General features: G+C 37.8%; 1 pseudogene; it reads right to left on the bottom strand.

Annotated features, from left to right (window-relative positions):
* Positions 1 to 25,752: 25,752 nt before the first annotated feature.
* Positions 25,753 to 119,674, bottom strand: LOC124509824 (60S ribosomal protein L9-like; annotated as a pseudogene).
* Between the last annotated feature and the right edge of the window lie 24,505 nt (positions 119,675 to 144,179).

A 144,179-nucleotide genomic window follows, 5' to 3' on the forward strand; every position in this document is an offset into this window, starting at 1 on the left:
ATTCCATTTACATAAATTTCTGGAAAGGGCTAAACTATACAAATAGTGAAAAGCTCAGTGGTTGCCAGCAGTTTGAGAGGAGAGAAGGTTGATTAAGAGAAGCACAAGGGAATTTTAAGGTAGTGAAACTCTTCTTTATGCTATTGGAATAGTAGTTACGTGATACCATGCATGTGGTGAAACCCACAGAACTTTATAGCACAAAGAATGAACCTTAATATATGCAAATTTTAAAATACCATTCAGGAAGTTAAGGGATCCCACCATGGGATGCAGACCACGACATAATCTAATTGCACTACAAATGTATGAAACATTACCACTAAAGGCAGTTGGGGAATAAGTTGCAGACCTAAAGAACTTTGGAACTGAGTTTGTAAAACCAAAGGCAAAAACAACTATGCATAAGCACTGTATTCCAGTTGATCAAGTTGTTTTCTATGGTGGTATGGGTTAAAATTATGAAAACACTATACTAGTATACTGGATTGAAAAATTAAGTAATGGATGATGGATGGTGGGAGCCAGGTTTCTCATCGTTGCAGTGAGAAATAGCGGATTACCAAGGGGAAAAGGCTAGAATGACCCATATTATAATAGATAAGGGTTGGCAAGTTCAATATGAACAATGTTCAGTTTAATATATAGATGGATACATATAGAGATATTTATAGATATGTACATATACCCAGGTTAGTATACACACATATATTTCCTTGTTCTGTTAGCTAAGAGAATCTAGAAGCAAGGACACTGCAGCAGAAATGAGTACATGTAGAAACTAGATCTTGGTTTTTAATACCACTCCAATAAAAGGAAGCAAGTCTCCTTGCAGAAATAGTCAGTTCTAGAACTGGGGCAGGAAATATAGAATGAACCTGGAGCATCTTATAGTCCCAAAAAGCAAGGAAGTTCTGAAAAAAGAAAAGTAGAACTAAAAAAAACATAATAAGCATATGTCAAGGAACACAAAATCTAAATGAAAAATGGTCAAACTGGAAAAATTTGAGCAACGAAACAAATATAATAGTATTGGATTATAACTGACAGTATAAAATAAATAGCCATGAGTCCATCTAGATATAGATATATGATTATAAATGATGAAATATTTGAAAAACAAAAAAATAAATAATAAGTAGGAGGAAGTAGCTAAGTATCCTGTGCAGAATTCCAAATAATTTATGTAGATACTCACCCTTTAAGGAGAGAGAGCTTAGCACCCCACACTATAAGTGTGGGCTATAGTGACTTCCTTACAGAGTGAAGCATGGAAAGGGGGGGAAAGAGTAACTTTAGAGTACAGAAACCTGACAAACATCCCTTTAGCCAGATGATCAAGGTCAGCATCAATAGGGATTATACTGACATTACATATCCTTGATAGGATGTGATGAGAATGACACTTCCCCTCTGTTGTCTTTTCCCTCAAAACCATAATCCCAGGCTAATCATGAGAAAAATATCAGACAAATTCCAATTAACAGACATTCTACAAAACAGCTGACCAGTACTCTACAAAATTGTCAATGTTATCAAAACCAAGGAAACCCTAAAAAACTGTCACAGCCAACAAAAACCTAAGGAGACATGACAAATAAATGCAGTGTGGTATCCTGGAACAGAAAAAGGATGTTGGATCAAAACTAATGAAATCTTAATAAAGTATGGGCTTTTGTTAATAATATGGTATCAATATTTATTCATTAATTACATGAAATGTACCTACTATAAAATGTTAGTAATTAAGAAAATTGTGTGTGGGGTATTTGGGGATTCTCTATACTACCTTCATAACTCTTTTTGTAAACCTAAAACCGTTCCAAAATTAAAAAGTTCATATATTTAAAAACAACATGGACTCTGGAATAAAAAATAAAATAGCAATAATCAGATCCTATTCACATCACCTTTTATTAAAGGTTTGAGGAACCCAAGGACAGGGCAGATAACCTCATACTGAATTTTCCCATTCCACTCTGCCCTTCTAACTAGTCATCTTCTCTTTCTCCCCTACTTCATTCTCTGCTGTCTCTCCAGCCACAAGTTCTTGTTCATTTCTAAGGCTGAGCCATTCATTTGCGTGGTTGTATCCTTTTTGCCTGCTAATCTTTGACCTCAGGATCTCACTTCCATCTTAAAAAAGACACTACATTGACCAAGGCAACTCTACTGCCCCAGAAGCTTCTTTACCTTTTCTCTGCTGCCTACAAAGCCTACTCCAACCAGCCCACTATGTAAAGATATTCTTTCTTCTGATTATCTTTAACACATTAATTTACACTTTTATTTTACATTAATTATATTCCTGTCATGTTTTCTTGAGATTATAGCCTACTTCTATTTCTTGGATAACAGTGCATTGAGTCATTTGTTTTCTGTTTATTCCTTTATAAAAATTTACTTCTAAGTAGTCTATCTTTCATTTTGCAATAGTTTACTAATTAGAAGAACTGTATTAACTAAAACTAAAACAAACATTTTCCATTTTGCATATTTCAAGTAGGAAGCTCTAGCTTAGGAGGGGTTCTTTAATATATACACTCTCCCAGAAACTAGGTCCCTTATTCCAGGCAGAAAGTCAGTTTCTTCATTGGTGTAGACTAGGCTATAGTAACAAAAAGACTCTGAAATTTTCTTGAATATACTCAAATTTGCTGAAGCACAGTATTTCTTTTTTTATATAACAGACCAGGGCAGTTGCTCAGAATGGCAGGAATGGCTCTACTACATGTATTTATGAAGGATTCTAGGCTACTTCCACCTTCTGGATCCACTTTCCCCTAATGCCTCCTCATCCTCTGCATCCAGATGGTAGAAAGGAAAAGTACATGGTGCAGCATGGGCCCAACCTGGGAGTGATACATATTTCTTTCACTCAAGTCCCATTGGCTAACCTATCTGCATGATGGAGTAGGAAATGTAGTCTTTCCTTTTGCCCCAGAGGAAAGAATAATGGAAATCCAGTAGTCTCCTCTCCATCTGGGTAGAAAAGTTTGTCCTATTTAGCAAAGTTTGTTCAGTAGAGACCAGAGCTGGATGGTCACAAGGGCCACATAGTTGAGAATGTGCTTGAAATCAGCAGGGCAGTAGAGGTTCTCTATTGGTGAGTTCCATTAAGCATTTGTGAGAAAGACTGGAAGACTTTGATACCACATTTGCCATGTCATTCCTCATTGAAGAAAAGAAGAAGTGTCTCGGATTCATCAATGCAGCGATATCAGAGCTGACGAGGCAGCAATTGTTCCACTTCCCTTATAGATAGAAGTCCATTCAAAAACATAGCTTTACTTCCAGTTGTATTTCTTCCAATGAGAGAAGGTAATAAATCACAGTTATGTAAGGTGCTCTGCTACTTTCAGTGGGTGGCTCAATCCTACTTGGATTTTGAAGGGAGGAGGAGCACCTACCATATGTAAACAATATTACATCATTTGGCTTTTATTTTCTCTTAAAATCACTTATGTAGGTTTCTTTTTTTTTTTCTTTTGTTTTTTTTTAGATAGAGGGAAAGTGTGAGCAAGTGAGTTCAACTGGCATGGGGCAGAGGGAAGGAGAAAGAAAGTGAAAGAGAGAGAGAGAGAGAGAGAGAGAGAGAGAGAGAATGAATCTTGAGTAGGCTCCACACTCAGCACACAGCTCCATCTCATGACTGTGAGATCATGACCTGAGCTGAAACCAAAAATTGGAGGCTTAACCGACTGAGCATCCCAGGTGCCCCTGCTTCTGTAGGTTTCTAACGTATATCTTTGTTTGTGTGCTTCATGAAGAATATCCTTAACTTCTTTATGGGGGCCCCTTCCTAAAAATGTAGCTTCATATTATGCTTCAAAGACAAAATACTTTTAGAATCCTTTTCCCTTTTAAAGTCCCCTTTGCAGCTAATTCATAAACCATCAAAAATATCAGTGGTATTAGTTTATTTTTAAACCTTAATTTTTACCCAAAATAGCTTTAGTTGGCTTACCCAGTCAAATCTAATGTGATTTCAAATGATTCCTGGTTCTTTCAAAATATTAAATCCATGAATTGACACCTTTGAAGTTATTTAAAGAAGTTTGCCACAGGCTTTGAAATTCTAAAAACAGTTCCAAAAATATTTCAAGTAGTACAACAACTTTGGACTGTCTCACTTCTTAAGGGGAAAGCTCTGAATGGAAACGTTTACTTGATGTGAAGTTCTGGTAAACTTGATTTTAAAACAACAAAATGAACATTACTTTAGAGGGAACTTAAATAAAGAAGTAAATAGTCAACCTATCTAGTGTGAAAAGTAAAGCAGTTATACAGATAATTGCTTTATCTAATCACGGCTATTTATGCTTATTTATTTTATATTTTTCATTGGAGTCCTATATGAACAGTTTAAAATATAATATAGATTTATCAGCCTTATTATAGAGAAATAGTAGTCTCCTGCCTTCTCTCTTCCTGTTCTATTTCCTCTTTCCCAGAAGTACTTCCAACATTTTTGGTTGATGTTTTGCTATTTACCTCCATGTCTCCAAAAAGCATGCTGCATAGCCTCGTCTTGTTTTCAGTTTGGGGTATTACCTATAGATCTAGTGCAACAGAAGTAGAAGTTCTAGCTCACTACTTTCCTCATGCTCCTATAACACATGCACAACTTTCACTTCCTTATTCTCCATATATATTTCTAGCTCAATTTTGTGCTGACATTATTATTACTATGGAAATATTATTCATAGCTGTGCTATGTAGTAAATCAGGATTCCTTTCCCTTTCCTGTACAACTTTTGAATTAGTCATTTTGTGCTGTTTTCCTAGTTTTCTGTGACTTATTTATCACTGATTCAAGTCCAAACTCTATGTCAATTGCCTAAATTTGTCTCAAGTACGTTAAGATGCTAGAAATATTCTACCAATTTTATTCTGCATTCTCAATTTCATCTTACAAAAGAAATCTTTCTTGAAGTCTTCTGAATTTTCCCATTCTGGTTGTGGTTTTCTCAATCCTGCATTATGGTTGTTTGGGATCTTCTTCTACCATAATTTTTGGTTTTTCTTTGCCTTACTCTGCTAATTCTTCTATATTCTCCCTCTTAATTTTTTCTTCTTTCTGATGGAGCAAATCCTCAGGCATTCTTCTGAGAAAAGGCACACGGGAAATAATTGAGATCTTACATGTCTGAAAATACCTTTATTCTGTCCTAAATTGATAGTTTTCTAAGTATAGAATTAAAGTGTAGAAATCATTTTGCTTCATAATCTTGAAGACATTGCTTTATTGCCTTCAAGATTTAAGTAGCGCTATTTAGAAATTAGATGCCTTCTTCCTCTCTGATCTTCAGTTTGTGACATGCCCCTTCTGGAAGCTTATCAGACCTCTCTGTGGTCCACAGTTTTCTGACAGTCTAGTGTGGATTTATCTTCATTTTCCTGGCATTCATTCAATTATTTAAATCTAGAAAATTAAGTGTTTTAAGTATGAATAATTGTCTTGTGTTTTATACCTCTAGTGATTCCCTCTCCTCCTGTGGTATGTAGAATTCTACACTGGCCCCCAGGATCTCCACTCAATAGTATACATGCCTTTATATCTCCTTGAGTATAGATAGAACTTTTAATTTACTTCTAGCCAAAAGAGTATGGCAAAGGAGATGAAATTTCACCCCCCCCATGATTATGCAATGTTATATAGCAAAGCAAAGTGATTTGGCAAATGTAATGTAGATCCCTAATCAGCTGACTTTAAATTAATCAAAAGATTATGCTAGGTGAGGCTGACTTGGCAGGTGAGCCTTTTAAAGGAGAGTCTAGAGGTAAAAGTCTCTTTTCTGCTGGCCTTGAAAAAGCACACTGCCAGGGGTTCCAATGCTATAATGAAATGAATTCTGACAAAGAACACATGAGCCTCTGAAGAGAACCCAGCCCTCACCTATCATTTGTTACAGCCTTGTGTGGCCATGAGCAGAACACCTAGTTAACAGTACCTGGTCTCCTAATCCATGAAAACTGTGGGATAATAAATGTATGTTGTGTTAAGGTGCTATGTTCATGGTAATTTGTTATGCAGCAATAGAAGTCTAATATAAATCCCCCTTCCCCCACCCCTATTTGTTTCTTTCTGTTCTCAATATTATCTGGATTTAGGGTTTCCTGGGCTAGTCTTTTTTTTTTTTTCATCTGTTCTTCTGTTTTACTTTATGGGAAATTTCTTCAGAAATTTTTATCTTCTAATTCTTCTGTTTTTTCATCTGCTATTATACATACGTGTGTGTGTGTGTGTGTGTGTGTGTGTGTGTGTATTTAACTCCAATAGCTTATTTTGTTCTCTGAATGTTTTAATTTTGTTATAGTATCCTATTCTTGTTTCATGATTGCAATATCTTTTTTTTTAACACTTTTAAGGATATTAATGATGTGATTTAAGTTTTTTGTTTGTTTGTTTGTTTGTTTTTGGAGTTTGATTCTCCAGGTAAGGCATGTCCAGTTTCACTCTTAACAGTAAAGGTGTGTTTCAATTAAAAGGTTCTTGCCAGTACTTCCTCATACTTTCTGGGTAGCTCTTTGGAAATTAGGGGGTTGCAGATAAGAAGGAAAACTCATTACCCGCCCTCAGAGAGTTGAGAAATAAAGTATGGGTTTGTACTACTCACAGCTCTGCCTGCAGGCTCCTGTCCTCAGCCACATAGTTAGAAGGAATATAGCCCTGCAGCAGCTGCCCAGAGCTATCTACCCTTTTCTCCAAGTGCCTGGCGAACCACCAGCCCTCCTGGGAAGTGTCCAGGACTTGGAGCTTGTCGCCTGCGAGGAAGCTCAGGTCCTCTGCAGTCCGAGCCTGGTAATCAAACAGAGCCACAAAGTGGTGACCACGGCTTCTCCTGAGCTCCTGACTCTGTGACCTGCAAGCATCAGGGGAGCAGCGGGCCACTGGGTTCTCAATCACCACCGGCTTGTCGGCCTCCTGGAACAGGCATGGGAGACAGGGCTTCAAGTACGTCAAGAACCTCACACAAATGTTGCCCATGGTGCCCTGGGAGGGAGGAGAGGAGAGGGGGCTTCTCCCTCTCCTTTCAGTCTCTGCAGATCCACTCTCTTCTTCCACCGGGCAACTTGGAAGTCAGCACCAATTCATTTCCTCTAAGATGCTTTCATCTGTTTGCTTTATTTTGGTCTCTTTACCTTTCAAGTTAAAGATTTCTCTCAGATCATAAAGATAACAGGCATCTGTGTGTCAAGAGGTGTTGGGGTAGAAGTGGGAAAGTAACTTCCCAACAGTTTTACTTGAGGGTGATCTGGCTTGGCTTTTTACTTGAAGAGCCTAGAATGTCAGTATCTTTAAACCTTTTCTTCTGAGCTTATCAGACTGTGTAGGGAAAGATCTTCCAATCTCCTAGTTGAAGTTAAAAGTCTGTCAACTACTATTTTGGAAGGTAAAGAGAGTTAGGGTTTTCAGCATTTAGCATGCATATTTCTACTTATTTCCCCCACTTTCAGTATCCTGTCCTTACCTTCAACCCCCACCTAGCCAAGAGCCTACGTCTCACCCTCCTCAGAGACTAGATCTCTAGTCCTCTGCCAGGGTTGGGATGGGGGGTTGGTCTGGGGAGGAGAGGAGGCAGTGCTTTCTTGGATGCTGGGAATTGGGGACATAGTTAATGGATCTGACTGCTTTTTAACTTTGAGTGTATCCTCCTATTTTACCCACCTTCCTTCAAGCCCCATTTCCAGAGACATCTAGTATTGCCAGTCTCTACTGTAAAATTAAGTTAGTTGACAGTTTTTCTCTTTGCCAGCTTTGGATCTGTATTCTCAGGTCCATTAAGTTCTCTTTACTGCTCATCCACTTGCTTTCTAGCCTCTAGGTTGTTTGCTTATTTGCTTGCTTGTTCTTTGTTGTTGTTGTTCTGTTCTTCTGTTCTCCCTGTCCTTATTGGTTTGTGCTTCCGAGAAGTTTCTTAGTGCCATTTCTAGGGTTTGGGATGAAAATAAGAGTAGATGTATATATTCAACTTGTCATGTTTACTAGTAAGTCTGTTTACATTTTCCTGGGAAAATTTTATGGTTTGGTGGGGAGAAGATATTCCAGATACTTGCTCTACTGAAAAACAAACACACCAAAGACCCACGTGCTTAGTCTTTTGTGGGATCTAATAAAGTACATTTCTTTTCTCCCTCAAAGCTTTGATTCAGGTCGGTAAATTGATTAAACAATTTTAGAGAATGGTTCTTTCCTCTGGGGAGATAAAGAACATTTATTTGTCAATAAATATATGGGCTCTGAAAAAAGTAAATGCCTTTTCATTGATAATTAATTTTTCATGCTCACATAAAACCAGCAACTTCACTCACCAAGAGATTATTTTGGAATACTGCTGCTTGAAGCTGAGGTTTCTCTCTGTTAAGCACTGGCTTTATTCCATTGTTGACAGCCCAGTCCATCAAACCAGAAGAGCTTCTGAGAAAGTGATGAAGAACCGGCATTGCCTTTATTTTGCTTTTAGTATTTGTTCACACAGCAACTACCCAAAACAAAATTGAAGCCAATTTGTAGTTGTAAAAGAATATTTATAAATTAAAGAACTATCTCCCTAAAAATGTAGTCATACGTATTTGACAAGTATAAGGTTGAGAATATCACCAAAAAGAGGATCACGTTTGACATTTAAAAATCTTTTGTCTCTAGGGGCATTTTAACATCTGTTGGATTCTCTCAACATTCCTAACCTTGGCAGAAATGGCACTGCAATATTTGTTTTTATTTTAAGAACTCTTATGAAATTCACTTCCCTGAGCAAGGTGTCCCAATAGTGTACCCGAGGGATTTTTTTCTCTAAGTCATAAATCTCCTATGTCTCTGAGGAACGTGACCTCCTCAGATAAGCCTTTCCTGCTCTCCCTATCCCAAATAGTCTCTTGTCTGCAGCCTATAACTCTCTCTTTCGTTTTCTTTATAACACCGATTGGTATCTGAAATTACACTACTTATTATCTGCCTACATTTAACTGTGTAAATACCCCAACTAGAGGTAAACTCCACTAAGACAGGGGGCTTGTTTGTTTTGTTCTCTGCTGGACCCCCACCTCTGTACAGAAGCCTTTGTACTTTCTTCTTCGGCTCCAGCTTTCCCCCTAGCTTTTCACATTACTTGCTTCTTCACATTCTTCCTGCCCCAGTGCAAATATCACCTTCTCAGAGAGACCTCCCTGACCACTCTGTCTAAAGTTGATCTCTCCTAATTACTGTCTGTTTTCATCAGGGCCTTCGGTTGCAAGCAATCAAAGGTGACTTCAGTTGGTTGAGCAGAAAAGGAGTTTAATAAAATGATATTTTGTAGCTTACTGAATTGTTGAAAGGGATGGAGAGCTAGGCTTGAGTTAAGCTTCCAGACTGGCATCCAAAATTATGTTGCAGAACGGATTTGATAAAGGAGTAATTCCAGCCACTAAGGACAAGTGGACTCTTATGCCATGTATTACCTTGTAGCCCCAGCTACTATTACAAGAAAGAAGGAGAGGGAGGAAGAGAAATTACCTGAATTATCCTTTTTTTGCATCACTAGCATCTGATTCAAATGCTCACATGGGTGTATCTAATTGTGGAACTCAAGTCATGACTATGCTCTAGTCCAGACCCAAAGGGGTACATTATAAACTATAAACTGTAGGGGGAGCTAATCTTTACCTAACACTAAACCTCAAACTGCGGAGCATTCACAAAGCTTTGAAAAGTTTTCAGATGTGTCCATCATAGTTTCATACCCAGACTGCTTTATCTGGCAAAACTCTATCAATAGCTCATAAGATAACTGGAGGGCAAGAATGCTTTACCCAGATTCATTTCTACACCTGCCCAGTGCATCATGCTGGTTTTTCTGACCTGAAAACCTGGGCCCCATATTTTCCACCTCTCCTGAACATCTGAGCCCATATCACTGGCAGTCAGATATAGATCACAGAAAAATCCTTACAAATTTGGGGATCCAGAAAATGATGGGAATCCTGAGATGGGTAATCACCTTACAAAAAACGTGAAGTGCACCCATTTCAACCAAATCATGGTATTGTGACTGCTCAGACAAGTGAAATCTCACATTTAGTATCATCCTCAGTGAAACCCTCTGGATATACCCATGGGTGTGCAAGCATGTGTAGGCAGACTGAGATCCACACAGTAATCATGACATTTCTTCCCAGAAAGTCAATTTTACTAATAGCAAGTCAATTCAAGCACTGTTTTCTTGTAAAAGAAACATGGGCCTATTATGGGGAGGCATATAACAATTACTCAAATTTTCAAAGAAAACAACCACGATATTTTAAAGACACTTCAGACTTGCTGGTTCAGGTTACCTTTAACAGTTGCCCTATTCTCTTCCACAACTCATGTAATTCTATTGATTAAGTTCTGCTACCCCAAACTTCCTCCTGTACCACCAGTTAGGGGGTACTTTGATGGAAAATGACAAGAAAACTGCTCTGAACCCACTTCAAATACCAGTTATCTGGCTTTGAATACAGTTTGCACAACTACGTACAATAGTCTTCCTTTTTATCTTTTAGGGGCTAGAACTATCACCATGAAAGATCATTTGAAGGTGATATTTGGCAGATATCACTCAAGGCTGGTAACATCCAGAATTCTCTACTAAAGTTTATACGGTCACAAATTACTGGGTCAAGAAATTGCTACCAAAATAACTTAGGCAAAAAAGGAGATGAAGCTTTCCTTGGTCACTCTCCTACCTACTTTTCTCTACATATCCAGAACAAGGTCACATTCTGGTATGCCCTCACAAAATTCTCCATGCTCTAAAATTACCTCTCACCTTTAATTGTTCCTCCTTGGTATATTACCCTGAATCCTTACCATAAACAATAAAACTCAGCTATTACTAATTAATATCCACCTAGAACAAAGAATCAAGAAAATTAATTATTCATCCAAAGTAATTCATACCAAAATAAGACTGGCTGATAAGTTGCTTATGTTTTGAAAGTAGAATAGTTATCCAAATTAGCTCATTCAGTAGGGTGGGTATTAGGTCTGTTTTGTTGACTCTCACGACTCTAACAAACACAGTGCCTGACAAGAAATGAGTACTAAATACTAAATATTGGTTGATTGGGAGAATACTTGGCGGGGGGTGGGGGTGGGGGGTGCCTGGGTGGCTCAGTCAGCTGAGCATTTGATTTGATTTCAGCTCAGGTCATGATCTCACAGTTTGTGAGACTGAGCCCTGCATCAGGTTCTGCACTGACAGTGTACAGAGCCTGCTTGGGATTCTCTCTCCTCTCTCTGCCCCTCTACAGTCTCAAAATAAATAAATAAACATAAAAAAAAGAATATTTGGGGATGGCAGCTTTGAGTAAGGAAAACATTTTAGTGCCCCTGTTTTTCTTCAAATGTCTACATCCCTACTTAATTTTGACAGGCAGAAAAATAAGACCAGTGTTTTGGGTTTTTTTTTTCTTTGCTACTTGTAGCTAAAAATTTGCTTGCACATCAGCACATCATCTATATTATTGTATAATAACAAATACATGGTAGGGTTGTTTGTAAAGTTTGGGTGGGGGGGGCAGGCTTAACTTAGAATTTCTCCTTCCTACAAAAGATGTTTAAAAAATTTCCTTCTAGAGCTTTTGGGCACATACCCTAATAAAAGAGTAAGCCAATGAGCAGGGAATTCCAATGCGATCCTCTATAGCACTTAGCATTGACAGAATTGAATGTAGGAGACAATGTGTAGCATGCAGAGTTGGAATAAAAGTCCAAGGGTCTGATTCAGACTCAGCCAGCTGTGTGATCCCATGCAAGTCATTTAACTGCTTCCATGGGTTATTTTCTCCCACTATACCCCCAAATTTTTTTTTTTTTAGTTTTATTTTTGAGAGGCAGACAGAGACAGAGAGCGTGTAGGGGAGGGGCAGAGAGAGAGGGAGACAGAGAATCGGACGCAGGCTCCAGGCTCTGAGCTGTCAGCACAGAGCCAGATGCGGGGCCTGAACTCACGAATTGTGAAATCATGACCTGAGCCCAGGTCGGATGCTCGACCGACTGAGACACCCAGGTGCCCCTCACTATTTCCATATCTTACCCCAAACCTGCTAACCTGTGAAGCTTAAAATTTTTAATTAAAGTTGCAAAGTAGTCCCTCTTGTCAGCAGGGATTTGATCCAAGACCCCCAGCAGATTCCTGAAAGCATGGATAGTATCAGACCCTACAGATACTATGTTTCTTCCTATACATACATACCTATGACAAAATTTAATTTATAAATTAGACACAGTAAGAGATTAAGAGCAATAACTAAAAATAAAATTGAACAATTATAACGACGTACTCTAGTAGAAGTGATTTGAACGTGGTCTCTTTCTCTCTCCCTTTCTCGGAATACCTTATTGTACTTACTCACCCTCCTTGTGATGATGTGAGATGATAGAATGCTGACAGATGAGATGACGTGAGGTGAGTGACGTAGGCACTGCAACCGTAAAGTTAGGCTGTTTTTGACCTTCCACTGATTTGTCACAAGGAGGATCATCCGCTTCCAGCCTACTTGTGGTTCACTACGGGTAAGTGAAACCACAGAAAGTGAAACTGTGGGTAAGGGGAGACAACTTCACAAATCTGTTTTCAGGGAAAATAAAAATGTCAACAATGACACCAATTATAGAGGTTATAAGTGTGTTACATTTCCAGAAGGAGATTTAAGATGCAATATATAAAACATCAGTTATGTAGCTGCAATGAACAATACAAGAATGTAATCCTACTATATTTTTAAGTGAGTTCATCCATGCAACTAGTAAAAGCTAAACACAGACTATAACATGGCCTCATGCTTAAGGGGAAATGCATAATAATGCCCACTGGGGAAATAGAACAATGGAGATGTAACTCTAAGAGTGATCCTGCTTACCAGGCTTTTCCTGTCCACCTTCTGCCTTTTGTCATCCTCTTCTTCTGGGGGTACACTTTTACTGGCAAGGAGTATAAAAAGCCATTACAAAAAGAAACTGGTAAAGTGATAAAGTATTGACCCAGTGGGCAAGGAAATGAATTATATAACTATAGAATGGTGTGTGGGAAAATATGTACAGACAAGAGATGAATAAAAAGAGGCACTGTACATGTTATTAACTTGGACAGGAATAAAAGAAAAGGATCTTATCATCTCACTTTTTCTCTGCCTTATTTTTCTGGATAGATTTGACAGCACGGAATTCCTCAGTGACTTTCCCTTCTTTGTTTTACATCTTTTGGTTCATCTTTCTTCCCTTCCTCTCACAGTTTTCAAGCCCCAATCTTAAACTTAAAAAGAGAGAGAGAAAAGAAAAGAAAAGAAAAGAAAAGAAAAGAAAAGAAAAGAAAAGAAAAGAAAAGAAAAGAAAAGAAAAAGGAAGAAAAACCCTGGACCTGGAGCTTGCTTACTTCGGAGGAGTCTCAGTTTCTCTGCCCTGTGATTCTGCATCTGTAAAGTGGGAATAATAAAGCTTGTCCCAGCCACGAAACAGGAACATGTGATTAAGAAGCAGAAGGACATTAGCAAAAATCAACCTCTCAAGCGTCATCATTGCTGATATCTCTCCTCTGACATCAGTTCTTATGCGGGAGAAGCCTTGGTGGTTCGGCACCTTCGAGGCCCGTGCCTTTTCTTCCCACAGCCACCACCACCCTTTACTCACTCCATAAACACTGTTTTACTTGCCTATGCTGGCGTCCCATTTTATTCTTTCTGTTTCTCTCACATTTTTAGTTGAAAGGAATTAATAGCTCATCAATATCTATAATCCATTTATCTATGATTTTTAAAAACACATAAAATCTTAATCCTGTGCCAGATTAAAATGCCAATTCTAATTCTTCCTTAAATTGAACCATGGGACATTTTCTTTAAAAACCTATTAATCAGGGGTGCCTGGGTGGCGCAGTCGGTTAAGCGTCCGACTTCGGCTCAGGTCACGATCTCACTGTCCGTGGGTTCAAGCCCCGCGTCGGGCTCTGTGCTGACTGCTCAGAGCCTGGAGCCTGTTTCCGATTCTGTGTCTCCCTCTCTCTCTGCCCCTCCCCCGTTCATGCTCTGTTTCTCTCTGTCCCAAAAATAAATAAACGTTGAAAAAAAATTAAAAAAAAATAAAAACCTATTAATCATATTTATCAATAAGAAAGCTTACTTTTAATATTCTTTTATATCCACTACAGTTAATGATATCTTTTTTGCTCTCTCTGACCCTTTTTTGAAACTGCCCTTTAAAAAGTCCCCACGGTATTCACAGAAATAAGGTAAGGAGGACAAATCCCAAAACTCCTAAAAATTTATGTAGGGAACAATTTTTTCTGACACTGTCCACACCAAGTGAATACCAGAAAACCTTGTTCCCTTTCATACCTACACCCTGAAGAAGAAAATAAAAAGTTCGATTCCCACATTATTTAAGAATATAAATTTTCTTGTGGGATTTGGAATTTTGTAACACCTGCTGCAACACAGTCCACACTTTTCCTTGTTTAAATCTTTACAATTATTGTTTTTAAGAAAGTAAACAAAGCAAATGGTAACATTGGACTGTAGTTCTCTAATGCAAAATTATAGATCTCAGAGGGTCTTTTAAATATGCCTTACCTAGTTGCTGTTTGTCTATTTTTTATACAAAATTTTTAAGTTTACTTATTTATTTTGAGAAAGAGAGAGAGAGAAAGAGAAAGACTGCACACTAATGGGGGAGGAGCAGAGAGAGAGGGAGACAGAAAATCCCAAGCAAGCTCTGTACTGACAGTGGAGACTGGATCCCACGAACCAGTGAGATCATGACCCGATCCAAAATCAAGACTTGGACGCACAATCCACTGAGCCACCCAGGCATCCCTCTAGTTGCTTTTCTTATCAAACATACCTAAATGTTTGTAGCGTATGAATATTTTACAGCAAACCTATCAGAATGTCTGAGTACAGAGTTAAGTCAATAGTTTGCAAACATCCCTTTGTTTCTTTATATGCATTTAGCTACTGATATATCTTTTGCAATGAATGAAGCAGACCTGAGCACATACAATAAAGGAAAGCAAAAATTACCAGGTTTGGACTTCACTTCACGGCCAGAAAGATTCTGTTGAGTCTGCCAGCAGGAGATCTTGCGTATTAATACTCTACCTGGAAGAGCTGACATGTTGAAAATGAGATTAACACCTTCCTGTTTTACATTAACTAAGGCTAAAGTGTCATTTGCCTTATCAGGAGAAAAAATTCAACACTGAAATGATAGGGTTGCCAGCAAAGTATGGTTTTAAGCAAATGTTAAAATACTAAGTGGGATTTTGTGGTGGTGGTGGTGGTGAGTCTTGGAAGATAAATACCTCATTCAAATAAAAGCCAAAATAATCAGGATGACTCCAGGACCAACTACAAACAGATGTAGCACAGGAACTCCTTTTCAGGCCAGCACTAATTGACATTTGGCTCACGGTAAACAACTTGTCAGAGCACTTAAAAAAATAAATAAATAAATGAATGCCGGATGTCAACGAGTACTGATGCCTCGGTATTTGTTGCCAATTCCAAACCAGCCTAGAAGGAGAAGAGCTAATATAAATGATTTATTTGTTCAGATATAAGATAGCACTTTTTAATTCCCTCACTTCACAATCCATCTAGTTATGTATTTACTAAAGATGAGCACTTAGATGAAAAAATATTAAAAATTCTAATGTGAGGAAGTCTCAGAATCATTGTCAAATACAAGTGGAAATGGGGTGGGAGAAGTGGGCCAGGAGTGGCTTGATTTCCCCACCTCCAGAAGTACCCCCGACAGGAATGGGTGGGCTTCTGTCGGGCTGGGAAGGCTTGGCGGTCATCCACTGTTCATCATCCTCAGGTGATAGCTCCCTTCTACTGTGCCAGACACTCTTCTAGGAGCAGCAAGAGTCCAGAAAGGAGGACATCTTTGTCCTCCAAGCCCCATAGCCTAATTTTGCAGACAGGCACTAACACTAGCTGGAGTATAACATGAACTCGGATCGGAGCAGAGGCAGAAGACCTGAAATGGGAAGTGGCGAGAGGGACGGAGAAGAAATCTCCTGGGAGGATCTGGGACTATTTCCTGGAGGAGATATGGTGTGAACTGGATCCTGCAGGAGGAAGAGGATTTTAACAGGGGGCAAGAGAAACTGGTGGAGAGGCCTTTCTAGGTAGAATGGGCCAATTCATTATATTTTGGCACCATGATCACAGAGAGCATTATGGTTAAACAGACACCTAAAATACACCAATGGAAAATATGTTATTGCAGAAAATGCTGTCAGCAATCCACTTAAAAAGAAAAAAAAAAAACTACCTATACATGTGTACTGAATATACAAATGGTAACAGAAAGGGGAAAAAATGAGACTTTATTCCGCCCGCTAAATGTCTATTATTCACACCCTAAGAATAAAATATACCAGTAGCTATTGTTTCTATTCATTTCGGAGCTTCTAATTGCAGCTATCTTAGGGGGTCTCAAGGAGAAGGAGGGGGGGAGGAATGAAAATGCATGAGATTTTCAGGAATGCCAACAATGTGAAGTTGGAATCCCGATCCAAGTACTTTCATTCATTGTTCCAAAGGTGACACTGGTCCTTGTGTTCAAAGGCAGCTGGAGTTTTAAGGTAGCACAAAGGAAGGCAACTTAATGTCTCCTTCAGGAGAAGCTGCAGAGGGCTGTGCTGGTGGGGACAATGATAGTAGCAAAAACAGCAGTAAGAGAAAAAGGAGTGGGGGTGGGGTGGAGTGGGGAACGAGTCCTGCTAACTGGGAATGAGGTAGGAGGAAGAGGCGGAGGTAACCTGCACAGGTGCTTGAAGCGGATTTGTAAGTGACACAGACCCAGGGACAACAGAAGCAGTGAGGCAGGGTGCGGGAACAGATCTGGGGAGCTCCCAGGGATAATGGAGAGCACACGTTGCATCATCAGGATCACTGAGACCCGAATCCTCTGGGGAAGTCATGTCTTTTTTGTACTAAATGTTTTGAAGCTGAGCTTGGGGGTGGAGTGAAAGAGGAGGGGAAAATCACGGGGAAAAATTAAACAGTCTGAAAGGAGTGTAAGATTATGAAGATAAATGTTTACCTCTCTGCTGCATTGTATCTCTTGAAATAAAACTGTTTTTGAATAGTGCTGCATCCGTACGGCAAGAATGTGGGCATTGTGAACAAATTGACTGTCTCAGATGATTTGACACATTTTGATTTCTGCTTAGGAAAATATCTGTTAATCCTATTAGAAAGAGAAGGAGAGGGTCCTGAGTAGGAATGTGAGAGATCAAATCACTTACCATCTTGCTCACACTCTCCCAGTGCCAAGGTCTTAAAGTCTCAGCATTTCCACAGACCTGGCGCCTCATCCCTGCCCCGTTTGGCATTGCATCAAAACCCCGTCTCCGCTGCCCCATCCTCGCCATGGCACTAAAATCAAGACAAGATTGGATGGCTGCCTTGTCCCTGGCAAACGAAAGCAGAAAAGACCTTGTTTTCTGCCTTCTTTTCATGCAATTTTCCTTCTTTTCCTCCATCCTCCCTTCTATTCTCCTTTGTTTCTTCTCCCTCCCTCCTTCCCTCCCTTTCTTCTTTACAGGGTTTGCTGTTTGCTAATATCCAACTCCAGACCATTCTTTGTATTTGGCAAAGAAAGCAGTTTTATTGTTTGGTAACTCCAGGGGGGATATGGTGTCTATGATGTTGTCTAGGCCAAGCCTCCCCCAGGAGGGTTAACTACCTCTAGCTTACTCTCCAAGGGGGGGGAAGGATGGCAACCACACACTTGAGGTACCAGCCATCCTATTTTGCCAGAAAGTGGATCTGTGCACTGGCGCCCAGGACCACTACACCTCACAATGGTGTATCTCAGTGTTGTAATGCAACTTACTGGGACCAGTTATCTGGAATCTGAATCTATACAGTACAAATTAGGAATAAGGGAAACAGAAGACATTTTCCCCCAACTACTTCCTGAAAAAGGTTCTTTTTGGAGCAACACCCAAGTCTGATCAAAGGATCTGTTCATCTGTCTCAAGAGCCAACGCTGGAGCCCAGCATGTAGCTAAAAATATGCACTCACCGTCCCAGAAAATTGTATTCATTAGACTCTACCTACAGGTCCTCACCCAGAATCTGCTCTGTGCCAAAGCAGCGTGCTGCTGTTAATCCTCCTTTATAGATTAGGCAGTAAAATAAAGAGGGTGGGGCTGAAATGCAGGGGAAGTCTGCACACGTGTTTGGAAAGGAAGAAAAGGAAAAGCACAGGGATTTCTTGTTCTCTCCTTCATGTTCTGAGTTGCCAGGGTTGTCCAGACACCACTGAGAGATGCAGGGCTTTTTCACATTTACAGTATTTTCACTTCTGCAGGGTTAGCGCTACATGAAAAATGGGAATTTAGAGACAGATCAAACAAATGCTTTTCAAACTGTGGCACATTATTATTTTTGGACCCCCCCCCCCCGCCTTCTTTGTATGCCAGGGAGGAAATAATAATTGCAGCTGACATTACTGAGCACTTACTATGTGCCAAGCACTGTGGCAAGCATGTTATGCAGTTCCTTCTTCTAAGACACCTGGAAGGTAGGTCCTTCTGTCACCATCACTTTGCAGAGGATGACATTAAGGCTGTGGAAAGGTGACATAACTTGATCAAGTATGTGGCAAAGCTGGGATTTGAACCCGAAGCTTCTAAAAGTCTTGCTCTTGACATCCATGCCTTAATGCGATCTCTAAAAACTTCCTGTAAAAATATGTTTTACGGCTTTCATTTAAGATTTTGGTGACTGCACCTTAATAACAATTATGTTATTATCTTCCTCTTTATGATCTTCTGCCATCAAACGGTAGGGTTCTCTGAAGGCAGGGACTGTATCTCCCTCACCTCTGCAACCCTTAAAACAAAGTATCTCGGACAGAATAGGAGCTAGAGAATCATTTGTTGAAATGCACTTTAGATTACCTCTGTATCTAAATAAAGCCCATCTAAACAAGTCCATTTCCCAAACACTGGGGTTTTCCTCTTCTTTGTAGCCATCCTCTTCTTGTTTTGTTTTCAAAAGGTTGATTTTGAACTGGAGGGACATTGCAGTTGTCTTGTCACTTAGCGTGATTTGAAAGTGAGAGTCTGTGTAGTGCTTTAGCCTGCCCTCAGCAATCAGGCCTCACACTCACAAGGCTCTGATTGTAGGAGTTGGCTTATTTGCATTGATGAGGATGAGCCAGCTGCTAGAGCATACAGAACTGCACCTGACACAATCACCGAGTTCAGGATTAGTGCGGGGGAATCAGGAATCCACTGCGCTGCATGGCAATCTCAGACCTACATTAGAGTCACTCATGCAAAATGACCCAAATTTGCAATGAGCACAATTAGCAATCCAAAGATGCATGTTAATTTGGGGGCCGATATTTTCCTACATTTGCCTAAATTAAAAATAATAAATATACTCTTTCCTAGTTGAGTCTGGGCATGAAAATAATTCAGGGGATTGTGAGTTTGTAAAAAATGTGTAAACCCCGGAAAATGTGGATTTCTTTGGGTAACTAGCCACCCCCCCACCCCACCCCACACACACCCAAGGTATTAAGTTTGGCATCAAATATGGTAAGATCTTTGTGGTGTCATGCTCCTTTTTGAATCAATAGAAAACAGCTATTTATAAGGATAAAAATCCTAAAAATAGCAATAGCTGTAATACGTGGAAAAGGAAAGTCGAAGCTCTAAAAAGGGGATTTGATATTTTATATTATGTATTAATATTTCTGAGGCTATGTTTGGGTCACACATAAGCACAGATATACTCAGTGATTTCAGGATTTTCTAAAAGTGCAAGAGATTATGTTGAATTTTTATTAAACAGAGTCTATAAATCAAATGGAACATTCTCAAACCCTGAACTGTGTTTCCATATGCCTGTAGTCTATAGGTATTGAAATGCTCACCTATACTTTAGGAAAAAAAAAAAACACAACATTTTGCAAAAATTGAATAAATGATCATTCGAAGCAAAAGCATGCAGTTCAAAAGCTAAACCTCCCATTGGAGAACAGAAAATTTAATGAGCTTTTAATGGAATGCAATGCTCAGAGTAGTAAATTATTTGTTAGTTGACGATGCAATCAGCATGCTGATTAAGGTTGCTTGGTTTTTTACTAAACATTAACTGAATGAAAACGGGTAGTCCTTGTTCTGCTTGGGGGGCTTTAAGGAAGCAAATGGACTTTCAGAACAGAGATTGTCAATAAAGGTGAGTGCACTCCAGGTGTCATTTGAATATGATGATAAAATACTTCTGATAAATATTTAAAAGCATTTTAAATCCACAATGTTCGCCTAGTGTATTGTGGACTCTGTTTAAAGAAACAGTGGGCCTTAGCAGGCCTAACAACAATCCCTCTATCTCTCTCTAGAAAGAAATATCTAGATCTGCTTTCTTTTATTGCAAAAGAGAAAAAAAAAGGGGGGGGTGGTATGCTTTGAAAATATAAGCCAGCATGGACTCTGAGACCAAGAACTGTTTGGAATGTGAACCTAAAAAAAAGACAAAAAGGACAAAAATCAAAACAAAGGAAAATATCCTGACAGCAAATAAAGGAAGAGACATCTGTTTCTCTGGATAGATGAAGATAAAATTTTAATTAAGCAGTTTCGATATTCTGATGTTTTCAAATAATTGCTGTTAGAATACATATATATTTTTAAATTTATAAATGACGGCATTCTAAGGGCAAGAAGTATTGTGAAATCGGAGTTATATCCTGTCTAATTTAGGAGGTGTGAAGGAGGGAATAAAAGAAAAAGAACAAAAATTGAAAATAAATTATGTGATGCTTCTTTTTGTTTTAAGATGGTTAATACAGAATTTACAAGGTCTATCATTTACCATATATTAATCAATATATACATTAACTTTAAATATTGTTTCTGAGAGAGATTTTGTTACTAAATCTGTTTAAATTGCTAGATTTCTTTTCCCCCTCAAAAGAAGGGTGGGTTTTTTTGTTTGTTTTTCTCTCTACCAATTGCAGAATGATGGGTTTGTAGGTTAATTTTCTTTGAACAGCTACAAAGTTCTTTTTCTATAAATCCTAATTAGTTTCATCATTGGTGATTCTCTGGCAATGATCAGGTACCCTTAATATCCGATAAATAACTACCTCTCACTTTTAACTATTCCTGTTTATGACCCAAGAGGTTAAAAGCCTTTGACTGGCATTTGACTTCTGACCTCATATAAATGTTATCTTATCAGTTCCTGCTTGTTAACTTGTATTGAGTGCTTGTCCCTGATGGCTTTTAGATAAAGGGTTGTGGGCTTTTTTCTTTTTTTTTCCTTTTTAATATATTTCCTATAGGAACTAAACCATTTGCTTTGTTCTATGCCTAGTGCACTCCAGTCTAGAGAGTAACCTGCTATAAATCTGTTATAAAGCCCCAAATATACTTTTATTTATTCTCGACATGATTTTAGTTTAGCTTTATGGGTGGGATTTTATCACTGAGAATATATATTTATTATAATTAATAGCAGTAATTACCAGTGATCTTAATCCTTTAACATGTTAGTGAGGAAGCTGGTTAGCTTGCTATTCTCTCTTTTAAAAAAATGCAAAAGTAAAAAAAAAAAAAAAAACAATTTTAGCGTTGCATTTTGTACCAGCATGAGATGAGTTAGAGATAATTTATGGAAATCTTGTCTCCCCAGACTTTAGAAGTCTGCCTAATGAGAGAGTCATCAGAAAGATATATCTTTTTTAAAAAATCGAATCCAGACCATGAACAGGGTATTTTCGAACCTTTGGGGAGGAAGGAGGTGGCCTGGCGCCCTCCTTTGCCCTCTGTCCTAAGAATTAAGAAGGATTTCAGCCCTTTATTCCATTTGCAGCTGTGTGTGTTGTTCATACATTCAAGTGTGTATGTGTGTGAGTCTAGCCACTGTGTACAAATCTAAATACATTTGAATGTTTGCATTTTAATCTCTCCATACCTCGATGGCATCGTGAGAGTATTCTAGGCAGATACTGGTGCCTCCGAGGCTGCCTCATTTGCAAATGACCTACAATGTGATTTCTAAACAAAATATTACATTAATTTCTATGTGGAAAATAGGCAGAAAGGAGGGGGAAGAAGGAAGAGGCAGCCATCTTGGAGTCATTTTGCCTTTTAGCCTTCTTTCTCCTCCCAAGGCTCGAGAGTTAGAATATTACCTTTATTTTTAATTGGCCTTGAACGTAATGCAAGGAAGCACATACAAGAGACCTTTGTATTCGTGTTTGGGGTAGAAAAAAGTTGTAACCTCTTTGGACTTTAAATAATAACTGCGACTATAGACAAACTACACCTATTATTCTCAATCCTTCTAAATAAACATACATATAAATGAAGCATATGCCACAGCTTGTAAGAGACCTGTACAAAACCTATTAAGGGAAACAAATGTCTATTTGGACCATTCATTTACTACTATCTAAAGAATTAATATGTCAGTAAAGTTATCTGCCCTTCCTCCTCCCCCATTCTTTCTTTTCTCTCCAAACACACTCTCACATGCACATACACAAACACACGTATTCAGATACCCCCAATCTGGAGAAATGGCGACCTTGGAAAGTTGTTTTTTGTTTTTTGTTTTTTGTTTTTTTTAAATAGGGATTCCTTTTCTCTCAGGTCTTAAGTATTTAAGAAAGTAAAAAAAAAAAGAAAAAAGACCAGCTTTTTATTTTTTATTTTAATTTTCTGTGTGTGGAGAGCTGCTCTGGGTCTGTAATGTCCTAACACTGCTTTCATCATGCTCATATTCTGGCAACACACAGGTTTAACACAATTTGTCCTAACTTTTCATTTCAACCATTGCTTTTCTCAAAGTGGTCAGAGTTTAAAGACTGCAAAAGCAAAGGGAAAAGAAATACCACGGCAGGGGGAAAAACAAACCAACCCCCAAACTGGTGCTGGTATTCACAGCATTGACACATTCTCAAATGTTTTCTCTGTAGTTATAACACAAAAGCGCTTTCTTCCCTGTTTTGATGTGTTAAAGACGGGAAAGAGAGAGGACACTTGGAAGTGGTAAAATAAGTATTCGGAAGCACAGAGAAGGTGTTTCTTTTCTGAATATCCAGCATGTGTCAGTAACATGTAGATGCTTATAGTTTCATATTAATTAAAAATTTTTAAACGGAGAGGGGATGAAAAGTAAAATTTAAGCAAGTTGTGTCAGATCCACTGAACTTTGAGCTATTGCCTTTCTGTGTGTAATTAGAAGTTCTGTGTGTAATTAGAAGTGCATCCGAAGCCAATCATTCTGCTATCTCTGAAATAAGGATATCCAGGATCCTAAGTCCCTCTGAAAAGGGTGTGAGGGGATCAGTAACAAATTAGTATCTAATTCTGGTATTTGGCAGAAGAAACCACAAACTTTATTTTTACTCCTTCAATGTCAGTAATCTGAACTAATTTTTCTAGCCAATATTATTTGCAGATTGTTTTACTGAGTGAAACAAATACGGATTTGAAAGACAAATAATGACCTGATTACTAAACACTCTCTCCTATTCTGACGGCCAGATTCTCTGAGTTGAATCCCAGAGTCCTTTCCTATTGTATTTTGTGTCCTGGCTTTTTTAAAAATAAGATTTAAACATGTAAGCTAGGTCATTTCAAAATTGGTATAAGTTATACTACCGCTTTTTTATATTTAATTATCAATATATAGTGATAAGTCTTGGTATACCCAACGCAAAAAAAAAAAAAGTGTTTACTTACACCAGTTTCTATGCCAATCAAAATGAACTCCCCCAAACACTTTTGGTGTAGTATTTTAAATCGTAGTTAGAGGAAGAAGATGAAGGGGAATCAGGCTTTTGGTTTTTCTGTAGAGCTACATCATCAAGATTTATGAAGTTACCTAAGGGTGTATTAAAATATATTGCTTTTGTACATTTATATGTTTATAAACTTACCTTAGGAATATATTAAGAAATACAGCCCATTTGGTTTTTTTCCCCCCCATTCCCTGCCAAAAATCAAACCTGCTCTGTCTGGAAAAAAAAAAAAAACAAAAAACAGAGACTTCTGTGATGTCATGGTCTTTTTTGTATTTCAGCAAAGAAGTAGAGCACGTAGAGTCAGAAATATCAACATTTTTAGGACCTAAATTATTACTGTTAAGGTTTTATTCCTTCCTTTGGCAAGACCGATGGAGACGGATTTCTAATTTCCTTGGTTTCTGTCCTCTCTTTCATGTGTTTTCTTTATTTGTATAAATTAGCTTTGTCCTTTCTTAGTAGAATGTTTAATTTGGGCACATGCTTTCCCAGATAGATTCTCATTCCCACTGCCTCCAACTTGTGTTGGTTTTGGAGTGGGAAGTGGTTTTCCTCATTTAAAAAGCTTTGTAATTCAGACTCAGAGGGCCAGGACCTCTTTCTATCCATCTGGACATGCTCAATGGGTCACACCCAAGATCAGAAGCCATGTTCCTATCTTCCTTATGGGAAAATGATAAAATAATATCCACAAGCATCTGATACCAGGGGCACAGCCTGGACACACACACCTTGCCCTCTTCCCCTTGGCCTTGCATGCCCTGAAGAATGAATACATCCATCTCCAAAGCTGATGCTTCGAAGTGACCAGTCAGATGCTCGCAGGTCAGCTGGCTGTCCTCTTGGACAGAGGGTCCATAAATCAGAGAGATGTTGGTGTGGTTGAAAGAGGAAGGTAGTCTAGCCTGAGGGAAGCCACGTAAATCTCTCCCAGAGCATTGTTCCTGGTAGGGAGTGGGGGTGAGAGTTGGGGTAGCTCCTGGGGCCTCGAGCTGTTATTAATGCCCTGGCCCTCCTGCAGTGGGTGCTAACTTGTTGTGCATGAGAGCTGCCGCCACCCTTCCCAAACATCGGACCGCTTGGAAAAGTCAAGCACTGCTGAGCCCTGATTTTCATTTAATAGTCAAAACCAAGATGCATTTGGGCTATGATGATAGGACAGCTCCCTTGAAAAGATTATTTGAACTACAAAGGCATTCATTTAGGGCTAGCGATGTTGCAAAAGGGCCTGCTAGAAATTAGCAGCCTGTCCCGGTATTTGGAGAGCAAGAGTGACAACTTATTGGAAGTTCTCAAGGAATCATTTATATTTCACACTCCACTAGGCAGCTGATTTGAGATTGTCTGTTAGCATAACAAAGGCTCTGAGCCTGTGAACTTCAGAAACCTTTCGACCTCTTAGCTGCTGGCATGAATAGCCCCCAGTCCTGCCTATAGAGATCTCCCAAAGCTCCCCTGTTCGTGGCTAAATTGTTAATCAGGGTAATTTAATATAGTTTTCAATATGCCTCATCTCTTATTGGGAAAGGTATTCACAGCTTCCCTACCCCTGAAAAAAAGTTCTTTTATTCAAGTGTGAGAGGGGCAGCTGCAGACAGACCCCCATCCCTTGCTGCTCCCCCCACTGCTCTGTAGCAGCGGCGATGTTCCGAGCAGCAGCCCTAGCGAAAGGCCAGAAAAAGAAACTCGAACGATGATGCCTTTGCACGCACTCCAACCTGAACCTGAGATTCCAGCCTATTTACGCTAGGAACCGACAAAACAAAAACCCAAGGCTCAGCCATAACTGACATCTCAGAGCCAACACACACGCGCGCACACACACGCACACGCACACGCCACACCCCCTTCCCCTCCCTCCCTTCACCATGCTTCCCCTCCCTCCTCATCTCCCAGCTAAGCTTCTCTTCTGGCTCTCGACAAAATGCACCAGACCCCAAGGCCTGCTAATTTTCATTGCTCTCACTCTTGGAGGCAGCCCACACCGTCCTGCACGCTCCTTCATAGTCACCCTCAGCCCGGAGCCCGCATCCTTTCCCTGTGTCACATACACTTGCTCTCACCGGCTCCCTCGCACACTATCAATTCACATGCACATTAGTTAGCTGAAAAGAGCCAGAGCACAAATATATTCATTTTAATCCAGTTAAGACCTAAGAGGTCTCATAGGATATTATTCAATAGTTTGAGAATCAAGTATAAAACTCAGATTTTGCCACACTGTTTCATCTCAGAGAGGCCTACAGCCTGCCTTTCTTTCACTTTCCGCCTGTACATAATGTAAAAAAATAAAATAAAGTGATTAAAAAACAATCACAAGCAAACCACCCTGTTCTAGGCAATCACTGTTCAAATATCATTATTTTGTCTTTTTTAAACGACCTGTTTCTCATACCCATGTACAAAGTCGGAAGAAAAATATCATACAAAGAAGGAAAAAAATATGAAGTCGCTACCTTTAAAAATTAAAAATGAGAAGACACAATCTCTTAATCTTATTTTTCCACGTGAGAATTTTAAGACTTCTATAATCTTTCATCATTCATTTTTACATGAGAATTTTAAGACCTCTGTAAAATGTATCTGAATATTTCCTGATTGCTTTGGTGGTGATTTTCTGTGCAATTGTGCTCTTTGTGCGGGTTGAGGCCCTGTGTCTTGCTTCTTCCTGGAACAGCCATTTCTCGTTAGCCCAGTCTTGGTTGGTGTACCACTCTCTCAGCCTCCTAAAGTTGGATAAAGCCAGGATCTAGTGCCTGAAGTATTTTCTTTGAATTTGCTCTAGTTAGAGTGGTCCCTGATGAGGGTGCGGACTTTGTTAACTCACTTGAGATCCTAGTCTACCTAGCATCTCAAAACTGCTGACAAGGGAGACAAATTCTTTCTATAGGATCAGAGAAAGGATTACTAACCTCCAAACAGGAAGTACAAATATACACCCATAATTAATAAAACAAAACAGCCCAGCCTCTTTCTCAAGATAATTTTTCTTGGAATTAAAAAAAAATTAAAAAAATACATTTCCTGGTCAATTTTAATATCTAAACAATGCCCAGAGGTGACACTTTGGAACAGAAAATAAAGTGAGTGTATTTAGTTATTGTTTCATATGGCAATCCCAAAATCTGCATTTTTCTTGAAAATAAATCTGACCACCTAAATTTCAATGGTGTGGAAGTTTTTAGATTATAAGCATTTTCATCAATAATGTATGCATTATTCATTTTAATGATAGGATGTTTAGCTTATTTTACTCTGTAAGTAGTGCTTTTCATTTTCGTGATGTCTTAAACCAGAATATTTAGAAAATATTAATTGATAATTACCACAAGTCACTGAATCAATATTTCTGGTTTCTCCTTTAAAAAGCCAAAAAAATTGAAGCATTCATATATAAATTAACAGAAATTTAACTTTCAAAAGATGGCTAGAGACCAAAAAATATTATGGCTTTTAAACCCAAGAAAGAAAAAATACACAATTTACATTTTTTCAGTGCTTTTGCTTAACATTTTTTCATTAGCCTTTCCTTCATTAGAATTTATGATCCATGTCCATCATTACACTTTCACATCTCTGATTTCTGTTAAATTTTCTAACAAAGGTTAATAAATATAAAGGAGTAAAAAGGTCTATTTACTTTCACCTGAAGTGCTCAATATTTCAAGGTTATTTGTATTTGCATGTAAATTTTTCCATGTTCTAATTTAAATTATCAAAATTTGAGTGGAATTAATTCTGTTTGGACTTAGGAAGTAACAGGGATTTTTTTTTTTTAAGAAATTGAACAATGTGATTTTGCTAAATTATAACATTTTCTTGGTGTTGGGCCATCTAACATTCTCTCTAGCATGGCACAATTTGGGCTTCACATTTATGGAAGGAAAAGGGTTGGGGGGAGAAGGATATATATTTGGAATGGTGTTTGACAGGGGGAATGAACGCAGACACCAGAACAATTATATTACAATCCCATTGGGAATGCCAGCACCAAATTTAGCCAGACTGATGGGGTACTGTCTAGACGGTCCCTTTTGTGTATCAGCTGTTTTTTCCCTGCTTTATTGCACTGCCTGAATGTGTGAGTTGAAAATGCATATGGATCCCCAACATAACCATTCCTGCAACTATACATTGCTATTAAACTTCCTCTCATTTGGCTGAGAATCAAGGATTGTATATTCCTACTGTATTTCCTTTACAATATTTTTTAATTAAAATGCAGCTTCCAGAACTAGTGGTTTAACAAAGCTTCTAAGACAAAGTAGAAAGTGCCTAGGCTGTTTTATTATATGACAAAATAAATGTACTAGGTAAACATTTCTATCTCCTCAAACATGTCCACCTCTTTTCTACACAAGTTAAAGAAAGCCAGGAAGAAAAGAAAAAAAACAATGAGAAGAAAAAGGCATAGCACATGTAAATTACCACCTTTCCTTTTGAAAAGGGCAAGGATAGAAAGAAAGAATATTTATTAAATGTTTACAGTGTAATTAATTGTAGTGTGTGTGGTTTTCCTTTTTTTTCTTTTTTTTTTTTTTCTTTTCTTTCTCTCTATTTGGTAAACCAAATAGAGTTCAGTAATCAGGGTTCTTGTGAGGGCTTAGAAATAGATTCTCAAACTCTTTTAAATACACGTTTACAAGATTACTTTAGTGTTATTGGGCAGATAGGAAATCCCAGAGACCTTTCACATCTGGGCAACTGTCAGGATTTTGTTTTGTTTGTCAAGATAGTGCAGGAAGGCTACTTCTTACTTATATGTGATTACAGTCTCCACACAAAACATTCATTGTTCAAAGGAGCAAGAAGGCACCCCTAAATAGGATACATTCCATGGGTGATAGGTACTAAGGTTGGATGCCTTTGCTAACAACCAAGAATTTGAAATGAGCACAAATTAATTATTCCAATGAGAAAGTGAGAAATAGAAAAACACATAATGCTCATCAAAGTAGGTATCAGATCTACCTCTGTCTACGAAAGGTTAATCAGCAACTTTTGTCTACAGTCGCCAAGAATTGAAAGGTATAAGAAGTTGGAATTCCACAAAATACGTCAGTATAAATAAAAATCAGGGCACAAATGAACCCACTGTTTAGAGAAGAGAACCCCATGTTTCATAGCGCAGATAACTTTTATTAATATGCACACACAAGCAGGAATTCTATATTCCACTTGCTGTAATTTTTTTCCCTTAACAAAAAGAGAAATGGTAAAAGTGTTTGCCCTTATTAAGGAAAACAAAACCAAAGGTAAAGTTGGTGATAGAAAAAAAAAATTAATAGATACATTCTGATTTCTTGAGCTCAATTTTGTCAGTGACTAAATGATGGAATTTGGATTTAAAAAATTTTCCATACCTTACCCCTGGAATTCAATAACCACCACCTACTAAGGACAATGAAGATTTTATCCATCTTTTGAGGACTGTGTGTTGAAGAGGGCTAGAGGAAAGAGAAAGTAAATTTTATTCCCAATTTTAATGAACAGGAAAAGGCTAGAAATCACCTACTTTTTGCTTTGAAACATCAGATTACAAATCAACCATCATAAAATATGATGATGGACACAGGATTGGGGAAACTTCCTGGTTGGCAGAGGTTATGAGTCTTGACCAACTGACATTGAACATGGAGACCTTAGGTTGCACTTGTAGGTATCGATGCTAACAAACTCTGAGGCCTAAGTTTGGTATGATTGAGAAAAAGAAAATACAACCAAAGGCAGTGACAGAGAGCAAAAGAAACCAAGACTGGGAAATAAGCAAGCAAGAGAAAAATGAGATGGGCTGGGGGAGAGCGGTGGTTGGGGGTGGCGTGCAGGGTGAGTGAGAAAGAAAGAGCAAAGAATGAATATTCTAAGCATTGTTTTAATCTAAAACAGAGATGCTTCCAGGAGAATGCATTTCAATGGAGCTGAGCCAAAAATAATTATAGAGATTTTCTTGTTTTGTTTTGTGAATGAAGAGCATCTCTTTTCTCTGGAGATGCGAGAGAGAAAGGACCAGAGCCAAGAGATTGAAGTGATGCCCCTCTGCCCCTTTGCTTCCACACAGCACAGTAGCAGACCTTTCTTTCTTCCCTTTTCCAAAAGCTATTGGCACTGGATTGTGCTAGGAAGAGAGGGAAGTGGCAGCAGGCCCTCAGACCTAGCTGGGTTTTCTATTCTAACAATAGCTTGTTTACTCTGATAAGGCTGAAGTATTGAAATTGGAAGCGAGATTGGGGTGGGGGGGCAGAGATACATATTTTAGGTTCTAGAAATAAAACTGAGCTATTTACAACTAAGAATATTCCCCTGTTTGAGATACTTGAAACTTCCCTTGGGGTTTGTTTTACCAATTACATTTGTTTCCTTGTTTTTCATCATCAATAGCAAGCTACTACAGGAAATAAAGTATTCTCTCAATTTTCCTCCATTTTTTTCTGTGATGTAAAAATCTTTATCTTGGAGCCTTTTTTACAGGGAAAAAATTGTCATATGTTAAAATAGCTTGGTCTGTGACTGAATTTTTTGTGAAAGCAACATACTATACTCTTCATGAAAACTGGAAGAAAAAATTTTAGACTAATATGAAACATACAGGATCGGGGGGAGAAACACACCAACATTAACAGACTTTTGGGAGGATGGAAGTAATTATAACTCAGAACTAATACCTAAAGACTGTTCATTTTCTTAAGTCAAATTGATTTGCGTACAAATCACACTATTAAGTACTGTCTGAACCTGAATACTCTCTCCAAATCTCTTATTTTAGCTGTTGTGCCATGCTAATGTCCCTGTTGTCATTTTTATCATTCATAGATGTTAATTCTACAAGTAGGTTTAAGGTACCACTTTTATCTTTGTATTACCTGAATTTTTAAAAAGCAATTTCAGAAACCTAAGAACCAGTTCCTTTCCTCCACATCATATTTCACAGCTTATAAAAACTGACATTCATTCTTCATAAATATTTGACCTGTTAAATTTAACAATTTTGGCATCTAGTAGAATAGCATAGCGAGCTTAACGGGTTAACACCATATAGGTAGACTTAATGGGTTAACATCAAAATGACCTTGATGTGAATTTAAAACAAGAAAAACTATTTGTGTTGCATTAGTAGTCAAGATTATCTATTGGCTTAAGTATAAACATCTTAGATAGTAGCAAAAATGGATATAATTTTCTTTAAAACTTTTACATGTTAAAATTGTTCTGGTTTTTCTGTCAAAAAACTATCGAAATGTATAGGCGATGGCAGTAAAGTTGTATAATTCTATTATGTTGTTAAGGGTTTTTTTTTATTTCTTAAAGATGGAAAATACCTTCATGTACATGGGACTTTATTTAGGGATTTTCAAAACATGTTTTAAATGTCACTGTGAATATATTGTGTAAATCTATGAATATGAGTTTTATAAATCCACATTTAATTTAATTAATCATATTGATTCACTTGACATTTTTCTTCTCCTAAATCTCCCTTTCCTTTTTTTCCCCCAATCTCTCTATTAAAAGCAATTCATTCACAGTGGTAGACTAATTTTTGAAGCAGATTTTACAAAATAAAACCGACGATGGTTTTGGAAGAACTTTTAAAAGCATTCAACTTAAATTTGTTAGAAGTGGTTAAAATGATTATTTAAGAATTCAAAGTACTTAATCACACTAATCTTAACATTATATTTAAAACCCAATACCCCAAATGAGCAGATCTACGTTTTTAAAAGAGCACTTGTTAATATTAAATAATCAGAAAAATCATTAACATGCTTTAAGCAAAACAAGCGATGAGATTAGCAACAAATGTTTATTTTGCCAAGTTTTAAAAGAAAACTTTACCCCTTTTAAAATAAAATAACTTGTAAAAGAGCAAAATATTTAGTGATATTTAGGATCTATTAAAAACTCCAATATACACAATTTGAGAATATATATTTGATTTTACTGCCTCGTTGAAATTGTCGATGGAAAATATTAGTCTAGCAAAACATTTAGAATATGGTGTATAATAATTTATTATTAAAGGCAAAGTGATATACCACACCAACATATGCATTTACTATCAAGCTCTAGAACTAATTAGGAAATGAAGAGATAACGACAGATTTACAATTGATAGGTGTCCCAAAGATATTAGTAATAATAAGTAAGCTAAAATGAATACAGAGTCCTAGGTACATGCATCAAGGTTTCTACATTTTCTAAGAGTATATAGATACATGTGTACAGATATGCTAAATGCAGATGTATTTGTCATTTATTTGCACTGGTCATCATATTATAAAATGGATTTTTAAAGGTCCTATCTTGACCAGTTCTTTCCTAGCCCCAAATTACTACACCAGTTTCAAAGCTTTGCTCAGAAAAGTTATATTTCACTTAAAACCAACCACAGATATTGCCCCAAAGGAAGTCTTGTTTGCTTGTTCTTTTCATTTTGTAGTGGTATGTATGGAGTCCAACAAGCAACTGTGGGGGGCGGGGAGGGGGAGGAACCAGCAAGAAGCAATCAAAAGGATTAGGATGGAAACTTCCTCAAGCTTCACGGGCTTGTTTGCTGGCCACAGATGCCATTATGGTGTATAGATAAGATATGTTTAATATGAAGACTTTAAAAAGAGCCTTCACACTCCTGAAAATTCAGAGGCAAAGCCGAGCCTCTTTCTTTAGCCCATATACTTCACTACATTGGCCCAGGAAGCCTGGCTAAAGATAGTTTCATCCAGCTCACATGCTTGGGTTTTGTCACTTCATGTCATAACCTCCACATTACTTAAATGTAGTTTTAAAATGTGTTAAACGGAAATGCTGATATAAGCCTAAATGTAGCTGCACTTGCTGTTTCTGCTCTAAGTTCATTCATGGTAGTGGATTTAGTTAAAGGGCCCAGAACAGCCATGCTTAACATTAGGGAAACAAAATCCTCTTGGCTTCAATGGGGGCTAGGTATATGTCAGAGCAGTGGGGACTCACCGTAGATATTTGAGATAAGTACCTTCTGTAGAAACGTACACATTTCGTTGATGTCCCATATAATGTGAAGAAAAATATGCTGCATTACAAATAAAGCCCCATTAGCTTTTTTTTTTTGATACTAAATGCTTTTGTATATATCTTGGACACAGGGAATATGCAATAACATTTATGATAGTAATAGCTGACTCCTAATAAGAATGGCTAGTGATCCTAGGTGTCTATTGAATCATAATCAAGGACTACCTGGTAAGCATTAAGTGACAATAAAGGGTATTCTTACTAAAATATTAGATGAATTGATAATAAAGAAAATGGTCATTTTGACAGAAAAGCCAACAGAAAATAGCAGTAATTATGTGTGCCTTGTACACGAGCACACTGCATTACATGCAGTATGCAATGTGCTATTATAAAAAAAAAAAAAAAGCATGGTACCTCTTCTGGATGATACAGCTGCATTAGGAAGTTTTATAGAATGGTTTATTTTCCAGAACACAACATTTAGCTTTTCCACATGCTCTTTTGGTAGAATTTCTCCTCCCAGTTAAAAACTGGTTTTCATCACACAACTGCATAATTATTTTTCTGCAACTAGCGATAATTACTTGTTTTGTGTATCTCTACTAGAGTGATTCAGTGTTTGCTGTTCTACCTCATAAAATGCATCTGTATTAGAGGCATGTGAAAAGGAGTATTGACCTTATATAATATATTGCTATATTGGTAGGGGCACACAGCGCTAATTCTTTGTAAGAGGCACAAAAGTCTATATTGCTTTGAGTTTTCCTTTTTGAATGCTATGTGAGTTTTCTGACTAAAGCATAAAACTGGAGGTAACTGAAGACAAGAAACCTCACAACATGGAAATTACTCAGTACACAAAGAAATTCCCTCTCAGATAAATGTACAATGGGTGACTGAATAAAAAAGGCCGTTGGAGGGATTTGTTGATAGTGGCATCACAGAAAACTCTGGAATCAGTGTTTGTGAGATTTGTCACACCAAAAAATCAAGAACAGATTCCAAATCATTCAAGAATATCTCATCATTTTATGTCACTCACAAAGCTCTCCACAAATAAAAATGAAAATTAAGCAGAGCCCCTCCTGCCAGTCTTTTTATCTTACAACAGCCTTTCTCTTTCTCTCTTTTCCTTCCAACTCTTATGTGTCTGAGGTTCTCCTTTCTTTCAAGTTTTCTTTAATCCTTGCTTTCCCCATGTCCCTGTTTAGTCTTATTCACCAGTGATGCCAACAAAAATAAACAGTCTGTTTAAAACAAGTGAGTCAATGCCAAAAAAGACATGATTGGTGTGTAGCTTATTTGTTATTTTTATTTTTTAGTGAAACTACACCTGTGGCATTGTCTTACTTAATTTTTTCTTATCATTTAAAAAACACAACACAAAGAAAATAGCAGAGAATTGAAGGGCTATTTAATGTCTTTGGATTTATTTATAAATATATGTAATGTTAAATGCAGCGAAATCCTTGTGAGACTACTTTCGTGCTTACTGATCCCAGGGTGCAGAAAGAATTAGCTTATCCAGGAAAACTCAAAGTCATAATTAGTCTTGTGAATTATAATAATCGGGTCTCATCCTACATTTCTTTCTCATGTGGTACTCCCAGTGGGAGTTCTGCATGAAAAAGGACTACAGGATTGGGCATTAATAATGGTATACCTGCGAAATATGAGCATTTTCCTACAGTGCCAATCAATGAAATTAGAAATCTGCCCCGTCTCAGTCCTATGCCCTTCAATCAATTAGAAGATTAACATCAACAGATTTTTCAAATTTCAAAAGGAAATTTTATTCTTAGTTTTAAAAATACCTCTTAAAATTATAAAATAAAACAGAAGTTTTCCCCCCTAATGAAATATATCTTTCACTCCTGACTTACAGGTATAAGGCTGTAATTAATATTTTTATTTTTTAATTTTTATTTATTGTTTTAAATTTTTTCTTAACGTTTATTTATCTTTGAGAGAGAGAGAGAGAAAGTGGGGAGAGGCAGAGAGAGAGGGAGACACAGAATCCGAAGCAGGCTCCAGGCTCAGAGCTGGCAACACAGAGCCCGACACGGGGCTAGAACTCATGAACCCCAAGATCATGACCCAAGCTGAAGTCATACACCCAACTGACTGAGCCACCCCAGCGCCCCTAATCTTTATTTTTTAAAAAGTTACCAATGCTTACGTTTTGGATAATTTTCTCAAACAGATAGAAACAAAAGAGCAAGTAAGGGAAGAATCCATGAAACTCAGGAAAAAGCTTTAAGTAACTTGAAGTCTCAGATCAGCTATTTTTCCTAAACTGTTTCCTCAGGGTTGACTGACAGAGATGACCGATGGTTTTAGTACACAGACCTAGCCTAAATTCAAGAAAAAAAGGGTAATAGTTTACCAATCCTGAGGTGTTTATATTTTGTCACAGAAATACTTCGTATATGATTTACATTAGGATGAACTAGGCTTTAAAAAGTAGGCAGAACTCAATCACAACTGTACATGCATCTAAAGTCTAACCTGCATGGCTCTACCTTCAACAGGTGAATGAATAAACACCATAGTATATTAAAACAATGGACTACTACACAGCAATATAAAAAAATGAATCGCTGACACATTTTGCAATATGGAAGGATTGCAACCTAAATATGCTGAGAGAAGCTAGAAAAAAAAGAGTACAAATTATTTATATAATAGTCTAGGAAATTCAAATTAATATATAGTGACAGAAAGCTGACTGGTAGTTGTCTGAAGGAGTGATCAAGAGGTGGGAATTAGAAAGAGGTATAAGGAAACTTTCAGGAGTGATGGATGTATTCATTGTCTTGACTATGGTGATGGTTTCACAGTTGTATACAAATGGAAAAACTTAAAGAATTATACAGTTAAGGGGTGCCTGGGCGTCTCAGTTAAGTGTCTGATTCTTGATTTCAGCTCCAGTCATGATCTCACGGTTGATGGGTTTGAGCCCTGCATCAGGCTCTGCACTGACTGTGCGGAGCCTGCTTGGGATTTTCTCTTGTCTCCCTCTTTCTCTCTTCCCCTCCTGTGTGCTCGCTCTCTCTCTCTCTCTCTCTCTCTCCCTCAAAATAAATAAATAAACTTTATGAAATAATTACACAGTTAAAAATAAGAAGTTTGTTATATGTTCATTTTACCTCAATAAAGCTGTTAAAAGTAAATGAACTGATTAGAATGGATATAGCAACCAATCACCAACCAGAATGGATACACCAATCAGAATTTGAACAATAGGTTTCAGGATTATCCAGGTAATTGGGACCATTTAGTTGACCATGAAGTATGTAGAGATTGGGATGGCCCTCTTCATCCCCTCCCTGATGTTTATGACCCCTGGAAAACCATTTTCCACCTTCTCTTGCTAAAGCCAATACAATTAGGAATAACGTGAGCATCACAACTTTTACATTCTACCTCGAACAGTGCCACAAGCCATGTGACTTAGGACAGGTGACAAAACTAATGTCAAAATATTACTCGACAATTGTTTGCAGTAGAGGTAAACTGCAATATATTTTCTTCTAGAGTAAATGGGATCCATCTAGAAAGTATTTGTTTTATAATTGTCTATTTTGCCATACCATCTCTATAAAGATTTTATCCTCCCTTTTTTTGCTATCATGCACGTGATAAAAATGGAGTGGGAAGGCGAAATTGGGGATACTGTTCTCAAAACAACATGAATGACCCAAAGATATCTGTCTCAGGTAGATAGCCTATGTGACATGATCAATTTCAACTCAATTCAGCAAAAATTTATAAAAATACACTGTAAGGTACAAAATCACCATATTCCAAAATCACTCTATCCTGGAATGGAGGACAACTGACTGAATGCCTTGTGTAGAATAAAGGATTAAGATAACTCCAGGTTATTATTTTTAACTGTTCTATTTTATTTATAGTGAATGTTGTGTTTATTTACTTACAACTGAATTTTTAGATGCATAACTTGAGTTTGACGAGAGCCCATCTCAGGGACAGAGAAAAAAACAGTCCTCCATAGTTTTTAAGACTCTCAGTGACTAAACTGAAAGAAAAACATATGGGGGGAAAAACTGGAAGCAAATTGAATACATGTGCAAAAGTGACATTTTACTAAAAGAACATGCTTAAAACTGGGTTTCTTGAACATATGTCAATGAAATTGAAAATGAAATGTAGTCAGTGAGTAGAATGTATTTCTGAATGCAGAAGAACATGTGTGTTACATTACCTGAAATGGAAACGTTTTTTCATCTTGTCCCACTATGATTTTTTTATCCTAATTTTAGAGATACGATATTAAAAATATGTTAAAGAAAACAATTCTGTTTAGGGATTTAGGTACATTTTAGTCTTTAAAAATCTCCATCATTTTGCCAGGGTCAATCCTCACATCTCCTAGATTTCCAAATTAAAATTTGCAAAATGAAAAATGTGCCACTGATCTTGGATTTAAACTCATAACTTATGTTAGTATGTAGCTAATTCTTGAATTTTAAACCTGTGTACAACAGCTATGGTTAAATATTTTTCTGATGTTTTTTCAAAATAGAAAAAAATAAGAGAAGTTCTACTTTGTACTTTGTTCATTTCTCCTGGTTTTCTTTTTCATGTCTTCTTTCCTCTCTTCTTCCTTCTTTTTCTGTCACTTCATTACTTAGCTTCTGATTTTTTCAGCTATTGTTAATGTGGGTCAGTGACCAAGATTTGTCTTAACCTTGAAGATGCAATTGCTTTAGGCAAGTCCTCACGCTATTTCTCCACTGTGCTTAGACGTTAAAAGAGCTCTTCAGATACAGTGTCTGTGAGATTGTTTTCTTTTGTTACCATTCAGCACTGGATTTTAATTTAACCAGGACCAGTTTGGTGATAAAAGAATTCAAAGGGTTTTGAAGAAAAAATAATACAAAGAAAACAGTAAAATAAAATAAATAAAAAACAAACAAAAGGTTTTTAAGAGGTCCCACCACTGCCATCTCCCTACCTAATTTCTGATGTTCCATATAATCTAGTCAGATGAATACACCTTCTTCCCTTAATACTTTTTGGTAAGAATCAAAAAAAGCTGTCTGGAAGTGGATACATACAGGGGAAACCCTGTACTTAGATTCCTGGAACTGGGGACTCTTGCTAGAATAATCCAACGAACCTTTGGTATAGAGACAACTAAAAGAGCAGATTTCTTTGCTCTGTGGAATAATCTCTTGGTGTTCAGCGATGGCTGCTTGTGGTTGAGATGCTCAGTCAACTTCTATTTCTCCTGCACTCCTTACCTGAAGGGAAATTTAAAGTGGCCATGGTATTTTATGGCCACATTCCAGATATCTAGGTGTTTCATCTGTATACATTGGCAAAAATCCACCCTACTCATCTCATTGTATTTTCTTTAGGGCCCAATGTGGTACTGTATGTGAAATCACTTTGCAAACTATAAAAACGTGATAAAAATGTGAGTATTGTTTACTGGAAACAATAGAACACTAGAAACTGATGTGGTATATATATAGCATTATCAGCCAGGTACATATCGATCAATTCAGGACCTTCATTTTTTAGGTCCTGACACAAACACCTTGTTTGTGCAGACAGACTTTTTTTTAGTTCACAGAAAATCAGATCATTAGGTAGGGCTAACAAGCCGCTCCTTGTGATGTTTTCCCATGTAATCTGGAGGAAGTATTGAGAGAGTCTGTCAGCACTGAACCATTTGGACATGGGAAATCTTATCAGAAAAAAAATCTTGTCTTAGAGATATGTGAAAAATGTCCATGGACAAGAGATTTAGGTGATATTGCTAATAAACCCTATCCTCTATTACTGCATACCCATTCTCCAGCAAACTTACAGACCCTCCTTTTCTCTCATTGATCCACTAACATAAAGTCTTTTTCTAATTCACTATTATAAGTAATTACAATTAGAATGGATTTATTAATTAATGTCTATTATAATCATTAATTAATCTGAACTATACAGTATTTCATATAATCTGTTCCATAACTCTTCATCTTTAGAAAGAGAATTCAGAGTTGCCTCTGAGACAGTGGAACTCATGAAATCAGTTAGGGACTATAGACAGAACAAAGAAATAAAACTATTTAGCACTTCAAAATGAAGAGCCAAACAGGAATTGCAAATCCCCATGTTTATTTTGCCTGCAACAGGTTAAATCACTTAAAATTGGAAAAATCAATGCAATCTTCAAATTCTACTTTGTACAGTGTTTTTATTCATCAACTATGCAAGGAATATGATAATCTCAAAGTTTTACTCAGAGATCTATAATATTTAGACAACAAAAATTTTATTTACTTTCACTCAAATTTTTGTAAAAAATAAAATCAAAAGAAAGTAGTTTTTTAACTCAGAGCCTGACCCTTATTTGCAAGAAATTGATGTTGATCGGAAAACAAAATACTATTTCAATCTATGTCTGAGGAAAGTTAGGAGAGCCTTTTAGAATATCCAAGTTCCATGTATTTACTTTAAAATGGCAACCTTTGGGCGCCTGGGTGGCGCAGTCGGTTAAGCGTCCGACTTCAGCCAGGTCACGATCTCGCGGTCCGTGAGTTCGAGCCCCGCGTCGGGCTCTGGGCTGATGGCTCAGAGCCTGGAGCCTGCTTCCGATTCTGTGTCTCCCTCTCTCTCTGCGCCTCCCCCGTTCATGCTCTGTCTCTCTCTGTCCCAAAAATAAATAAACGTTGACAAAAAAAAATTTTTTAAATGGCAACCTTTGCTAACTACCTTATTTACCTGCAACGAATTATTTTTACAAGTGTTTACTGTCCTTTCCAAAGACTAACATATCATGTCAACACTTTTTCTAATATAATGTCAAGAGGCAAGAATTATACAGAATACTGTTTCAAAGTAAGCAAACTTATACTGTGGGGATGACTGATGTAACCTAAGCAGATATTATAAGCAGAGACAGATACAGGCAAAGTTTTTGCCTTAAGAGATCCTAAAATGAAGTTGGATTAGAGGAGATACAGAAGACATAAAATTACACCTGTAATTTACCTTTTCCCCAAATAACTAGCTCTGTTATTACCTTCTACTGATAAGTGATTTATGTATGGCTCAATCCAATAATTTCCTACTTTTATATACAGTGGAGGGTAGTAGCTTCCTAACTTCTATATACACATATAGGGCTTGAGACCACGTATCTCAAGAACGTTGCTGCACGACATCTTTTAATATGTCATTGTTTAAGAACCAGCAAGTATGCACCTAGTCTGCTAAAAATGGCCTGGATAAGAAATGGGATATTCTGCAGAATCCTACATATCTCTCCACTGCTGCTTCCCGGGTTCTGTGTGTAGGTTACCTTGGTTGGTTTAAAAAGTCACTGATCTTTGGTTCTTGGTTTTACTTCAGTCCTTGGCATTTCCTGTATGACTCGCGGTAATCAAATTTAGGAGCCTGCCATAACCCACCTGCAACTGATCCCACATGTTCTTTAGTGGTATTCTCACTGGCTCCTCCCCACAGTCTTGCTGCACCAGTTCCATAATATGTATGGTCTGACAGCTATGTCCGGTGTTTTCTTTTATCTATGCTAGCATACGTATTTGGTCAATTCAGAAAAATAAGCAGTTTATTTTAATATTTAGTTGACCATCTGGGTGGCCAATTAGGAAATAACTGCATAAAACAGTCAAAAGACTGTAAGATTCAGAACTAAGACGATAGCAGGAGGGTGGAAATATGATGGGCTTAAGAGCTACTGAAGAGAGAGAATCAATAGGATTTGATGACTGATTGGCTGAAAGAGATAAAGGAGAGGGAAAAGCCATGGATCATACCTTATTTCTGGCTCTAGAAATGGAGGTAATCATGAAGCCATTTATTAAAATGGGAGACACAGGAGGAAAAGCAGATTTTGGGTGAAGGAGATGTGATGAATTCAGTTTTGCATAATTGAATCATAGGCTTGTCTGTAAGACATCTAAGTTGTGATACTGATGTTCAGTTTATAGTTAAATACAGGGTCTACAGATCAGGCAAGAAATCTAGCTTTGGGATGTGCATTTGAGAATACGGTATTTAAAAAAGCTAAATGGTCTAAGGTATTTTAAATAAAGTGAAGAAGTAACATACAATAAGGTTTACTACAAAAGGCTGTTGATGAATATGGCTAGTAGAGTTTTAGTAAAATGATGGAACAGAAGCCAGATTCCGATGAAGGAGGAGTAAATGGAAAACAAGGGAATGGAATCCTTCATGCTTACAATGAGAACAGCTACTTTTTCTTTTTTTTTAAATCTCAGGATTAGAGCCAAAATTAGTTATATATTTTCTAAAAAATTTAAAATGAAGTCTTTTACCTTTCTTTTGTATCTATTCTTTATTCTCTCAGGTATCTGTGCTGAGGTACTTTATTTTCAAGAGACAATGTATATGAAATGTTTAGCACAAAGCCAACATAGTAAATGCTCAAGTAATATAACTGCAGGTATTCCTACATATGTGATTCTAATCCACTTCTGAAAACGTGTGGGAAAGCAAAATTTTTTGTTGCAAGAGCAAATGTTTCATTATTTTAAATAGGAAAAATAATAATGCATTCTTAGTATAAGCGAAAGCCCCAACCAGTTCCCCTAAACATCATTTACACACTCTTACACATCTATATAATAATCAACTAAGGATTTATGCATTATAAAAATACATAGTTCTTGATTATTTAACATTTAATGAACACACTAGTGATTATGTTGGTGTGGATGAAAGACGTTATGAGATTACAGATTACAATTTGCTTCTACACTGCAATGAATATGCGTTCCAACGTAAATAAGCAAGAAGATACGTAAAAAAATACATATTAGATGCAAATAACAACAAAAATATAAAGAAGACATTTTGGCTTTAAATGGTTACTCTCAGAATAAGGTTCAGTGATGAGGGAGACCTTTTCGCTTAATAATGCATAACATCGTTGAACAAGGCCAATGTTTAGCACTACGCTATTCAGAGAATATCAGAGATATCAACACATTGTTTTCTGTATCCTGTGCAACTCTCTGAAAGTTACATGGAAATTCATGGTAAGAATTTTAGATTCAAACACTAAATTCGGGGTAAATGTTTTTAAAAGTTGCTCTTACAACTTTTAGTATCATGTGGACCCGTGATGTGGGTGTGCTCTTGTTATGGACATGTGCAAAGCAGAGCAGGAGTTCTCAGCTGGGAGAGATTGTGCCTCCCAGGGGATACTTGGTAATGTCTGGGGGACATTTTTGGTTGTCATAAAACAGAGGTCAGGGATACAGCTACACATCCTACAATGTACAGAACAGATCCTCATCACAAAGAATAACCCAGCCCAGAATGTCATAGTGCTGAGGTGGAGAAACCCTGAAGGAGAGAGAAAAGAATGGAATCAAACCAATATTTCAGAGGGAACCTCAACTGGAATAAGGAACAGATTGAATATTGCAAAATCAGAAGTTGGAATGAGTTGATGTTATTAGCTTGGGGAACCATGAAGCTGATCTTTTCATCAACAGCACTAATAAATCTAAGAAAAGGAGCTACTTGGGGAAGGGACTGTGAGAAAAAATATTAAGTTTAGTTTTTACTATGTTATACACTTCAGGTATGGGTGAAACATTCAAATGCTTGAAATAATTTTAATTCGTGCAGGAGTTTTTGTCTAAGTTTTCTAGTCAATTATTTTTTTTAAATAAAGCATTTAAATAATCTTCAGGTTATAAGTCTGAATTCTAACTCAGTCCCATACATCATACCTTTTTCACATGTAAGCTCAGCCTTCAAGAAACTGCAGAAGAATGAGATTACTACCCCATTTAATGGATGAGAGAGATGAGGCTTAGAAAGGTTAAGCAACAAAGGTGATACAGCTACTAAATCATCATATTAAGATTTAAACCAATGTCCTCTAAGTCCCGAGCTGTTTCTAAAATAATTTTGTTTTAGTACTCAGTTGTGCTCCAATTATTTCAGACAATCCCCTGCAACTACATCTTTACTGACCTTTATAAGTAACTTCCCCCAGCTAGACACACACACACACACACACACACACACACACACACACACATACACATACACACACACTCATGCACACACACTTTTAAATACATTTTTTTTTGTTTTTATAAAAGTAATATATGCCAGTGCAGAATTTTGGAAAATATAAAGAGTAAAGTCAAATGGATAAAAATCATTATTACTTCCACCACTTAGAAATATCTACTAATAAATAAATTTTAGGTAATGATTTGAATTTGTATTGTTTTTCTTTTTCTCCGTTGACGGTTTTGCTGATATCCAGTGCTATTGCTAAAATTAATCACAAGGAATTAGAAAGAGGAGATAAAGGGAAAGATGGCACACAAGCCAGAGAATTCGCTCTCAAATTCATAAAGAAGAAACTTGGGTGAGGTGGAAGTAGAGAGGGAATATCTAGAGTCTCTCTTCGCCCAAGGAGTACTAGGCACTTAATAAGTCTTAGTTCATCTGTCATCTCTATGCTCCACTAATGACAAGATTAAATTGAAGCTGCACATTCCAGAGTGCTTATCATTTCCAGACTCAGTACTAAGAGCTTTACTCACATTATCTCATTTTATCCCTGCAGCAACTTCAAGTAGGATATTATTATTTCCAACTTAGAGAACAAACTTAGGCTTCAAGAGATTTTAAAAACTTGCCAAGTTCCACATCCAGTAATTGGGGAAGCAAGGATTCTACGGCAAATTTGTCTGGTCATAGAGGCAGTGTTCTTACTCTTTGCCTATGCTGCCTCCTCCCACTGCAGAAAGCCAGGTGTGGACAAATACATAATTCAGGAAAGTGAGAAGAGAGCACAGAATACTGTCTCATGGTTTCTAGTTTCAGACTTCCTTTTTTTTTCCCTCTCTCTCTCTCTCGATAGGAGTAGGCTGACATATGGCCTCCGGAGTATGGTTCCAGGATTCAGTCACTAGGTGTTTTAGATTTGATTCCATTGGAAAAATACAGTGTGATAAGTAACGTGCGTAAGAAGATTAGTATGTGCCCGACACAAGAGTTCGCTGAATGAATGATCAGAAGAAAGGAGCTCCACCAAACTGAAGACCCTTTCTCAGGAGTAACTCTAATACCAAGTTGAGTCAGACTCCTACCAAAGTTTACCACTTATTGACTTGGAATAGTTGCATTTCAACAGAGAGACGCTGGCTGACTGAAAGGACTATCACATGCTTCTTTTCTTGAGGTGAGACTACTGCTCATGGAAAAGAGAAGAATATCAGAGTTAAAAACTGCGGAATTAAAAATGAGCACATTTGGGTTTGAATTTAAAATAAATAAGCACAATTCCCTTGTTTTTGACAAATATTTGGAAAATGTAGTCTTTGGCTTTTAGTTTTAGGCTGTAGGATGGAGCTGTTGTAGAAAAGACTAAATGAGTAATATTCTGGCTGCATTTTCTCAGCCAGCTCTCCAGGTTGGGAATATTCTGTATCTGTGGAAACATGCTCTTCCTGTAAGGCTCAATGTAGATCATTGGTTTTACATGAAGGCCTCTATTAATCTAGTCATTCACAGACATTTTTATGCATAATTGTTGGGTAATAGTCTGTGTTTATTTTTATGATAAATGTTTCAAAGCTACTGTTCTCTGGGGTTCTCACATAAAGGAAAATATTTATCTCATTGGAATTTTAACCACACTACAATTAAAATGAAATGCAATCGATAAAATATTAATGCAGGTATGTTTGAAGATCAACTACTTAATGATTAGGCCCCTATCTATCATTCCCTAGCTTTCTGAAGGTCAATATATAGCAGAGTCAATGAGTTAACCAGCAAATCAGAAATACAATATCTGTCTAATTGTGGGTCTATTATTAATTTCTTAATGAAGTGTGTGGCTTGTTGATGAGAGTTTATGCTGCCTATTCTTTTTAAAATCTCATGCCACGCTGGGTTGTTACTTCAAAGTCTCAGATAATTGAACATTATTTTTAATGCTAGATATCACTGTAACACTATAGGAAATAGAATCATAGGATGTGAAGGGAAGAAATGGCTACATAGGTCTCTTCTCACCCTTTCTTTTGGAGAAAGTGACACTGAACATCACTAAAGACAATAGAGTTTCTCAGTATCACATGGTTAGTGGTGAAGCTGACCCAGAACCCAGGTCTCCTGATTCCCAGGCCACTGCTCTTCAAGACTCCAAGCCACTGAATTTCAAGATTCCAACCCAGGGTCTGGTTCTGCAGATGCTGTGGGTAATTTGCCGTGCAAATTATGAGCCTGGCCTTTTATTTCCTGTACTGTTTTCTAAGCAAAGAGAAGTAGGAATTAAGTAGGTAGGTAGAAAGGAGCAGCAGTTGCACTAACTGGAAATTTTCTCTCATGGTGGCAGGAGCCAGGTGCATTTTTGAGGCTACTTATGGTGAGGGTGAGCCCCCACCTTCTACTTGGAAGTGAGTATCTGAAATGACTATCACCAACTTTAATCTTATAAAAACTACCACCTCTAGGTCTCAGGCAGAAGGAAGAACTCCTTGGAGTTCCTGCCAGGTACAAGGGATTACTGAAAAATAATGATATCTCAATTGCCATTATGGTGTTTTATGTTGGTAATAGAAGTCAAAAAATAACAATGAATTTCTCCACTAATTTTCCATGGCTACTTTCTATATGAGTCAACTTTAATAATTCATTTTACTTTGTGCTGGGTAACAAAACGGTTCTAAGTTTTGGTCACTTGTGTGACTCTAGCAGCACTCCGCAAAGGAGGAAAGAAAGTTCTTGAACTGAGGTTTTACTCTAAGTGTACAAAATTATAGCAAAAAAACAAACACAAACAAAACTCTAAACAGAAATGGCTATTCATTTCAGTTTTCACTGGTTTTCGTAAAGGGCGAGTGTGAGCAGGGGAGGGGCAGGGAGAGAGGGAGAGAAAAGAATCCCAAGCAGGCTCCACACCCAGTATGGAGCCCAACTCTGGGCTAGATCCCTTGACCCTGGGACCATGACCTCAGCTAAAATCAAAAGTCAGATGCTTAACCGACTGAGACACCCAGGCACCCCTCATTTCAGTTTTTAAAACATTTACTTTCATCATGTAAATGGTCACTGGGCAGTCCCAACAAGGTAAAGGAAATTAAGCTTGGCAATATTATCAAAACGGCATCAATTCTTTTATCAAAATAGAGTATCTTTGTTAAACTGATCCCAGAATTTGACCTTCAGCACTGCTCAAAAAAGTTTCAACTGATTTAATGACATTTTTCAATTTGATGGTTAGATAAGGGGCAACAGCCAAATCAGACGGGCCAGCTGAATCCTAATTCCTGCTCTTATCCACCCACATTTCCTCATTACCTTCTCATGTGTGAACAAGTTAGCCAGAGTCATGGAGTAGAGAGAAGAGTCAGTTCTTTCTACAAGAGGTTTGTGTCTCAGCTTTCGAAGCACCGGAAGAGAAACGTACCTCTGTGTCTTTTACATGTCTACAAACTGAAATTCCTGGTTTGCAGTATAATCAAGTGTGATGGCAGGGCACCTGGGTGGCTCAGTCGGTTAAGAGTCTGACTTCTGCTCAGGTCATGATCTCACAGTTTGTGAGTTCGAGCCCTGCATCGGGCTCTGTGCTGACAGCTCAGAGCCTGGAGCCCGCTTTGGAGTCTGTGTCTCCCTCCTTCTCTGCCCCTCACCCGCTCACGCTCTCTCTCTCCTTCAAAAATAGATTAAACATTAAAAAAAGAAAAAAAAGCTATAGCTGGCAGAGGTCTTGGACAACACTCAACTCTGTGTTTCCCAGGTTGAGGGATATATATGGACCACTGGTGTATACAAGATAATTTTAGCAGGCATATCGATACCAAAGAACACAATAAGAAAGTTTGCATTATTTCAGGTTTTTTGAGACTTCTAATTATATCAGGAAGAAAGTCTCAGACTGGGGCAGACAAAGAACTCTCTACCACTTTTCTCTTGCTTTTTAAGAAACAGAAAGCAAGCCTCAGGCTCAGTCTTCAGCAGACAACCCTGTGGAGCTAGAATTTAATAACACTGTATGGTTTCCACTAAATAAATTTTGTCCATTTACTTATGGCGGAGACACAAAACTTTCTTTTAAGATACATTTAGTTAAGTTAAAAATATTTTAAGTTAATTCAGGACAAAAATTAAGTAAACATTAGTTCAGAGAAGACAGCAATGCAAATATTACATAAAGGCTATAGTCACTGAAACAGTAAAAGTCACAAAGGTGCTGGGGAGCTGGAGACTGACTCACTGGATAGGTGGGAAACTCAAAGCCTTGAGAGGGCAGAAAATCCCAGTCAGGACAGTCTGTAGTCCACAGGCCATTTGCCAAGTAAATGTCACTTCTCTTTTTGAATCATTTCCAAAAAATTACTAATTTGAATCATTTTGCTTAAAATGGCTTTTCGGGGGCACCTGGGTGGCTCAGTCAGTTAAGCATCTGACTTCAGCTCAGGTCAAGATCTCGCGGTTCATGAGTTTTAACCCCATATTGGGTTCTGTGCTGACAGCTTGGAGCCTGCTTCAGATTCTGTGTCTCCCTGTCTCTCTCTGCCCCTCCCCCACTCACACTCTGCGTCTCTCCCTCTCTCTAAAATAAATAAACATTAAAAAAATAAAATAAAATGGCCTTTCGGGGCACCTGGCTGACCCAGTTGGTTCAGCATCCAACTTTGGCTCAGGTCACGGTCTTGTGGTTCATGAGTTCAAGCCCTGTGTTGGGCTCTGCTAACAGATCAGGGCCTGGAGCCTGGTTCAGACTCTGTGTCTCCCTCTCTCTCTCTCTGCCCCTCCTCCACTCATGTTCTGTCTCTCTCTGTCTCTCAAAAATGAATAAATGTTAAAAAAATTTTTTTAAATAAATAAAATAAAATGTCCTTTCCCCTATCGCTTTGTGAATACTACACATTAACTTTGAGCTTGAAAAACAATGAATGACAGGAATGACTTGATAAGATTATTTCAGAGGAACTGTAAATATTAGGAAAATTAAACTATATTTGTGAAACATGGGCTAGCTGAGAACCAAAGTGGAGAAAAAAATTCCCCAGTATAAAACTTTTTAAGATTAAATTAAAAGCTAAACTTGTTTTTTCTCTTTTGAGGCTAGCGTCTGAGTAAATCAAAATATGTTTTGTTTTAAATTTACAAGTCGTAAATACTTGTAAACCTAATGACTAATTTCCTAAGCAATATATATCTTTTCACACGTATAGGGTCTCGTTGAAATACAAACCTAAATGCTACTAGAAAGAGGTTTGAATTCAGGGAAATTATGGGTCTTAAAGATCTTAAAAATATTATAGTGAAACTTGCAGTTTGAGATAAGAAATCTACATGTCTTTGTGAAATCCAGAGATTCTTGACAAAGTATTTCTGTGAGGTCTGAGGGGGATAGAGGAGCAAGTTCCTTCTACTGACCGAGACTCACGGCCTCTTAAGGTACTGGCCACTCCAGCTGAGTAGACATTCTGGAGCACAAGGAACAGAATTTCAGAATGACAGAGCGGTCACCGAACTACTGACTTATAAAAAAATAAATAAATAAAAGCTTTCCTCTTGTCCTCTTGTCCATGTATTATCTATGAACCGAAGCCAGTCTCCCAGTGGGAAAGCGGGGGAAGAGAGGAGGTGGGTAGCAGAGTCAAGCTGGTGAATTAATCATTTAGGTGTTAAAATCTATGCTGTATATGGAAAGAGGTGAAACAGAGTAAGGCATTTAATATATTTAAGAATTCCAGTCAGGGGCGCCTGGGTGGCGCAGTCGGTTAAGCGTCCGACTTCAGCCAGGTCACGATCTCGCGGTCCGTGAGTTCGAGCCCTGCGTCGGGCTCTGGGCTGATGGCTCAGAGCCTGGAGCCTGTTTCCGATTCTGTGTCTCCCTCTCTCTCTGCCCCTCCCCCGTTCATGCTCTGTCTCTCTCTGTCAAAAATAAATAAACGTTGAAAAAAAAAATTTAAAAAAAAAAAAAAAAAAAGAATTCCAGTCAGATGAGAACGAATTCCTTAACTTTGCTCTGCCTCAGTTTCCTTTATTCAGATGTTGGGACTAATAGGCATCTGTGTTATATACTGGGTGTCTAAAGAAGTAACTAACATCTATTAATGAAATAGAAAGTCCAAGGTCTGAAATGGGAAACAATTACACTGATTCTCTCTCTTAATGTCTAAATAACATTCAGGTTGTTTAATGAGGTAAAAATAAATTCACCACCTTTTCGAAGTTACTAATACTCTCCCAAATTGAGGATTCCCATTTTCAGACCCACTTCTGACTCTAACGTGTTCATTCTTGATTCTGAGAGCCCAGCCAAATAGCCTTTAGAGAGGCTTCAGTCTCTGAAGAATTCCAAGGGACCCCCCCCCCCGCCATTCCACGCACAGCACAATATATGTGGAAGGGAGGCTGCTCAGCATAACTCCCCAGAGAAGGAAGAAGCTGCTGCACCCTCTTTGATTGTCTTCTAAGAATTCCTGAGCAGATTCGTTTCTGATGCAGAGTACCTGAGCAGAGCGAAAATGATCGCCATTTGAAATTGGGGATCACTTGCAAACCATTCTCACAAAGGCCTGGAACCCAGCTCTACAACCCCTTGGCTCACTCATGAGACTGCTGTGCATGACATGGTCTCAGGAGCATTCTGTCCTGACGCCAGGAGCATCATGTCATGCACCCTGCGCCATTCAGGATTCATCTCAGGTACCCAGTCGTTATAACTTCTCTCTCACAATCCTCCCTGAAACGGGTAGGAGAGTAGACTAGAAGCCACACTACATGTGAAGATTCCACAATGCCTCTTTAGCAATTCATGTCAGAGTGAGTCCGTTTAGTTTATGCGACTGCAGATGGTTTTTATGACTTTGCTCTTACTTATAGGTTTCAATTGTTTTATACTTCCTGAAAAACCTCCCCATTCCATCAGTGAGGAATCAGACAGAAAGAGCTATTTACTTACCAAAACCAAGTCATCCCATAGCTGTGTGGAATCTACTCCAACATTCAGCCTCCCGTTCGAAGTATAATTCCCAGTAGGGTTCTCTCTCTTAGCTTTCCCCTTTCTAGGTGAGTTCAGAAAGGGTTGTTATCTCAGGTCTGCCGGTCCTCATCATTTATCAAGGATGTTACAGTGGTCCCATTTACAAATGAGGGCACTGAGTCTCAAGAAGACTAAAAGACATACTCTAGCTGATGGAGAAGACAGCTTAGTTAGATGTATAAGGTATTGATCCTTTTCAGTAAAAAAAAAAAAAAAAAAAAAAAAAATCACTTATCTTTGCTTGCAGGGTTTCTGACCCAGGGGTCTCCAATCTTTGTCAAGCCTCTTTAACTGCCCTACTTCTTGATTCCTCTACTCAACAAATATGGGTCACATGATTCAGCTGAATTGAAGTCACCTGGCAGACTGTTTCCTGCCGTCATCAATAGCACACATACCTTTGCCCTTTAACCAATCACAGAATTTTCTTATTCTTTATTATCTTTTAAGTACTTAAAGAGAGCTTTAAATAATTCTTCAAAGGAAGCCACTATCATTTGCAGCTTTAATAATTCATTTATAAAAAATTAAAAATTTGTAGTGAGACATTATAAATTGAAAACGTTATTTGATCCTTTGGTTTCATCATATTTGCTTGAGGAAATGACCAGGAGCTTAAAGTCTATTCTAACATTGACAAGCTCAGATATATAACCACCATGGAAAGAGTGAACATCTTGGAATTGTTGGCATTTGGTTTTGTGAAGACAGATGCTTTCACCTTGTATATGTTTTTCTCTTCCTTATTAGTAGTATAAGAAGCTAATTATAATAAAATAGCCCAGTACCATGAAAATTAAATTAGCCTGAATAATAACTGTTTGATGTTTGCCGACTTTGAAAGAACAAAGATGTGACCTCTCCGAGTAAGACCCAAGGAGAAATTTTTCTTTCTTCCATCCCTCCTTAAAGAGTAGTTTCTTTAATAATAATAAAAAAAATAACAAATTTTAAGGTCACTTCCTTTTTCATGGCTTAATTCTACATTCCATTCCAGGAAGAAGGAATTGAAATCTCTGAGAGGTGGTTGCAGTCATTAATTATTTACACTTAACATAATGTTTGCTGAGTATCTACTAAGTACTAATCAGACACTCTCTTCAATATTATATAGACATGAACATGAATTAGACACAGGCCTTAGAGTTTGCCCAAGAAAATATGTAAGAAAAACCAATCACAAGCACATGTTGACAAATGTGCTTGTGACAAATGACAAAACTGGGAAACATTTCCCAGAGGAGATCACATTGGATATAGTCCCAGAAGATTTGAGTTGCTATCCCAGAGGAGCCAGGAAGAACATTCCAGAAAGAGGGAACAATTATTCAGAAGTGTAGAAATAGGAAAGCTGGAGATTGTAAGTTCGGGAGGTAAATAACTCGGACTAAAATTTGAAGTCAAAGTACATCAGAAAGGTTTTCTCTCCTCCAGTCCATTCAGGAGCCTAACTGGCTAAGATAGTGATAACACTTTAATCCAATACATCACTTAAATTGCTTTGATGAGTGGACTTAAATAGTCTTTTCACAGTATTCCTCTTCCACAATCTCTGGTGGGCCAGAAAGGTGCCAAAAGAGAAGTGAGCTGACATTAGGGGGCCTGCATGGTGACAGACTGGTCACTTTCTCCAAAACACAGGTGCTCATGAAAAAGCATGTTGTAAGATGTTGAGCACTGTAGAATAGATGCTATTATAAAGCCACATGGAATTGGTTAGCAAAACCTAAGGTTAGTGGGTCTAAATCTTGGGACGAAGAGGTTTTTAAACTCATATAGAATTACATACGTAAAGTGGGGAGGCGATATGAAAGTGGGGGCCAGTGTTTCTGCAAATGATTATGTGGGGTAGTGAGCTTGTCACAGAAGGACTCTATATCAGGAGCCATCTTGGCATGTCATGAAGTGGTTGTACATTTTTGAAAAGCATTAGGATTATGTTTTTTACTTTCTATACGATAGTAATTTTACATTTAGGTAATCGAGTATAACTATACACCAAATCATCTACTTTAGGTGTCTCCAGGCATTGATTCAAATTGATTCTATGGAGCACACTCTTAGGTGCTAGGGATACAAAGAAGGAAGAAAAGAGGCCACAATTCCTGCCCTTCAGGCTACTACTGTGAGATTGAGAATACGTTACTGTGCCAAAAGGCAGTCTGAAGACTATGAACCATGCTTCCTTTGGGGAGGTACTACAGCAATAGGAATGGTTAATGCTCAAAATTAAGAGAAATCATTCCAATGTAAATTGCACCCCATATAGTCATTTGAAACCTGTCTCTTTTAGAAGGTGTCAACTTTTTTCTCTTTGGATTCAGGGTCAGTAAAACAACAATTTAGGAAATCTCAGGAGGCTACAAAAATGGGTGTCCCAAGAACATGAGTCGAAAAATACTTGAATCCTTACACTACGCGGATAAAACTAAAGAATCCACACCCTACTGCTCCTACCCCAGCCGTACCCATCAAAGTAATTCATCAGAATTAGTGCTCTTTTTGATGAGGCAATAATGAACTGACATCTAATTTTAGTATATATCATAAGTAGATTATTAGCTCATGCCAGCACAAAGAGTGTTGCCATTGCCACTGATATTTGATTAACCTTACAAAGACCATCCACAGGCTATGTGTAGGATTTTCATGGAACTCGAGGAGTTCTTGCATCACATTTTGAGAAACACTACTTCATTTTACTTTATGCTGGTGTCGTCTTGGATACTGTTGTGTCTAGGATACACAGATGGACAGTTCATGCTTCTAGAAAGGTAAGAGATGGAAACTTTACACGTGCAACTTTCAGGAAAACTTCAGAAAACCATCAGGTTAATACATTCACACTTTACTTACTAGATTGCTTGGAAATGATTTTTGGTCAGAATAGGTTTTGGGGGGGATTTTTTTGAAAGTATAGGAAGTTGCTTTTTTTTTCATCTGTGATATTTAGCATTCTAGCCATATATGCACACTTTTATCAGAGATGCTTAATCATTTTTTGGTTTACTTTTCAAGAAGCCTGAAATGAGTTCGGGTTTTCTATGACTTTGGTAAATAAATATGTAGTAGAGGGAAAGTCCAACTCATTTTAAATTTGCATTTTTTCTCCACAGAGAGCATATTTACCAGTCTCTATTCTCCAATTTTTGTCATCACTGCAATAGTCTCTGGCTGGGCACATAAATAAACCACACACACACACACACACACACACACACACACACACACACTCCCCTATGAACATCCTTTGCTACTGTGACATAAAGTTTTGGAGTTTGTCGTTCTGATGGCCACTGGTTGAAATTCCCATTTCAAAAAATTATGAAACAAATTGAAAAATCCTTAGATTTTACTTCATTCATACACCCAGCAAGAGAGAGAAACTTAATTTGAAAAAAAGGTGGTGATGGAGACTAGATTTCCTATCCAGCAGGGAGCTTTACAGCATGAATAAGATGCCAAGAAATGAACCAATAGGGTACTGTGTGTGATCATTTTAAAAGGGGAAAACTATTCTACAGGACTCATGAGCGATTACTTCAAATGTTTGTGTAAATATGGTTTAGTTCATCATCACCTTTTCCAATTATGTGTATGTTCAGCTCTAAAGTACAGCCGCCTCTTCCTTGTTTAAAATGCCACCAACAGAACTAGCATTTTCATTAATACAATGTTTACAATGCCCACAAATGATGGTAGGAATATAGGAGTCTTTTGTTATTTGTAAACTAAACACATCTCAAAGAGGTGCCCCATTAGCTTTAGCTTGGCTTTTTGAACTCAGCCTTTTAAAAAATTATAATTTTTAGGTTCTTCCTGAAATTTTCAGATTTCTCTAATGATTATCATCACGTAAAACAATATATTTTATTCCTATATTTTATGCAATATAATTGCATACCAAAAGAGACTAGACTAGAAATTAAATCATAGTTTAATAAAAACAATTTGATTTTTCAGGTCAGTTATGGACCCACTAGTACCTGGAAGTTACCTATAAGTTTGTTTGTAGTGAAATTTTATTCTTAGAGGACTGTCAAATATTTTAACTGCATTAAAGAGTTAAGCAAGGGATCTTTGTGTAGTGGTTAAGAGCAAAGACTTGGAGGAGATGGCCTGGTTTCACTAACTACCTGCATGACTTTGGGAACCTGCGAGACCTCTCTGTGCTGTTTCTTCATCTCTAAAATGGGGATAATAATAGATCCTATCTCAGAGGTTTGTTGTGAAGGCTAAATTAATAGATATATGTTAGAAGAATGAAACAGAAGTGTTTGCTTTTGCTAATATGGTATATCACAATAGTAAATAGGGGTTCAAGAAGGAATAAAAGGAGAACTATGTAATGTAGAGCACAAACAGAAAGAAGCCTTTGCAAACACTAGGTTTTGAAGGATGCCTTTACATCTTTGGCCCACTCCAGGAGTCAGAATGTTATCTATAAATATAATTGAGTCTTTCTGATTCAGGTATCTTTCCTTAATAATATCTGAAGACAATGTTTTTATTTTTTATTTTTTTAAATTTAATTTTAATTTTTTTTTAAATATGAAATTTATTGTCAAATTGGAAGACAGTGTTTTTAACACTTAAGGGGCATCAAAAACTTGGGGCACCTCAGTGGCTCAGTGGTTGAGTGTCTGACTCTAGATTTCCGTTCAGGTCATGATCTCACAGCTCATGGGTTCCAGACCCACACTGAGCCCTACGTCAGGCTCTGCAGAAACAGTATGGGGCCTGCTTGGAATTCTCTCACTCTTCCTCCCTCTCTGCCCCTCCCCTGCTAGCATGCACACTCTCTCTACTTCTTAAAATAAATACATAACCTTAAAAAGAAAGAATAACTGAGTGCTGAGTGCCTTTGGCTTTGATTGTCACCTGTATTGTCCAGGGTCCTCTAGTCTTCAAGGTTGATATGTTTGGCATTTAAGTCTTTTTCACTCCCATGTTTAGCTATTGGCTCATTTGGGCTTTCTTTCTGTTCATTTTAATTTAGTCCCAGCTTGAATTATCATCTTTCTTCTTGGTTAGCTACTGCTTGCTGCTCTATCTGCTGCTCACCCTAGTTCCACCTTTTCCAAACTCAGAAAGATTTTTTAAAGGAATGTATGCTATCCCACCTCACCTGATTGCTTATATCCAGCTGTCCTGCTTCAAAAAGCACAAGAGACACACCATGTGTCACTGGAGTGAATGATGGTTACTGCCGTGCAAGTTCTCAGTGGTAACAATCCTAGTTGATTCCTCACCAGCATCTCTAAATCAAAATAGGAAACAATGGTTTTATGGTACAATATACTAGTTTAAACACATTGGTCTGCTCTTACTGCTTAAAGTCATAGGTTAGAAGAGGAGAGAACCATATATCTTTGGATCTGAACTGGCGCCCAAGACATGAGTTCCAGCATCTGTTAAATATCCCAGAGCTATTCTAGTCCTTAAAGTGATTCCTCACTGCTCATTTGAAAACAGATGTTAAGAAGGAAAAGGACATACTGAAAACCAAGCATGAACTAAAGACCTTCAGAAAATTGCTTTAATACTTGCTCAGTGGGAAGACTTGTTCTGTTGAATCCATACTTTATCAGAATGCCTTCTCAGAAGACATTAAAAAAAAAAAAAAAAGCCTTGTCAGCAGAAAGCATTTAGATCTAGTAAAGGCCCTTTGGAAGAGCCAAAGATGGTGTTTACTCCATGTCGCCATATCTTTTGTCCTTTTTTCACTGAAATTCACGCAAAGTAGCATGGCAGGCAGAATGTGGTGGTATACTGGAAAGGTGATGGTGATGGACTGGACTAGACTAGGTGATGAAGTCAGAATTTAAGTCCAAGATCTGTTATTTGGAAAAGCCATTGCTCTCTCTAAATGTCAACATCTATTCAGGTAAGGAGGCAATAACATCTGTCTCACAGAATGTTGTGAAGATTAAATGAGACTTTTTTATATTATTAATAGTATTATTGGGCATTATTGATTTTTTTCTTCATTATTTTTATTTTTTAAAATTTTTTTGAATATATGAAGTTTATTGTCAAATTGGTTTCCATACAACACCCAGTGCTCATCCCAAAAGGTGCCCTCCTCAATACCCATCACCCACCTTCCCCTCCCTCCCACCCCCCATCAACCCTCAGTTTGTTCTTAGTTTTTAAGAGTCTCTTATGCTTTGGCTCTCTCCCACTCTAACCTCTTTTTTTTCCCTTCCCCTCCCCCATGGGTTTCTGTTAAGTTTCTCAGGATCCACATAAGAGTGAAACCATGTGGTATCTGTCTTTCTCTGTATGGCTTATTTCACTTAGCATAACACTCTCCAGTTCCATCCATGTTGCTACAAAGGGCCATATTTCATTCTTTCTCATTGCCACGTAGTACTCCATTGTGTATATAAACCACAATTTCTTTATCCATTCATCAGTTGATGGGACATTTAGGCTCTTTCCATAATTTGGCTATTGTTGAGAGTGCTGCTATAAACATTGGGGTTGTGGAGGTTCCTCAAAAAATTAAAAATAGACTTACCCTATTATTGATTTTTATTAGCAATTAATAATTTTGACATTATAGATCTGAATAATTAAGGTCTCCAAACCTTGTTTTCCACCAAACTGGATGTCTGATTTCCTTTACTTTTTTCTTTTTTCTAGAAATTCATAGTCTGCATGTCTTCTGGGATGCAGTAGGTAGAGTGTGAAGAGCTCCAACACTGGAATATGAGAGATCTGAAGTCAAACTGTGATGAAGGCACTCTGCATTCATTTATTAGTGCCAATCAAGTCTTTGATGGCTGGCTTTTCTTTCATAATATGGGGTTAATGACACCTATTTTGCATAGTTGTGAAGATGATTAGTGATGATGTATAAAGGAGCCTAGCATAGGGAATAGTTCACAGTAAACAACCATTATACTATATTTTTTGTTTTTTCATGACTTCCTATTATTATGGACAATATGGGTTTACCTTTGTTCAGAATTACTTTACAAGTCTTCAAGTATTGTGCTCAATGGGTAGTAAATGCTGACAAGATTACACCTTGAAAAAGAGGAGGCTTTAGACTTGATAAATCATTAAACAGTCATATGGGGGCCTCAAAAGTTATTTTCTCTTTAAATACCTTAACTGGACATTCTTTAGAAACTCAAGTTCTTGAAGAATTAAACATTAATAAGACATGGTTACTGCCTTCAGGAAGCTTATATCCCTCTTGGAGGCATTTTTTTCACTAATATCTATGTCCAACCAAATGTTATCTTTGTATAGGGACTAGACTGTGAAGAAAAATAATGCTTTCAGAGATTGGACAGAAGTCTTTGAAGTCATCTTTCTGTCAAAGGGGATGGGTAATGGGGAGCTGGGTGGGGGGCAGAATTAAAATCTGTTAACTGTATTCTATGAGTCAGGCACAGCACCAGACAAGTTATATTCATTGTTTTAGTTAATCCCAAAACAATCCTATGAGAAGGGCTGCAAAATGTTGACTTTATATATGAAAACAACTGGTAATCTCACAGAGGTGAAACAACCTTATCTCTGGTCATACACCCAATGAGTGTTGGAAATGGGATTCCAATCATTAACAGGGGGAGGGGGTGCGAAAGTGGGTTTTGTTCAATTTCACAGAATTTTTTTTTTAATCTGAGTGTCTCACCTTTTCCAAAAATGTCTTCTTTTCTCCCCTTGATTTTCTCCTTTCCTTTTCTGTTGGGCCCAACAATGAATTCAATTCTAGACTTTGGCACCCTCTGATCAGGGCTATAGCTATTCTTTCTGTGCACATAGCCCAGAGGGCTTGTCTTATTTTTTAACCTACACACTTAGAGCAAAAAGAACTGATAGCTATTTCAGATGTCCTTGTGTTTAGTATTTAAATAAAAGGAAATTCACCCAGCATTAATTTAATTGTAGAAATACAGAACAGAATACACCTCAATTAAGATATACAGCTCAATCATTTATACTTTTATTTAACAAATATTAGTGACTATTTCCCCCAGTAAGTCACAAAACTTTATAAAGCAGTTTTAGGTGATCAGTATAGTCAGCCACAAGGACCAAATTAACATGGCTTACCAGAAGGATTGTTTTTTCTTTTATGTATCAACCAATCTGAAGATGGATAATCCAGGATAGGTAAAGAAGAAGGGTGGAGGGGTGAAAGGACCAGGAGTCTGTTTTTCTTGCTCTGTGTGTGTGCATGCGTGTGTGTGGTGTACATATGTTGTACAGAATACTTAACATGGGGTTTACCCTCTTAGCTAGAGACCTACCATACCACTGAGTTTGTCTCTTTTAAAAAAAAACATTCTGCAAAACCTAGCTAGCAACTTCACCATACATCTTAGCCAGAATCTATCACACGGTCACTCCTAGGAGCAGGAAGACCTGTGTTGTGGTTCAGAATGTAAAAATTAGAAGAAAAAATATTATCAGAAAGACATAAAAAGGTCTTTGTAGAATGTGAGGAATTTTAGCCTCCATAATAGAGAAAGCAAGGTGGAAAAGGGCTACAAATAGCTTGGAAGAAGCTATCAGCTCATCTACAATGTCAGACACAGGAAGCTACTGGTCTTCCCTGAGCCATGTTTGATGCCACAAAGCACATTCTGGTTCTACTATTTACTGTGAAACTGCGTTCGAGTTTCTTGACTTCTGTCGAGCTTAGCTTCCCTGTTTATAAAACACAAATAACTGAAATGTTTACTTTAAAGTATTCTTGTGACTATTTTATACAACAGTGAATTTTTTTAAATTTCATTTCAGAATTTAACTGCACAGATATATAGGATTTTTTAACCAAATATCACATTATATAGTCTGTGAACTTTTGTATTCTTTTTACTTAACTGACAATTACAGACATTACCTCATATCATGATTTTAATGGCTACATAGTGTTCTGATTATAAATTTGACATATTTCTAATTCTCAAACTATTGCCCCTGTGGAATGTTTCCATTTGTTTACTATTGTAAATAATGCTATAGTGAATATTTCTTAGATATAAATCTTTTTTTATTTGTCTTATTTTTTTGACATAATATTTTTTATTTTTTTATTGAAAAAAATTTTTTTTAATTTACATTCTAGTTAGCATATAGTGCAACAATGATTTCAGCGGTAGATTCCTTAATGCCCTTTATCCATTTAGCCCATCCCCCCCTTCCACAATCCCTACTGTAACCCTCTGTTCTCCATGTTTTGTCCCCTCCATGTTTTTATGTTATTTTTGCTTCCCTTCCTTTATGTTCATCTGTTTTATACAACAGTGAATGTTAAGGGCTTAGTATTGTACCTGGCACACAGTAAACTTCAATAAATACGTGCAACTATAAAGATAATCATTGATATTATTGAGTATAATACTTCTACTTCTCCTTCACTAGAGAAGTGCATTATCTGCATATTGCCATTGGTTTTCTGCCTTTTTTTTCTTTCTTTTTTTTTTTTTGTATTAGGAATACCCAGCCTGAGCTTTGGATGTGTCCTCTGAGGAAGTACCCATGACACAGACCACACTGGACACCAACTCTGATATCAGGGAAAGGTTCCACAACAGTTGAGTGTGAACATGGGATCACTGAGCTCCTTGGCGCAGAGCTGCTAATGTCCCCTCTTGAGCTGACGGAGGCTGGTGCTGCCTTGAAGCATGCCATGCCAATTCACAGCAAGGTCTTTATTGTTGAAACTCTTGCATAATGACATCTTTATTCATGTGAAAATACAGGATGAATTTCAACTATATGATATTGTTTATGTTCATCAGAAATGTTATTTGTCTTTACAAAATCTGGTTTCAATGAACCGGCTATGTAATGGATATTAAATAAACATGGAATTTTACACATTCATAATATTTGGTTTCTTGTTGTGATTTTGATGAACTACACTTTCAAGCACTGTCAGTTCATCCTTATTTACAAACGAAACATTTGCTTGTAGCAGAGTGATATAGTGACTTGCTTTATTTTAAGATAAGTCAACTTTTCTATTCAATGTTTAATGTGAAACTGACTCAAAAATGTTCTTTTAGGCCACATTTACATTTCTCGCTGTATAACATGTATTATACTATTTTAACTTAATGCTGTGAGCTATATAAACCAAAGACATTCTAATTCTGTTTTTAATGTATTTTTTCCAAGATAAATAATTTATAATGTACTAATAAAACTAAGGAGCTCATATTAAAAGGCTTATATTATATGACCTACTGAAATTGATCTATGGAAATTGACTCTCTTTAAAGTAATTTTATGAAATTATTTTGTATAAAATTGACTTTCTTATATGAATTCTTGACAACAAATATAAAACAAAAAGAACTTGAAATTTCTCTCTCCATCCTTCCACACACTAAAGAGAAGTAATGAAATACCTTCTAACTTCATGATTTGGGATTTCTTAGAAAAAGAAGGCAGATGAATAGTAAACATTTTAGTTACGCATATCAGCTTCTGGTTGCTTCTTTAGAATAAAACTCCTTTTCAAAGTATACCAAGTCTTTTCACATCTTTAAAGTGATCAAGTTTTATTTGTGGATTTATTTGTAAAATGTTTTCATTTTGCCATCTAGGGGAAGAAATGTCTTTTTTTTTTAACCTGAAAATAAATAACCCTAAGCCCACGTTCCTTCATCCTGGTAACCTCTGCTCATAACAGGTACCCTAGAAGCACTCATATGTATCACGTGAGGGAAGGACAGTTCTGAAAGGACAAATGAATATTCCAAACATCAAGGTTCCGTTTACCTTGAAAGTGCTTATTTAAAATGGGTACTCATGGCATACCGTGCACAACTAACGTCATCATGTAGGCATGTATTTGACTCTGCCTTTATAGGGAGGCACCAGAAGGATACTGGAGAAGGGAAAGCTGACTAGCTTTTAGAGAGGGTTTCTAATAACAAGGTGATAGTGTCTTCATGCCTATTGTCTGGTCTTTAGTTTCGAAGGTTGGAGTGGCGGGGAGTAGGGAACTGAAGAAACGGAAAAGTAGAAATGAAGAGATGGACGAAGTCTATAGGAATTTTCATGACAGAATGCTGATTACTATAAGCATACTTCAGAGCATCTAGCCCCAGCTTGCCAAGGCCAGAGAGATTATTTAGAACTTTAAATTCCATAAAAAATGCTTTTCTATGCCATTTTGTGGATCGGGCTACTCTTGTGGGTGACTAACCTCACCCATTCCTAGGATTCTTTCCTTTTGACTAGTTCCATTTTTCAGGCATTGACCTTTCCCTGACCTCAGCCCGAAACTCTGGGTCACCTTGCTAGAGCCTTGGTGTGGCGCTGAATAGAGGGCTTACCAGATTGTTGGCACCGGATAAGTGGTACTGAGCACAATCGTCCTCTTTCATGAGCTAGAGGGAAGTTGCCTTTTCTAGGGTTCAGAGAGCTGAGCTGACTTATGCCTCCTTTTCATTCTGTTGCCCAGTAATTTTCCCTCTGGCCAGATCTGCAAACTGGTTGCCTCGCAGGAAGGTGACATGCACCACTGATGCAAAAAGGGGGGAAAAAAAAGACTACTGGCATCAGGACAACATTCAACAGTACTTCAAAAGTTTCATTTTATGGTAAAATAGGTCAATTATTCGCTCCAAATAATTAAAAAGTTTAATGGCTTAAACTTAACCTCAGATATCTTTATGTTCCTATGTTGTTATTTAATTACACTCCTCTTCTGAGTGGAATCATTATCTGAACACCTGCTTTGCCAGTTTTCCCAAATTATCCTAGAGAAGAACCTTATTGTCTTGAAAAGAAAAACAACATGTATTTCCCAAGTTTTTAAACACTAAAAAAAAAAAAAGTCTGATTATACCTCGGAGACTCTAAATAATCTCTACCATTGGCCTCCGTGTCACCACATAGTCATGGGTTCACCACATAGTCATGGGTCCACCAGCAGGCTGGTGATTTCTGATGTTCTAGACTGTTGTGCATCTTTTCTAGGAAAAAAACCAATGGGTCTCAAAGCCGAGATTCAAAGGCTACAGTGAATAGCAAATTCTTGCCTTACGTCACACGGCAAGGCAAGTGCAACATACCAGCCTGTCTCTGTCAAATGAATCCTATGACAATATTGATAATTCCACAGGCTACCTCTCTATATTCCGTATTTGCTCCCATTCTAAGAATGTAAGTGCCAAAAAAGGACCAAAAAATAAGAAAAAGAAACAGAAACAGAAAAAAAAAAAAAAAAGGATCTCAAAAGCTAATGGGAAACATCAAGCTAATCCCTTATCTTGCCATCCAACTTGTCAGTTCTTGGGAAAATAGGGCTTCAAATTATTTTTCAAATGAATAGACTCATGTCTTATATTTGGACATTTAGTCCTAAAGGGGGAAAAATGTGGAAGTTTTTAATACCATTTTGCTATGTAAAATACTCATGAATATTTCCACCATATTAGGTAATTCACTCTCAAATATACTTGTGATTCTGAGTGGCTTGGCCTCAGTGCCGCAGAACGCAACCATCAGTCACTGTTGGCTCCGCACAGGACGCATTGTGCCCTGTGAGCTCTAAAGCAATCAAACGAGTCTGCAAATGTTCTTCAAAGAATACATGTAGAATGTTACTTCGTTAAACATCTCCTTGGCATTCATTCTATTTTCCACTTTGAATTGCTGCATTTAGTTTTGTAATGACCTTCTATAGCAAGGAGGTTTTATTAACTCTTTGATCTTCCAGCTTTGGGATGAAAACAAAGAAAATATAAATGAGCACTTTGTACACTGTCTTCTAGAGGAGAGCAGAAGAAAAAAGGAAATATGTTTTCATCAAACAGATTGGTCTGTGTGGAGACTTTCAGCCCTTCCTGTTCTTTTCTTCCTTTAAGCAAAATGCTTATCAATGTTGTACATGTGTTTGTTTTAATGTCGTCTGTATAACTAGGTCTTTGTTTCTCTTCTTTCTAGCTCCTGTAGCCGAGGTTAGGGTCAGATATCTCTTTGTGGATTTTCTTTTTTAAAGCATTCTCCATCCTTGGTTTCCTCTAACTCTACGTGCAATTCTTGGGAAATTTGCCATCCTATTTGTGGGACACTGGCAGCCCTGCTCTGTTTCCAACTGTTCCTTTGTGTGCATCCATGTGAGTGGAGAAGGGGAGGGGATCCCTGGTCAGGTAGTTGCCCAATATTGCAATGTGAAAAAGACTGCATCTAAATCCTAGGTCTGTACACTTCATTGTGACTATGTCTATGTATTCTGGAGCATAATCCCAAAATTTAGTTATCTTGCTCCTGAAGTCCTAACCTCAATATTATTAATATATAGATAAGACACTGCCTTTCACATTGACTGTTTTTATTTTTTATTATCCTTCATTTTGCTTCATCTTACATACTCATTTGATTCTACCTTTTGAGACTTTATCACAACTTTGGAAGCAAAACTTTAGGTACAATATTATAAAATACCAGTATTTTATGTTAAAAAGTAAATCCAAAGCATGAAAATAGTTATCAGAACAAATCTTTTCCCAAAATTATAATCAGCTACTTATTACATCATAAACACTTTCTTTAGCATCTTGAGATTTGAAACTCTTATTTGTTGTTAAATCTAAAGCATCCTGAACTGAGAGACTGGAGACTTTCTGGATTTCTCAATTTAGACTCTAAAATAACAGGTGGTTTCATTGTATGCCGATAATGTTATCTGGTCCCCTTGCAGTGTCTTAGGTTCATTGGAAATGGAAACCTGTTGTTTACCTTGAAATGGATTCATTTCGTTTTGGCTAAGTTTTTCTTTTACTTAACTCATTTAACACTTACCATTTGTTGTGGTAGTGATGTGTTAAAAGTGTTCACCTATGTAATTTACCAGCCTTACTTCAGAGATGAAAAAACAATGAGTAACCGTTTACCTAGGTTCCCTGTCCAAGGAAAGGAGTCCCACCATTAGAACATCACTTTTTCATTCCTTTTCTTTCAAAGTTTTAATTTGCTTTTCTGGGTCAAAGAGTGGGAGGAAATGATCAACGACTGAAATGATCAATATTCAGCTTTTCATCCTTGGCATTTTCTCAATTGACAGTCTTGTCTCTTAAGAGAAGTTGCAACCAGCTTGGTAAACCCCTTTCTACATCCTCAATTGTTGCCTTTGGGTGGTTTTTTCCTTCTGAGAACATTCTTTCCTCATCTTAGCAATTCTATATCATTTCACATTTATTTCTTTGTTTAGTCATACTTAAAAAAAATTTTAATGTTTATTTTTGAGAGAGACAGAGACAGAGAGAGTGAGTGGCAGAGAGAGATGGAGACGTAGAATCCAAAGCAGTCTCCAGGCTGTCAGTACAGAGCCCCATGTGGGGCTTGAACCCACCAGCCATGAGATCAGAACCTGAGCAGAAATCAAGAGTTAGACGCTCAACCCACTGAGCCACTCAGGCATCCCTGTCTAGTCATACTTTAAATTATAATTTCCCAGAGATGAAACCTTGTGTATATATTCTAGAATACAGTCTAAAAATATTTTCCAATAATATCAATAACTGTAAGTTGCTGAAAACCCTGAGACTGCTTCTGTTAGGACATTTGAAATTATAGATAAATAACTTACTTTGAAAGGGTACCAGTCTGGCAGTTGTGATCAGTCTAACAGTCTAATTTGCATACACATTTGGAATATTTCTAAATATTTTATGGAAATACTTTTTAATCACAAAATAAATAACAGAGCAATCGGAATTTACATACATGCAATGCTTTAATCTTACGTACAAAAAAAGATGACAGGCAGAAAGAATAACAGAATTATTAAATGAAAATTTGATAAACATATACATTGAAGAAATGCTAAAATTTGACATTTTGAAATACTAATTGTTTTAAATGGTCCCAGAAAGACTGGAAAAGATTGATGGAAAAAAAATCAGGTTACTCACAAAATTCTTTTCTATTTTTACCTTTTGGTGGCCCATTAAAAAAAGGGGGAGTTTAAACACCATATAACATTTACTCAGTGGCTGATAGCATTTTAAACCTGTTTGATATTTTACACTTCTTTCAAAAAAATCTTAAAATATGTAATCATAGAATAATATTGTGGAGGGTGTACATAGGGTGTACTATTAAACAGCTGAAGAGAAAATGCTTTATAGCAGACAATTATTTATTTAGATTTTTTCAGCCATGTTACTAGATCAAAGAGTAAATTTGTTTTTCTACTTTGCCAAATGATGGGAGAAAAAGAATGTAAGGATCAAGGGCTCTTGTGAAAAGTCTGATTGCCTTGGTGCTTTAGAGAAAAAATCCTAAGGAGCTCTTGGTTAAAAATGGTGAATTAATTACATGCACTCATCTCTTCTCCTTCTACAACCTCTGCCAAAATGATAGCAAAAGAAAAACAAAGGTATCTGCCTACAAGAAAAGGATGAAGAAAAAAAACAGAGGACATGGGATTTCAACAACTATTTAGAAAAGAAGCAGGTAGAGAAGTATAGGCAGATCAGAGGGACAAAGCCAGGAGGTTGGGTCAAAAAGTCCTGAAGGGCTGAATATAGAAGCAAGGATGAAGTGCAGGGCTAAAAACCAGAGGAGGGGTAGAAAGTGTGACTATAGACAAGATGAACCCCCCCTCCCACCCCCGCCTACACAAACACATGTATATACACACAATACACGCACACAACACACACACTACCCTGTAGGAAAGAGGGGATTATTCTCCAAGGAAAATGGACTATACTGGCCACTAGTTTTAAGGATCTCAGGCATAGCAGAGGCTGAGGCTAAAACACAGGACTAAAATAAATGAAAGTTTAGTACTAAATTGTAAAACCTCCATCCCCTTCTCTGGCTCTGCTTTCAAAATGTTGACAGCAAGGAACAGGCCTTTCTAGGTAGGAGACTTCAAGACACCTCTCTGAAAAAATTGAAAGGACCCCAAGGAAAGACTCATACAAATTGAAATCTGGGGTTCACCTAGGAAAATGCTGCCTTACTAGTCAATCTCCCTACAGTGAACTTTATCGTCAGCAAACTCTGACCGTGCTCTGAGCTTTCATTCAGCTTAATTAAGTCTCATTCTTAAAATATGATGGGTAACTAAGAATTACCAGACACAGAAGAAAAGTCTTCAACATGACAGATGAGGACAAAAAAATCTAAACTCAAAGGGAAATATAGTGACCCAAAGAATAGAGAAAAAATTCAAAATTATCTATAGTTCTATACCTTCAGATATATGAGAAAATAATGCATCCAAAAAACAAGAACAGAATGTTATTTAAAAAGGAACAGGGGCACCTGGGTGCCTTAGTTGGTTAAGTGCCCAACTTTTGATTTCGGCTCAGGTTATGATCTCACAGTTCATGAGTTTGAGCCCCGAATCAGGCTCTGTAGTGACAGTGCAGAGCATGCTTAGGATTCTCTCTCTCCCAATCTTTCTGCCATTCCCCCTCATGCTTGCCACCCCCTCTCTCTCAAAATAAATAAACTTAAAAAAAACTAAAAAAAAAAAAAGAATTAGCATCTATCTCAATATAATGAACATACAAAGAAAATACATTTCTCTTGTAATTGTATTCATGAGCTAATGGTAAATATCCTGTGTGGCCAGGGTTATGATTCTCTCACAAATTTTGCAATGGAAGAAAAAAGTCCACAACTTATAATGAAGGGACTTCAAAGAGATGAGAAATGGCCAAGCTCACTATGTGCCAAACTCAGTACAGTCCAGACTTCACACAATTTCCCATAAATTCAAGGACTCCAGACTGACCCAAGTCACTCATAGTACTGAGCATTCTAGGAATGGTAGCGAATTAATCAAAGAGACTATTACAGGGATTGGGTCAACTTCAGGGTCTTAGAACCACCCAGGATCATTAATGAGATACTAAAATTCTAGGGCTTCATACATTCATCCATTCACTCCTTGATTCTTCAAACATTTAGTTACTACCATTCTTTCCTCTTCTCTGTGCTCTAAAACATTTGTCTTTAATACAAAATAACAAATAAAATTAATTATCCTTTTATTACAATAAAGTTTATTGTAACCTTTTTTGATCCTTCTATATTCTCACCACTGCATTTTATTCCCAGCTTACCCACTCCCACCTCTGCCAGAAAAAAAGTCACATTGTAAGTCTGTCTCATACAGCACTGTGTATATAGTGGTTTATTATAGTACTGTATATTCATGTCAGTAATACTTGATATTAATTTGAATACATATGGTGGCGTGTGTGCTGTTGGCCAATATTCTTCCTGTGCACACAGCAGAATTATATTTCCTTTTCCTCTTTGAAGTTAGCTATGCCCAATGGAATTTGAGCAAAAGTGAGTATAAATTGCTATAGCTTTTTCTCTTTGCCATGGTGACTGGAAATGTTCCAAGAGCTTTTATCTTAGACTTAAGTGAGGATGATACAGAGTAAACTTCCAAGTAAACCCATGGATAAGTAGAGTGAGCAAGAAATAATCTTTGTTTTATAAAATCTCTGAGATTTGAGGATTATTTACATTACAGCAAAATCCACGTTTCCTGATTGATACAAATATAATATAAATATATTCAGTTTTTTCCTCATAGCCAGTAAGCCAATATATATGATGGGTATCATTCTAAGCTTTCAGTTGGTGAGCATTCATATGCCATTTTGTGTTTTCCCTTAATGGTACTTCCCTCTGTTGTTGTTTAGTTACTCCATTAATTTAGTTCTGGTGAATAATTTTGGCCCATACTGATGATCAAATGTTGCAAATGGTTGTTCTGGAGCTTTCACCTAAAGTTCCTTCCTTTCTTCAAAGAAATAGAGGAAATAGAGGCTGAAGGCCAACAGGGAATTAGAAATTGGTGGAAGACATCTGACATTATAAAACCCAAGCAACATTGCAAGCTGGCAGATGTTACTAATAGTATAAAAAGTAGCTTCAAGAAACCATGGCCTTCATAACATAACATAATTAAGGTGTTCTGAAGAAAGAGAATATTAGTTTTCTCTTGCTGTGTAACAAATCTCCCCAAACTCAGCAGAAATTCAGAAGTGGTTTAGATGGTGGTTATGGCTCAAAGTTTTTCAAGTCTGAAGAGCTCTCTGGCATAACAGTCTCATCATAGGGCTTCTTGAGTGACCTCACATTGTAACAGCCAACTTTTCCCAGAGCAAGTGATACAAGAGAACAGGATAGAAGCTTTAATGTTGTTTCTACTCTTAGAAGTTATACCCTGTCATTTTCACAATATCCAGTTTGCTACACAGCCAACTCCATTCAGTATGGGATGAATCAACAGAAGGGTGTCAATACCCAAAGACAAGGATCACTGGAGGCCATCGTGGGGGCTGGCTGCTACAGTGGAAGAACCATCGTTAAAGAGGAACACAGCAACTGCATTGCATCTTGGCAAAGGGATTCTGCTACGACGGACTTGTTGTTTGTTTATTTAGTGTTCCCATTCTAGAAAAACAATCTATCCCATGCCATCTGCATTTACCCAATGGGATGTAATAAGTAAACATGTTTCAATAATATGAAAAATGATTGATTGAGATTCCTCATGAGCTACTGGCTTAAAAAGATATTTTACCCCAATATTCCATAGTGTTTTCTCATCATTTGTGTAAAATTGTAAATAATTAAAAAGATTGAACTTTTGGTCTCTCAACTAAGTCTTTCTTTGTGAAAAATACTATTTTCCTATTATGTAAATATCAAGATATGTTAACCAAGTTAAATTATATTTTTTCTAATAGTAAAATCTGAAAAAATAAAGAATAATTATAACATATAGCATTTACTGCCAGCTGCAACTGTACCTTTGGAATAATTATTTCCTCAGATTATTCAGCAATGATTGATAATCACCATTTTGATTTCTCTTCTTTTCTCATGTCTTTAAAATTGGAAATATTATTTGAATTTCATTATAATGCCAAATTCATTATATACTTTAAGAATTCCTGTTTGAAGTTTTTATTATTGCATAAAAAGATGAATATAATGAAATATTTCATTTGCAAATTTTTAGTGAAGACATTACTTCCACCTTTTTTTGAAATTTTAAAATTTATGTTCATTTCTTTTTTTACATATAAAAAGCAGAAGAAAACATCTAGCATGATGGTGACAAGACCATGACCATCTAAATGGCACCGACATTCTTTTCTTCTCAAACAAAAATGTCCTCTGTTGACTTCCCTAGTTTACTGAGGGGTCTCATCTGAAAAGTTCTTTTCTAGTTTGGTTTGTTTGTAATCTGAAATGTATTTCCCATAGAAATAGTGTTAAGTATAGTAATGAAGTAAACAAATTAGTCCTCAGAAGCCCTCTTCACCAGAGAATTCCTCAATTTAGTATTCTCCACCTAGAGAATCTAATCCCCTTGTATGGAAAAGCCTAAAGACAGGGGGCTTATTGGAAGGATGTACTATAGCTTCTGTGGTTTAGAGGAAAAAATAGTGGTCATAAGCTTCTTTCATTTTCTTCCTGGTGACCTACACACGTCTTTTTTTTTTTTTCCCTACTATTATTTCCTTTGCTTCCACTCAGCGTTTATGTCCTTCCTTGGATCACAACAGACACAGAACTTTCCTCTTAGATAACCACCATCACCACCACCACCACAACAAATAGCCAACACTTACTGAGTGCTACTACAAAGTAGATGCTGGTCCAAGCATCCTGTGTGTATTCTCACTTCATCTTCACGACAACTCAGGTGGAAGGCATTCTTATTATTCCCCTTTACAGCTGAGATAACTGAGGAATACAGAAGTTGAATAACCTGTTTAGAACCATGCAGTTAGGAGATGGGATAAGAATTTAAACTTAAACAGCTTGTGGATTTCACCTCTTATTACCGTGAGAAGATAGAAAACAGACACACACACACACACACACACACACACACACGATTTTTTCTCTACTAAAACTGAAAACAAATGGAAATAAAACAAAACTTATGATTTTAATTAAGCAGCAGTGGGAAAAGCAAGGTCTCGGAAATCAGTGATAACTTATACATGTCATCTCCATTTCAAGGGAAAAACCTGGCTTTTTTTTTTTAATTTTTTTTTCAACGTTTATTTATTTTTGGGACAGAGAGAGACAGAGCATGAACGGGGGAGGGGCAGAGAGAGAGGGAGACACAGAATCGGAAACAGGCTCCAGGCTCTGAGCCATAAGCCCAAAGCCTGACGCTCGAACTCACAGACGCTCGAACTCACAGACCGCGAGATCGTGACCTGGCTAAAGTCGGACGCTTAACCGACTGCGCCACCCAGGCGCCCCAAAACCTGGCTTTTTGAAACCGAGGCAGTAGCTCTGAGTAGACAAAAAATAAGTACACTCTGACAGTGGGTTCTGGCCTGGGCATGGAAGGCACAGCAATTTGTTGGAAAGATCTGAAGGGAGCACACCTTCCTTCTCCTATTGTGGGACCATCTGGTCCTCACAAACCTTACCCTGAAGTAGCCTTCAAATATCACTGGAGAGGATAATATGGAGGCTTTTGAGTTCTGAGTTTGCCAGATTGGGAGGGAGCCCAGTGTCAGGATGCACTTAGGTTGGCAGTATGAAGAGCAAAGAAGAGGTTAAGAGGAGAGAGAAACACCAGGGAATTCATTTTGCTTCTGTCCTTTCAAAAAATAAACAACATGTAGAAAGTGAAATTTGCAGGCATAATATTTTAATAGACTGTAACTCCAAAAATTCCTAAGTTCATTTAGTGGTAATGTATTATTTCACTTCTTTAATCCATTGCTGATATCTGGGAACAGAATCAAACATCACAGACACCTCTTGAGCAAGTCATGAGTGGCTGTGAGACTAAGCTGTTCTCAGTCCCAGAAATTAGAAATCCTTTTCCATTGTGCATTCTTATATCCTTGCCAGGAAAACAGATACTTTCCCAGCTAGAAGCTGAACAAGGTCACCTTGGCCCAGGTCATCAGAAACTAAAACAGTAACAGACACTTGCCTACAGGAAGATGACAATATTGTTATTAAAAATTTCTGACATTTTTTAAAAAGGACATAGTAACATGTGGAGATTTGATTAATATCTAACAAATATGAGACGGCAATTTAGTTTATTAGTGCCAGCTAGGTACTTTTGTTGTATTAATGTTTATTTATTTTTGAGAGACAAAGCATGAGCGGGGGAGGGGCAGAGCAAGAGGGAGACACAGAAATCGAAGCAGGCTCCAGGCTCTGAGCTGTCAGCACAGAGCCTGACGCGGGGCTCGAACTCACAGACCATGAAATCATGACCTGAGCCAAAGTCGGACGCTTAACCGAACAGCCACCCAGGTGCCCCATATTGTTTTTTAAAAAAGGAGAAATGAATGAGTAAATAAATAATCAGTCCAACAGTCAAGTAGTCATTTGACTTTCTCTAGCTAGATAGAAAAGGAGAAGTTGCAATTGGAAGTAAAATCCAGATGGCAGTTGTTGGGGCACAGATAGGGACTGGGCATGTTGTCATGGAAGGAGGTGTTGAGGTGGCCATTGCAGGGGAAGTAAGACATCTCTGATGAAGGTGAAAATTTTCATCAATTCAAACATTGTAGTGACAGCCTGGAATTTGGAGATTCATTGTTGATTCTGAAATGAACAGCTTTGGGACCTTGAGAAAATTAGTTTTCTTCTTTGGGTCTTGGTTTCTTCTATAAAATCAAGGAGTTGGGGGAAAAAAATCAACAACATTCCCTAAAGAGTATGCTTTCAAATAGCAGCTCTTTGGGATATAAATATACACAATAAAAAAAGCCTGAGGTTCAGTCAAATTATGTAGTAGTTAGGGCTTCTTAAGTTGCAAGTGACAAAATACCTGACTCAAGGTGGATTGAAGGGGAAATGGGAGTTATCCTCTCAATAGTTGAAGAAGTTTAGGCACAGAGCTGGCCTTTGGCATAGCTGATTCTTTGGTTTGAGTAATATCATTAGGACTTGTGCCACAGGCTGAATAATGATGCCACAAAGATGCCCATGCCCTAATCACTGGAAATTATGACTAAGTGACCTTACATGGCAAAACAGACTTTGCAGATGTGATTAAGGTTTGCAATGGGGAGATTATCCTGGGACCAATCTTACCACATGAGTCCCTAAAAGTGGCAGAGAAGAAAGGTGACATGGGAAACACTTATCCTGCTGTTGCTGGTTTTGAAGATGGAGAAAGGGGACCACAGCCTAGTACTGGGCCTCTACAAGTTGAAAACGGCCCTTGACTCAACAGTCATAAAGAAAATGAAGGCTAAACAGGGGAAGAGAAAGTACATTCTAGGGTCTCAGCTCAGGGCTCTTATCAGGCAACTTTAAACTCGCAGAAAGAAGGATTTTCAGTGAGGGGAACAGATGAATTCGGGGAGACGGGCTGGAAGAACAAATAGAAAGATGACAAAAGGGGAAGGAATTGTGATGGAATATGGTTTGTGGCTTGTATTGCTAATGAAACCTAGCTTAGCTGTTTATTCTGTTTATTCTTATTCTTGGAGTGCCCCACATAGTTTTCAAAGTTGTTTCATATTGCATTTGATTCTAAAAACGCCTTGAGAGATAGGTAATGCAGGTTTCTTATTCCTCTCCCACACATGAGGAAACTAATATGCAAAAAGCTCAATTCTAAGTGTTAGAGCCAGAGAATATGGAATGTGATGGGCCAAGGACGGTTCCTGCCTGTAAATTCAGGTGCCCATCCTAGCAATGTCACCTAGGAATGAGTTACATCCAACCACTGAGCCTCTGCTTGCCCAACTGTCAAATGGAGCACATGATATCTGCCTGCCTCATCATGAGGATGAACCAGGACAAAATGCACCAACACCTAGGATTACAGCAGAGAACAAACAACATACATACACTCCCTTTACTCTCTTCTCCACCTACAACCCATGTTCAGATTATCTGACTCCACACTGATAATTCTAAACTACATGGCTGCTATGGTCATTCACACATTTATTCATTTTCATATCTATGTAAACTTTGGTTTAATGAGAATCTAAGAGAGTTACTCATTAGCAGTTAAGTTCCTTACTTTTTTTCATACAAAATCCCTCCAATTATGTCATTACACTTTTGGAATACTTCTTGTTAAAAATTACCAATATTGCTTCCGGTATATGTACTAAGAGGGCTAATAGACTTTTGTGGTTTTCAGGGAAGAGGGAACAAAGAATGCATTACTTTTGTGTTACACTACAGTACTATCAAGAACTAAGAATTGTTTCAGATTTTATAGCTAGTATTTTATTGTGCATCACATGCGATTCTATTTATGTGAGTACAGCATAAAGATTGGGAACAGGCTTGGAAAAAAGATTACTGTGCATATAATCTAAGAAATTATTATAATTTAAACATTTTTGCAAAATCAGGGATGCCTGGTGGCTCAGCCGGTTAAGCCTGGGACTCTTATTCTTGGTTCAGGTCATGATCTCGCAGTTCATGAGTTCAAACCCTGCATGGGGCTCTGTGCTGACAGCACAGAGCCTGTTTGGAATTATATCTCTCTCCCTCTCTCTCTCTCTGTCCCTCCTCAGCTCTTTCTCAAGATAAATAAATATTTCTTTTTTTTGCAAAATCAATGAGTTTAATAACTTTACCATGACATATATATAAATTTATATATGTATACATATGTGTTGATCAGGTGTTTGAGTGTCTTATTAGAATACCAGAAATATTGCTTATGAAGATATATTTCTGGTAGCAAAATATATAGGATTTTTAAATTGATACTAGCACCATAACTCCAAATTGAGAGTAAACACAACAGGAATATTTTTTAATATTTTTCATATTGTAGTGCTGCAGACATCATTATCCGCTGGTCATGTTAATCTCAAAGTGCACAGTCTATTTGTATGATCTGTATAATGTGCACAAAGTGTTCAAAGATGTGATAATGTACAGCTTTGGGTATTTACTATCAGATCACCGTAATGTGCATCTGCTTTAAAGAATCTGATCTGAAAACAATATGTACCTTTTTTACAATATTGTGTCACACAGTGTGCTGGAGTGGCTATAGAGAATTTTGTCTGCATTTCTGGGTCTATGTAAAAACTCACTTGAAGCTAACCAATAAAAAAAAAAGAAAATTTGTAAACAGCTGGTTTATATAGATTTTTCAAAAGGCTTATGTTCTGATCCAGAAGATGTGTGGAATTTGTATTAGGTTTGGGGAAAGAAAAATGGAAGTTACTACAGCTGTGAGTCAAGAAATTAATTCTAGGGAAAAGAAATAATATTTCCTTTCTTAAAAGATAGCAACAAAATATGTTCTTGGTTTGGATGAGTTTCTTGATTTTATGTTACTGGCTATGAAACATACCTTCCTGGAAGAGCAATATCATCTAATATGAAATTATTAACCTATTTCATAACTCTAATACAGGAACATCCTCCCCACTCATAATGTTTAGTTTATAAAGAGACCTCAGTGGAACTCATCAAGGAAGTAGAGAAAGGTTTTACAGATTTGCAAAAATTCTTAGCGTGTGTTTGTTAATTCATATAGTATAATGTCCATGAAAACTGCATAGTAAAGTGAAGCCTTGTTTTGGGGGGATAAGAAAAGCATAGCACATAATTTTGCATAAAATAAACTCATTAGAAAGAATCTTGTTTGTTAACAAATTTAGTTATTCCATGTTAAAACCAGTTTACCAGTGTTGTCACTGTATTTCAGAAAATGTATTTACTTGGGTTTTATCTTTATTCCTTAAGCCCACATTTGAATAGAGCTCTACTATATCATTACATTAAACCACCATTTACAGATGTTGTAGGTAAGCATTCTCTATTCCTTTTCCTGGTCAAAATTTTCCAAAGGCTTCATTTTTACTAAACATTGCAATATATTTTAAAATATATGACTGGATTCAAGAATAGCTTCAAAATATGGTTCCTATTAGTTCCCTCTGTTACTAGGAGATCATATGGATTTATAACTTTTTGCCAATTTAACTATAACTGAAAGCCCCAACTACAGTGTTTCCGTATTCAACAGACTGCTAATGAAGATTCTGTATAAACTTTACAGCTATCTCTGACAATAAAAACTTCCACAAAAATGTGGTTTTTCTAATATTATGATTATATGGTAGAACCATAACTCAGGAGTCTAAAAATATATATACACCAGTTTCTTTTAGTAAAACCAGACCTAATTTATTGTTTTTAATTTTTTTTAATGTTTTTTATTTTTGAGAGAGAGAGAGAGACAAAGCATGAGTGGGGGAGGGTTAGAGAGAGAGAGAGAGAGAGAGAGAGACCCACACAGAATCCAAAGCAGGCTCCAGGCTCTGAGCTGTCAACAAAGAGTCTGACGTGAGGCTCAAACCCACAAACTGTGAGACCATGACCTGAGTCGAAGTCAGATGTCTGACTGAGCCACCCAGGCGCCCAAAAACCAGACCTAGTTTAATGATTACTTCAATATTATATCACTGTGCTGATCTGTTAAAAGACACTTTACATAACTTCTATAATCCTTGATTCTAATGACTGTTTCTATTCGTAAAAATAAATACTTCCTTATTCTTCCTTTACATGATATCATTATTTGAAAAAAAAAAGGATACCGAAGAATAAAAATTAATGTGCTAATATTATCAATAATAGCAAAAAATAAAAGTCTAGAACTCTAATTACTGGAGACTGGTTAACTAAGTAATATATATTCATAGAATAGCATGCAGCCATTTAAAGGATGTTGCAGGGGCGCCTGGGTGGCGCAGTCGGTTAAGCGACCGACTTCAGCCAGGTCACAATCTCGCGCTCCGTGAGTTCGAGCCCCGTGTCAGGCTCTGGGCTGACGGCTCGGAGCCTGGAGCCTGTTTCCGATTCTGTGTCTCCCTCTCTCTCTGCCCCTCCCCGGTTCATGCTCTGTCTCTCTCTGTCCCAAAAAATAAAATAAACCTTGAAAAAAAAATATTTAAAGGATGTTGCAGAAGAATATTTATTGAAATGGGAAATTGGTTATAACATGACTGATAAGAAAAGTAAAAACAGAATATATGGTATAACCTAATGGTCATGACATACCAAGGTCTTTCATTTTTTAAAAAATGTTAATTTTTGAGACACAGAGAGAGTGCGCATGAGTGGGGGGGGGGCAAAGAGAGACGGGGACAGAGGGGACAGAGGATCTGAAGCGGGCTCTGCTGAACAGGAGAGCAAAGAGCCCCATGCTGGGCTCAAACTCACAAACCATGAGATCATGACCTGAGCACAAACCATGCCCCATGATATACCTGGATCTTTAAATTTTTTTCCCCAATGTTTATTTATTTTGAGAGAGAGAGAGACAGAGCACGAGAAGGGGAGGGGCAGAGACAGAGGGAGACACAGAATCAGAAGCAGGCTCCAGGCTCTGAGCTGTCAGCACAGAGCCCGATGCGCGGCTCAGGCTCACAAGCCATGAGATTATGACCTGAGCTGAAGGCAGATGCTTAACTGACTGAGCCACCCAGGCACCCAGCGATACCTAGATCTTAACAGGGATCATATTCTGGTAGTCAGATTGGTGATGGTTTTTTGTTTTTAAAATGTTCATTTTTCCTTTGTGCCTTTCTGTATTTTTGAAGTTAATCTGTCTTGGCTATTTGTTATTTCTGAAATTAAAAGAAACCTATTAAGATATTCTCAATAAAGATGGGGGCATCTGAGTGGCTCAGTCTATTAAAGCTTCTGACTTCGGCTCAGGTCATGATCTCATGGTTCGTGAGTTTGAGCCCCCTATCAGGCTCTGCAATGACAGTGCAGAGTCTGCTTGGGATTCTCTCTCTCCACTTCTCTCTGTGCCCCTCCCCACTTGGGTGCACACACACACACTCTCTCTCAAAATAAATAAATAAACTAAAACAAAAAGATATTCTCAATAAATAGAAGATAAAATGAGTGCAGAGGCCATAGCCAGTACGCTTTGTCAGCCAGCATGATGCTGCATTCAAGCTCTTCTGTCCTCTTTTGCCACCAAGTTCCCTTGGTGACAAGTAAGAGCAAGGAAGACTGGTTAGGAGCCTATTCCTAAAATACTCTTAGGCTTGATTATGAATGCTCAAGATTGTAGAAGAAATACATTATCTGATGCTCATTATTTACTTTTTCCTCAAATCTTGGGCTTAAATATCCCCTTTTACTATTAGACATACACTAATCTGAACTGCTTTGTGACTATCAAGTGTATAATAGTGCTTTTACAGAACATATATAAAAGCCACTAAAAAGCCAGTACCTTCATTTTAAAGCCATGCTTTGTAAAGTATTTTACAAAGGCAAAAAGCATTTTTGACTTATTTTGCAAACTAAGAGGAAAAGATCGTTTCTGTTAACCTTTTATCTTTACTCGATATTAAATCATCTGGCACATTTGTCATTTACCCCGCGTTTGGCATTTTCTGCACGTTGTTAATGCTGATTCTATCTGGTCATCTGCCAAAGGGAAATCAGGTGTCAACAGTCGTTTCTGTGTTCCAGAGTTCCTAAAAGAAATAAAGATATATATTTTTGGTTAAAAAATATGAAAAAGTGACAAATTCTTGCAGCATATCTTAAATATATTTCTTTAATTTAAGGATGGTGTAGTTACAGTATAATTTTGTTAAGGATACAAGTTCTCCATAGTTATGTGGGCCCAAAGAATAAACATACATCTGGAATTTAAGTCTACTTCCTTCAAATATCAGGATTTTTATTAAATTATTATAAGTAGAGTGTTGGAAAAAATTGTCCAAACTTGTTTTCTTTCCTAACAGGTGCTTCCAGAAGACAGTGGAAAGGTAATTCAAGTAAGAAAGATAATCACCTGATAGAGAATCTATCTATTTAAACACTTCTAACTAAATTGGTTTGAATTATCCAATGATGGATGGGGGGATGTACTCTTCTTAGGAGACTGTGACCCTAGGAGTCAAGAGCCATGCCACTTCTACCCTAAGCCAATAGTGTGACCTTGAGCAAAACCCACAACCTCCCTGGTTAAAGTTCCTTAGTCACCCTGTACACAATAATTTTGATCATGTTTGAGTACATGTTTAATGATAAAACTGAGAATTTATGCCTGTGATGATGAAAGACTGCACTAGATTATGTCAGGTGCATTCTAGTCTGAAATCCATTTGATTCCATATGTGTGCATATGTTATATAGATAATATTTATAAATTTTAAAACATAAAGTTATGCTAGAAATGAGAGCTTATATATCAAACTGCCCTACTTTTCTATTTGCAGCCAATTACCACCCCAATCTAATGTTTCACTGTATATAAATTCATTTATTCTCTCATTCATTTCAAATATGTGATGATATAGCTATAAAATCAACATTTGGTTATTTTGAATAACCCAAAATAGCAAATAATTTAAAAATCACTTCCACTTGACTTTGGAATCTATTACATGCATTGTTTTTCCAGAAAATTTACCTCATAATTATGTTTTGTGAGAGCGAAATGAGTTTCTATTCCAAATTCACACATTGCATTCTGACTGCTGGGTGATGAGGAGAGGCGTCCCGGGGTTAACACTTGCCATGTTGCCATGGATAATTAGGGGCGACTGAGTGTGTCTTTAACTCTAAACTTGGTATCAACTCTTATGAGTCCAGGTCACCATCTTCTGTTTTATATTTTTTTGGACCTTTTCAGGCTCTCATTTTTTTTCCATTTTTTTTTCAAATTTATACACTGTGTATATTGCTTTTGGAGATTTTGTTTTCCATACTCCCTATGACTATTATTTTTTCTGTTTCTGTGGGTTACCTACCATGATCAAAGGTGACATTCTTTAAAAAACAAAACTCTTGGGATCACTGGGTGCCTCAATCAGTTAAGTGTCTGACTCTTGATTTGGGCTCAGGTCATGATCTCACAGTTTGTGAGACTGAGTCCTGCATCAGGCTCTGTGCTGACAGTGTGGAGCCTGCTTGAGATTCTTTCTTTCTTTCTCTCTCTCTCTCTCTCTACTCCTTCCCCCCACCTATGCACTTTCTCTCTCTTAAAATAAACAAACACTTAAAGAAAGAAAAAGAAAAAAGAAAACTCGTCCTAATGCTTACTGCACTTATAAGACATTATTATTATACAAGTTAATTCCTAACCTTATCCTTAAACCTTTACTGTAATCAAAACTCATCTCAATTCAGGTCAAGCCAGGTAAAAAGTCTCTTAAGGGTTGTTCTTCTCACTTGGTGCACTTCCACCTCCCTGGTTATCCTTCGTCATCAGAAGTCTGAAGCTCACACTCCATTCACTCTATACATTTGCACCCTTGTCAACCTCTCTTAACCGATCTCTACATTTTTTTTTTTAAGAGTTCATCTCAACCTACAACCTCAAAAAGTTTGAGCTTTTGGATTATAATTCTTCAGGGATTCAGTTCCCACAGAGAGTACAATGTATTTTGACCACTGAAGTGCTATCACCTGGATTTACTAGGCCCTTCGCAGTTGACACATTAATAATTAATGACTGCACAAAAGCTCAGCTTGCTGTTACTTTTAGTATAGTGTTACTTATTGCTAAATTCTGAAATATACTTATAAAACTTCTGGGCTGCATTCATGTATTTATTCATTCAACAAATATGAACAAGTGGTAACTAGGGACCAACACTGTTCCAGCTGCTATGGATATTGTGGTTGAGGTAGCAGACCAAATGCCTGTTTTCATGGAGGATATTTTTTCCTTGAGAGAGTTGGACAATCCACTAAAAAACAAAGTATCATATTGTGATACGAGCTATGAAAAAAAAACAATAGGGTAAGGGATTAGGTAATGGATTCAGGTTAAGATTTAGATTAGGTGGTCATGGAAGACATCTGAGGAGGTCACATTTGAGCTGACCCCCAATCATCACCCAATCAAAAAAACCCAACCAAATGTGAAGATCTGGAATATTAGAGGGGATTCAACTGCCTTAAGGAGGTGTGAGCTTGGTGTGTTCACAGGTTGGCCCATGACATTCAGAATGTCATGAGAGAGAAAAGTGGAATGAACTGAAGTTAGGGAGGCAGGCAAGGTCCCAATCGCATACAGCACTGCAGACTGCGGAAGGAGGTGGCAGTGGAAAGCCATGAGAGGGTCTTATTTACTGAATGTACACTCCAATTTAGATCTTCAAAAGATTATGTACTGAGTAGAGGATAGACTACAAAGCAGCAAATATGGAAGGAGAGAGATCAGTTTTAGGAGGCCTTTGCCTCCCAGAGAGATGATGGTGGTTGAGACTGAGGTGGTAGCTGTGGAGGAGCTGAAAGGGGACCCAGTCAGAATGTGTTTTGAAGGCAACACTAATAAGACTTCTGAAGAACTGTCTGCACAAAAGGAATTAAGAAGTGAGGAATTATTCCTAGGTTTTTTGTCTGGCTTGCTGGGTGGATGGGCAGTGGTACACTTTGCTACAAGGGAGAGGGCTATGGGAAAGGAAATTGTTGGAAGGGGCAGGGACAAAGCCTTAAGTGTTGGACACGCTAAGTTTGAGATGCCTATTAACTTCTAGTGGATCTGTCAAGCAGGCAGGTGGCCTTTGAGTCTGGAGGTTAGATGAGGTCAGGGCTAGATATATAGATATGGAAAGATATATGAGATCAAATAAAATCATACAGTCAACCCTTCAATTTTTAAATGGCACTCAATATGATCTCGTTTTCCATTTTTTGGGTGGGGAGGATATGGAAGGGAGTCTAATTATTTTGCTCTGAAAGTAGCAATATATGCAGAATGCCATCCCCTTGAGGTAGCTCTTTTCCAAGCACATTTATTTTAAGGATGGAACATTCATCACAGCAACTTCATTTTGATGTGCTTAGATGATCAGGAGAAAAAGAACCTTCTCCTCACTCTCAGATTCTGACTTAAGAATCTCTTCAGGAAAAGCTGTTCACATAGTAGCTGCAAATATTATTGACATCACAGTATATCATCCAAGAACAAGGGTCAGAAATTCCACAAGTTAACTTATTCTTGTAAAATTTCCTGGCAGATGTTATAGACAGAAAAGTTCACTTAGAATTCTAATAAGTAGATAAATTCCAATAAGCAGATCTGCATGGTTTTCTATGGAAAACAATACAAGTTATATCTTTAAAACTGCCTCTTTGCTTATTATCACTAGAGGAGTGATATCAGGGCATAGCACTCAATAAATGTATGATAACATAAAAAATTGAATGACCACTGTCACTACTTGACATTTTTAGTGAAGTCTCCTAAGTATTATTGCACAGCACTTTGTATCCTACAAAATCATGCTAAAGACTGTCATTCCATATATTTTAAGTTCCACAAGAATTTCTGTGTGCATACTGTCCAAATTTTGTGTCTTAATGTTATACATTAAATGAAATACATCTTGCCCTATTAAAATTTTTTAGAAAGCATAAATGAAGTTTCATTCTTCAATGCACCATTGTTAAATATATCAGAATCACTTTGAAAAGTTTCACTGCCCCTTTTGTTATTACTGAAGATTGAGTTGGACAGATAAATGCCCAGTTCAATGAATTTACCCAATGGTGTATATGTGTGTTGTTATTTATTGAACTATGTTTTGTTTTAGCAAAGTATTAAGTCCTTCCTGAGGGGTCCACTGTAACCCCCAAGGAGATAGGAAGTAATGAAAAGTATAACCATTGCAACCAAAGAAAACTGTCCTCGTTCTCTCTCCCAGCCACATCCTTTTCACTCTGTCTTATAAAGTGTCAAATAGCAAGCTTTGAAGTTATGGAGTCTTCTGTCAGTAGAACTGATTCAACCAATTCACTGCTCTCTCCTTTCTTCTAATGCATATAATATTAATTTGCATCAGGATCCTTTTTAGTCTAAAAAAATTCTAATGCCATAACAATCTCACTCATCAATGTTTCAAATTCTAGGAAAAGCATTCTTGTTATTACCTGACATATGTGCAACATTTAGTGTCTGTTATTTAACTGCTGTTTATTTGCTCTTTGCATTTCAAATGAATTGTGACATTTTCTTTTCCATTGTCTTAGTAATAATATTCCAAATGCATTGTGGGGAAAATAGTCATCTCTATAAGACAACAGAAAAATTCCAATTCTTATTGTACCAATGGAAATTCAAAATGAGACTAACAGATATATTTGGGTAGATAATAAAAAATCATTCATTCATTCAATGCATGCATTAAGTCCCAATTATTTCCTAGTTATTGGGGATATAAAGATGAATATGATAACAGTCCCTGTTCCCAAGAGGCTTACGACAGAGTGGAGGGGCATGGACGTATAAAAGAGTAAGCACACCAAAGTATTTCATGAACTATGATGGTAATATATGTAGGGAGAGAGGACTTTTCAGTTGTGCCATAATAGTCTTCATAGGAAAAGTGTCTTCTTAAAAGCTTTGTGTTATCAAGGAAAACAAATCATCTTCAGCACAGGCCTTAACCTTTTACTGAATAGTTTTATTTTTTAAAAAATCTATCTTTAACAATGTTTTGCCTTTATGATTCCAAAGCAATCCTTCAAAAAGTATAAATTTAAACAATGGATTCTTTGGTTTACCAAGATGATCTCCTCAAACCATCTAGTCAGTAATTACAATAGCTAGTTTCAGAATGATTTAGACAGTCTAGACTTTGGCCAGGAAGTTTCACACTCTCTGAAGTTACAAAGTTTCTTGCCATCGTCTAGCCAGGTGATTCCCTCAGTAGAACTGAATTCAGTTCAACTATCATGTCAGGGCTGACTTGTAGCTATGGAAATATAGGTCTATAAGTTTATGTTTGAAGACCCAGTGCAAATTCTACTGCTTTGGATTTCTATGTAGGCTTAAAGACAAGGTTTTGCTTGCAGATTTTTCCTCTGATTTTTCTTTTAGAGAAGAAACAATGTCACTAAACCATAAGGGGGGAATAAAGAGGACTTCTAACAAAAACGAAAGAGTCCAAGAAAGGCTGAAAGTTGATTCACCTATTTGAAAAAATACAAAATGAATCCTGGTTATTAATCTTGGAATTAACTGAGCTATCGGGTTTTCTTAGTTCAGAGTTTGAGGGTCCCCTTTCTCACTTTGCATTTAGCGCTTAACACAAAGATTTCTGCTTCCTACCAGTTCATTACAAATTGCTCTTGACAAGGAACCTTGCAGATAAGCCCAGTGGACCCTTTCCAACCTCCTTTTATTTGAGCTTTTGGCACTATGCTTGAAACATTGTTGCCCCTTGACTTACAGGACCAACCTCACCCAGGCCCACTATTTTCTCTCTCCTGACCTACTTCAACTGGTTCTCCTACCACCAGCTTTTTGTTTTCCTACAATGTATTCTCTGTATCCATGCAAATGCAAACTTGATCATGTCACTTCCCTCATCCTTCTATTCTTTTTTTAAATTTTTTTTTTCAACGTTTATTTATTTTTGGGACAGAGAGAGATAGAGCATGAACGGGGGAGGGGCAGAGAGAGAGGGAGACACAGAATCGGAAACAGGCTCCAGGCTCCGAGCCATCAGCCCAGAGCCTGACGCGGGGCTCGAACTCACGGACCGCGAGATCGTGACCTGGCCGAAGTCGGACGCTTAACCGACTGCGCCACCCAGGCGCCCCACATCCTTCTATTCTTAATTAGATCTATTATCAAACCCGGTTTATGGTGAGAAGAGAGTTAATACAACGAGTGTTTAACTGGCTCTGTGGAATCCTCAAATCATTCACTAGAAGGACATGGAGATAACATCTTCTGATCTCATCCTAATTTCCGCCTTATATGATAGGGGTTGTATTAACACCTGCCCTTCCCAGGATTTTATGAAAAAATGGGGCAGTAACAATCCTAACAACTTCTATTTGCATAGTGCTTTACAATTTACAAGATGCTTTCATATATGTTTTATTGCAATAAAAATGCAAATACTTTGAAACACTGATACTACAAGATAAAAACACCTTTTTATTTTCCATATGATATTTCACATATGAAAGTCACTGAGAATCAAGGTGATAGGACAGGAGAGGAAACTAATGTTTTTGCCATCTGACCCTCAGAGTAAGCTCTTTCCAGCTGTCAGCAGACTGCCCTGTGTGTAACTAGAGGTCCTCCCGGAGAGCTACAGCCCCTCCCATCCAGAGATGGGCTGGGTAATTTTAGCGTCTAGACTGCCTACACTGGCCCTTGGAAAGTCACATTTAGTCGAATCTTTAAAAAGCATCCTCTTTGTTCAGAAACTATTCCATCTGGAATATGATCTCTCTGTGACTTCGCACTACTTGTGGCAGTAATTTTATCTTTTTAGTAGAAAGCCTGCAATAATATTATGTCCTTGGAGGCAAGTGGGAAGGGAAAAAATTCCACATCACAGTAAGTGACTCAAAAAATACCAAAAATTAATATAACAAAAACCTTTAGAAAAGCATAGAAATGTATATATAAAACTGCTCTTTTCCTTTTTTTAAAGGGTTTTACTTGTCTTTTATGGGAGATTTTGAAAAGACTGAAGCAAGAGTCTTTCAGCTTCTCTCTAAGCTCCTTCAAGCTGGCTGTATGGAGAAGACAGACTTTCTAGTCAGAAAATATGGGTCTGGAGTAGTTTAATCCTTCCCTTCCTCCACAAAGTTTGACCATAGCTACCAACTTTGTCTGAAAGCGCAGGCAAAGGAAAAAAAGAAGGGCACAGGAAGTCATGAAAAGTTCTTGAGGGCAGTCTGTATCCTGTCTGTGAAAAGAGATTCATGTCACCACCAATAAAGATCAACAGGGCCTTTGCACTGGAAACAGAGGTTCTGAGAGTAGACTTGTTGAGTGTGGTAATGTCATGAGTCCAGGCTATACCAGCATCTACAAAACTGTCCTGGCATGGAGATAGAGGTGCAACCACTTCCATGAGGCTAACATTGCCAGTTTTAGGGTCATCAAGGGGGTAAGTAGAAGGTCCTTATGACCCGGGACTCACAGTCACAAAAAAGTCAAATTTAGACTTTTGACATTATTTTCAAATGAGGTCACACATGCAGCTGCAAAGCCATACTGACAGGACTGAAAGAGGTTCATTGTGTCCTTTTAAACTTGTGCCTTGCCACTGAGACATCAATGTTGACAGTCTAAATCAAAGTCCCTGCATTTTCCACCTGAGTTACTGTGAGAGCCACTGAAATTGTCTCCCTGCTTCCAGTCATGCACTCCTACCATTTATTCTCCAAAAAGCAGCCAGAATGATTTTTTTTTTCAGAGTGATGTTTTTAATGCAAATATCATAACCCTGACTGCAACCTTCCACTGCCTTCCCATCAAACCTAGAATAAATCTTAAGTCCTTAGCACAACCTATACAACCTTCTGTGATCTAACTTTAGCTGCCTCCCCTACTTCATTTTAATCAACTTTATTACTCTCCAAGCAGACTGACCTCCTTGCTACTCCTGGAACACAGCAGGATGTCCCCATCTCAGGGCCTTTGCACTTGCTGATCTCTTGCTTAGAAAACTCTTTCCCCAGGTATTTTATTGCTTCTTTCTTTCATTTATATCTTTCCTCAAAAGTAATTTCTTCAGAAAGCTGTTCTTTGGACAACCTATTTAAAAGAATACCTCTGTCACTCTATCCTTTCAGGATGCCTTAATTTTCACTCACACACACACACACACACACACACACACACACACACATTTATTTTGATTATTTGCTTTGTGTCTTCTTCTCAGACTGTAAGTCCCATGAAGGCTGTTGAAAATAAACCCCAGCCAAAGATCAGTTTATTTGAGAAGAGCGGAGAATTACAATATAGGAGAAACAAACTAGAGCCAAACCATAGGCAAGTCCAGAGAACAAAGGAGAGGAACATCCTTTTATCGAAGAAAGGGGGAGTTGGGAAGGGCTGTTACAAACAAATATTCCACTGGAGTAAGGTGAGAGTTCTAAGTATAGTGGCTTCTCATTGGTGGAGCTGTTAACTGTCTCCCATTGACTAGGCCATTGCCTGGGGAGGAAGAAACGTTTCTTCCTCTTGGTGAGACAGTAAAGTAGTATCCACATGCAAGATCCCTCTCTTCTTGTTGGGTCTGTAATTGTTGAAGTATGCTAGGGCATGAGAACTCCCACTGCCCGCCTCCTGACTCCATTCTAAATGTTTCCTTTTATTATTTTTCACATATCCCCCTTTTGATAAAGATTTTCTTTGAAAGAATCACTAATGAATAGCCAGTTTCTTTATATGTAGTGGTATGTTCTTAAGTAACACGAAGGACCTTTTATAGTCACCATGTTCTACGTCAGAGGGAAAGTATATACCAGTTGGAAACCAAGGAAAGCCACATTTAAGTAACAAGGAAAGTTAGGAGGGAGAAACTATCAAGTACTTCAACCTCAAGTCTGTCTCTTCCCAAGATCATAAGGGTTGGAGATTATCTCAAACCACTGAGCCACATTTTTTTTTTTTAAAGTTCAACAGTCAACAAAATACAAAAGTTAAAATAATTACACAAAACACAAGAAATTTAACAATTCCAAGTTGTATGATGACTCTAAACCAGGGCTCTAGGTCTGAAAGTAGTCAAGTGAAATATTTATTGGCACTTATTCCAACTTAGGGGAGAAAGGTTCTCCTTATAAAAGCAAATCCAGAGTCATATATGCCTCCTGAAGCTTCCACTTAAAGCAACCATGAAAGCAGATGACTGAATGCTGCCAAGAGCTCAATGAAAAAATTAACTGAGTTCTTTTAGGAAGATATAGTTCAGGTAGAAAGATGAAGCGATAGCTGATGAACTTTTTGCAGAATAGCAAAACCTCTAAGATGTTTTAAAATGTATTATCTCAAATAACTGTTTGGAACCAAATATCTTATCGATAATACATCCTGTAAGGTTGCAAATTCAGAGACCATGAATTTGGGTAAGAATCCAAAATCATTTAATAGTTCAGATGAAACAAGACTTTTGTGAATTGCGAACCTTCTACACCTTCAGAAAAAGCAAGTGACAATTACCTTGTCCCAGGATCACAATGAGGCTGTTTCTGAAAGGCCATAATCAAAAAAGGGGGTTTCCCCTTTTCACAAGGGCCTGGGAAATGCATACAGAGACATGGTTTTTCCACAGAAAAAAGAGAAAACAATAGTGAGAATAAGATATCCAGACCTGGTCTGAACATCTTGGGAAAAACATCTCATCAGATGTCATCTGCTTCAATTCCAGGAAATCTTTACTTTCAGGTCACCAGATGATATGCAGGTCCAGTCAGTGTTGGGTGCTTTCTTTAGATGCATCATGTGAATCCTGGAGTCTGTCCCTAGAGTTTAGCGGCACAAAGATTGGCTAGCAGTTCCTGATGAGGCCTTCCCAGAGAGGTTGAATACTCTTTCTGGAGTTATCTTTTCCAATAGATAAATCCCCTTATACTTAAGGTCATCATCTCCCCAGAGTGCACTGTGTAACACTGCTCTACCAAAGTACAGATATCTTTAACAGAAGCAATTAGCAATTTTACAATATTGAAGTATATCTCCTTTTACTAACTATGGATCAGAAGAGGCAGGGGCCAAGGGCATTGGCACTTGACAATCTCAAGAGTGACTATCTCAAAGGGTGGCAGCCTCAGGTCCCAAGGGGGTAGATCTGAGCGTTAGAAGGACCAAAGGATATGCTTTCAGCCAACCTATTTGGAGCGTCTCTGCAAATTTTGCCAGTTAAGTTGTAAAAGAGCTGTTAGTGCATGCAACAAACTCAGAGGATTAAGGATGGAATGCACAATTAAAGTGTTTTAAAAACCAGGCAAATAGGGGCGCCTGGGTGGCGCAGTCGGTTAAGCGTCCGACTTCAGCCAGGTCACGATCTCGCGGTCTGTGAGTTCGAGCCCCGCGTCAGGCTCTGGGCTGATGGCTCAGAGCCTGGAGCCTGTTTCCGATTCTGTGTCTCCCTCTCTCTCTGGCCCTCCCCCATTCATGCTCTGTCTCTCTCTGTCCCAAAAATAAATAAACGTTGAAAAAAAAAATTTTTTTTAATAAAAAAAAAAAAAACAGGCAAATATCACAGACCTGTTGAAGCATCTGACTGGTAAAATGGGTTCCTGATCACTATGAAGTTTGAGAGGGTTCCCCAGGTAGGGGTAATCTTTTCTAACATAAGAAGCGTTGGCCTATCTACAAGAGAAAGCTTTGGGCCTGTCAGAAAACATACAGAGCATGACGAAAACATTTATATCCACGAGATGGGGAAGCTGTATGAAATCCGTTTGTACAAACAGGTTTCCCCAGATTATACTTCCGACAGGTGGGACAAGGGATATCACCACTTCGTGATATCCAGTTAGCTTTTTCCCACCAATACTGGCGGGATACATGAAGGCGATCATTTTGTTAGTAGACCAATAGTTTAGTGCATGTACAGGTGTAAGTAGTGGGAATTTTAGGATTTCTAGTAAGGCCAGATTGTCATTTGGCTCAGTGTTCTTTTTTTAATCAAGCCAAAAATTATTAGATTTTCATATTGTTTTTCCCTCTCTGGGGACAATTTATAATTTGGGAGACTATCCCTTTGGATCATGCCAGAGGTTTGGCTATAGGCCCCCCTGAGAGAAGCATTTCTGGTGGAAATATCAGCAGAGTAGACCATTTTGGCCCCCAGAGAGTCAAGTCTGGAATGCCCAGAAAGCTTAATAATAGCCAGAACAGCTGGCCAAAGTATAACATCTCATAAATTTTGAACATAGGAGCCATTCTGAAAATTATTTTCATTGGAGGTAAGAACACCTCATTGTTTCCATAATATTCCAAGACGCATGCCAACTATCAGTATAAATGTTTGCGTTTTTTCCCTTGGCTAAACTATGAGCCTGAGTAAGAGCATGTAACTCAGCCTGTTAGGCTGAAGTAGCCAGTGCTGGCAATCAGTACTGCCTCAACAACTTTACACGGAGTTGCAAAAGCACATCCAGCATGATATTTACTATTTTCACCCTTTAAATAAGAACCATCAGGAAGCCATGAAAAATGTGCATTGGCTAAATGAGTTTCCTATAAATTGACTCAAAAGTAATCTGTCAGTTTTAAAGAATGATGAGGGGTTTCATGCGGGTCCAAATGTAGCCCTTATTCCAAGATCAGATGCCCTAAGTATCGAACCTGAGCTTGAGCTAACTGCACTCTTTCTTTGGAGACTTTCTGTTCCTTTAAAGTCAAAAGTTTTAACAAGTGGATGATCTCTTCTTGTGAAGAGGTTTGAGGAGGAGAGCAGAGAAGCAAATTATCTGTGTATTCTAACAAGGCAAAACCTGCAGATAACTTTGTAACATCCAAATCAGGTTTTAAAGTTTGTGAAAAGAAGGACTCTCTGTAAAACCTTGGGGAATTACTTACTGTCCAGGTATATTTCTGGTCTTGTCAAGTGTGAAGGCAAAAAGATAATGGTTATTGTTATCAAGTGGAACAGGAAAAATCCACTGCATAGATCAGTTACAGTAAAAAATTTTCTTTCAGTGGAAACGGGTGTTAGTAGCATATGGGGGGTTAGGAGTATCAAGGTGCCAAAGAATAACAGTGCTATTCATTGCCACAAAATACTGGACAAACCTTCATCCTCAGCCACTGGATTTTCTCACGGGTGAAATAGGGGCGGTACACGGACTAGTGTGGGCATTAATGAGGCCCTAAGCCTTGTAATTTTCTATTATGCCCTCAAGAGCTTTTATAGGACATTGATTAATTATAGGAAGAGTTTTGAGAGATCTATTTGATTCTTTTTTTTTTTTTAAATTTTTTTTTTCAACGTTTATTTATTTTTGGGACAGAGAGATACAGAGCATGAACGGGGGAGGGGCAGAGAGAGAGGGAGACACAGAATTGGAAACAGGCTCCAGGCTCTGAGCCATCAGCCCAGAGCCCGACGCGGGGCTCGAACTCACGGACCGTGAGATCGTGACCTGGCTGAAGTCGGACGCTTAACCGACTGCGCCACCCAGGCGCCCCAAGATCTATTTGATTCTTGATGGGACGTGCACTGAGGATTCTACCAATATCAATTAGGATTTTGCGTATGAAGAGTATGGTAGGTGATCCAAGAGGAACAACTGATCAGTGTCCCCAGACTCCACTATAGTGCCATCAGACACAGAATGAATGAAACATGTCAAATGGTCATTTAATTCCCCTAGTTGGCTATTTTGATTACTGTTGTCGAATTCTAGAATTATTTCCCCCTTCTGGAAGAAAGTCTGGCATGATACATTTCTAAGAAATCTTGGTCCAATAAATGAATAGGGGTGGAGTAATCAAGAAGAGAAAGGGCAGCTCAGTTAAGCGTCCGACTTCAGCTCAGGTCATGATCTCATGGTTTGTGGGTTCGAACCCTGCGTTGGGCTCTGTGCAGGCAGCTCTGTGCTGGCCTGCTTCAGATTCTGTGTGTTGCTCTCTGTCCCTCCCCCACTCATGCTGTCTCTCAAAAATAATAAACATTTTTTAAAAATCCTAGCCCAGTAACTGAACAGGGATGGAGTAATTAAGAAGAAAAGGAGAATACGTGAGCAGCTCAGGGGGTTAAGCATCTGACTCTTGGTTTCAGCTCAGGTCATGATAGCACACTATGTGGGATTGAGCCCCTAGCCCATGCTGATGGCATGGAGCCTGCTCAGGATTCTCTTTCTGCCCCTTCTGTGCTTGTGCTTTCTTTCTTTCTCTCTCCCTCTCTCTCTCAAAATAAATAAACTTAAAATAATTAAGGAGAAAAGGGGTGAGTAGCTCTCAAAGGGCCTAAAGGAAATAGGGTCAGAGACAAGAACCTGTTGAGGTTTATTAGAGACCCCTACTGTTTGAAGTGTTTTAGGACTCTGAGGCAGGGGCTGCTTTATAGCAATGGGGCTAAGCACCCAGAATATCACTTCAGCGTCAATTCAGACAAGAGAGAAGTTAATTCCTCATCTGGAGGGTGCTTTCTCTAAGCTGATGAAGAGGGAGAATTGGGAGGCGCCTAGGTGGCTCAGTCGGCTAAGTGTGTGACTCTATCTTGGCTCAGGACACTATCTCACAGTTGGTGAGATTGAGCTCCACATTGGGTTCCGTGCTGACAGCACAGGGCCTGCTTGGGATTCTCTCTCTCCCTCTCTCTCCCACTCTCTCTCTATCCCTCCCTTGCGTGCCCTCATTCACTCTCTCTCAAAAGTAAATAAACTTAAAAAAAAAAAGGAAAATTGGGAATAGCCCCTGTTGTTCCTCGTAGCCCTGTCAATGGGAATTAGAACATTAGAAAAATTGGCTAGAGAGTTGATGGTGCCGGAGGTGCTTAAATTTGCAAGAATCTTTTTAATTTTTTTAACGTTTATTTATTTTTGAGACAGAGAGAGACAGAGCATGAATGGGGGAGGGTCAGAGAGAGGGAGACACAGAATCCGAAACAGGCTCCAGGCTCTGAGCGGTCAGCATAGAGCCCGACGCGGGGCTCTAACTCACAGACCGCAAGATCACGACCTGAGCTGAGGTCGGAGGCTTAACCGACTGAGCCACCCAGGTGCCCCAAGAATCTTTTTTATTTAATGCCGTCTTTGTAATAATACCTGAAACCAGAAGGTTTGGGTTTTGTTTAGAGACCTTCATTTGTTGGAGTTGAAAATTGAGAACTACAGCAGTCTTTCTTTTAGGTGACTCATTTAGCACGCTAGCAAGCTGGTTTGCCACATTAACCCCCATTCCATCCTGGTTATTTTATTTTATCTTACTATTTTATTTATTTTTTTTCCATCCTAGTCCTTTTAATTAAAAGAGAAAACTCTTGGTTTGGCCCATTAATAAACACAGAGTTAAATGCTATCCAGGTGGATTCGACATTAAAGACAGAGCAGAATTTTTTAAAGACAATTTGGAGTCAATTCTAATAATCATGAGCAGATTCATTGGGCTTTTGTGTGCAAGTCTGAATTTTGTTCCAACCAACCAAAAGACTTAGGGAAAGCTATTGTAATGCGTGGTGGAGATTTCCAGCAACGTTTCTAGTCTCTTGACAAAAGTAAGGGGTCTGTTTCTCTAAATTCCTTTGAGGATGCTCCCATTGGGCTAATTTCATCCAATGTTTGTCCTGGCCCACACCACTAAGCACGACGACTAATTGATACAAATCTGAGAAACCAGCTTAATAAGCTTGAATAACTATGTTAAATTCTTCAGCAAGATCATGGGGGTTCTCAGCCACTTTAAGAAACTTTTTAACTATGGTTTGCAATTTGTCCTTAGTCCAGGGAACATAAGAAACTTGGGTTTTATTAAGATTCTCAGAACACTTAACTTTAAAGGGGTGGTTTTAATAGGTTCAGGAGCAGAGGGTGTAAAGGGAGTTTCAGAGTAAAAGGGAAATTTGACAAAAGCATTAGAATGGGGGCCTGGTGGGTACGGAGGAGATGGGGAAAAGCAGAGAGAAGAGAAAAAGATGGCACCAAAGGTGGGGCCTGAGCACAAGGTGGCTGCCAGTGTCTGCAGATGAAGAAGATGGGGGAGGGGGGGACGGAGACCTCAGAAGCCATTGTGACTTCTTTCGATTGTTTGCCTCACTTTAGAAACACTATTTTGCAAAAAGGCAAACATAGAATCCAAAAAACATCTGGAAGCTTCAAAGTACCATTTAAAATAGGCACCCCATTCAGGTTTTTTGTTTTGAAGCTGCAGCTTCCAAGTTAATTTCGAGCAAAACAAGTTTGGAGAGATTGAAAATTCCCCACGATGGCCAATGAAGTTCTCCAGTACTTTTGGTTAAGTCAGTCCACTTAGTTTTCATTGTGCATGTGGAGGGACCATATCTTTTAAACATAAAACAGTGGAGAGGGGTGCCCTCAAATCATTTTGACTTATTAGCGGTTTTTCTCTAGACCAAAAGGAAACACTAAGAACACAGTTTCTACAGGAACAGCCTGGTTCCAGAAGGAATCAGACTGAAGTCCAGCATAGTTCCAGAAGGAACAGTCCAGCTCTGAAAAGGAGTCAGACAGAAAGCCAGATGAGTACTCTTACAGATTAAAAGAAAAAAAAAAAAAATGAAGGTTTTAAAACCAACACCGAATAAAGCCTGGAGAGCTCAGACATAAAGCATGAAACTCAAAATCCAGGAGAAAACTTACCGTCTAACCCCAAGGCCAGAAAGAAGGCAGTGAGTCCCATCAGCTCTGTGGGTAGCAGCACCTGTTTACTCACTAGCCCCGAATCTTTTGGGGTTCTTCTCTGCATCCTACCTCTGATCGCCAAGTAATGTTAACTTTAAAAATAAAACTGTCAGTTATTTTACCGGCTTCTACAAGAGCAACAGAGAATAAAGATCCAGGAAAAGCAAACTACACCAGAGCATAAAAGAGGAACACTCTTTCTCAGGGGAAAGGGGCAGGACAATTATAAGCAAAAAGTCCATTGGAGTAAGCTGGGAGTTCTAAGTATAGTGGCTTCTCATTGGTGGGGCTGTAACTGTCTCCCATTGGCTAGGCTGTTGCCAGGGGAGGAAGAAATCTTCCATCCTCAGGCTGGGAGAGTAAATTTGTGTCCATATGCAAGGTCCTTTCTCTTCTTGTTGGGTCTGCAATTGTGGCAGGGTGGTAGGGTGTGAGAGTTCCCCTTGCCTGCCTCCCAACTCCATTCTAACTGAGATTTCCTTTTGTAGTCCAAAATTTCCCCAAGTATATATTTTTTAAAGTTCTTCCTTAACTTTTTCTCTAGTACACAATACACAGAAAATTCCAGTTCTGCTAATCACTCATTTTCCCAAACTGAAGAAAGCTGTTTTGAAAAAAAAAAATTGCCTTACAAAGTTAAGCCTGGATTTATTCTTTTAAATTGGACTCATTTCATTCTGGCAGCTTTGTTCCATTCTCAAAAATGTATTAAACAGTCCTGCATGGATGTTGTGTGAGAATAAACACAAAGTTTGCATAAAAGTGCTTACCTGTCTTCAAAAATGGTTTCGGGTCTTCCTTCTTACTCTTTGCCTGGCAATAAAATCTAAAACCTGAAAGGATCCTTCCAGAAGCTTTTGAGAAACCAGAACTAAGGCAAGGATAGGTTTCATAGCACCTCCAGGACTCTGGGACTTGATTATCATTAGTTTTGTTTGTTCCTAATTAGCGTTATATTGTAAACTCGATTCTTCATTTCACAGAAACTTCTAATAATTGGCAGCTGTCAGTCAGGCAAGTCTGATACATGTTATTCTGAAAGTGTGAAGACACATATTCAAGCACACATTCTCTCTTGGGGATGAGTGTGCAGGTTAACAGAACAGCATGTCTGTTGTTGTAAATTTCCTCTCATTCTCATAAATGTGACATTTTATACAAAGATATTGTCTAAGTAAACTGAATTGTTATTTATGATCTATTAGCAATCCCACATGCCTTATCCAGAATGGATTTTTGCCCTTGTTTGGTCTAGATTCTATACTCTAGAATTTTCACGTATCTCATAGAGGTACATACTGTATGTTATTGTTCTGTGTATCCACACAACCTTATGGATTTGTAGTAAATCCACATTCACATTTATATTATTGCAAAATATTTATTCAATTTCTAAATGTTTATTTTCATAAATTTTAAGCATATTTAATATGCACAGGCAATTAAATCCTTTAATATCATTTTCTAATAGACTAACTGTAATGAGTTTATTCTGCAGGAAAACAAATGGAAACATTATAAACTAGTTTAATTCTATTTATATTGCCTATAAGGAAGATTTATTTGAAGTGAAAAGAAATTGCCTTTGGAAAATTGGTGAATGTGTTTCACTTTCAGTAGAATATCAGAAAGATAATAGTAATAGTTCTCTGATGAGATCCTTTTTTTTTTCTTGGAGATTCATAAACTTCTTTAGTTGGATCCCTCTTTTTTCATAAATGGCATAGATCTGTAGAATATCATTGTTACTGTCACGTTCTATTAAATATATATTTTAATTTCCTTACAGCATAGCATCATAAATTGAATTGACAGACCAAACTGTCACTTATCCTGAGCACTCATTTGTGTGGTCCAGAAAAAGTAGCTCTCCACAAAGAAGACATATTTCGTTGTAACATTAGCTATTATAGAGTAAAAACAAAACTTTCAAATTTAAAATAAAAGACTGGTAGTATACGATTATCTTAGCCTGTATCTAGATGTATCGACTAGACTTATTTAGGACTTTTTTTTTTAATTCATTGCCCAAACCTCAAGTTCTAACAATTTAATACATCTCTGCATTTTCAAGAGAGATTTAATATGTTGTTGAAAGAATGTGTCTTAGCAGAAAATATCATAACAATTTTTTCAAGAAATAAACTTTACCTTTGTCTACCTGGTTGAATCGGTTTATGAAATTACTTACATGTAAAAATCAGTTCAGTCATTTATACTGTTCTCTCCCTCAATGTGCCCCATAGTTTTAGGATTCTAGACTTTCTAATACACTAACTGTAATGAGTTTATTCTACAGGAAAATAAATAGAAGCATTATAAACTAGTTTAATTCTATTTATATTGCCTATAAGAAAGATATATTTGAAGCAAAAAGAAATTGCCTTGGCAATCCAGAACTTTGAATCTTTAAGGAACCCGTGTTCCGGAAGCATAACGGCCTTGCATTCCTAGTAACGTTTGTCTGGTTAACAAGACTACTAGAATTTCCATTGGAAATGAATGAAACAAGAATAGTCCTAACTGCTGCACTGTTCTCTGTGAAACACGGATGGTGGCCAAACTACCACTTTCGGTACTTTAGGATTCCAGCTGGTATTACTTTGTTTTGTATTGGAAAGAGGGCTTAGAGGAAACAAAGGTTCCAATAATTATGGGAAAATATGAATAAAATAAAGGATTTCTCAGATCCACTTGAGTGGAAGAGGCCTTCCTGGTACATGAAGATGTCTATTATAGCTCAAAGAAGGAAAATATAGTAGGCAGTGTTTCCTAAACCTATTTAACAACAGAACCCGTCTATTGAAATACCTGTTGTCTCTCTGAATCAGGGCTTAACACACGGTAGATTCTCAAAAAATGTTTGGATGAACATAAAAAGGAATGAAGGAATGAACAAGTGAATTTGCAAAGTGTTAACAGACAAACATACTAAGTTAGGGAATTTTTCTAAAGTCAGAGAGCACTTCTAATTTCTAATTTTCAGGTGCCTGCAGCATCGATTATTTTCATATAACCTATGAACACAAAATAAATCTTTGCTGTCATTATTGAAAAACAAAATGAAGAAATTTGATTTTTACCTGTATTTTTAAATGGCATACGAGGGGAACCCAACTGCCCTTTACACTTGTTCACTCACAAACTAGCTTTCCCAAGAATCTATACAGGTACCTTCATAGTTGCCATCATCGAAAGTGAGTTGGGTTAATGATACAAAAAATGAAAGGGACAACTGCATCTAGATAGTACATTATCTACAGCTAATATTTTAACTATCAAAAATAATAAAGAAACGTATTCTCACAAATGGGCTGCAGGAAGCATATGATATTCTGAAGCATTCTCATTGAGGCTCTTTTTGGTGGGAATAGGGAGAGATATCCTTGACTTCACGTCCATGTTTTCTCTTTTAACATCCCATACCCCGGCTCTGAGAAGACCACGGAATGGACCCAAGTGGGTATTGCCCCGCCACCTCTGTCTCTCCAAGAAAATGCCCCAGAGCGCACAGGATTCATTACGGCCTTGGCAAAACACCAGCACACACCAGCTGTGTGTGGGACTGCTCAGCCTCCTGCCCAGTGGAGAGGAATAGAAGTCGTCAGTCTTCCTCTGCAGGTTTTCATTAACTCTCTGCTAATCTAGAGCATTAATTCTTGGACTTCTGGGAAAACAGAGTTGTTTAATCCCAAGATCTTAAAGACAAACATCTTTCTTTTCAAATCTACTTCTGGAATTTGTGAGCATTTGAAAGTAACATTCACAGCAGATTTGAAATATCCACTTTTTGTAAAGGACGAGTTAATGGTGTGAGTTCCATCTATTACCTGTGATCTGAATGCACTAAATTAGAAGGAAAAATAGGGGGGCTGGCATGGGGGGCAGGGTGGGAATCTGTTACTTCAGTTAGATTTACAGGGAGTCCTTGTAAACAGGGTGCTAAAAAGTGTGTTGGATTTTTTTTAACCTTTTGTGACACACAACAGAGCTGTGAAATCAGTGAATTAAATAGTTCCAGTCCCCTGGGCACACATGAGCAATAGCATAAAAATGGACAGCACCCATTATAACATTACTGTTATGGAGCAGATGGACAGCTTCGGTTTCAGCCTTTTGTCCTTACTTCAGAATGGGGCAGAACTGGGAAACGACTGTAAATTTTCTCAAAAGAGATGAATAGGAAAGCTGTTAACTTTTTTCTTATTAAAAAAAGAAACCTGGAAAAATTCCAAATTACACATTTTGCAGCTCTTTGACTGCAATTCTTTAGCTTTTGCTGCAAAACATCTGTAGGTGGTTAAGCATTTCCCACCCTCATTCCCCAAAATGGAATATCTCATTCCTGGCAAGACATCCAATGCCCATGAAGACATATGTTTACCAAACCAGTTCACTGCCATATGTGTGCCACAGTTTCTTCAGAGCATGATGTGTGTGAGTTCACTGGCTTAGCATAAGAGACTCCATAAAGGAGAAACAAGCAGGAAACAGATTGAGAAAGAAGTAAAAGATGGGAGAGAGTAAGGGAGAGAAAGAAGAGAAAGGGGAAGGAAAAGAGAATTATTTTTCATTATGCTTTTAAAACTTAATATCTATTGTAGTGAATGGTGATGAGAACATTTTTCAGTCGTATCAGTGTAGTTTTTCTACTACTGGGTAATTTCTGAAGATATCGAGTGTCAAAATAACAAGGGTACCAAATAGATGAACCTTTAGACTTGGGGTATTTTGTATCTGGTCATCTTCAAGTTTATTTCTATGACGATAAAATTTCTATGATAAAATTATCAAGTGAAACATTAATAACCATTTGAACTTAAATTTTAATTTTGGACTTAGAAAAAGTTAGCATATTTTGAAAAAGTCCAAAATAGAACCTCAAATACAATATAATCTTGTTAGACCCAGTGAGTAATTCTAACCATCAAAGGGGGTGGTTATTTACATAGTATTTAGATTCACTGAGATAACTTTAAATTTTAAGATAATTCTGTAGAATAATAAGCTTACCCTTTCAACAAGCAAAAACAAAAACCAGGTGGAAAGAAGAAAATGTGTACTTTATTTTTCAAAAGTTTCTGTTATGCATATTCATTAAAATATTCTAATAAAAACCTAATATATCAATAGTGCAAACTGTTGGTAGTAAAGAACTTCTAAATGTTAAGACACAAATACATTGATAGTCCCCTGGAGTAGAACACACTTTCATTTAAAAGAATTTTACATTAGAGAAATAATTTGGAGCATTCAAAAAAGACAAAAGTATACAAGTCTGGATACAAAATTGATATTGCTAATTATTCAGTCTTGACACAGGCAAATCACATTATCTGTATTATAAAAAAATCTAAGAGAATTTGCAAAGTTTTATCTATTCTAATTTTTCTACCATTTGGTACTATTATGGTCAATGGGTAGACAGAAGTAGAAGCTTGAAATAATAGAAATGTGTCACCACAAGCAACTGTTATGTGTTCCCATAAAGTTTAACTTTCGAAAAGCTTTTGCTATTTTATAAGACTTAGCTTCTTATTTTGTTAAAAAAAATGTAATGTTTATTTTTGAGAGAGAGACAGAGAGAGAGAGACAGAGGGCAAGTGGGGAAGGAGCAGAGTGAGAGGGGGACACAGAAATTGAAACAGGCTCCAGGTTCTGAGCTGTCACAACGAAGCCCGACGCGGGGCTTGAACCCATGAACCGCGAGATCATGACCTGAGCCAAAGTTGGACAGTCAACAGACATAGCCACTCAGGTGCCCCTTAGCTTCTTACTTTTAATCTCATATTGCAGTTGGGGAAAAAAGGAAAGAAAGAAGAAAGAAAGAAAGAAAGAAAGAAAGAAAGAAAGAAAGAAAGAAAGAAAGAAAATTAGCACTGTTCTGCTATGTTGCTGTGTTGTCATGGATACATAAGCATGGAACATGACTACGACCAGTAAGTAAACAAGATTCTCAAAGAGCACTTGGTAGGACATACTAACCTTGTAGTATTATTGGCCGCAGAGAACTTTAAATAAGCAAATGGTTTGTGGCTTTAAAATGACACATATCAGTGGAAGGAAAGAAGCTAGACTAATATCCACTTTCTGTATGTGCTCATTCAATAATTTTTAGAGTAATTTAAAATTGCATAATGCCCTTTTTTCTTTACTTTCATATTACATATCAACTATTCTTGTATCGTGAACATTGTCGTTAGAATGATCAGCTTCTGTTTTCTATGGCTATCATAGTACTTTACAAGTACTAATTTTTATAATGGGAATAAAACATGTTCTTTATGCTTATAGGGGTCTTTCAAGCAGGTATTAGGAAGACTACATTTAACATCACAGCCTTTAATGATTTTTCATTTTTGTGTTTATTTGTTATTTCCTTGAAAGCAAAGTTTACTACGCATTCAGACTAAAAAGTTAAAGTTTCACTGTAACAATGAAAACAGGGTGCTTGATTATAACAAATCAGTGTCTTATAAGGATGAGGGGATGGCGATTAAAACCTTTATGTTTGTATTTCAAAAGAGAGGAAAAATACATGGATTATTTAGAATGGACGGCTTAGTTCTATGTATTAAACTTAGCAGGAATAAAAGTTTGTCCCAAAATTAATTTTGCCAACTTGAATGTGATGGAAAAAATTCTGATAATCGAGATAGCTTAAACTGTAAACATTTTTACCACAGACTAATGGGTTATTAGGTCTGTGTGCATCCTGTGAAAAAACCTTGCACACATTGTTTTGGGGCAAGTTTCTCCTCTATGTAGTTACAGAAAGATCCCAAAGCAGGACATTTTACACATTCCACTGGGCTTTTTTAGTTTTTTGTTTGAATGAATGTATCAAGAATTTGAAAAGTTGCCCAAAAAACTCAACTAGTGAGTTTTGCAAACTTTGTTTCAAATATGCATAAAGTCATGCAGATTAGGAAAAGAATGACTGTATTCCATTACAGAGAAGAATGGAAGCTGGTATATTATATTCAAAGAGTCTGAGTATTGTACAATTTTATAAATTATCCTACTCTAATTCTCACAGTGAAGAATAATTAATCTGGGGGGTGGAAGGAGGGAATGGGGTTAGTACCCTAACAAAGGTAAAAACCTCGCTGAAATGCATATGTGCAAATGTAAAGATTCTGCAATAAACCTGAGTCTACAAAAATGGCATGTGAAAATACAGATTTGTTTCTCATCATTCCAAATAGATCTTCTCAATTTAATCTGTGAAAGATTGTTACACTGCAGGCCTCCATGAGAACTACAGCAGTTCCTTGAGGGGACTGTCTTATTTCTATTTCCCAGATCCGTGTTTTCTCCTTTCTCAACTATTTTAAGAATTGTAAGTAAGCAGGGCTCTAAAATTCAAGTTCAGTGTGCACAGAGTTAATTTAAATTTGATAACAAATGGCTCTGCTTTTGAAATGAATGTAGCCTGGCAACTTCAACTGGGAACCCTTCAGAGGGCCTCAATTATGTATGCAGCTTCTTTGAGAAATAGTTTCACACCTCTGACCCAAGGACCACTATGTTGTTGCCATGAAATAAAACTGTACGTAGGCATTGTTTCATTTCTGTACCCGCTATACACTGCCAGACTCCACTCCCTTCCCCCACCCTGCGCGTGCATGTACACACACACACACACACACACACACCACACCACAATCTCTCTCTCTCAGATTCCTTTATTGTCATTCTGCTCTATTTTTTCTAGTAGAGTTAATGCATCAATATAATTATCGTAAGCATAATGGCCCCTGATTACTTTTTTTTTGTTATAAAAATATTCTGATTCTAACTGCCAAACTGTTCCAGTCAAAATCAGGAGTGGGAAACCTAGGATAAGTAAAGGGTTAAACCACCCACACCATTCCATTTTTTTTTCAAAATGGCTGCTTTGTCTGTGTGCATACACCAATAGCAAATGTCCTTCTGTTATTGTACAGCCAATTTGATGTGTCAAGTATTCATATGCTAATAACGGTACAGTTTCTCACTTTTTCAGAGATAAATGGTAAAGATTGTTACAGACAGTGAAACACAAGAATAAACAGCTTTTATTTCAGACGCGATAAATTACTTTCCATTCAAATAACATGCGACACACGCTGCTGACCATTTTGTTTCTATTCACTGTTAGTTTGCCTTCTGGGTGTGTTTTTTTTAGAATAGTTTGAAAATATTTAACAGATATGGACAGAGTTGTTACTAAAGACTTGATTGCATTAATTTGCCTTGTAGTCATTTCAATCCCTTGAAGTTCATTTTTATGCTCGGTTATTACAGGGGGAGAAAGTTTGTTGGAAAATCTGACACTGTTTCCCTAACATGGTACAATCAAGTCTTTTTAAAGCTTGGTAATGATAGTATCTGAAGAATGGAGATCTTCCTTTCCAGGTTAGCAGAAATGTCATTTAGTAAATAAAATCCCTTGCTAAGAATATCACCTAAAAACAGGCAGTTGAAGGAAATGGAGGTTATTCTGTCAGAACAAAGTGGAATCATTTTGGTATTCTGAGACATAAATATGTCCTTCACAAAAGGTTGAGTAGGTTAAATATATATGATTAAACCATACTGGTATATTGTTAGGACAGACAAATTAATGCAAAAACGGGGGCAAAGGGTGTTGAGTAACAGATAATTAGCCAGTCCTCAGAGGAAAAATTTTAAAAGAATGTACTCATGGACTTGCATGCATTGATGACAGAGTTGTAAATAAAAAGAAATAATTCTGATTCACTTTTCATCAATTTAACAAAAATACGACTCGCTTTTATACTCGAGTCGTAATACTTCCTTTTAGGAAAGAAAACTTAGAAGTAAACTGATGATTTTTCTAACTACTTCTTCAATTCACTTTCCTGTGTCAAGATCATTTGCCTGAGTGTTACACATGACCACCATTTAGCTTATATCTGGTCCTCTGTAACCGTCACCTACGCATGGTTTAGTGGCTACTTTTCATGGGAAGGCATACAAAATAAAAAATAAAGACAAAAACGTAGCTGGACTCACTAGGCTGAAAGATCAGGGCTTTTTAAAAGTAGGTCACACATGGGGCGCCTGGGTGGTGCAGTCGGTTAAGCGTCCGACTTCAGCCAGGTCACGATCTCGCGGTCCGTGAGTTCCAGCCCCGCGTCGGGCTCTGGGCTGATGGCTCAGAGCCTGGAGCCTGTTTCCAATTCTGTGTCTCTCTCTCTGCCCCTCCCCAATTCATGCTCTGTCTCTCTCTGTCCCAAAAATAAATAAAAACGTTGAAAAAAAATAAAAAAAAAATAAAAGTAGGTCACACAAAAGTGTTTTTTTTTCCAAATCACTCAAAATTAAACGCACGCACGTACACGCGTGCACGCACGCACAAAGATATCCAGCCACAATCACATGAGAGAATTTTCGGAAGTACAGGCCTTGATCATGTAATAGTCTGCCTTGAGACATTAAGAATTCCAAAGGTAACTATGACATCAGGTCAATGAGGCTGCAGCTCCCTAATAGCGTAATCAGCAGATTGCAAATTTTTACATAATTCTAGCACAAAAGCTAGCCATTTAAAGGCAGTACTATAATCTCAGACCTTTCCTCTGAACTCCAAAATACCAGAGATGACGATTATATCATATCAATGAGGAATAATGAACACCGAGTGACCACTTTTATATCAGACATGGACAATCAAGGGGTTTTCTACTACAGGTCTATACAAGGAAGCTAATAAAACTTACTCCCCTCTCTTCCCCTCTGATGCCATTGTTAAACTTATAAATTAATAGGGCCACTTTCAATATTTATTTTAAGTCTTTTCTTTTATATATGTTAACATTGTTTTGCTACAAGAAGAGTAGTTAATGGCAGATGAGATGCTACTAATTTTTACTTTATGGGACACCCATCAAAAAGTGACTGTAAGCCAATTTACCAAAATTGAAACAAAGTAGGACACCAGTAACTATTTCAAGAATTAATTGAAAATGTGATATATGCCACATAAGCTGCATTACTCAGATTGTGTTATTAATTTAAATGTTTCTTAACTAGTTAGAGACTAAATGGAGAACTTTTTCCTCATTGTTTCTTTTCTTCTCCCATCTAGTCTCTCTTTATCTATGTAAATACAATTAGGTGTCACAGTTCTTTCTCGTCTATATTTTCTCCCTGTTAATTCTTGTCTTTAGTGTAATTAGCACCTTGGACACAAGCACAGGAATACACAACAGGAGTTTACTTTCTTAGCCGATTTCCATATTGTTTCCATCACTGCACCCTCAAACGCTATTTTCATTTGTTTTGGGAGCTGCCTTTTTAAGTACAGAGATTTAAATCACCAACTCCAATTTTATATAGTGGACACATGGTTACTAAGGACTAGTATGGAAGGTGTCAGCTGCATGTAATATTTGCTCTTTCATAATATACTCCTGCATTTTTAAACTCCAGGCAAACTGATCTGCGTTCAGATAGTGAGTGGCATTCCACCCTTACTCACAATGGGTTCATTATAACTGAGGTTTCAATTAAAAACAAACAGAACAGAGTGCCAAAATTCGAGGGGCTGCTAATGTGCCAGAGGAAACAAGCTTTTTTCTTCTTGTCTCAGAAGGTACCGGTTTTAGGCATATATTATAAAACATTCTGCAATTCACCCTGGCTGCCTAATTTTGAGAGAAGAACTGTAATTTTCTTTTTCAAAAGTATGAGAATTGTGTTGTGAGTTTTTGGGTTTACCTGCAGACAACTTTTCTCACTCATTTCTACTCTCTGCCACAAGTTTTCAGCCTGTCACTTAAAAGGAAAAGTATTATATAGGCAGGGGGAGCAAAAACATGAAGGCATGGTTGAGTGTCACACAAAGTCACTGAGCTTCTCAGTTCCATGAGTAAAATTATGATCAAGGACTGAGGATACTCTCTGCCTGGAATTGCCCACATCGGCAGCTGCCAGCTGAAGGAAACAGGGTAACATGCTTACTTGTCTTTCTTGTAATCAAATCAACCATGCGGGGTTTCATGATACTTTGGCACAAATGACATTCTACAAAAATACATTATCTGTACTCGTGTGGCCTCAGATACATATTTCTTGGGTGTCTGTAGATGTAGTAGTGTTTTGGAGCATGGTACCAGGTTAGATCATTATTACACACAAAAAGGCAAATGGGGACTGAAGGCAACAATTGACATAAATCGGGTGGAAAAAAAAAACCCTCACACCTGACCTTAAATATCTGTATATTTTAAGCAAGAGACTTATTTCACCTTCATCTAGAAGCTGATTTAATTTTGGATTTTTTTTTCTCCACAGGCTCCATGTTACTAAAATATTGTAAATTTAGAGATGTGTGATTATAAATTGTGTCTCAAATAAACAAACTGCAGTGTGAATTTAAGTCCACGACTATTAGGATAAGAAAACATTTCCGTTAAAACCAAATCTGCAAATGTCACATGAAGTGAAGAATTGAGGCATTATCTTTCTAACGCAAACTCTGCAATGACTCCTGAAATAGGCAGTTGGGGCCCAAGTGATCTAGATCATTGTCTTAACTATTCACTTTATCTGTATAGATCCATTCTGGCCAACTGTATCTAAACAGATTCACCGGTGGTGTAAGGTTCATTAAACAGGGTGAACTTCACACATAAGCATGTCCCTCATGCTTTCAGACTGAGATTTTCAGCATCTGTTTTTGGAGTCGCAAAATCCCTACCAGGAGAGGTTCCCTCATAGGCGTAAGCAGCAAGAGATCAGGTTCCTATGTTCAGTGTTTGCCATATATAAAACTGATGACTTTGGTGGTTTGGGCTATAAAATGAAAGTCACTTTTTTTCTTCTACTCAGTCAGGGGAGTGACGAGTACTGGTGAGTCAACAACAAAGGAGAGCAGGGCCAGTGAACAGAGAGTAGGGGCCTTCTCTGATGGCTCCCACACTGATGCTCCACCCTGGATAGCTCATTAGGGTACTCAGCAGCATACAAAGAGTCTTTTAAATAAAGCTTCCTTGTTCCAAAAGAGTGTATTCATCACCTCATGCATATCCAGGAAGGGAAGGCTTTTTCCCTGGACTCTGAATGAAATAACCTGTAATCATTTGTACAGAGATGTTGCTAAACGTATTTGTAAGCTCAAAGAAGTCCTCATTCATTGGAACAGGAACAACCCCAGAAGAAATGGATTTTCCCAAGGGTACCACTTTTTTTTTTTTTTTTTTTAGTGTTAGTACCTTTGTAACCTATTGGACTGAGGACACTGTGGGAACAGTCTAGAAAGACTTTGCCCTTTACACAGAGAGAAGGAATCTAAAGGACAGGAGCCTTGTGACAAAAAAAAGAAAGAAAGAATGAAAGAAAGAAAAGGACAAAAGTGGTTCATGGCCATCCAATGGAGCAGGCACCTAACTAAGCAATAATTACATCTTTTCCACGATTCAGTCACAGACTCGATTTTGGCACAGAGTGTTAGTGTGTGAAATTGAAAGTTACTCTAAATAGAAGGGAAGCCCAGGAACACAAGGTAGCATTCGTGACTTGGATTATGTTAAAGGCAACATGGCACTTTGAGTTAGATGAACTAGATTCATTTATGTCTTGGCCATGGCAGGCTGTGCTGCTTTCCTCTTTTAGGCTTGAAGTTAAAATGCTATAGGATTAGTCTTACCTGCCAGAAAGAACAATGGGCTAAAGTGACACAAGCCAGGAGAGCTTTCTCAAATAAATGATGCCGTGCTCAATTTACAATAGCTTGAAAATAACAGTAATTATTACAGGTGGAGAAGGAGACATTCTACAGCACGGTGCTGAAAAGTCGCAAACCTTCCAGGACTGGCAAAAACTCCTGCAGAGGTTCTCAAGTTCAAGTGCACGTAAAGGACTCAAATCATGCAAGTGATCTCGCATGGGTGCAATCTCCAGTGATCAAGAACGTACTTTAGAAAAATCGTTCCATTAATTTAATTTGGGACTGGATTTAGCAACTTCTTTTGGCTGCTCCAATACACAGTGATGTTACGAATCAACTCCTGTTTTTTCATCATTGAGGCCAGTAGCACGTAAGAGTGCTTGAGGAGAATCAGAATGCAGATACATACTTTATATGTCATTTTTAGATTGAAAACTTACAATATTCTTGTTAAAAATAATTGTTTAGGGCAGTATTGATCAATTGTCTTCATTTTTGGATAAGCTCCAAAGCAATTCTAATGGAAGAGCGAGGCATTCTCTGCAGTGTCCTCCTGCTGCCTGGGCCTGAAGGGCGCTGCTGTTGCAGAAATTTCACCTGCCCACCCTACCTGCATGTCTTTACTTCCAGGAAGGAGAGTTTTGCACTTGAGCAGATGCTTTACATTAGCAGCTGGACAAGTTATTGGCTAATATTTATCAACGTTCTTATACCAACTCAGCACACATACTCTTGAGGCAATGTGAAGCACGACAGAATGAAACATTCAGTTGTTATCTTGCAATTTACATTTTGCCATAATTAGAAAGGAGACATCAGTGAAGACTCTAGATGTAACTCTAATTCTAAATTAAGGTTAAATGTTCAGTTTTCGATATCAAGGAAACTATAATTAATCTTTAAACCATGTTGCTGCCTGAATACTGGGAAGACTGGGAGAATAAATTCAGTGCTAATAAATTAAATATGTTTGGATACAACACCCCTGTATATGTAGTTATAGCTGCAAGTAAATGTACATGTTGAAATAGATACAGAGAGTAGAGATATAGTATTTTGTTATGTTAACTTTAAATATAGATTCTATTTCAATTATAGATCTTAAAGTCTGTCCACGTATGTAAAAAGGAAGAAAATCAGCAACCACTCATTTATTTTTATTTGGGAAATAAATCCTTACTGAGTTCCTAAAACTTGGATTAGTTGCTACTCGTTGTGGATGTTTGTATGAGTGTGGATAAGAAATCCTATTCTCACTTAATGCCTGAACAACTGAAAAGTATTAGGTTTTACACGTGCAAATTTTTATTCTAACATTGTTATTGGGATAACAATAATACTAGAAACTGTAAATGTGAGCTGCTAACGAAGAATGCACATAACTTTAAACAATCATAATATTATTTTTTTATCTTTTTAAAAGTTTATTTACTTTGAGAGAGAGCATGAACAAGGGAGGGGCAGAGAGAGAGGGAGACAAAGTCCCAAGCACTGACAGTGCAGAGCCAGATTCAATGCTCCAACCACAAACCGTGAGATCATAACCTGAGCCAAAACCAAGAGTCTGACGCTTAGCCAACTGAGCCACCCAGGCTCCTGTGAACAATCATAACCTTAAAGAATCGTATGACTTTGAGAGCACAAATAAATTTCTCTTGGACTTCTCTCCTAGCTCAATGACAAAAAAAGGTAAGAAGGGGTTTTTGTTTTGTTTTGTTTTGTTTTGTTCTTTTAAGAAATTCAATAGGGGGGCGCCTGGGTGGCGCAGTCGGTTAAGCGTCCGACTTCAGCCAGGTCACGATCTCGCGGTCCGTGAGTTCGAGCCCCGCGTCAGGCTCTGGGCTGATGGCTCAGAGCCTGGAGCCTGTTTCCCATTCTGTGTCTCCCTCTCTCTCTGGCCCTCCCCCGTTCATGCTCTGTCTCTCTCTCTGTCCCAAAAATAAATAAACGTTGAAAAAAAAAATTAAAAAAAAAAAAAAAAGAAATTCAATAGGCACAAAAGAACTGCCTCTTGTCCAGTAGCTTTTGGATGTCTGAAAGGGGAACACAGCTAACGATAGGAAATATTTTCCTCAGTGACTTAAGAACCCACCTGGAGGAGGCACTGAGAGGAAGTGAGGAAGACTAATGGAGATGACTGTGGGAGCTCAATATGTAAATGACTTGTGTAAAGCCGAAGGGAAAAAGGAACCCATATTCTCAATTGCCTTGCACCACACAAACACATGGCCCCAAAATCTTCTCACATAACTTTCTAAGGTGGATACCATGAGAAAGAGATACCACAGGAGCATAGGGGGATAAAGCCCCAAACCCAAAGCTCCATTTTTGCAGGGAAGAAGAAATCCTGATCCCTTAAACTGACAAAACAGCTGGAAACAGCTGAATGTTTTTTAATGTTTTTAATATAGACAATTGTCTGCAGTAGTGTTTTTATTAAAATCAACTCCAAGACTGGCAAAGGTATTTTAAACACTAAAATCCTAAAATTCTTTTGGGTTGTGTTCACTCATTTTCCGAATCAATCATAAAACTTTTAAATACAAAGCTGAATTTAAACCCAGATGATGAAAATAATGGAAATATCTTTCCGAGACTGGAAGTACATATACTTTGGAAGCTAGCTACCTCTTATTAATAATACATTCAAATATAGGAAGTATTATAACATGCAAAGTCTTCCAACTAAAAGAGCTTTCCCGGAGGTATCTAATTTAGAGACAGTGTTGTTAACAATGTTGACATTTAGGTGGCCATAGCTAAAGCATTGCAAAGAACATTCCATTACAATAAATGTGAAAACCGACAACTTTTCTTGGTGTTCAACTTAACAGAGTATAAGTGTGTTGGTTGACGTGTGAAGGCTGAAATAACTAGAAATGACTTTCATAACTAGAAAGTTTACCTGGTAATTTGAACAAAAGGGGCTCTTAGAGAAAAGCTTTCAATACAAGGGGACTACAATATCAAGGGGAAATTTATGGCATACCAAGTCTATTTCCCTGAGCTTCATATCTGAAACCAGGGTTAGCTGTACAAGCCCATGCCTTCTCCTTCACAGAACTAGTCCACTTCTGTGACTCCAGCCCTAGTCTGTTATAAGACTATTATAATTTGATGCCCCATGAGATTAGACACGATTCTATACCGGAGTGGATCACATCATCCACAATGCCTTTACCCACTCGAGCCGCCACCCTCAAAGAAATTCCAAACTTTCTCCCCTGTCTGACAAACTTATATTCCTGTTGGGTCACCTGATAAGTACAGGTCTTAATATTCTGTAGTAACTTGCTTCTTGACCTTTAATCCATGATTGTCATCATACTCAGGTTATACCCAAATTATTGACATTCCTCGAAGCTGTTCTCTTTCTCTACTCTATTCAGCTCTAGAAGCCACTGACAAGTTAATCCCCCAGAACTTCACTTTTAGTTGGTAATTCTTCAGCTAAAAATCCTAAGTGTCTATTCATTGCCTCTTAAGCCTGGGAAACACGGATTCCCACAAGCAACTTATTTCCTGTTTCTTCTCATCACCATTGCCTGACTATAACTTCCAAGGCCCAAGTCTCTGAACATGCCAGGCCATTCCCAGCTCTCCTTTTTTACACAGCCCACTACCCACCCGCCACCCTTTCCTACCCTCTTTGCTTTAATATCCCACTAGACTACATTCCTTTATGTATATTTTGCTGACAACATTAGTCGCGTCTGTCTTTTATCTTACTTCATATATAAGTGTCATCAGGGCAGGGACCTTGCAATTCAGAAATTACCTGTGGGGCTTCATCCACTGGAATTAATCAATATTTCTAATTTGTTAATTTCATTACAGGAAAACATTTTACACTGTTATGATTTCAAAAAGCAGCGAGACCTTAAAAAGTAATGTAAAATGGCACTTTACCAATTAAATCATTATTTAACATAGAGTAGAGCTGACTGATTAAAGGAAACTTTTAAAAATAAAAATAGGGGCGCCTGGGTGGCTCAGTCGGTCAGGCGGCCGACTTTGGCTCAGGTCATGATCTCGCGGTCCCTGAGTTCCAGCCCCGCGTCGGGCTCTGTGCTGACAGCTCAGAGCCTGGAGCCTGTTTCAGATTCTGTGTCTGCCTCTGTCTGACCCTCCCCCGTTCATGTTCTGTCTCTCTCTGTCTCAAAAATAAATATACGTTAAAAAATTTTTTTAAATAAAAATAAAATCATAATGTTAATAATCATTAGCAGATAGATATATTTGGTTTGCTAGAAACTTAAATATTCACAAAAAAGTTTTAAATTTTTATATATTTAAGAGAGAGAGCGAGAAAGAGAGAAGACGTGACCACAGGGTGGGGAGAAGGGGCAGAGAGGGAGCGAGAGAGAATCCCAGGCAGGCTCTACACATTTGGGGCTCAAACCCATGAACCGGGAGATCATGGCCTGAGCTGAAACCAAGAGTTGGACGATTAACTGACTGAGCCACCCAGTGTGCCCCTTACAAATAAGTTTTAAATATTGAATCATAAGGTATAATATTCAACAACTCCATGATCTGATTAAATTTGGAAGTTAAGCATACACTTCATAGGAGAAATTACTATTCATCAGAAATTATGTTTAGATTATATTTTAATTTTAAAGATTTTAGTGATAATAATGATACAATATTTAATAATTTTAATAAAATTTTAGTGATAAAAATTAACATTTTTATAATAATTAGACTTCTAAAAAACTCACTTTCAAATACATTATTTAAATTGGCCTTCATAACATTTTAAGATAGTAAAGAATGGAATTCCCATTTTATTTTATTTATTTTTTTAATGTTTATTTATTTTTGAGAGACAGAGAGAGACAGAGCACAAGTGGGGAAGGAGCAGAGAGAGGGAGACGCAGAATCTGAAGCAGGCTCCAGGCTCTGAGATGTCAGCACAGAGCCGGATGTGGGGCTTGAACTCATGGACCGCGAGATCATGACCTGAGCCAAAGTCGGCGCTTAACCGTCGGAGCCACCCAGGCGCCCCGGAATTCCCATTTTAGAGATGAAAAAACTAAAATCAAAGAACCACATATATACATAAGCTAATTTGATTCTCAACATTGAAGGCTTACTGTTCCTGTTTTTTTATTGTAGAGAAGAAACAACTGAGCTTGTGAGAAGTTAATTTATGTGTCCATAGCCACTACCTTGCAAAGTAGCACATTTGTGATTTATAAATCCCAGTCTAATTCCAAAGTCTCTGTTTTTCCATAGTTCTCCCAACATGTACCATGCTATAGCACATGACTGGGAATAAAAATATTTTTTATTGAGTATCTACTTAACATATCAGACTTTGTCATTTATCTTGATAATCCTTACAAGTAGTTTTATTTAGAGTATGAGTTTTTAATGGCATTTGATGTATGGCAGGCATTACATTAGCAGGTGGGAATAAAAGTTTGAGAATACAGATGACAAAACACAGGACAGTTTGAGAATACAGATGACAAAACACAGGACAATCCCACCTACTAATAGGTGGGAGACAGGATTTGAAACTGTATCTATAAGAATCCAGAGATTCACACAAAATTTTCCTTCTAACTTTAATCATTGCCAAAAGAAAATATAAAATCTGTATTTGTATAACTTTACTGAAATTTTCTCACAAGTATAATTTTCATGATTTTTTTTTTGCATGAGATGATTATAAATTATGAGCCTATAAAGCTTTGATTCTCCATTAAATACTATGTTGGGAATGTAATAATTGGATTCTCTTTCCTCCGTTGACTATTCCAGGCCCAGCTAGCTATTCTGGTGTTGAAAATTATTCTTTGTTAGCTAAACTTTTTTGCATACAACTTCAATTATGTTATCATTTGAAGTTATTATGATTTAACCACACTGGATTTTATATTACTATATTGGTAAGAAACATCATTCTGTATGCAAAATGTTTGAGTTACAAAGCACAATATGTGAAGAAGAAAAACACTTTTTTTGACATTTGCCACTTTCCTGGCACCCAGTTCAAATATGAGAAGGTCAAATTATGTTGGAGTGCCTCTAACTCCAGTGAAGTATATTTTATGAAAGCAATCTCCATGGCTGGATCATAATGTATACATATTTCCTAAATAACCAGAAAATAGTTGTATTTAGTTGACAAGAATGCAGATAAAAGAGAAAAAAAATCTTGAATTGTAATCCTGATTCTATTAAAAACTTGCTGTATGACCTTAAGCAAAAAAACTCTGAACCTCAGTTTCCTTTTTTTTAAATTTTTTTTTCAACGTTTTTATTTATTTTTGGGACAGAGAGAGACAGAGCATGAACGGGGGAGGGGCAGAGAGAGAGGGAGACACAGAATCGGAAACAGGCTCCAGGCTCCGAGCCATCAGCCCAGAGCCCGACGCGGGGCTCGAACTCACGGACCGCGAGATCGTGACCTGGCTGAAGTCGGACGTTTAACCGACTGCGCCACCCAGGCGCCCCAGTTTCCTTTTTTTTAATAAGATAATGGTGGCATTAACTTCTACCTATGTAAAAATGTGAGGTGTCCACCTTAAAAATAAACATTAATAGGTGCCTGTGTCTCAGTCCGTTGAGCATCTGACTCTTGATTTCGGCTCAGGTCTTGATCTCACGGTTATGAGATGGAGCCCCACTGACATTGCAGAGCCTGCTTGGGATTGTCCTCTTTCTCTCTCTCTCTCTCTCTCTCTCTCTCTCTCTCTCTCTCCCCAACTCTCCCCCCCCCTTTACTCTTCCCCCCACCCCACCCCCGGTTCACACATGCACGTACACTAGTGCTCTCTCTCTCTTTCAAAATAAATAAATAAACTTAAAAAAAACCCCTTAATACCAAGAAATCTGTGCCACTTTAGAAAAGAGCACCATATACCAGTTCAGTTTATATTAGTCTTCCAGATAAGTTAGACACAGCTGAGGAGCTAAAGAAGCAAAGAAGAAGCCAAAGCAGAAAACGTTGTTTCCAGACATTCCTATACTTCATTAAACGACCATGGGCAGGTTATTTAGATTCTCTCTGTCCAGGTGTGTCCTTCTGAGGTGTAGCAAGCTGTGAGAATCTCTTTCCCTATTTTTCCTTTTGTTGTTGTTGTTGAATTCTCCCAACCCTGGAAAAATGAACTATCTTGAAAAGCTCCAAATAGTCTCATCAGTAATTTTACAATCATCAAAATCATATAAAATCTTTCTCCCTTCCTTCCTTCCTTCCCTATTTTGTTTGTTGTTGTTGTTTTTGTTTTACAGTTCAGTGGCTATAAAGCTTTGGTCTAGAGTAAACAAAATCAACTCAACTCAGTGAGAAATTTTAATGGCCTCAGTGAGGCCATTTTATATTGTATAGACTTCCTGACCCATTAATTTGCTGACTTATGTGTGAGGTTTGCATTTATTTATTTCCTTATTTTATCCTACTTTTCTAAAGCCAGACCTTCCACTTATAGCAGATGCCTCTGTTACTTCCGCCCTCAGTCTTGACCATTTCTGCGTATGTTGGCCTGACTGACAACTGCCAGCATCTCTTTACCTAAGGGCTTTCCTGGCCAGTAAGACCTATTCTTCCTTTGCTTGTAGCAGATTGGAAATGCCTAAGAGTTCATGGCACCCCTGAGTACCCTCATCTGGGGCTATAAAAACACCTGAGTCCCCTCTGAGGCATGGGTTTTGTTTTGTGTTCGAGGCATAGGTTCTATATGTTTCCCAGAGTTCTCTAACAGATTAAGCCCCAGTTGCCCACACACTTTCTTGAATGCCTTCTTTTTCCCTGCCCCACCTTCCCACTTCTCTAAGGTATTTTCTTGGACTTGCCAAATAAACTATTTAAACATGAATCTCTGTTTCAGGGTCATTCTCAGGGGACCCAAACTATGCAGGGCCAGCTTATAAGAGCTGGTTTATGGGTTATGGGTTTGTTTATATCCCAGTTCTGCCTCCAAAATATGTTTAAGTGTTAATTCCTAGTATCTCAGAATGTGACTTGATTTGGAAATAGTAATGCTGCAGATGTAATTAGTTAAGATGAGGTTATCAGAATGGACTCCAATCCAAGATGACTGTGAGCTGTAAGAAGAGATGTGGAGGGAGAGACACACACAGAGAAGGCCATGGTCAGAGTGTTGCACCTGCAAGTCATGGGGCACCAAGGGTGGAGCACGACCAGAAACTAGAACGAGGCAGGGAAGGGTTCTACCTAGAGCTTCAGAGACAGCATAGCCCTCCTGACACCTTGGTTTCTGGCTTCTTTTTTTTTTATTTTAATTTTTTAATGTTTATTTATTTTTGAGAGAGAGAGTCAGAGAGACAGAGCTTGAGCAGGGGAGGGGCAGAGAGAGGGAGGCACAGATCTGAAGCAGGCTCCGGGCTCTGAGCTGTCAGCACAGAGCCCGACGCAGAATCGCAAGGTCATGATCATGACCTGAGCCGAAGTCGGATGCTTAACCAGGCCACCCAGGCAGCCCTTGGTTTCTGGCTTCCAGCCTCCAGAGGTATAAGAGAATAATTTTCTGTTGTTCAAGCCACCCTGTTTGTGGTGCTTTGTTACAGCAGGAAACTAAAATAAGCTATAATACTTATTCCAGGTGTTTCCCAAAGACCATCTCAACTGCTTGTTTATTTTCTCAATTAGGGGTGCCTTCTTTTTATCTCCCTGGTACTCCAAATCCCTGGCTTTATATTTTGGCTTCAATGCCTACCTCTGTTTCTCCCTTAGTTTAGGGACATATTCATTACTATTCTTGATTCAGAGATCTCGATCTCCTATTTAATTTTTAGCCTTGCAGGATACTTTGAATTAGATTTACCAAACTTTCATATCTATCCGAATCTCCCAGCAGGCTGTTTAAAACACAGATCATTGGACCCCCCCCACCACCGACATGCTGATTCAGTAGGTCTACTTAGTGTTTAGAATTTGCTTTTCTAGCAAATTCAAGTTCCTAGATGCTGCAGGTCTGGAACTACACTGAGAACCTGATTTTAGAGAGTTGTCAGAACTCCCCATTCTAAACCACCATTGCTGGCTCTCCCTCCCACTCCTCCAGACAGTGATACGCTGTACCCACCCCCATTTTCCAACACCTGCAGAGGTTAAGTCTCATCCAAAAATATGAAGATCTCAAAGTTTTGTAGTGCCAGAGGTCATCAGGAGCTCCTCAGTATGACTCACTGCCTTGCTATATATCTTAAACAGTGCAGCCAGACTCAAATTTCTAAAGCACAAATATGATTGGATAAATCCTCTGCTTATTTTTTCCAGGTTGAAATTTAAACTCCTTAGCATGATAGAAAAGACCTATGGAAATCTAATACTTGCCTAACCCTCCAGCCTCATCCTCCTTCTCTGTCCTATGGTGGGGGTAGTGTAGACACCGGGGAAACATTTATTGGGCACATAGTATAATCTAGCTTATACTAGCTGCATTATATGTGTTATCGCATACAGTCATAGCACAAATCTACAAGGAAGAAATTACTTCCATTTTACAGATGAGAGGAAATTGTCAGCCAAATAACTGACTGAACACAGTCACTCTGCCTCTGACCATCCAAGACTTGTTTCAAATTCAAGTCTAAGTGATTCCTAAACCCTTTCCATTCTGTGGCCTCCTCCCTTGGGGTGACCAAACATCCTAGTTTACCTGGGACAGTGCCTGTTTGTTCCTGTTGTCCCAAAGCAAGTATGAAAAGCACCCCCATTTCACTCTCAGAAGTATCATCCTGGTTTTGTGGGTGAATTATATGGTTCTTCTGGCCATACTCTAAATCCACCATGTTATCAGCTGTTTCTGGAATGCACTATACTCATGATTCCATTTCCTGCTGTGTGCTATTCCTTCTGCCTAAAATGTCCTTTCCACCCCTTGTCTCCTAGAAAAATGATGTCCAGTGCTCAGGACTCTACTCTTCTTCATTGTCTCTGGGACGTCTCTCCACTCCTCTAGCCGCAGGCAAGGCGTTTGATACACTCCTCTGTGCTGCTCACACCCCATGTTTATTGTTATTTTATTCTAGTTTTTTTGAGTACTTGCCAGTCTTCTCTATCAGTCTATAAATTTCTTAATGTTTGGGCTTTACCTTAATTATATCTGTATATCCACAGTGCCTAAAATCTCCCATGGCCCAGCAGGTATTTATTAAATATTTGTTGAATGGCTGGATAAGTGAAATAACATTTGAAAACTCCAGCCATCTGCAGAAATTATTATAAAAAGCAGAAATAGTTCCTCTTTCAAAAGGAGCAGGTTTACACTCTGATTTACTTTACCTGGAGGCTGCTTAATTTCTGAGCAATTGTTTAGAGAGCCTCTGATCTGGCATCAGCATTCCTACCCAGGCTGTCTTATTTCTATCATGTGCCTCAAACTCCATTTCAGTATTTTCCTGTCCTCTCTCACCCTGGTTAGGAATCAGTCTGTCTAGGTTAGAACTTTTGCTCCACTATTTCCTAGCCAGACTATGAGAAAACCTCTTCAGTTTCTTTCCCAAGAGGAAAGGTACCTTGGTGTGAGTGGGTGCCACCTAAGAGGGAGAAGGAAGAAGGTCATTTAGAATTCCTGAGAAGATGTACCAGATTTGTGTCCAATATACTGATTCTCTAGGCTCCAATGTAAAGCCTGGACCAGTGCTCTCTGCAGCAAAACTCATGATCAGTAGGTTATTCTCTAGTATTCTTTAGTCTTCTACTCTAGCTGAATGAATTATGTGCTTGTTAAGAAACAGTTGTGTTGATTCCTAATATTTTCTACCATTAATACTTGTTATTAAAGTTAAACAATTTCATTAAATACCACATATACTGATGAACAAGAGTGTGAAAATGACAGATATTCATATGAAAACTAAGGAGAGTGTTTTAGAAAGACTTGATAAAGGTAAGTCTCTGTAAAAAGTGCCGTCAAAGTAGGCTTATATTTTTAAGTGTCTGTTTTTTTTTTAAATTGAAGTATAGTTGACATACAATGTTATATTAGTTTCAGGTGTAAAACACAGTGATTTGACAATTCTATACATTACATAATTCTCACAATGATAGGTGTAGTTACCATCTGTCACCACACAATGTTATTACAATATTATTACCTATGTTTTCTATGCTGTATTTTCATCCTCATGACTTATTTATTTTATAACTGGAAGTTTGTACCTCATAATCCCCTTTACCTAAACCCTAAAGGAGAGAGACAAGTGCAAAATGTTTGCAAGGGGTCAATGTAAAAAGCCAGGAGAGTATTCACTCAGAATGCATCTCCCTGGTCCTTACCTCTTTGTTCCAGGGAAAATCACATACAAAGCATGATCTACGTGGTAATGAGCGAAAGACAGCATGGAACTCAGGTTGACAAATTCATATTCAAAGGAAAGCTGTTGGTTAACAACAACAAAAATATTTATTATTTTATACACACCTACTTATTATAAACTAAAACTAATTAGAATTACATATGCAGTATGTTTAAGATTCTTTGTTTTAACCACCTTTTTTGATTTACCAACTATAATCAGAGGGTCTTGATTATGCTGTAGTAACAAACAACTCTCAAGTCTCCATGAAAAATGGAACAAACTTTATCTCTTGCTCACCCTAAGTCTGCAGGTCCTGGAAACCTGTCTTCCATGGATGACTGTCTGAAGCATTTACTCTATGAAACATGCACCCTCCTAGGTCAACACAAAAAAAAAAAAAAGGAAGAGAAAACATAAAGAGTAATGAACAGGCTCTTTAATGCCACCTACAAGTGGTACACTTCTCTTCTGCACATTAGCCAAAGCAAGACACATGACTGCACCTAACTTCAAGGAGGTAGAAAAACATAATGATTTCATGTGCCAGAAGGGGACGAGAGTTGGAAAGACTGTGGAGTAGCAGTGATGTCCACCACACCTACCTGCTATTGTACCTAGCATATAAAATAGGAGTGCTTCTGCTTGATTAAGTGAAGGATTTTGAGACAAAGAGATCAGTTTTTCTTTAAATAATTAAAATAAATATTTAAAATTGATAGCTTAGTGATTATATTTTCAAGGCTATACTTTATTTCTGAGAACTCATAACCAATTAAAGTAATTCTAGAGAAGACTTTTAAATAATACTTAAGTCATGAGCCCCCAAAGTTTCATTCAGTCCACATAATTTATTCTTTCATCAAAATGTAAAATATATTCCCCTAATCATGCATTCGAGTTTTTTATCTAAAAAGTAAAGAATATTAATACATTAGAAACCTCATACCAAAAAAATCCATATATTATCAGTTGACTGCAAATATGGTGTAATCTTTAAAAGACCTAAGACACAGAAAATTCAATTTAAAAATATTTTGAATTTCAAAATGATTACAAAATCACCCAATAATAATCCTTAACATTTTTTCTTTTCTTCTTCTTCCTGGGCTTCTCCCTCTCCTCCTTTTTTTAAATTCCATTTTTATTTCATATTTATAGCTATATTTTCAATGTCAACTTTTGGGGCAGATGCATTTAGTAGATACTGTATTTTGTTTTTTCATTTTAAAATACAACATATCAATGAAATACATCTACTTTTTTAAAGTTTTAATTTTAATTCAAGTATACTTAATATACAGTGTTATATTAGTTTCAGGTGTACATTATAGTAATTCAACAATTCTATACATTACTCAGGGCTCATCATGATAAGTATATTCTTCCCCCCCCCCCAAATCAATACAGCTTTCATTGCATCTTTTATTTTTTATTTTTTTTAACGTTTATTTTTGAGACAGAGAGAGACAGAGCATGAACGGGGGAGGGTCAGAGAGAGGGAGACACAGAATCTGAAACAGGCTCCAGGCTCTGAGCTGTCAGCACAGAGCCCGACGCAGGGCTCCAACTCACTGACCGTGAGATCATGACCTGAGCCGAAGTCGGCCGCTTAACCAACTGAGCCACCCAGGCGCCCCTCATTGCATCTTTTAAATATCACTAAGTCTTGGGGCAGCTGGGTGGCTCAGTTAAGCGTCTCTCAGTTTTGGCTCAAGTCATGATCTCATGGTTTTGTGAGCTCGAATCCCGCATGTGGCCCTGCACTAGCAGCATGGAGCCTGCTTGGGATCCTCTCTTACCCTCTCTCTCTGCTCCTCCCCCACTTGCACAGTCTCTGTCTCTCTCAAAATAAATAAGTAAACTTAAAAAAAATGTATCACAAGGCAATCAAAAAGAATGATATCTTGCCATTTGCAACTATGTGGATGGAACTGGAGGGTATTATGCTAAGTGAAATTAGTCAAAGACACAAATCATATGACTTCACTCATATGAAGACTTTAAGAGACAAAACAGATGAACATAAGGGAAGGGAAACAAAAATAATATAAAACAGGGAGGGGGACAAAACAGAAGAGACTCAGAAATACGGAGAACAAACTGAGGGTTGCTGGAGGGGTTGTGGGAGGGGGAATGGGCTAAATGGGTAAGGGGCATTAAGGAATCTACTCCGGAAATCATTGTTTCACTATATGCTAATTAATTTGGATGTAAATTTTAAAAAAATTAAAAATAAAATTAAAAAAAGAAAAAAAAACATAGATATCATCCCCAAATTTTCTGATATCCTTGTTTTTAACTGTTGTGACTTTGTGAATCGAAGCAGCTGAGTTTGATACAAGTTCAATGTCATTTCCTTCAAGAATTAACTCTTCTTTTTGGGCTTGAGATACTGAACGAGCAATACCTGGTTTCATCTGAACCCTATGGATGTATTTTTCACCCAAGAAATTTCAAATTTCAATAAGAGAACCATGCTCCTGAATAACAGCATTGATGGGGGAAGTGACATACACAGACCTCATCTTGTAATGGAAACCTAGTGTAACACCCTTCATCATGTTCTGTGCATGACTATAGATAGTGCAAACAACAATAGCCAATTCTTTTCTATTTCCCCACCATTTGTCAACTTGGAGCCTTCTCTTTTTCTTTCCAAGAACACCGAGCTCTACAATGATGTGACGGAAGTCCCTTCACAGGGTTCCTCTAGGACCCTTTACAAAACAGTGGGTCCCTTAAGAGTGATGTCAGCATTTTCTGGAATGTCAATCGTTTGATTGATGAGAATGGTCTTCATTCTCTCAGATGCTGCCAAAACAGTAAGTGTATTCTTAATCTCCTTCACCTATTTCACCCATCCTTCCACCCGCCTCATTCTTGTAACCATCAGTTTGTTCTCTGCAGTTGAGTTTGTTTCTTGATTTATCTCTCTCTCTTTTTCCCTTTGATATTTTGTTTGGCTTCTTATATTCCATGTATTGAGTGAAATCATATTTGTCTTTCCCTGACATTTCACTCAGCATTATACTCGCTAACTCCATGCATGTGGTTGCAAACAGCAAGATTTCATTTTTTTATGGCTGAATAATATTCCATTGTGTGTGTATCTATATATCTATCTATAGCTATATCTATGTCTATATCTATATCTATATCTTCTTTATCCATTCATCTGTCGATGCACATTGGGTTGCTTCCATAATTTGGCTATTTTAAATAATGCTGCAATGAACATATGCAATGAACATAAGGGTGCATGTATCCTTTAGAATCAGTGCTTTTGTATTCTTTGGGTAAATACCCAGAGTGGGATTATTGGACTGTAGAGTAGTTCTATTTTTAATTTTTTGAGGAACCGCCATACTGTTTTTCCACAGTGGCTGCACCAGTTTGCATTCCAACTAACAGTGCGTGAGGGTTCCTTTTCCTTCACATCCTTGCCAGTACTTGTTACTTGTGTTTTTTTTTTTTATTTTAGCTATTCTGACAGGTGTGAGGTGATATCTCATTGTGGTTTTGATGTGCATTTTCCTGATGATGAGTGCTGTTGAGATCTTTTCATGTGTCTGTTGGCCATCTGGATGGCTTCTTTGGAGAAGTATCTGTTCATGTCTTCTGCTGATTTTTTAATTGGATTATTTTTTGGGTGTTGAGTTTGTAAGTTCTTTATAAATTTTTGATATTAACCCTTTATCAGATATATCATTTGCAAATATCTTCTCCCATTCAGTAGGTTGTCTTTTAGTTTTGTTGTCTTTTGTTGACTGTTTCCTTTGCTGTACAGAAGCTTTTTATTTTGATGTAGTCCCAATAATTTACTTTTGCTTTCATTTCCCTTGCTTCAGGAGACATATCTAGAAAAATGTTGCTATGGCTGATATCCGAGAAATTACTGCCTATGCTCTCTTCTAGGATTTTTATGGTTCCACATCTTGCATTTAGGTCTTTAATCCATTTTGACCATTATTTGTGTATGGTGAAATAAAGTGGTCCAGTTTCATTCTTCTGCATGTAGCTGTCCAGTTTTCTCAACACCATTTGTTGAAGAGACTGCTTTTTTCATTGCATATTCTTGCCTCTTTTGTTGAAGATTAATTTATCTGATAATTGTGGTTTGTTTCCAGTTTTCCTTTTTTTTATAATTTTTTTAATGTTTATTTATTTTTGAGACAGAGAGAGACAGAGCATGAATGGGGGAGGGTCAGAGAGAGGGAGACACAGAATCTGAAACAGGCTCGAGTCTCTGAGCTGTCAGCACAGAGCCCAACGTGGGGCTCAAACTCACGGACTGCGAGATCATGACCTGAGCCAAAGTCGGCCGCTTAACTAGCTAGGCCACCCAGGCACCCCTGTTTCTGGTTTTTCTATCCTGTTTTATTGATTCATGTGTCTATTTTTGTGCCAGTACCATACTGTTTTGATTACTACAGCCTTGTAGTATAACTTGAAATCTCGAATTGTGATGCCTCCAACTTTATTTTTCTTAAAAAAAATTTTTTTAAATGTTTTATTTATTTTTGAGACAGAGAGAGACAGAGCATGAGCAGTGGAGAGGCAGAGAGAGAGCGAGACACAGAATCCGAAGTGGGCTCCAGGCTCTGAGATGTCAGCACAGAGCCCGATGCGGGGCTCAAACCCACAAACCACGAGATCATGACCTGAGCAGAAGTTGGACGCTTAACTGACTGAGCCTGATTACTCTCCATTACTCTGTCCTCTAGCTCACTGATTCATTCTCCTGTTTCATCTTATCTACTATTTATTCCATCTAATGTATTTTTAATTTCACTTATTGTGTTCTTCATCTCTGATTGGTTCTCTTTTATCTCATTGTTAAGGGTCTCACTGATGTCTTTCACCCTTTTCTCAAGTCCAGTAAATATCTTTATAATCATTACTTTAAATTCTCTATCAGGCATATTATGTATCTCCATTTCACTTAGATCTCTTGCTGCAATTTTGTTCTTTTCTTTCTTTTGGGACATATTCCTCTGCTTCCTCATTTTGTCTAACTCTCTGTGTCTGTCTGTGTGTGTTAGGAAAGACAGATATATCTGCACTTGAAAGTAATGTCCTTATGAAGAAGAGGCCCTGTAGTGTCCTGCTGTGCAGTGTTTCCTGTTCATCAGAATCTGGCACTTGGTGTCTCCAATGTGTGACATATGCACCCTGCTGTTGTGGCTGAGCCACTTTTTTTCCTTTAGACCAGTCATTTGCAATGGCTCTTTGCTTGTGGTGGGCAATATTTGGTTCCAGTGGTGTCAGTGGGCCAATCTGGGCCACATTGGGCTTGAGTTGAATCAGAACAGGCATTTGCCAGAATGCAGTAGCACCAAACCGCAGTGTACTTTTCCTGTGTTATCCCCTGAGAAGTTTTCATTGGTGGGCAGGACCTGCTGTCAGACTAGTGTCTGCTTCCAGCCCACTGCTGGGGCCTCCATCTGACTGGTGTGTGGTTATCTTTCCTTCTTTGGGGGCAGGAATCACTTTGAAGTGGTGCTGGTCACTATAGCAGCTGCTTGCACACTGCCAGGCCTGTGACACTGCCCTGTATGTACTCTAGCCAAAGGTGTATTGGAGATGGTGGATCTACAAAGCCCCGCATGGGGGCAATGGGGTGGGGCAGCAGTGCTAGCTAGCTTTGAGTATAGCTGGTCCTCTGCAGGAGGGGTTCTGCAGCCCCCTGGACTGAGGCAGGCTGTTGGGAGGGGTGGATTGGTGGAAGCACAGTGTGGAAAGGCAGGGCAGCAGTGCTAGGAAGTTAGGTATTGGGTCCCGTAGGTGCCCATATGTTTGCCCTAGGGGGTGTGGGAGGGAAATGGCACCTGCCAGTCCCTTTGTTCCTGGAGGTCTCCAGCAACTTCTGTCCCCCTCCAGGACTTGCTCTGAGATTAGTAAATAACCCTCCCTCCTGTATGCTCCAGCTGGCTTTCAAAGTCTGATTCTATGCTGTATCTCTGATGGGCTATTTGTTGTACTGTCTCTTTAAGTATGGGGACTCAGTTTTCTCTTGCCCTTGTGGTTCTTCCAGAGCCTAGCCTGCCAATTGTTTTTTTTTTTTTTTTTTTTTTTTTTTTTTTAATTCCAGGTTTTAAGTACTGCTGGTTGTTAAGAATCTGTGAAATTCAGGCCCTCTGGTTTTCAAAACCATTCCTCTTCCTTCTTCTAAAAATTAATTCCATCATATTCAATGTCCATTGTTAAACCTTTTAACTTAACTTTTAACTCTAAAAAAGGTACTTATTTAATCTACTTAATTATATTTTTAAGTTGTATTGCAACTTTTAAGCTATCCTATTCTAAATTTCTTTTATGTGCTTATAAACTAGTTCTTAGGCAAATGAAATATTTTTTGCATGTCTTATATCTCAGTTTGTGTCCTTGTATGTTTTATAAATGGATAGAATTTTTTGTGTGCATTCATTCACCTATCTACCATATACACCTTACCTCAGGCCCAATTTCCTTGACTTGAGGCTGTTAACTATAAACAACAGCTCCAGTCCAACAACTGGGTCACTAGAGAGCTAGGGAATGAGAAGGGGGTGTCATTTATTCCCATCTTATTCTCAATATAATGCCTTGCTTACCTGATGGACAGCTTATTAGAAACAGTAATACCTCCAAAGTTTTATTTTGTCTTTAGAGATAATAAATTGTGCTTTTACTTAACTTGTAAAATTTTCATGACTAATAGGTATACTTTTCAATCTGCCTGTAATATTTTGAGTCATTAGTTAAAAGTTATATAAACAAACTATTATGGTATGAAAAAGTTTGGACGTATAGAGGTGAGGTCTATTTAGAATACTAAAGATCAACCTTTTCTTTTCCTTTAGTCTATCTCCATCTTCATGGGGAGATAGTAATTCTGATAGCCCTCCAATCCACATACCCCCACCACCAGCAAAGGACCTGTGTACAGGAGGGCAATCACAGCACTTGGGAAAAATTTTGCTCAACTATTTACTAATTCTACCATTACCTGGAGCAAATTGCCTAACACTTTTTTTTTAACTTTGACAAGTGTTATTTTATTATTTAATTTCTATTTTAGTTAGTTAATATACAGTGCAACTTTGGTTTCAGGAATAGAATTCACTGATTCATCACTCACATACAACACCCAGTGATCATCACAAGTGCCTTCCTTAATACCCTCTCCCACCCACCTCCCTCCATCAAACAAACTGAGGTTTGTTCTTTGTTGGTAAGAGTCTCGTGTGGTTTGCTTCTCCTCCTTTTCTTTTTCTACCCCTTGCCGTATGTTCATCTGTTTTGTTTCTTAAATTCCACATATGAGTGAAATCATATGGTATTTGTCTATCTCTGACTGAGTCATTTCACTTAGCATAATACATTGTAGCTTGTTGCAAAATGGCAAGGTTTCATTACTTTTGATGACTGAGTAATAGTCCATTGTGTGTGTGTGTGTGTATACCACATCTTTATCCATTCATCAGTTGATGGACATTGGGCTCTCTCCATATTTGGCTATTGTTTGATAATGCTGCTATAAATATTGGGCAGCATGTACCCCTTCAAATTTGTATTTTTGTATCCTTTGGGAAAATACCCAATACTGCAATTGCTGGATTGGAAGGAAGTTCTATTTGCAATTTTTTGAGGAACCTCCATACTGTTTTCCAGAGTGGCTGGACAAGTTTGCATTCCCACCAGCAATGCAAAAGGGTTCCCCTTTCTCTGCATCCTCATCAACACCTGTTGTTTCTTGTGTTGATTTTAGCCATTCTGACAGGTGTGAGGTGGTATCTCATCATGGTTTTATTCTTTTTTTTTTTTCAACGTTTATTTATTTTTGGGACAGAGAGAGACAGAGCATGAACGGGGGAGGGGCAGAGAGAGAGGGAGATACAGAATCGGAAACAGGCTCCAGGCTCTGAGCCATCAGCCCAGAGCCTGACGCGGGGCTCGAACTCACGGACCGCGAGATCGTGACCTGGCTGAAGTCGGACGCTTAACAGACTGCGCCACCCAGGCGCCCCTCATCATGTTTTAATTTGTATTTCCCTGATGATGAGTGATTTTGAGCATCTTTTCACGTGTCTGTTTGCCATCTAGATATCTTCTTTGGAAAAATGTCTATTCATGTCTTCTGCCCATTTCTTAACTAGGTTGCTTTTTTGGGGGGTGGTGCTCAGTTTGGTAAGTTCTTTATAGATTTTGGCTACTCTTTATTAGATTTGTCACTTGCAAATATCTTCTCCCTTTCCATAGGCTGCCTTTTAGTTTTGTTGATTGTTTCTTTCACTATGCAGAAGCTTTTTATCTTGATGAAGACCCAATAGTTCATGTTTGCTTTTTTTCCCTTGTCTTCAGCTATGTGTCTGGTAAGAAGTTGCTGTGGCCACAGTCAAAGAGGTTGCTGCCTGTGTTCTCTTCTAGGATTTTGATGGCTTCCTGTCTCAGCCCTCAACAAGTGCAAAAAGACTGAGATCATACCATGCATTTTTTTTTTTATCACAACACTACAAAACTTGAAGTTAACCATAAGAAAAATTTGGACAGCCTTCAAATATGTGGAAGTTAAAGAACATCCTACTAAAGAATGAATGGGTTAATCAGGAAATTAAAGAAGAAATTTTAAAAAATACATGGAAGCAATGAAAATGAAAACATGACAGTCCAAACCCTTTGGGCTGCAGCAAAGGCAGTCCTAAGAGGAAACATATATTGCAATTCAGGTCTATCTCAAGAAGCAAGAAAGGTTCCAAATATGCAAACTGCCTAACTTTTAACCTCAGCTTCTTCATGTGATAAATGATTTCTCTCTTAGTGTTATTTTGAAGGTTAAATAAGATAATAACCATAGACAGCCTTAATGCTATGTTTCCATACAAACTGGTCTGAAATCTCATATTAAAGGCAGTGTAACAAGTTACCATCAAGATCTTTTAAAATAATAATCAGAAGTTAAATTCAATGCTTAAAACAACCAGAACAAAACACCTAGTGTGTGTTTAGAATCTATACTCACATGTCTACTACTTAATTTCCATTAAGTTGAACTTTTTCCTACCCTTTTTGCTTCTTTTCCTCCAAATCCTAGAAAAAGTGTTTACAAATTGTCACTACCTATTGCTGGGTAATGAAATAAAAGTAGTGGGTTCTAACTAGCATTTTTAAATGAAATAAATACAACAGGACAGACGTGAAACAGGCAAAACACATCACATGATTTCTTAGGAAGGCCTGTGTAAATTTCAGTAAATGGGTCATGACATAAAATGTATTTCTTAATATATATGTATTATATTAAGAAATACATGTTATGTATATATGTGTAAATATATATGTATATTTGTATGTATATATATGTATATGTATATATTTGTATGTATATGTATATGTATACCTATATATATGTTATCTTAGAGAGAAAGAGAGAGAGAGAGAATCTTAAGCAAGTTCCATGCTCAGCACAGAGCCCAATGTGGGGCTCAATCCCATGACCCTGGGATTGTGACCTGAGCTGAAATCAAGAGTCAGATGCTCAACCAACTGAGCCACACAGGCTCCCTGCTTACTGTATGTTTTTCAAAAGTCTGTAAAATACTACTCTACAACAAGCCCAAATGAAATCTGACACATTTCCTACTATCAAATACATCTCACTTTATTTCATCACGTCTTTAATTGAGAATAAAATATAAAACGTTTTAGTCATCTAGCAAGCTAAGTTTTTTGTTAGTAACTCTTCAATATCATTATTCTTTAGAATTTTTCTTGCACAACTGGTATCTCAAGTAAAGCAAGTGTACGTGATATAGCAGAAGTTGTCTGCAGTACACTTCAAGTTACTGCTGCTTACAGAAAGTTCAGTGGTGCTACACAGACAGTGCCATGGCACTGAGCAAATGGTGGATCCAATTAGATTTACACTCCTCAAAGGAGGGACTGCTCTCATTTAGGTGGCTTTAAAATATCTACATCCCACCAGAGGAGAGAAAACAACTGTCACAAAGACCAGAGGAACAGAGACTCTGTGTGTAGCAAAGGGAGTCCTGAGGCAATAAAACCTTTCTGGTGGTGCCTGCCCATCTGGCACAGGGCACCAACCCAGGGGCCACACATTGGGCCAGCAGAGCAACAATGCCCTGAAAAACATGTAACTAGAGACAGATCACAGAATCATTATATAACCTTTATAGATCATTTACATTATCGTTCACAATCAATCATACATTCTCCTTCTAGGATTTAGTCATTTTCAAGGAATCAAAAATGCCATTTTTGTAATGACTCTCCCTGTACACGGGGAATGGCTCATCCTACATGGATTAAAGCAGAATTCTGACACCCAGTGTGGACTGAGATTAGCAACTCCCTTTCAAATCCTATCTCAATGAGGCTAATGCCCATGTGGCTGTGCTACCCATTGAGCACACATACAAAGGTGCCACCAGACAAGAAGCCTTTCTGGCTCATCATTGCACCACACGATGCCATGAAGGAAGTCACAGGCTATCACAAATTTAATACCCTATTACTTGCATTTTCTGCACAAGGATTTCACTCGGTGACATCACTAGATACCAGTGAACTTGAAATTTGTGTGACATTTTTGCAGGTGTTGCTTTTCACCAAAAACGTTATTTTACATAGTTTTGCCACAGTGCAGTGCTTTAGGTCTAGAACTAAACCTCAGGAAATCTAATGAGGTTGAAAAGAAAAGTGAAAGTGAACGGCCACTGCTTTAACAAAGGCTCGTCTTCCCTCAGGCTGTAAAGAGTCAGTAACTGAGTTCAGTAACTGAAAATTAAATTAGAGGAAAATGCCACCTCTGCAGCTACTGCTACCTTTAGCATTAACAGTAATATAGAATGGGGCGGGAGTGGGGGTTCTGCTGAATAGAGTCATCAGGAAACTTTCAGAGCCTCAAAATGGTATGGAAATCTGCTCTTACACCATGTTACAGGCTTCCATTGGATTATGTTTTGCTGTCTCTCTATCCTCCTTTTCCCTCATACCCATATCCTTGTGATCTATTTCCTCTTCTCTTCTTTCTGATCATTTTTTGCTGTTACTCAGTCTTAATTTCCACCTTCCCCTCTCCCCTACTTCCTCATTTATTTTCTCAACAATTTGGTTGTTTTCCCTCCCCTCCCATATTTACATCTAAACAAGAATAATTTAACCAACAAGGTTCTTATGATTTGCCCTGTTCAGAATCTGAGAGAAAACAGCTAAGGAATCTTCAGTGCTGGGAAGGCATAAGGCTTTTGACTTTATCTGGTAATATCAAATGAACAGGAACCACTTTCTCGGGATGGTATTATCAGGTTAAGTGATAAGGGTAAGCAGGAAGAACTCATGAGCTGTGGCCCATATTTTTTTAAAAGGCAAGGGCAGGGGTAAAGAAAGGAAAACAAATTAGGCCTTATCAGGATCCTTCCCATTCTTCAAATAAACATCTCTAAAAAACAATCAAGCAAGGTTGTCAATTTGGCCAAAAATCAGCGATACTTTAGTGTAATAAGATCGCACAGCCACTCCTTTACTTTCAAACAAATTACTAAAGAACCTAACTATATTATATAGCAATAAAGAAATAAAGGCTATTTTATCATAATTTGATTATGCTACAAAGCACTGTGCATAGCAATTCATGGATCTAATTTTAGTTGTAATAATCTCTTGCCCTGTTATGTAAATGGGAAAAGACTTTCTACAGGCTTCAGATGGAGATAAGCTTCGGATCGAAAGCATGCAAAAGCCATGGTTCAATTACTCTAAAGTGATCTGCATCATATGTTACAGTACATCTTTCTGCCTTTGCACAAAAGCTAGTATCTGCTGCAAATTAACCACCCTTTTCTAAATGCCTACAGATGCCCTCTGAGAGTTTACAGATTCAAATTAAACCCAAGTCCCACAACTACAAAATAATAGGGGGCATTTAAAATTTTCTCAAACTACTTCCTCCTTTCGTGACTTCCCCCCATTTTTACCCTTACTTTTCAAGAAAAGACATGTTCAACTTTACAGCAAGTACACCTCAAGTCTCACTTCCAGTTCTGTGGGCCCATCCAGTCTGCAAAAAGATTAATCCCCAGAACTGTTCCATTCCACTTACATCTCTGCCGGCCATAGAGATTCAAGTTCTGGCCCCCGAGCAAACCTGACTCTGACTCAACTTTGCACCCTGGAAAGCAAGAATCTTAAAAGAAAGAGGGAGAACACTGCACCCATCCTTATTCCCCAAGGCTCTTCATCTGCTCTTTAAAATGCAATTTATAATAATCCAAAATTTAGCTACCCTCAGGAGAGTCAGGGTCTTAGAGACAGCTGGAACCTCCCACGAAACTAGCAGGTTTCCCCCTTCACTGGCCCTTTTCTTTCCTCTCCCTGTGGTGTCACTTTATTGGCTCTTACTGCAGACTTTCTTGCGCACTATGGAAGACATGGTGTGGACCACTATCAACCCTTCTCTCACGGCTTTACCACGTGGGAAGGCATGGCGATGCAGGCATAATATCCTGAGGGAGGACCCTCCTCTTCCTGCTTAAGTCAGATGCCCTCTTCCCATGGGCCCTCCCTCAACCATGGTGGGGAAAGTTGTTTTGCAATCAGTGGTCCTCACTAAGACTGATCCAAGTGGGATTACAACGTTATTTCCACTCTGCGTGGACAGTGGCTTTCTCGGTTTTCATAAAGCCTGAAAGAGAAGAAAAACAATGAAGAGTTAAATATCAGTGTTTGATGCCTATTCAGTTATAAACTTACTGTTATTTCCAAAATTATCACTTTGTTCCAGTATTCCATACCTTTTGTTGTTACAGGGGAAAAAATATTTGTGTCTGTATAAATATATGTATATATACATAACCTTTTCAATAGTGACTTTCATTGTTCAAGAGATTAAATATTTCTAGAGAGTGGCCAGCCTGGGACATAATGCCTACTGTTGATTAAATTGGAACTGTTATATCTAAGCAATACATGAGAGAATACAGAATATCTGTTGCATAGGTTTTGTATTATTTTTTGAATTTGTAGATCTGTTACTTCTTTAAGATCTCTCTGCACCCAGATTTCCCTACCCATTTCACTCCCACCTCAAAATGTGTAATAATGGGCAATACCAAACCTTTGCTAAATTCTCTGTATTTTTTCTTTCATTTCTTGATATATTAGAATTAATCACAAAATTGGAATCTAAAACATGGAATATGTGGAGATGCTTGGTAAACTGTAAGGTAACATACAAAAATAAGGTAAAAATATGGTACTGTACCAACCCAGAGAAAGCAGAGAAACAAAAGCAGCATATGTTTTTATATACATTTTATATTTGGTATAATTATAAATATATAAATGCATACATATTTGTACAGATACATATGTGTGTGTGTGTGTGTGTGTGTGTGTGTGTGTGTGTGTGTGGACTTATTACAGGGAATTCCAGACTAAGCAATCTCTGCAAGGTTGTCTCTACATCAAATGCTAGAGCCCAAAGTACACAGGCAGGCAGGAATGAAGATTACAAAGAGGCTCAAACCCAACAGGTATAAACTAAAACATCTATTCTTGCTGCCTCTGACCTTGGTGACAAGGGTATTGTGCAGAATCAGGGGCCTTAACCATGGAGCTAAACATATGCTGACTCAGAAGTCAGAGAAACTGAAGGAAGATCACGGGAAAGGGAAGGCATTTGTAGGCCAGCTGCTGCTTCATTCCAACCAAGTAAATGTGTAACCATCTTACAGGTTTCCTTCCTATCTGCTACCTGGAGCCTCTGCACGTCAAGGATGGCGTAGCCCCTCTTTAAACTTGCACCAGATTAAGTCAGTACCACCCAGGGTATTCTCCCTTTTGATTAACTCAAAATCAACTGACTTGGGGCTTTAATTACATCTGGAAACTCCTTCAACACACACCAAAATTAGTATTTGGCAGAATACCTGCAAGAAGATGTGTACATGCTACAAAATGGCTGCTGCCTTTCTTGCGCTCTCCAAGTCATGTGAAACAATCTTCCTCGAAGCCCCCATGAACCAGAAGCAAACTCAAAAGGGGAATTCTGAGAAGGGAGTTCAACCAAGATGACACATCACATAGCCATTCCATGATCAATAAAAATAATCTCTATTCTAGAAGACAAATATAAGCAGCCTACTATACAAATGCCAAAGATGACACAGGAAGTCATTCTCTGTTCTTGATTTTCCCTCCTGTCCACCGCTGGACCCAACCTCATGCACCCATTCTTCCTGATAAGCGGCACATTTCCGTGGTTACTTGGTCCCAGGTGGAATGAGTACACAGGGAGAGGCCTTGCTCTTCCTCTCCCTGCTCCTAGCCTGACCACTACCTCATTAGAAATGCAGTCCCCCAGTTATGACCTAGTTGTGAACATAAAATATCACCACGTCACTACATTTTGCTTTCATTTTAGACAAGGTATGCTTTTTCTTCCTCCTTTAGAAGTCAGCCTGAGCCCTCCTCCTACATTCTTGCAGCACCTTTCTCACCTTAGGTATGGCTTTGAGGAACAGGTTAAATGTGTATTTTTAAACACATTCTCTTCCAGCGTTTCTTTCTTCACTCTTCTGAACCGTTAGGAGTATACAGGTCACAGCACAGTAAGGATGGCGCTATTTGAGGAGTTTGTTTTCAGTGCAGTCACAAAATAAATTCCTTAACTAGACCTTTGAGTATATCTTGGTAATTCATGGTTACTAGTGGAAGAAACTTTTGACATTATAGGTTCCTTGGATCTTGACTAAAATGAAAGTTTGATTTATTGTCCATTATCTCTCTAGTACTGAAGGTCATTCTCACAAACTATAGCTTCAAGCCTTTGTCAAATAGCTCCCAAACCTGTACCTGAGGAGACAACAGAGGCTTCATTCAGTACCTCCACATCGTCAACCCTCTTGCCAGACCCACTGTTATGCTGCTTCTCCTTTCCGTAATAAACTCCCATTCTGTCCACAGTAGAAAAGCCTCTGCCATACAGCCTTGTCCCAATATCCCGCGTCTCCCTCCTGCTGCTCCAATTTCCTGCTTGGTTCTCTGCTTTAATCCTGGCACCTCCAAAACTAGTAGTTGGATGCATTCCTCACACTAGGTCTCCCAAGGGTTGTCCACAACCTCTGAGTGCCAGTAGCTGTGAATGGGTGTCCACTACTTATGGCTGGATCTCCTGGAAGAAGCCTTCATTCTGATGGATCAGCCTTCATCAGGCTGATGGCCTGAATCCCTTTGCTTTGCCACAAGGAGTCATCAAATAGCCCTTGTCCTCTCCCTTCCCCAATACCCTATTCCAGTCACCTGCTGACATATACATTTCTTGCCTCCTTATGGGTCAGCCTCATACTGACCGCCCCTAACTGGCCCAAATGCCTCTGAATAACTACTGCCAGCACTTCTCTTGTGAGCTTAGCCTAAGGCCATTTAGGTTCTCACTCCTACACCCTACCAGGCAGGTCCATTTTATCAGGGATCAAACTGTTGTGGTTGGTAATTATGAACATGTGATTTTTTTTTTCACAGAGATGCAAAAGTCATGCAAAAGCCAAAGTATATCAAGAATAAATTTCATAATGTTAAAATTCATAAATTTCAAAAATCATAATGTTTTTGTGTTGACAGAATAATTAGACACAGAGTTCAAGAAAGCCTCAATAAAGAAATTATTGGTGTTGGTTAAAGTTTACAGTTAGTACAGAAAGGCCTTTCTTTCTTTCTTTCTTTCTTTCTTTCTTTCTTTCTTTCTTCCTTTTTCTTTCTTTCTTTCTTTCTCGTTATGAAAAACACAGTTTTGAGCCAGGAAGTGTGCTAAACATAGGGGATACAAGATGAATTTGTGCATCTATAATTTACATGGAATTTATATATCTATAATATACTGGTCCTTTGAGTTTTTACATTGTAGAGATTGAGACAAATGAAAAATAATTACAGCTCACGATGAGAGCCTACAGAAATGAAAGTGCTTGACTTTGTCCTGAAATGTTGAAGACACTTTTTTTATAAGACAGATTTTTTTTAAATTTTTAAATGTTTACTTATTTATTTTTGAGGGAGAGAGAGAAAGAGAAGGAGAGAGTACAAGCTGGGGAAGGGCAGAGAGGGGGAGAGGGGGAGAGAGAATCCCATGCAGGCTCTGCGCTGTCAGTATAGGGCCCAATGTGGGGCTCACAGTCACGAATTGAATCTTGAGATCATGACCTGAGCCAAAATCAGGTCAGATACTTAACCAACTTAGTCACCCAGGTGCCCCAGGAAAGGCATTTAAAGGAAAAGAAGTTGAGTTGACTCTTTGAAGAACGATTAGGATGAATTCAGCAGACAGATAAGGAAAGAAAAGGGCTTTCCAGGTAAATGGAATAGAATGGTGGAGACATAAATGTGATACATTTAGGGAACTGCAGGGAATTCTATGTTGCTGGCATCTAGGACTGGTCTTATCCCCAAGATTTTTTATGGCTGAGGCTATAGAGCCTGCATCACAGCTCAACTTTACCCTCTACCCAATCCTAACTCCTTTCTTTTCCTTCCATAGAAATTGATATGAAGCAGAATCTGCATCCCAGAATCCAATCTGTAGCAGAGGATGAGTCAAGTGGATAGAAGCAATTAAACTTAGAGGTCAGTTAGACATGGAGCTGAGGGAAATGAAGGAATCTTAGAGAACAAGAGTTCAAGTTGGTCCTAGGTGGAATACGGTAAAGCCAACTCACGTGGATTACATCCAAATATGATAAGCAATGGGTTCTGCTCAAAGATCTTTTGAGACAGTTTTGTAAAAATTATTCATTATACATTTGGCTAGCAGAGCATATGTGAGAACAGGGCTAGAGAGAAAAACAGTACTGTACATAAAACACAAGTAGTAACTATAGGTGCAGATGATGAGAAGAATATGTAGAATAAGGTAAGAAAATGAAGGGAGACAGATTTCTAAACAAGTCTTAAATTTCAGCTGTGATCTCAATTCCCAAGTAACTATGTAATGATGGCTGTTCACCTTTTTCTTGATGATAGTCTTTTCTTATCTGATGTGACCATCTTTACTAGAATGTAAAGTCGTTAAAGAAAGGAACTGATTTTGTTCATCTTGTTAGCCCAAAATAGCTTAAATGAAATAGGGGCTAATATTGAATGGATATGGTACAAATATCAAAATGGAGCAAGACCCAACTGGAAGTTGGAGTCTTCAATGCTCTCTGGGCTGAAGTTGGGGTGCTTTGAAGAGTTCCAGGCCTGCGCAACAGCCATTTCACTGTTTAACCTGTTTTAGTATTTCTTTTATCAAAATATCAGGTAACGGTAGAATTTTGTGTCAAATTTCTGCTTAATGTCCAATGACCGCCTTTATTTTGTGCTGACTCTTTAGAAAGTCTTCTTTTCATTTTGTATGTGTCTTCCAGTTCAAAGTCATCAGCATACAGTAATCCCAAATGACTCTCTCAACAACTTTTAAGGATTCTCACAGTCAGAAGAACCTCTCAGAGGATCAGAAGCACAGCTAATACCAGCTTACAGATTCCTTATTACATCCTTACACATGAATAAAACAAGCTAGACCTATTATATAGCTGTTTTCTCTCCATTAGTGACTGGGAACTGATCTAAAAAAAAAATACATAAGCCCAACACTCTACCTTATGTAACATCCGCCTGGCAGCCGAATTAGTCAAGTTATAGCAACTATACCACACTCTTGCCTAAAACACCCTTGTAATTTCCAGGACTACACACTAGGCAAAATTAGAATGTAGTCATTCCACAGTATCCCTGACAAGTACTGGGCCAGAGCAATTCAATGTCTAGACTAGTTGTTTCAGTCAGGAGATTAACTGGCTTATCTCAACCCCAAGGGCAACCTTTGGCTCACATCCAGGAAGTCGGCAGTTTTCAGGTTAGCCCCTGACTGATCAAGCCATCAGCTGCTTGCCTAATCCCAGCATCATAGAACTACAGAACGAGACTTTTTTTCCACACAATTTGGGGTCTGAGCTGGTTATTTCTTTAAGGTTTAGTATGTCATCTTAAGAATTTTTTCCCCAACTAAATACTGTCTGGGAATTTTGTAAAAATGGTGTGCTCTCTGGTGATACCAAAATAATTCTTTACTTAGAAAGAAAATTATACACATGTAAGGTTAAAATGTTATAATTAATATAAATGTTAATAATATTAACAATACTATTGTGCTAGTACTAATTTTATATTAAAATAATTGATATAAATATTAATAGACAATAATTTATATATAATATCTTCTGGAAATTACCTTAGGAACACTGCTTACAAAAAATTAATGGATTCTAAAAAACCAAAATACACTCCTATATCTTTATCATTGGCAGTGATTATTAAAATACTGTGATTATTAAAAATACTGAGCCCTCTCAGTTTTGGGGACCAGTATGATGCAGTGGGATGAGGGTGAAAAGTAGAGTTTAAATTCAGACTCACTTGAGGGCTCCTGAGTGGCTCAATTGGTTAAGCATATGACTCTTGATTTCTGCTCAGGTCAGGATCTCATGGTTTGTGAGATGGAGCCCCACTTTGGGTTCTGCACTGATAGCCGGAGTCTGCTTGAGATTCTCTCTCTGCTCCTCTCCCCAGTTCCTAAGCTTCTCTCTCTCTCTCTCTCTCTCTCTCTCTCTCTCAATAAACAAACAAACAAATTACAAAAAATTCAGACTCAGTTGAACTTGAGCAAACCACTGATCTATCCTCCTCTGGGCTTTAGTTTTCTCCTTAAGAAAGGTGGTAGAGTCAGTGGGAGTTGTCCCAGAGATGAGCCCTGAGCTCCTGCCCTCCAGTTTTAAAACATTCTATTGGTCTTAGGGGAGTGGGGAGCAGAACACCGCCTAGGGCAGAGGGAGCTAAAGAGTGTGTCAGAGAAAATGTGAGTAAAGGAAGACTAAGATGGACATACTTGATAATGTCATTGTTGTGGGTGTTAAAAATCAAAATTTCCAGAAAAAAATTAAAATTCTTACTTTTACTTCTTTACTCTTATTTCCATTGTGCCAAACATCTGCATGTTTGTAAACATCAAGAGACTCTTTTTAAACATGCATTTAACTTGAGTGTTTGTGTTCTCTAAACAAGCTATTAAATCAAAAGATCAGTGCTGAATAAAACTGTTACTATGATGATTATTAATTACAGTTAATATGTTTGACCCCTTACTGTTTATAAGGTATTGTGCTAACAGCTTATTTACTTTGTTTAATACATTAGTTCATTAAAGTTACCTGTGTGATAGATATTATTTATATCCCTATTTTGTAGGAAGAAAAAAGAATCTGGAATTTAGAGAGTCTAAACAGCTTACCTAAAATCACTAAGTAGCAAATGTGAAATTGTATCCCAAGTCTGTCCAGCTCCAAAATATAGGATTTTAACCATGGTATTTAACATTACTGATATTCAATATTACTAAATTCAAAAATTTATGAAATTATATACAATGGTTCTTTTTTAAAACAGAATGAAACCTATAAAACACTCATCAAATTATAATGCTACTTTATGGGACCTTTATTGAGACTAGGTAAGGGACTTTATGGACTCAAAAACTGGAAACTGACTACAGCAATTAGTTGTACAGAATAAAAGCCAGGCTTGAAAGTCCTTCTTTGCATTGAATTTCAAATGTTCCACTTTGAATGAAACAGATGTTGAACTTTAGATTAGTTCAATCTGCATTAGATTTATCCTGTGCACACAGTAAGATAGTACTAACATGGGCACTTACGCTACTTTCTCTTTAGGGACACCTTTCCCCAGACCAGCTTCATCTGCAATTTAAAAGAGGTCTTTTCAAAGAAACAGAGGATTTTACTTAAAAGCACAAGAATTAGTCTAGTGGGTCTGAACCATGGTCCATCCAATACTCTGTCTCTTCTAGGAGCATAAAGGAGCATGTCATGTGATAGTGGTCTTCTATCATGTGAAACTCAAAAGGTTAGGGATACACCCGGAGACTTCTTGATATTTTTCTGATATCCATGAATTTAGATTAACCTTTCTTGAAGCCTATATTTTAGGTTTTCATGCTATAAAATTTCCATGTACACACTACTTTTGAGTAAACTAACATAGGAAACATCTTGGATCTGTGGATTGCAGATTCTCTAACATGAGTTCAACTGACTCACATTCTCCAGTGAAGTCTTGTCAAATCTATCCCAGGTTCTTCATAGATTCAGGTGTTTACTGAACTCCTATTCTCTGTTAAAAGGGAAGTTAGCAAGTGGTAGGCATTAAAGACAGATGAACACTAAACTGAGACTTTCTTCTTGACATAAGAAGGATCAAGTAGGAATGTAAAAAGGATTAGCTTTGGAAGTCAGCAGCTAATGGAAGTATTTCATGTAGGGTGCAGTTCCCCTCCAAATGACTGAACATAGTGTGGAGGAGTACATCAACAGGATGGTGTGCCCCTAAATTCCCAAAGAAATCGATCTATATATCCAAGTATGTTAAATCATGTATGCTAATTGGAAAATACAAATTACAATTCTGTTTGTTCTCTGAGCATAAAATAGAGACATTCATATAGAAGTAGAAAATGAGAACACACCGCTATGTCCAAAACCTTGGACACTTGCTCAAAATGTTTTAGTCAAACTACAACCAGGAAACAATGTACATAGGTTTTACCTTTATCAGATTCAAGCTTTAAGAATTTCTACCTGTTTCTCACATGTTTGGATTTAGTGTAAAATCTATATTCACTCTATATCCTTTATGATTTCATGAGCTTCAGCCATCTAACCCCTTAGCCTTTGCCTCTCCAGTCTATAAAAACACTATTTTAGTCTCTCCTCAATTCTTTGTTCTTTTCATTATAAAAAGTAACCTAAATAGGAAATTGGATCATTTAAAATTTTTCATGTTGAATAAATTTTCTTAGTAGGTTCTAACTAACATTGAGAATATGAAGAAGTCCTGATTGAACTGAGTTCCTTCCTCCCAACCTACAAATCAGTAAGAGCTATTGCATTGGTTCCTCCCAAATAAATCAACTGAGTTTTTAAAATTCCTTCTAGAACTTTCTGTGATTTTCCTCCTTGAGAAAGAGTGAGAGAGAGAGAGAGAGAGAGAGAATGCATATATGAGCAGGGGCGGGGCAGAGAGAGAGGGGGAGAGAATCTCAAGCAGGCTCCCTGCCCAGTGCAGAGCCTGATGTGGGGCTCACTCTCATGACTGAGATCATGACCTGAGCTGAAATCAAGAAGAGTCAGAGTCTCAACCAACTGAGCCACCCAGGCACCCCAGAACTTTCTGTTTTAGACCCTACCTCACCTCTATCCTTACCATCTGGGGCTTGAAGCAAATACCAAAAGCAGTCCAATGGATAATAAAGTTTCCAAAAATGCATGATGATATTGTGGTGGAGGCTGTGAATTTTCACTTATGTAGGCACACAGCTCTAGAGGTCATTTTTGGATGGATATCTCAATGCTTGAGCAAGAATATTCCCAGACTATTCTCCAGAATGCAACATCACCGTCCCAACTACATCCACCTAACTTTTCTGCATTCCTCTTCTATAAACCTCCTCAAATACACCATTTTCCATTAAGATTTAATTATTCTAAGTATATATTCTTCTTTTGCTAGTCCAGTTATATAATATAACCCACTATAAAATTATAAATATAGTATTTAAATGTGTTCAGTTATTTATAATAAATTTGTTATATTTTGTTCATGTTAACCTTTTAATTGTTAATTTCTTGATGTGGCAGAGACTGGCTGACTGTTCCTTAAATACATATCACGTTCTTTTTGGGCAGGCAGTTGGACTCCATTCCTGATCTCACCTTGCAGTTAGATGCGACCATGTAGATGGAGTTCTGGCCAGGGAAATATAAATGCCCTTCCAGATAAGACCCATGGAAACCTTTCAAGTACCTTCTTCTCTGTTTTCCATTATGTCATATTTATACAAATGAGCATGACATCCTCAGAAGTCATGACTTGAAGATGGAGAAGCCCAAGAGATGAAACGAAACCAGGTCCCTGAGTTACCTAGCCTATCAACAGGAAAACCTATTTTTTATTTACATACATTAGAAATAAATGTCTATTATGTATGAACAATTATACATTTAGAGTACATTATATATTTTATATGCATTATAGGTTGTCTTTTGGCATGATTAAAGTTTTGTTCAGCTTCTAAGTAAGTTTTTTTTAATCTTTTTTTAATTTAGTTTTGAGAGAGAGAGAAAAAGCATGAGTGGGGGAGGGGCAGAGAGGGAAGGAGACAGAATATGAAGCAGGCTCCAAGCTCTAAGCTGTCAGCATAGAGCCCATTGTGGGGCTTGAACCCATGAGCTGTGAGATCATGACCTGACCCAAAGTTGGATGCTTAACTGACTGAGTCACCCAGGTGCCCCCGGTTTCTGAGTAAATATTTAATTAAAATAAGTATTATGATAAAATAACATAATTAGCATTTATTATGATCTCCTGGCAGTCATTGGCAATGGCCTACCAGTGATTCTGCTAGGCACGTCACAAAGCCTAGCATGTTTAATTCCCACAGTACCCTTTTAATTAGACATAACCAGTGTGTTCTCCAGGATTAGCAAACCAAGGATCAACAGAGCTAAGTTACCCCAAGTTACCAAATGGCAGAGCTGAGATCCCCACATGTCTATCTGGCTCTCAGCCTGTATTCTTCCCAGTACGGCATGATCTTTTTCCCCAACTTCGTTTCTTCCTTCTTTACTTAAGGCCCCAAATTATGCCATATCCTTAAAGTGAAAAGATGCTATCAAGCATTACTTGAGTCATAATAAAAAAAAAAGAAGAAAAAATCAAATTAATAAAATATTTTTAAATGTATTTTTATATCTGTGCTTGATTTTCCACTGTTCAGCACAACAATTTGAGGAAAAGCACAATAACCAATTCCAGGATGGGAGTCCTCAGAATGATAGTAATTCACTGACATGTCTATTAAAAAATTATTGACAATCCAAAAAATATATAACACTATCTTAGAAAAGAATAAAAGATGGATTAGAGCACTGATTGTTAACACAACATCTACCATGAACTTGCTAAAAATAAATAAAAATAACTGCTAAGGTAACACTTATATTTTTAGGACATATTGAAGCATCACAAAACCTCTTCTGGTCTCCACAAGGATTCTCTTGAGTTTCTCTTTAAAGGGTAACATTTCTGCTGGGTAGCAAAAATCAGTTTGAAGTGTGATTTTTAACTTTTGTTACAGCTTTGTTGCAACGAGTAGTCAAAACAATTATTTTTACTGATCTGGAATAATAATTTCGCTTGTAGAAGGAATCTCTGTTTTGATTTGAAAGTCTTTCCATTTCCTCTCTCAATTCTCCAGGAGTGCATACGTACCTACTTTACCCACCCAGAGCTCTTTGTGGCTTAGGAAACAATGCTAAAATCCCAACTCCTTTTTTTCAAGGATTAGTTTTTGAAGAACAGTCTTCCTGTAACTGCTTGTCTTTTTCCCCCTCAATTCTCACTAAGAGAAATAATCACAGCAGAAAGGGCCCAAATTTTCTACTGTATGCCACTTGCCTTCTCTTATTCATAATAAGCATTCTGTTGGGGCATCTAAAATCTTGCAACTCTTATCTTGAAAATTACGTGAAAATGAAAAATCTTAATCAGCAGCAGCAGGTAGGGATTGCTAAAAGTACTGAAATATAAGTACTAAGATATTTGGCCACTGCAGACCACCTTGCAGATACCACAGTATTTCTTGGCCAGGGGTTATCTATATTTTAGGATGGGATTCCCTATTTTGTAAGAAACTGATAAATCTTAAAGGTGTCCTCTTAAAGTTTTAAAGAGGATATAGTCAATCTTTTTGGCACTTCTTTTACAAATTGTATAATGGTTTAAAAAGTAATTCTACACCTACAAATGGGTATTCTTTAAGAAATGAAAAACCCACTCTCATTTACAAATGTTATCCTCCTTAAATACATGGGCAAAATATGCAATTTTCCTAGTTAATTTATTGAAGGTGGTTCTGCAAAAATAGTAATATTCATGTCCAATCAAGATAGTTTCATTACTCTTTCAGAAAAGTAAAATATCTTACCAAAGTTACTGGGCATGAAAAATCTTACAAAGGGTTGGTGGGTATTAAGTTGATCTGGACAACATCATCACTACACATGAAATTCTTTCTAGATGTTCATGTCTCTTAAACTCACCTCTCAGTATTGCCACTGTATTTCTGACTCCTTCTTTGTGGGTGTGTGACAAGAAACCTTGTCTAAATTTATTCTGATGGTTATGGCTGTTTCTTTGGGGAGCACCTATAATACAAAAGAATGAGAGTCCAAGAATAGAAAACTCTACACTCCAGACGGTAGTGTTGGTAGTGTTGTGGTTTGCCTCCACAACATTGATTCCCCTTTCCTTCTACATCCACTTATTTGGATATTCTCTCCTCCCCTCCTCTGGTTCCACATCGCCTACAAGGGGCTTGAATGCTCTGACCTGTGACTGGAGCCTATGGACCAGGTGCAGTCAAGGATTTCCCTAACCACAATGCCGATTCAGTAATGGGCATCTGAATCAAGCCAGTCCTGTCAGAGCAAAGGCTAAGAGTTCTGAAAGAAAATAGGGTACAGACTGGTTATGAATACAGCTGAAGAGGTAAAAGCCGAGGAAAGAGAAATAGGATCTTAATGAGATCTTTTGATCCTTATATCCAGTTGTACATGCAGCCAGAGTACTTCTGGAATTTTGTGTCATGTGACTCAGGCTGTATGTGACTAAGGCAGGTTTTCCATCCCATCACATGCTACTTAAATGATCTTAACTGACTTCCTTCCATAGCCTTTATTTCCTTAATATTTTTAAGTAACAGCAGAGGAAAAATCTAGATGACCTCCCTCTATCCAGTGCAAATGAGCAGAACAACAACAATAATAAAGTTAGTAGATTTTCCACAATAGCTAAGATGACTTCTGCCCCTCCTTCATGCTAGCAATTATGTGGTTGGTAGCTTACCATTGGTTAAAGCCGCTTTCCACCAAAGCATGCTGGGTAGGGGACATGGAGAACATTCTCAAGACATTAGTCATTCAGGTTGACAATTAATATGGTTTAAAATGTAGTGTTACTGATTCCATGTGTGCTGAAAATGTTAGTACTTCCACCTTCAAACTACTACTTTTAATTTGGGTATAAGACATTAAAACAAAAATAAAAACAAATACAACAAAAAATGTGACACAGACAAAAGAGATAATCACTCAGTTTATGTATAAAAATGTGGTTAAATTCAGTGTGATATACTATTTGTAAAAAAAATTGAAAGTATGTCATTTTTTTCAAATTTTTGATTAAAAGTTATTTTCCTCTTTGAAAATGAAAATTGGTTTTATGTTCCTCTACTTGTCAAAGCCATTTAAGTAGATCAGGTTAGAGGTCCTAATTACAAGTTGTTGGCAGCCTGTGTTTATTCTGAGATACAGTCTGACAGGTATACTGTTTGTTTGTTTTAATTTAAAGATAATTTACTACCCATAAAAGGTAAAAGATTAATGGTCCTAGAAATTGAAATCAGTTCCCTATTCACCAACTAGAGAGAGTCTAATCTAAGGAAGTCTATGTTTCCAAGCCAATTTGTGTCACAGGTGAAAATGTATTTTATATCCACAATAATTCAATCTTTGAGCTTTTCTCTTGATATTGCCCACAAGGGTGCTAATTGCATTGGTGACTTTTGCTATACACACATTAAGAATTATTCTGGGTTCTCAACATCATTTTGTATAATATGACAGCGGACAGATAGCAATGATTTTTCATCAATACTGCCAATACTACCATTTTTAAATCAGAACACTCTATCACCCATTAGCAATTCCATAATCACCATTTCTTCTATCTTCCAACACAAAACTATCATTGTTTTACATTTAACTCTAAAGAAGCATTTCACCTATGCATGGATTGGTGCCTTCAATTGAGTCTTCCCATATAGAGATATTTATATAGACACTGTTGAGCAATTTAGAAAAGTCTCCAAATTGCATTGGTACTATTATTGCATTGGTACTACAGACTTCAAATGCCAAAATATTTTAATGGTTTTACATATATAACCTCCATAAGTAATCATTGCTGTGAGACATTCAATGTTTTAACTGAAAAAACAAAACTATAAAAGGTAAGAAGGCAGACACCTCAATAAGAAACAAATGTGCAAAGAACATGAACAGGTAATTCACAAAAGAAGACATACAAAGGTTTTATAAGCATATGAACAAGTAGTTAATATCATTAATAATAAATGGAATACTTTACCATTTAGTGTTAGGAAAATAACAGTGACAAATCATTTTTCACCTATCAGATTACCAAAGATTGAAAAAAGCAATGATACCTGGCACTAGCACTAATATAGTGCAGATTAAAATGTAGAATGGCAAGGGGTGCCTGGGTGGCTCAGTTGGTTGAGCGTCTGACTTTGGCTCAGGTCATGATCTCACAGTTTGTGAGTTCAAGCCCTGTGTCAGGCTCTGTCAGCACAGAGCCTGGAGCCTGCTTCTGATTCTGTGTCTCCCTCTCTCTCTGCCCCTCCCCTGCTCATGCTCTATCTCTCTCTGTGTCAAAAATAAGTAAACATTAATTTTTTTTAATGTAGAATGTCAAAATCATTCTGTAGGAAAATTTAACAGTCTTTATGAAAATTACTTTTTTAAGTATTTTTCATTTTTAGGAATTTATCCAAAGAAAACAATTAAAAATGGCACAAAAATGTGGCTCAGTCAGTTCAGCATCTGACTCCTGATTTTGGCTCAAGTCATGATCTCATGGTCATAAGATCAAGCTCCACATTGGGCTCCATGTTGAGTGTGGAAATCCTTTGGATTCTCTCTCTCTGCCCTTCCCCCCCCCCCCGCCCCCCAAAATAAACAATTTTTTAAATGCAAAGATATGTGAACAAAAATGTTCATGACTACTTTAAGCCATATGCCACAAAGGAACCTGCACTCTGTGTGTGTGTGTGTGCGTGTGTGTGTGTGTGTTTTCTCACCTTTGCATCTTCAGTGCCAATATAGTGTCTGGCATACCAGAGGGATTCAGTATTTATTTAATTAACCTAATTAATGATTTACATTGTCAAAAAATCTTACTCCATCTAAATATTCAGCATTAAGACATTGGGCAAAATAAATTATGATACAGTTTTACTATTGAATATTATACACCTTTAGAAAATAATGTTGGTCAATTTTCATTGACATGGGATGACTAAATTATCAACTTAAAAAATAATATGGTTTAATTTT

The sequence above is a fragment of the Lynx rufus genome, unplaced genomic scaffold, assembly GCF_022079265.1.
Source record: "Lynx rufus isolate CCGP_SWC_20201006 ecotype Redwood Valley unplaced genomic scaffold, mLynRuf1.p SCAF_1, whole genome shotgun sequence".
NCBI lineage: Eukaryota > Metazoa > Chordata > Mammalia > Carnivora > Felidae > Lynx > Lynx rufus.